This window comes from Saccoglossus kowalevskii, chromosome 5 (assembly GCF_978046115.1).
Source record: "Saccoglossus kowalevskii chromosome 5, keSacKowa6.1, whole genome shotgun sequence".
In the NCBI taxonomy this organism is placed as follows: Eukaryota; Metazoa; Hemichordata; class Enteropneusta; family Harrimaniidae; genus Saccoglossus; species Saccoglossus kowalevskii.
In genome coordinates, this window is record NC_140645.1 from 22047938 (window position 1) to 22192116 (window position 144179).

Consider the following 144179-nt stretch of genomic DNA (forward strand, 5'->3'; position numbering starts at 1 on the left):
GCGATACTTAATTATCTATGTACATATACAAACCTGTTTTGCCAAAGAAGTCACTTACTCGTCTAGTCTCATCCTAGCTGCTGTTTTCTAATTCAACATTAACTTAAGGTTAGTACTTATTATAGCAATATCTTGTTATCATGTTATCAATATGGAATGTATCCAAAACATTTACTAAACACAACATGTAACGAGAATAGCGACTACGTCAGTATTTATCCTAACAATTTGTAAATATGGTAATATAGGCAAACAAACAGGGTTCCCCAAAAGTGTACTTTGATCTAATTCTGATTTACTCAGAATTTATGAAACCATTTACCTTTTTATTTCACTCATTTGTATAAAAGCGTGGATATACACGGTAATCAGTTTAGAAGTTCTATTCATTTCCATGTTGTCTTAATAAGAATGGATTACACTTACTTTGCATTGATATGTTTCTTGTTACAACAATAATTACCTTCGACAATAATGTTATGTTTTTGGTAGCGTAGGTTTGTTAGTTTATCTGTTAGGAACATTACAAATAAGTGTGCTGTTGACTGGTAGAGCACTGGAAGTATATTCCAGGATGTTCGACACTGATGCAGTTGCCTATGATCGTGTGAAGGTGGCGCTGTTGACAAGATACGATTTCACAGAGGATAGGTACAAGAAGCGATTCCGTGAAATTAAACCTGAATATTCCAAGAGTCCTGACCAGTTAATTGTGCGGCTTAGGAATTATTTTGCTAGATGGGTTGAGTTGTCAGGCACTGCAGCAACATATGATGGTGTTACCGACTTGATGGTGAAGGAGCAGTTTATTGGTGCCTGTACAAGAGATCTTGCAGTTTATCTTAAAGAAAGAGCACCCAAAGATTTAGATGAGTTGGCAGTAATAGCAAAGCAGTACCTAGTGGCACATGGTCGACAGTTATCCACGAAGGACCAGGTGAGGCGTAATGGTAATACGACTGCCATTAGAAATACTGATGTGGGACAGGGTAGTAGTATCCGTTGTTTTGTATGTCAGGGTGTTACTGATGTCAACCATGACAAAGGTGAACAGTGCCTTCAGTGTGGTGCCATAGGACATGTGGTAAAGTTCTGCCGTAGTGGACAACACAGGGGTCAAGAAGAAAGAGTGTCAAACCCAGCACTACTACTGGTGCAGCTGCAGTGGTTAAAGAGTCTAATATCAGTGCTAGTTGTGCTGTTCAAATTAACAGTGATGTGCCTAAAATGTTGTTGGCATTGGGGGAGCAGTTAAAGGTTGTGAATGGTGCATGTATGGATTGAAGTGGTGTTGTGGAGGACAGGACTTTGCCTGTGGGTCAAGGGAAGGTTGGTGACACAGTTGTGATCATGTGAGAGACACTGGGTGTAATGGCATTATAGTCAATAAGAGCTTGGTACCAGATGACCAGTATACAAAAAGATGGGTCATATATTGATGGTTGATTGTACTGTAAGAAGGGTTCCAGTCGCCATGGTGGAAATTGATACGCCATATTTGAGAGACACGGTTGAAGCATTATGTGTGCAGGACCCAATCTATGATTTAATTGCTGGGAATGTGCCCGGAGCAAGACCACCAAATGACCCGGATCCAGTGTGGAATGTGAGTGGAGCAGTAACAACCAGAGCGCAAGCGAAGAAATCTGGTAAGGTGAAGCCACTCAAAGTGTGTGATGTAAAGACTGGAGCACATGTAACAAAAGACAAATTAATCGAGATGCAGCAAGCAGGCACATCGTTGAAGAAGTATTATAATAAGAGAGAACCAGAAGTGAGAGGGCACCTTACAACTGAGTTCCAGGTATATGGAAGCTTGCTCGTGTGTATTGGGATCGTTCAGTTCCAGGAGGCAAGACGGTACGTCAAGTGATTGTGCCGAAACTGTTGAGGACTCGTGTTATGGAGATTACCCATGTTTCAATATTTGGTGGACACATGGGAATAAAGAAGACAGAAGACCGGATTGTGACTAGCTTTTATTGGCCTGGGCTACATCAAGATGTTACCAGTTTTTGTAGGTCGTGTGATGTGTGCCAGAAGACTGTTTCAAAGGGATCACTTGTGAAGGCCCCATTAGGTAAGATGCCTTTAAAATTGATATGCCATTCAAGCGTGTGGCTATAGATTTGGTTGGACCAATTACGCCAGCCAGTGACGGGGGTCATCGATACATCTTAACTATGGTGGACTATGCTACACGGTATCCAGAGGCGGTTCCACTTAAAAATATAGATACAGAGACTGTAGCTGAGGCGTTGATTGACTTTTATAGTCGATTGGGGGTTCCCGAAGAAGTACTAAGTGACATGGGGACTCAGTTTGTGTCAGAATGCATGCAAGAAGTATCAAGATTGCTCAGCATTAAGAGACTGACATCTACGCCCTATCACCCCATTTGTAATGGACTGGTGGAAAAGTTTAATGGTACTTTGAAGAAGATGTTAAAGCAGTTGTGCCATGAACAACCAAGGCAATGGCATCGGTATATTAGTGCTTTACTCTTTGCATATAGAGAGGTACCACAGGAGTCAACTGGTTTTTCCCCATTTGAGCTGTTATATGGTCGAATGGTTAGAGGCCCAATGAAGATCCTTAAAGAGTTATGGACCAAAGAAAGCGATACTCCTGAGATAGTTAATAGTTACCAGTATGTGTTTGAGTTGAGAGATCGGTTAGAACAGATTTTAGAGATTGCTCGAGAGGAATTACAGAAGGCACAGAACCGATACAAGTGTTACTATGATCGTAAAACGAAGAAACGAGTGCTTAAGGAAGGAGATAAGGTGTTAATTTGCTGCCAACTGACAACAACAAGCTATTGATGCAGTGGAAGGGTCCTTATGTGGTGGAGCAGGTAATAGGCGAAAACGATTATCGAGTGAGGGTAGGTGACAAAGTCAAGACGTATCATGTAAATATATTAAAGTTGTATGTTGAGCGCGAGACGTCACCTCAACCAGATGGAAGTGAGACAAGTTACTCACCAAATACGGCCATAGACCTGATGAATGCTGTGTGCGCAGCTACAGCGGGGTCCAATGAGTCAGATGAAGAGAATGCTGTAGATGAAGATGATCTTCTAGAGTTAGGAATTTGTAAACACAAGGAGTCAGGTAAAGTTGTTCAAACATCAGAGGAAAGAACTAGTGGGCTTAGTCAATACCTATGATAAGGTGTTTACTGACTTGCCAGGAAAGACCAAGATAATCAGTCATAAGATTGACCTGACAAATGATACACCAATACGATCTAAGCCATACTCACTATCATATGCAATAAGGGAGAACCTTAGGCAAGATATTGAAGATATGTTAAGAATGGGAGTAATCAGGAAGTCCATATCACCCTATGCGTCACCGGTGGTGATTGTAAAGAAGAATGATGGATCGAATCGCACATGTGAAGACTATAGGAAATTAAATAAGGTCACTGTAAGCGACCCTGAGCCAATGGTAACAACAGTGGACATATTTCAGAGGCTACATAATAGTAATTTCCTGTCGAAAATTGATTTAAGTAAGGGTTATTGGCAGATACCAGTAGCTGAAGAAGATAAACCAAAGACAGCATTTATTACTCCCGATGGAACTGATGAATTTTTAAAGATGCCATTTGGAATGAAGAATTCGGGAGCTACTCTGGTGCGGGGAATTAGGAAATTATTGTCAGGTATGGAGGGGTTGGAAGCTATATAGATGACCTGATAGTTTATTCAAGTTGCTGGGATGAGCATGTTCAAGTATTATCTGAGTTGTTACGAAGACTAAGGGCAGCAGACATAACAGCTAGACCATCCAAGTATGTTCTGGGTGCAACATCAGTAGAATTCCTGGGTCATGAAATTGGACACAATTGGGTGAGTCCAAGTCACGAAAACATGGAGAAAATTCGAGAAGCGCAAAGACCAGCGACCAAGAAAGGTGTCCGATCATTCTTTGGGCTGGTCAATTACTACAGAGACCACATCCCCTTATTCGCAACTATTGCATCACCCTTGAGTGACCTACTAAGGAAAGGACAATCTAACAAAGTTGTATGGGAAGAGGCCCAGGAGAAAGCATATAACACTTTGCGGGAATACTTATTTGACAAACCAATTTTGCCAGTTGCCAGACCCACAGAAACCATTTGTGTTGCGGACGGATGCGTCTCAGGTAGGAATTGGAGCAGTACTTATGCAGAATCATGGTGAGAAGTTGCTTATGCAAGTAAGAAGTTATCCGATGCAGAAAAGAAATATTCAACTGTAGAAAGGGAATGTTTAGCCATTGTATGGGGCTTGAATAAATTTCGCCTATATTTACCCGGTGTGGAGTTCATTTTGCAGATGAATCATAAACTATTGTCTTATCTGGATAAAGCCAAGTTTGCAAATGAACGAGTGATGAGATGGGCGATGACTCTGCAAGGATATAATTATTGTGTTGAGGATATTCCTGGACGGGAAAATGTGGTAGCGGACTATCTGAGTAGATTGATGGACTGAGGAACATTTGAACAGTATAGTAGAATGTTATTCGTTTATGACTGTATTTCATATTTTATTATATTCTACTGTATGTGATTTTCGAATTTATGTACTCAGAGCTTTATTCAGTTCGATTTGATATATTGTATTGTTGTTTTATTTGAAATTGTTATCGTATTCGTATTATTGACGTCGTTGCTAGTTATGTAATATTATATTATATGTTATAATATTCTTGAGAGGGGAGGCATGTCGCATGCGACTTATATACCACTTCCGTGTCACTGAGAATGTTCTAGAACCGTACTGTGTCTGAGTGGAATATTCTAGATTTTTTTAGAAACTGGTTGAATAGATAATAGAACACTGTAGGAGGCAATAGAAGGTAATGGAACATTCTAGAAATTTATAGTAAATTCCAGACTCATTATGTATGCTGATGTAATGGTCTATTTATAGACAGTGGGGGTATATATAGGGGAGTTGTTCAGCACTGAGTTCAGATCGGAGATCTCGTTGTACTGTTTGCTTTTGTCGAACTCATACCACGAGAAAGTGGGACGACCAAGGTACATCGAGGAACACATTACTAGAATATTCACATTTAGCAAAATGAGTCGCCAAGACCGTTGCTATAAAACTGTCTAATGTAAACAAGCCATCATCTCGCTAACTAGTGTTGTATCACTTTCAATAAAACGGAACAAAATGGGGATGCCTGACCGTAATATTAACGGAGATTGTAGGCATTTGAGAAAATAAAACAGTGTTCTTCTATTACATGTTCATTTATGGCCATTTTACGTTTCAATCTAGATATATTTTTATACTGAAGGTTGTGAGTGTTACTGTGGCAAGTAATAAACATACTTAGCGTAATAAAAAATTAAATGAGGAATGAAATAGTAATTTCAAATTATACAAAAGCGTGTTTCATTTTGTCTCATTAATCAAATCATATAAAAGTTTTTACTGAATAATTAATATTCGAGATAATTCATAGTGTATTCTCGGAAATAAATATTTGATGTTTTAGCTACTCACTTTCCATAAAGTCATTCAAATAACAAATACGGAGTATTTAAATTATTAAGAGCAAATGTCTGTAAGAATCAAACAATGTTGGCAGGGGTCAAAAAATAGATTTGGCTCATATTTTGCATAGTGATAGTACTTGGTCCACAACCCCTCAAAATAGATATATTTTAGATCCAAACTCCTTGTTGCCATGGTAACGGGCAAACAAAGGTTTCTGGTCATTTTCTCTAATTTTCGCATCTCAAAAACACGGAAATCAGCATATTTTACAGCACTGTCTCGGCAACACCTTCAAACCTACTATAAAAACAAAACAAGATCTGAATAGACCAACATTTTGGCTTTTTCAAAATTGTTGTGCAATTTCCAAAGACATACATTGTAGTTTTTGGGCAGCCTGAAAACAATTAGATGTTTCAAAAAAAAATGGCCCAAATTTGTAATGCTCTGGTATTTTTTTGGCTTGAAACTTGTACCATATATAGATAATTGGAACATCTATCAAAAGCATTTTTGCAAAATTTGGCACCTTGTTTGGTTGTCGCGTGACTGTCCCTTAAATTAGGCCACTTTTGTGTGTTGCGAAAATTGTGAACTTTAGCCATGTTCACAGTATGCTATATGAAGTAAAATATATTTCTAATTCAACTTATTATCAAATGTGAATCTATGTATTGCATATCAAATGAATGCTTGCAGAGTTTTGGGTCATGACGTTCGGTCACGTGGTTGTCCCTGAAAGTAGGCCATTTTTTGCATTTGACGCAAATTGTGAATTTTAGCTTTGTTCAACGTACCCTACGCGACGAAGTGAACAATTATTCTAATTCAACTTCTGGTCAAATGTATATCTATGTATTGTCTATCAAATAAATGCTTGTAGAGTTTCGGGTCATAACGTTAAGTCACGTGGTTGTCCCTGAAAGTAGGCCACTTTTTGTGCTCGACGAAAATTGTGAATTTTAGCCATGTTCAAAGTATGCTACTGTACCTGACAAATAAGGATTCTAACTCAACTTCTTCATAAGGCAGTCATCTATGTGTTGTCTATCAAGTAAATGCTCGTAGAGTTTTAGGGAGTGTGTATCAACTGAATGTTAGAAACGTTTGTTCCTGTGTTAGTGTTCCTTTTGATATGCATTATAGAACATCATCATGATATGCATTATAGTACATAGCTGAATTTAAAACAATATCTTAGTTTCTTTATTACAAATTGATGTTTACACGGCGCTTAACTAAACTTTAAGTTAACACTGTAAGTGCATTATTAGTCATTGTAATACCAATATAATATACATTGACAATGTATGTTCAAGAGGCATCTTCTCCAAAGCATTTATCTAACTAAGCCTACATAAGAACACACAAACCTCTACGTCTTAGTACACTCTAGTTTTACACAAACCAGGCAGAAACTCAAGTACTCTAGAAGTTTTGCAACAAATGCCGACTTGCGTCGATGGTCAGTGATGGAGGATACGTCGACATCGAAGTGCTCGCAATGGACCTTAATAGTACTATGCCAATCTCATACAGGCCTCAGCTCTTTGCCAAGTCACAAAGCATGAATGTATCGTACAGGACAGGGTGACATAGTTCGACGTTGGTGATGATTTCCTCCTGTATGCGACTGTTGGAGGATTCGGTTACAGCAGGGTCCTGTTGCTCCTCTTCCTCAGAATCTTCTGAAGCTTTACGGCGTTTAGCTGCCAGTCGGGAGAAATAGCTAGAGACTTGCTGGCCAGTCAAAAAGTCCTGCACCTGGAATAGCCGTTGGCCTTGTGCATCACACGCATGCCTCATATTTTTGGACACAGTAATGGGATCTGACTTTCGTCCAAGCCGAAACCGCTTATCAAGGTTCTTTTTTTTTGCTTATGGCTAAACCTGACAGCCTTCTTCGGACTGTGCAGTGCCCATCCTTGCTGTGAGAAAGATGTTGTTCTATTTACTTCTAAGGATGGCTCTACATGTGGCACTTCTGACAGGCCCTGTGCAAGCTTTTCTGCGTATTTCAACCTTGTCTTGTCCAGCAAAGTCTCTCTTTCAAGGCAACGTTTGTGCTTTACGACACCTACATGAGCCTCCAGACCTTTGCATGCTTGATAAATCTTGACACAGCTCTCTTCTGGACAAGGGAAAACGCTACCACTGGCTGGGTTGCACAGTCTCATGACTTGCCGCATCTTCATCAGAATCTGATTTCTTGTTGAGCTTGCACCTTCAACTGCCTGGACCTGATGCGTCGAAATGCAGAACCAAGATTTGACGGCTGACTGACAATCTTCAGCAGCGGTGGTTCTATGGCAGGCAATCACAGCCAAGGGAAATATTCTAAATATACTAAACTCAAAGAGTATGGTGATTCCATCCAGTTGCATGGATGTCGCTGCAACATCTGCAATCACTTCACACAGAAAGACTTTACTCCCGGGATTCTAACACGATACTCTACGGCAATCTTAAACTCCTCGGCCGTCTCAACATTGTGGCCCTCATTGATCCAGGTCTTGATGTGGGACTTCACTGTTGCGGCCTGTCTGTCACATGACCCTTTCCCCCCTTGTTGGTCACAATAGTCCAGTCATCTGATGGTGACGCCTGCCGTTTCGTTGATATGCCAAGCTGCTTGAAGTATGAGTGTGTTGTGATAACACCAAGCATAGTCACTTCGGAGGTATAAGGACTTGGATAGAGTACTTTGAAGATGGCTAAAATTTCATTTTTTTGGCAAATGCAAAAAAGTGGCCTACTTTCATAGACAGCCACGTGACTAAACATCTACATTTGACCAGCAGTTGAGTTAACGTTCTTAATATAGTACTTTGAACATCGCAAAATTTCCGAAATTGTGCCTAGTGCAAAAAATGGCATACTTTCAGGGACAACCACGTGACTAAACATTACGACCCGAAACTCTACAAGCAATTATTTGATAAGTAATTCATAGATCTACATTTGGAAAGAAGTTGAGTCATGTAGAGTATTTTGAAGATGGCTTACACCCACAATTTTGGTAAAACGCAAAAAATGACCTAATTCTTGCGACGACCACGTATGAACCAAACAAGTTACCAAATTTTGGAAGATATTATTTGAAAGATATTTTAATTATCTATGTATGGTACAAAATTCAAGTAAAAAAATACCAGAGCGGCACTTATAGCATTACAAAGTTGGGCACAAATTTTCATTTTTTAGAAGCTTGAAACATTGCATTGTTTTCAGGCTGCCAAGGAACTGAAGTCTATCTCTTTCGAATTTCCACAACAATTTTCAAAAAGCCAAGATGTTGGTCTATTAGGATCTTGTTTTGTTTTGACGATAAGTTCAAGGTGTGACAGAGACAATGCCGCGAATTATGCTTATTTCCGTGTTATTGAGATGCAAAAAATGGAGAAAATGACCAGAAACCTTTGTTTGTCCGTTACCATGGCAACAAGGAGTTTTGATCTAAAAGAAGGCTATTTTGAGGGGTTGTGGACCGAGTACTAACACAGTGCAAAATATGAGCCAAATCGATTTTTTGACCCCTGTCACCATTGTTTGATCCTTACAGACATTTGCTCTTAAAAAACAAATTTAATATCAATACATTGTAGTTGCAGTGTAGATTTTATTTTTGATGAGTGGTTTATGACACAATTTGATAAAAAAAAATGCATGACGTGTATCATATTTAACATGAATAAAATGAAAGAAATGATAACTGTCTTCTATACACTTAAGAACAATTATTATGTGTGCATAATTATGTTAGTGTATGTTTATCATCAGATGGGTCAATATTTTCAAAGTTGGGTGCGACTACAACGTTTAAAGCTATGGGGGTGAGTCTTTGAAAAAAAACGGCACAGTAGTATGCTGGCTTAATTATCGTGTTCTTATTAAACCTTACAATATGTACTAGGGTTCGTTACATTCACAACTTTTTCGACCGAATAAAGACACACACACAGAGACTTAATTCGTGTCAACTAAACGTCTCAGTCGCCCAGTGGAGAGCCCGCCAAGGCTGGCTTGCCTTGCCGACAACTCCATCAAGACTTTCTCTGGAATCCTTGCCACGTCTGACTAAGACTCTTATTTACTTTTCCAACTTTAACCAATTACATAGAAGTTTAAAAAAGAGAGGCTTTGCATCCACGCATATCACTCGCATGTAGCCAATCATACGAAGTACTTAACACGTCATATATTATTTGATTAATTGCCCGCTATATTAAGAAACTACACATACCAAACTGATTTAGTTTCAATCACTGATTCAAGTTCCGTCCAGGACCTTGTATAAGCTTAAATGGTGACAGGTTATGGGAAAGTGTTGAATGATGTCAACCAGCTATTTACTAGGAACCAGCTATCAAGTCGATATCAGTTGCCAATCTCTAGACACATGGAAATAAATCATGACAGTAGAACATTATGTTTGAGAATATTAATTACTGGGTATGGAAAGTTTTAACTAAATCCACAAACGGACTGTAGAATATACTGAAGATATTTTCAATGCTGGGTTATAAATTAAACATGTTGTCCATGAAGCAATCTTGCCTGCAACTAGATTGTGCTTACCCATTGCGTTCGACCAATGAACAATGCATCGAAACAAAATTGAAGTAAATATTTTACTAAAGATACTTAAACGATATATACTCATACAATTCCTTACGTCAGAAACTGAACCTGATTTATGTAATGAGATTTGCAATGCTAATTTTCAAATTTTCAAGAAAGATTTTCTGTTGGACCAAGCTCTGATGTTTTCGATGTCACTAAATGCTTGCCATCGTAAATGACAGTTAATAGACTCTGTGCGTGATTTGATTTTGAGTATGTTTTCGTATAATAGAGAGGAAACAAACACATAATCGACGACACGTAGTTGTAAGACATGGAAATTCGCAAAACAATACACCTACTCATCTTTTACCATCAGTTGTAGGTGTAGATGTATAGCAAGGGTGTATAGCAAGGAATGGCTGAAAGTATTTATAGTTTTGTGTCCCTTGATACACGCAAAATATTATACATGCTATCTTCGTACATATTCAAATTGTTTAAAGCGGGAGGAATCGTAACTTGCGCATGCGTCAGATGGCCATAGCGTGTCATTGTTTAAAAATAAGCGTCTATCCATGAGCCTTTGTGTTTTAGCATGCGTTGTTATCGTCGCTTGGGACCCAATTCCCGCGCGTACGCAAGTGACGACTCTTCCGCTTTAACAAATAATCAATATTGTCAACAATAATGAACCCACAAGCTCAGTTCGAGCATTCAGATCGCCCATAAATATTAGAATATTATTATCGCATTTCAATAATATATAGCAGACAATGCCCGAAATGCGTCGCAGTCGAGTAGTTTATTTATTTATTAAAAATGGAACTGACGTGACCAAAGAAGTGCGTGCGTACGATGGATTAGATCACGCGCGAGTTGAGCAGACTTCAAGAGGGCGCCACGCACGATCTGTGATTTGCCGTTGATCAAAATGACATGAAACACTATTTCTAGTCCGCATTTAAATATTACGCATTTCAATATTACACCTTTTCACGATTCATGATCAGGTTTTGTGGAATGCGTCTTTATGCTGGTCGATATTTATTAGAAAATAAGGAGTGCTCCATTAGAAGTGATGTCATAATTGAAAAAAAATGCACAGGAAAATATATACACCTATTCTTAGGGAAAAAAAATAACACAGATGAAATAAAAAAACACAGGAAATTCATCATTGAAAAGAAAATACTAAGTGGAGGAAACAAAAATGACATTACACAACATAGTCAACATAGACGAATAATGCACGAATTCTCATGGGACCCATGAAGTCGTGTCAAAGGTTTTAAAATGTCATTGCCACAGCATTATTTATCATATATTTCTATATTTTATCCCAACATAGTGTTTGTGTCAGCGATGTTCTGTGGCAGCCAAGCTGAATTGGAAGTGGGTGTGCCTGATAGGCAGTCTATTTCAGGAGAAAATGATTCAGAAGTGAAGACACATAGTAGTAAGCCCAGTGTTAGGCATAGCCATACAGACCAATCAAACCATGAGGAGCTAAGCTTAGAAACGGGGATCCCAGGGGAAGAACGCAAGAAAAAAAAGAAAAACAAAATCATGGAGCTGTTGGAGCAGTTTGCATCATCGACTACTGCGCATGGAATCAACCGAGTGTCTTCATCTGAGAAACCGTTTCGCAAATTCATGTGGATCATGGTCGTATTGGTTGCATTCATCTTCTTCACCTCGCATGTCAGTGCATTACTAATCAAATATTTTGAATTTGAAGTAACCGTAAAGCTGAAAGTTACAAAAAATCATACTATTGATTTCCCTTCCGTGACGATGTGTAATATGAACAAACTGCGTAAATCGGCTATTAGGAATACGGCATATAGTGATATAGCTAAATTTGACGACTACTTTCCAATAATATATAAAGGTAATTATAATTTTAATTATTAGTATTTATTTCTGTCTTAGTTTTGGTTAGTGTTACTATATTTCAGTCAAAGCATATAATAGCAATATGCTGTAGCTTTTTTTTTTAATAATGAAAACATTGGTTCAGTTCATTTTAAATTGTACATTATATTTATACGTAAACCATGTCATAAAACCATGTAATTTTCCCACTTTATTCTCGATTCCCGAATTTGGTAGCGTTTCCGCGTTCACTGTTTATGTGCTTGCGCATATTGCGTAACCTGAGGTGAACAAACCGGGAGGTAGGACAAAATTCGAGCTTTCCAAACGCAGTGCATCGAACATCAATGTTTCAAACTCGCAGAATTCCCATAAAATAAAACTGCAATCATCATTCAACTAACTCATACCAGCATTTGCACACTATTCCGTTAAGCAAGAATAACGAACAAGAATCTTATCTTTGGCTATAACGTAATATTTTCATTTTTTTAGAAGTTGAAAAACTATGTCACGGTCATATTTACTCAGCGAACACACACATACCATGTCTATTTCCGTTCATTTTCTCTGAAAATTATCTTTTGCAACTTGAAATCTACGTGTCTCGGCTATTTCTCTAGCTCCCATCGATTGCACACACCCACATTCTCAATTTGTTTTCGACTTCTTCTTGAAAACTACAAACCCTATTGCTTTGATGTGGGTACTTTATATGAACCTCTATAGTTAAAATTATATCTTCAACTTTTTCTTGAAAACCGCAAGTGTGATTGTTTTGGTATTTAATGTGTGGGTTGACCGGCGGACCTCTTTTAGATTGTTCAAATTTATATTTTTTGTGATATTTTCAATTATGTTTTGATATTGAATATATAGGTACATTGGGTGGATCTCTCTTAGATTTTCTATTTTATTGATATCATTTTAGGTAAAACAGAAAGTTATCATAATTTCTACTTTTTAATCTAAACAATTGCAGATTTAAGTAAGCCCAGTGTTAGGCATAGCCATACAGACCAATCAATCCATGAGAAGCTAAGCTTAGAAACGGGGAACCCAGGGGAAGCACGCAAGAGAAATACGAAAAATAAAATCATAGAGCCGTTGAAGCAGTTTGCATCATCGACTACCGCTCATGGAATCAACCGAGTGTTTTCATCTGAGAAACCGTTTCGCAAATTCATGTGGATCATGGTTTAGTTAAAACAGAAAGTTATCATAATTTCTACTTTTTAATCTAAACAATTGCAAATTTAAGTTCTTAAAACAAAATTGTTGTTTATTGCGTTAGTCTGATTATCTCTTATGTCAAATCTGTAAATTCAACTCATGTTCTCAGGGTTTCATTCTTATGCCATGGTGCACAAACAGCGGCGTTATAGAATATTATTTGCAACTAAAAACTCTGAATTCGTGGGAAAGTAATAATGACGTTTTATAAATCGGCACTCATGTTTTTTATGAGACGTGGTTACATTAAAATACACAACTTTAACCGAACTTGAAACTGAACTTGAACTAATTAAAACAGTATTGTCATATAAATAGACACGTAATGATTAATTAACTTTTGTTTTATTAGCACCCTGTTCAGCAAAAGATATACCGTGTAATGATGGACAGAACAACTGCATTAAATCTTACATGTGGTGCAATGGAGTAAGGGACTGTTTACATTCAGAAGATGAGATGAATTGTAGTATGTATATTTTGAACTACCTGTTGTTTTAATGAATAAAACACACTTTGTAATACATATATTGTGTATTCACATCACCAAAATTATGTAAAAACGCAACGTTGTGTTATTCATTTTGATTTTAAGGAGATTGTTCTGAGTCGGAATTTGAATGTCACGATGGCACGTGCATACCATTAGACCAGAAATGTGATCGTGTATTTGATTGCTTTGATGACAGTGATGAAGCAGATTGTCCTATAGGTAATTCAGATGTTCATTTATTCACATTTATATTTATTTACGTTTGTTGAAATAACTCACTACTAAATCTTACTCATCATTTTCTGATTATTTGTTAATATTCAGTGAATCAGCGTTATCACCAGTGTATATCAATGAACCGTGTTTCAGATATTTTTTGAATAAAAGAAATATTACTTCTGAAATATATTTAAGCTTTAGAAAGCGTCATTTGTATTACATTGATTTCGTTTTATTTGAATACGACGTAGTTGATATTCAATGTGACAGAGCTCTAGAAAGAACAGAAACGTCTTGTATTTGTTGATTGTGTTTATGCTATTATTACCTCTGCCAAAATGGTTGCGTCTTCAAATGTGTACGTCTGGTTGTTTTAAGGCTAACGCATATATTTTTATGCAATTTTCAAGAACGAATGATATTGATGCACCAACAAATGAATATTGGGGGAGATATGGATGATGTTGCTATGGAAACTGGAATTTAGAAAGTTTATTGATAACTTGAAAGATTATTTATGTAAAATATTTAGAATTGGTTACCTTGGATACGGACCCAGAAGGTTGATTTTTGTAGATATAGCTGGCATGGAAACAACAATGACGTGAATAATTAGTTACAACTACAACAAATATAGCTGAATTCTATGAAACTGAATGTATTTAGTATTTTTCTTTGAAACAAGGGGTTTATATTTGGATAGGGATGTGAGGGTAAATTTACCAACTAAAAAGTTTATAAATGGGTTTTTGTGACATTTTTAGGAAGGGTTTTATTTAGCAAGAGGTGCAGTTGCCAATTTTTTGTTAGATATTTTTTGTATAAGTAAACATAAAGCATATATAAACCTAGTTGTTGGTTGTTGTGTACATGCTTTTTTGAAGGACGTTCCACCAGATAGGAAAAACATTATTTAAGACTCAAGTGTTGATGTTTCCAAGAAGAAGTTGGCGGCAGTGCGGTGCATTGTTTCATTTCATTTTATGATGTTTGTGATTATGACAGGCTTATGTGCACTCCCAATATACTGATCATATAACTACAACAAACTCGTGTATGTGTTTAATTATTTAGTAACGTGCGGCACAGATGAGTGGACGTGTAACAGTTTGCACTGTATTCCAATGGCAGCCTTTTGTAATGGTGTAAGGGATTGTTACGACTATAGCGATGAACCCGATAATGACGATTGCAGATATCCACTTCGTAAGTATGAACCACAGCGTAACACACTACAACGCGTTTCACGTTTCTCGGCATAAAACATAAGAAAACATTAGTTAAATTTGAGAGAATGGGGAACCTAATCAGCTAGTATACAAGGTTTTGGAAATATTTGGGTATTGCGTACAATTGAAACACATACAAAGTATTGCATTACTTATATACATATATAACAAAATTGCATAACATTCTGAGATTCCATTCGTTAACGAAGAATCCCGCAGTATATTTGGTGTTACTAATTAAAATGCATATTAAAATGGCAATAACTCTGCAAAAAAACTCTTCAGGTTAGGGTTAAAAGTGAAAGTTTCCTATTTTACCCCTCAATTGACAAAACCATGTTCGTCATTCATTATTATTATATATAACTAAATTCAATCAAACGAATGAATCTGATATTTTATATTTTAATTATATTTAAAAACATTGTGTCATTAGTAATTACCTGAGTAATCGGTATTATCTTTACGGAATAGCTTACAGAAATACTTTTTATAGCAGTGATTATTGTTGTGGTCATGCAAAAGTATACGTAAATTTATGATTGCATACTTGGTATTTTTTGTTTGTCGCTGTACAGAACAATGTTCTGATGAAGAGTTCCGATGTTACGATGGACAATGTATCAAGCGCTCTAAAAGATGTAACAAGTTGTCGTCACAGACTGCATGTTCTAAGGGAGAACATTTAGCTAACTGTGACGATTGTGAGTAAACCTGCTTTATTTGATCAGAATACACTCTTACAATATACAAAGGAAAGACGAGAGTTTTCTTGTTCCGCTCGTAAATTGTTTTAATATTATTAATACATTTATTCATTATTGAGATAAAATGAATAATGTTCACAGTGCTATATTAATGAACATATGCGAATATGCAAAAACATTCTTATATACAATGAGGATTCTGGACATATTCTCCCCTAAGGCCCTTTTCACCCCATTTGGCAGACCTACACTCAGCTTACATACATACACAGCATACACACACTTTTCTGTACACTTTCTGGTATTTTCCATGTATTTAATAGTCTCATTGTATTATATATTTATACAATGAGGAAACTAGACGTATCCTCCACGTAGGGCTTTCCACGCCCCATTTGGCTGATCCTGTCTCTCAACTCAGCATAACCATGATTCCCCCTTAAATATTTAGGCATATACTTTGCTGGGGGTACTTATATGCAAACATAATGAAGAGTCACAACGATTGTGCTTGGCTAAAAGTCTGTGAAACAATATTCACTGGAAAGGGTTTGTACAATAAAATATTTCACAAATAGAATATTATCAAATTTTAAAAATCACAAATAGCCATTACTTTCTAAAATGAGCGACTACATTGTTTTTTTAAAGCTATTAAAATTGATAAAAAATATGAATTGTGTCATTAGTTGACCTGCATTAAAAAGAGAAAGTACAGGAGAAAAAGGGACATGAAAAAGCGAGTGAAACGTTTTAGAACGAGGTGCAGCATGTCAAGGGATTTCCGATAATCGTAAGCTAAATTACTGTTGTACCTTTTACGCCCCAGCTGCTATTATATTAAAGCGATAATAAGGACCAAGGTTCCAGGATATTGTCTAGTATTTGGTACATTTATTGTATTTATTGGACCTTGATGCATATCACTTTTGTTGTAATTTAAAGTGGGTAACATTTGGCCATCTTGAATAAGATCATGAATTTGGTTAATGACTTTCATCCTGGTGAGAGTTGGGGTTTACTTATTGATTAGAGACAGCCTCAGCAAATAGAGAAGCTCTGAAGTACCAAATAAGCCATGTCTGTTGTATCTAGAACAAGCACATTATGCTGGTAGAGCGCATATTCACACGTTTCCGGTGCGAGCATGCTCACAGTTGTTAGCCTGTTAGCCTTAAATGGCGAAATGACAACAGCTCAAGCTCGAACTGCTGTGTCGTGGGTCTGAAACACTTCCTCATACAACTTTTTCAATAGTTGAGGAAAAACTCTGTCTGCTTGTCAATTCTGGACATTGCACATTGGCCCAAACTGTACAGTCTTAGCCAAGGTGTTCAGGGTCTGACATGTTGCTATTGATATTTTGACCCGATTGATCCAAAGTTAAAATACATACTGGCAATTGTAAGTTAATTATGTAACTTGGTACTTGATACATAATTTAACCTAAGCATGTTGTAAAAGAATGTGTTTCTGTTGGGTGGGTTTCCCCATATAAAGTTTTTGAGTGATCGACAAAGCCAGTTTAAATTGACTTCAAGAAAGATTTATGCAGCTTCGTCTCAATTAAGCAGATAAGATAACAACATTTCATGTAAGCAAGCAAATGTCACCCAGAAGACAGGCACATTTTTACTGCCAGTCATTATGTTCGCTTACATACATCATGTTCAAGTATAGATAAACACACATGGAAGTTTGATGGACGGCGACCATACATGAATGCACACGACCTGTGAGTATATGGTTAATTCATGTGACTAACTCAAAATGGTTTTAATTGGTACTAATTGAATAGTTCTGCAACGTGGACAGCCTGTCAACATCTAAGTGGAAATCCAGATAAACAGTTACCTTTAATTGTTGCGAGTGTCGATGGATATATTCCTTCAATCAATATAACATATATTAACTACCAGATTATTTTCTTTAGATAGTTGCTCCTATTTTAAGTGCAATGATGGCCTGTGCATCGCTCAATACCACATATGTAATGGTATACCTAATTGTGATGATGAGGAGGATGAAGATGAAGATATGTGTGCAGCTTGTAAGTATGCCCGAGATATTGCATTGTCATCATCGATCAACCATTATTCCATATTTAAAATGGCAATAAAATAAACAAAATTGTTTGAAAATTCGTGGATCGGTGGTGTGTCATTATTTTCAGCAGTTTAGAAAATGTGCAATTGTTGTAATACTCCAAATTAATTCGTAGTTTAACAAATTTAACTGGAAACAAATTATTCGCTTCATGTCTCCTGCAAAAACACTGAATCTCTTATTTATATACAATGGAGCCTCTGGGTCGCTACGCATTATATGCACTATAAAACAAATATCATCAGGGCCGCCCAGTAAATGCTGTCTCACCTGACGTGGAAATTTTGATGTTATTTTCACAAATAAAAAAAATTGACGATAATCGTTATACACTACATACATAACCACATTTGCATAAGTGGTACTAAAATAAAAGTAATGGGATGTCAAATATTCACATATTGGAATATAATCAGTATTATAATATCGTATTTTGTTTTTTACATCCAGGGACCCCATTTGCATCATAAATATAATAATATCCCTTGTTATTCAAGTATGTTCGTATTGTCTGTGTTTGTTTTTCAAATTAAAATTAAATATATCTGATGGGTTCAAGTTGTTACTCTTCACACGACAACACTAACACTCAGTGCCTAGTGCTTTCGGTTGACACATTATACAAAATATTCTAGTACCCAATTTGAAACGAGTATATACTGTACATTTCCTTGTAAGTACATATACTATCATCCGAATTAGAAATATCATTGTCTTGTGTTTCATGCTGCTGGTATTCAAAAAACCCAAATACAAATGTGTGTGTTTTAATGTTGCTTCTATATCCCACGATTTTGCTGTATACGTTAACAACCCGTTAATTTTATTATACAATACCGCATGATTATTATATTCTATGGTGTTACTTTATTATATTGGAACACAAAATTAATATATTCGTGGAATTTGCTTTTTAGTGCAGCATGGCAATGTATATACTTAATTAAATCGGGAGGGTCGTCACTTGCGCACGCGCGGGAATTGAGTTCCAAGCGACGATAACAACACACGCTAAAAATGCAAAGGCTCATGGGTAGACGTTTGTTTGTAAATAATGACACGCTATGGCCATCTGACGCATGCGCAGGTGACGACTCCCCAGCTTTAAAAACAAAGATTATTTGTACAGCATAATTACATACGAATATCGCTAGTGCCTTTCCTTGGATGATTGTTAAACATTGTTTTCAATAAATTGTAACTTTTTCTAATTTTTTGTCTAGATACATGCGATGCGTTCAAGTGCAATAATAATATTTGTAAACCAGAAAATGTGGTCTGTAATGGATTTAATGACTGTCCTGATGGAGAAGACGAAAACATCGATATGTGTATAAATCGTAAGTCTCAAATAATCTTAAGCTTGATAAACGTTTGACGTCTAATATCGTACTGCAGAGGCACCCATGCTTGGAAGTGCTTTAATTGTCATATCCAGGTTATGAACTGTCATTTTTGACATTTATTCAAAGGTTTACGATATAGATTGCTCTTCATATAAGATGCACTAGATTTCTAACATTAAGTTGCCATTTTCTCCTCCAAAATGTTGAATAAGTTAGTAAACGTTATGAGACCAGGAAATACAGAATGTGTTAAATAAATTGTGATCACCTTGATCAATAAGTTCTATCAGAATATCTCTTACAGCAACTAGTACATCAAAATGACTCCAAGCACGCTTCATATAACGTCACTCTTATAATAATCAACAAGTAAGCCATGATGTTTTCGAAGTGATGTCAATCTGCCATTTCTATGAATCGCGACCTCTAGGAATGACGCGCTTCTGGAACACCAAAATGACGTACTCGCTCGTCATCTAACGTCACGAAAACGTCATGTCACTGAACGGTAGTGAGACTTGTAGAAAAGGTCTAATTTATTTAATTTATTGACTCTGCTTTACTTATATCATATCGATATATACTTTTAGTAGATGTTTATATCAATGCCATCAATTGATTATGATAAGACTGTAAATGTTATTGGATTTATATGATTTATTCGGTCATACAAATAAGTGACACTGATTTTACTATTTCCTACGTGTTTACTTGACATCATTCAAAACAGTCATGTGTATGACGTCACTAAAATTAAATTTTTGCATTTAATTTTATGCACATTTTTTTTGACTTGCATGCTTTATACAGGAACATGCAATGGGGTCAAGTGCAGTAATTTCAATTGTGTGCCATGGTATTGGGTCTGCAGTGGTACCAAAGAGTGCCCGGATGGAGAAGACGAAGGAATTGATATTTGTGGCAATCATCGTAAGAAATTTAAACTCTTGTTTATATTGAACTATATGCGAATATGACAAAAGTTAGTTATGGTCCCCAATTCAAATCATATCCTCCTCACAAGCGCTCTGATATTTATTGCTTTTCTGAGTCACTGTAAGTGTTCTAACAAGAGGCAGATACAATTGTATTAAATGAGCTCTTGGATGAGTCTTAAGGATATCTTTTCAAGAATAACAATAGCAATAGTAGATAAAAGTTGAAAAGTAAAAATCTAAAACGCAATTTTGACATTATCTAGTGTCAATTACCATGTGACTCCAGTGGGTGGATATATAAACGATATGGTAACACCTTAATTAATAATCCTGATTTATGTGTGAGTTGTAGTGCTTACTACACATACGCGTCTAACATGATTATTAGGTACATGTCCTGAATTTGAATGCGACGATGGTAAGTGTATAGACGAACAAGAAGTCTGTAATGGGTTGACGTACTGTGTCGATGGAAAAGACGAAAATTTTGATATCTGTTTGAATCGTAAGTAATTATTTATAAAAACACTCAACAAATAAATATGATGAAAAGAAAATTTATTGTACAAAACAAAATCATAAGGCAAAACAATTGGGACGAATTCTTACCTGGCTACCTTAGAAATATAGGCAAGAATAATGGCTTATATCATACAACGTACTGACCACATTATCTGAAAATATGATGTTTTCCGTAGGCACATGCCATGGTTTCAGGTGCAACACTGGCCTATGTATTCCTGAAGATTGGATCTGTGACGACTATGATGATTGTCCCAATGGAGATGACGAAGATATCGACATTTGTAGAAACCGTGAGTAAACAAGGCAGATAATTAGAAAATGAAAGACAGTCAAGTAAATCATGCTAAATAACTGTATACCAAATAATTGAGACATTGACATGGCCAATCTTCACATACATTGATTTAAATTGTGTTTTTTTTTTCTAGAAACGTGTCAGGGGTTCCAGTGCAACAATGGTCCCTGCTTAGATGAGAATTGGGATTGTGATGGGTACATTGACTGTCCGGATGGAGATGACGAAGATGTCGATATGTGTATACATCGTGAGTATATATACGAAAGTATACGATTTGATGAATTTCAAATTTAGGAATACAACGTAAATTATATATGACTCTGAACATGATTATATTGCCATGAATGTAATTTTTGACTCCCGTGTGCGAAGCAAACAATGGGAGTCTTTACAGTTACTGTGTCTTTATCACCACTGTATATGTGTGTGTCGAACTGTTAAACTGATATCTCAAGAACAATATGTTTTGAACAATGCATATTAATTGCCGAATTGGGATGATAATTAGCTAATTTTTAGCTGTTCCTTTTTTTCCCACTGATATCTAAAGATTGATATCTTTGGATTTTGATGAAACTTGGTACATAAATGCTCTGGAACAATGCGCAACCCTGATAGTTTTGGGTAAAAACCCATACACATTAATTAACTAATTTGCATAATGGTTAATCAATTTTCGGTTTTTGCACTCATATCTCAAGTACTAATCATTACATTACAATGAAACTTGCTATGAAACCAGTGTAATTTTACCGTTTCTTTAAATCTATGTAGTTTTCTTTATATTCCTTGTTATTACGGCCCGCGCGTTATTTATTATGATAACCAGTATTTGTGACGCGCACAAGAGAAGAAGGTGCAGGACAGACAAGATGGCAGGAGCTGAAAGCGGGATTGCGTTGGAAATGTGAACACAAACGTGTTCTGGAAAGCATCAAGTCGGCGTACGAAATACTAGGAACGAACTATGTTCAAGGTGTGGCAGCCCACGGACGAGTTTATGTTATTCCCGTACCGCAAAGTAATCAAAGTGACTGTCGTACTTGCGTCGCACCAACTCTGTTGACATCCAGCGTTGGACTGTGTCGTCGATGACCGAATTGATGTGACTCAGGAACTGATCGATAAGCGGTGAAACGGCTCAAGGAACTTGACATACATCAGATCGTGGAGCTTGGAATCTTCGGAAGTAGCTGTAATTCTCTGAGAGTGGCCGTGTACTTTGGCGACGACATTGCGTCATCGCTAGTTATACTTGCCTGGTGGTCAGCAGATTTTCGGGACTGTGACGAACGTTGTGAACTGGTTGGCAATATTTGACATCGTACTATTTATTTTTTGACATAAGTTTATCATTGTATTATGTATCATTTAATGAGAACTGACGGTATCGGTAAAGCTATTGTGTCCTCACTGTAAAATTTTACATAGTATTTAGTGGATGGGGTGAGTCTGTTTTTGCCCCAGCAATTTAGTTTGGAGTGAGATTACCCTGCGATTGTCCATGTTTCTGGCGGTTTGGTTATAACTTAGAAACTATCGCTGTGTAATTTTTTTCAGCTTTACGTTGGATAGCGGTACTTTTGGACGCTACCATTTCTCGGGGGGGGGGGGGCAGCACGGCACAGACTCAGCTCTCCCCTTGTTTATTTTTCTGTGGAGCACATGTTTTGCAATGTTCAGAAATTGCCGTTGTACTTTGAGATGTTATTGCTATGGCGTTTCTATATTGAGTGAATTACTAGTTTAAATATTAAATCTGTTTACTTTACATTTGTATTTTATTTATTTTTATTTGACAAGTCAGTTGTTCGTTCCCCCAGGCGGTATAAATGCCTGTATGCTCCTCACCACGCCAAATTAGCTAGCCTGAGATTCGAATACAATTATTTTTATGAAATTGCGAGATTCGCACCGGAGCCCAAATCCGGTTATCCACGTCCTCCACTGTGCGTAAAACGAAATATCACGAGGGATTTGGTGCGAGAAATACCCGAGTTTCAGGTACATAGATGTCATAGTACAATACACAGACCTAATTAGTAAATTTTGGGCTATTCTGTTGATATTCAAAGTTTTAATCATCACATTTCAATAAAGCATGGTACATAGATTCCCACGGGGTATTGCACAGGCCTGGTTAGTTTTTAGCTGAAATCCATGCAAATTAATTACCAAGTTAGTATATTGATTAGCCATCTTTATGCATTTTCATTTGTTTCTCAATGACTATTCATCAGATTTCAATGAAACGTGGTCCATAGAAGCCGTGGTATATTACGTACACCTGATTCGTTTTTGGTTGAAATCTTGTGCATATTTGTAGCTAATTTCAATCATTTTCATTTGTTTCTCAAAAAACATTTCAACGGATTTCAATGAATCTTTATACACAAATGCTCCAGATAGATTCTCTGTGATAATGCACATACGTGATTAGTTTTTGATAGAGATCAATGTAGTATGATTAATGTTTAGATGATTTTATATGGTTATATGTGACCTCAATAATATGCATAACTATATCTTAAGTACTGTTGCGGACGGAAACATGCAACTGGTGATATTTAACCGAAATATCAAGTCTACATATATGGTCATTATTTCATTAAATATTTATAATTGTTAAACCATTGCTTCTTGGTACCAACCCTGACCATTTCTTGCAATTATATTTTTAAATGGTGGATTTGTTCTACTAGAAGCACACGTGCTTACTGTAACTACATAGTAAACACAGTATTCTTTATTTGTATTTCATGCCGCCAGTACCTTCAGCACACGAGAGTTCTTTCTAAGCTTTCTTTGATTATTAAATATTCAGTACTTATAAATCAGATCTTAATCTAGATTTGGTGACATTGTCATGAATGAAAACATTAATCTAATTAGATATTAACTGAAATGATCAATTAGAATTTGACATGTATGAGGTCAAATGCCGTGATTTTATTGTCGTATAATGAATGAAATAGACTAGAGTAGAGTAGAGTAGAGTAGAGTAGAGTAGACTAGACTAGACTAGACTAGACTAGACTAGACTAGACTAGACAATATGAAAATAGATTAGATAATACTAGACTAGACTAGACAACGGTATTTGTCATGTCATTATATTTTAGAATGTACCGAAAAGTCTGGATTTTTGTGCCACGATTACACTTGTATACCAAGTTGGAAGAAGTGTGATGGGAATGAAGATTGTCATGATGCAGTAGATGAAGATGCGCTGTTATGTTTAGGTGAAAATCGTAAGTAAAAACAACATATTTGGTTTTGTTTAACTTCAATCAATTCTGCTTCCATTTACTACTTTCGGAATAATTTGTCTAAAAGCATACGTTTACTTGTATTTATATAGAAACCTGCCTAACTGGGTATCTGCCTTGTGAGAGCGATGGTGAATGCATTGACGTACGTAAATGGTGTAATGGTCGTACCGACTGCTTGAACAAACAAGATGAAAATTTCAGTATTTGTCAGATACGTAAGTTTTTATTTCTTACTGAGATTTTTCTTGTAGCAAATTCACATGATTTTGTGTTTCACTTGCATGAGATTCGACTTGACCAAATGTGTGGTCACTGAATGGGTTATGTTTGTGTATGTGTAACAATGATTTAAACGTGTTGAAAAATATCACAATAATTCGCAAAAAAATATATAATCGTTCTATTGCAGTGCAACAAATGTCCTGTTATATAATTATCGACTTTTGTGAATTGTGTTCCCTTTATTTACTTTTCTCAAAATCTTATTGGTTTTGAGTGATAAATTATGTCGAGTGTCAGTACATTCAATCTTTGTAAACGTTCAGCTTTCAAATTCATTTCTTTGAAAATCACGTTATAATAATTTTAATTTTTAATAAAATATATATTACAGCCCTTATAAATAATCAACGCAAAATACAGTACTTCCATCATTGGTGGTTTTCGTTTCATTTCCATTTTCGTAACCTCACAACATCAAGTTGCCTACAAAACGACATAAGTTGAGACTCTAATATAGAATATTCGTGGCGGTGTGTGGGGGTATATTTATATTCATTTGTTAGCCTTCGCAGACGAAGTCTAACAAAGCTAAGGCTTCTAGATTGGCTTTCGTCCGTTCGTTCGTTCATTCGTGCGTGCGTGCCTGCGTTCATACTAGTAAAAATGCCAAAATTTGCCGGAAAAATCCGAGTTTTAACGACATCTTCCAAGAGAACTGGCATAACGTATTGCGCATGCGCCAGTCTAACCGATGAGAAAATCGGCGTCGTTTTCGTCTGGGGATATTGTATTCCGGGACTGTATCATTTCTTTGCACAAGGCTTATATAGATTAAATTCTATCTCAAAGGTAAGAAACTGTGCTTATGGTATTTATTATGAACTTTGATTTATCTTTTTGTGTTCTGACTTTGGTGAGAAACTAGCGATCGCGCAGTGTGGTTACATTTTGCCAGAAAAAAACAGTTCTGCTATTATTGTAAGAACTGGTTATGAAACGTGTAAATCGAAAGTTTATCTCGTCATTTAAGATGCCTGGGAATTACGTTTGGCATATAAAATACTGGAATAATATAAGCATAAAAGTTTAGAACACGCTGATCGTGATTCTGTTAAGCACAATTGCTTTTTCCGGTGTTCGTTGGTTTCGTGACGACATATATTAGACTAGAATTATCGAGAAACACAAGTTCGGCCAACCGTGACTGTTTAAAAGCAATGATGAAATTGAGAAGTACTGTAATTCGATATCAATGAATCTATCATCACTTTTAAATTACTTTTGAAGTAAATATGATACCCGAGTGCGTTACTACACTCGTGACCGGGACCTCCATGCCGGGACCTACCAGTGTTGAAGTTTATCGGTAAATCGAACCTCTGTCAACAGAAACACATTTTCCCAATCAGCTATTTATTTCGGTACTGAAGTCAGGGTGGCAATTTCAATGTTTAGCTACCATAATATATCTGCATTATGAGCAAGAAAATAAATTACGGACTTCGACTGAGATGGATTTAACGGCGGCCATGTTTTTAAGGGATATGTGATACAATATTAGGGAGGGGGTCAAATTCACGTAATCCTCAATTTTAATGATGTTGACTTAATAGTCATAATTTTTTTTATATATTATTTTAATACAACTACAATATGTTAATTATTATGCAAATTAACATGCAAATTAGCAGCCAATCTAAGACAATTTTCTAGAATGAACACTGCAATCCAGTTCAAATGAAATTTGACATACACTTAGGTTACATGATCACTACCTCTGCTGCTTAGTTTTTTATGCACTTCTATCTGCTTTTAAATGTATTTTTTTGTATTTTTCTCAATAGTATTTTTTTATTTCTTTTGATAGCTTGGCATCCATTTGGTTCAGCTCAAGTGAAATTTTCGGCATATCCCTGGTCAGATTTTAATGACATTGACAACACAAGTACTCTGGCTTTTTGCACATTCGTAGTATTTTATTTTTGCAGAATCCCGTGAATATTAGTTTGACATCTTTGTAGAGTGGAAACAGACTGGTGAATTAGTTCTTCCTAGACTTTGGTGGAACATGTTTAAAATAGTACAGTGTAAACTGCAATTTCTTTCTGGCTGGTATAAATTTATTAAGTATTATTTTTTCGTGCTAAAAAGACCCAAATATCTTTTTTAATTGAATCTAACAGCCAATGGGAGCACATATGCTACAACCTCTGCTTACTTTGGACTAAATGTTCTTTTTTTTTCTTTCTTTTTTTTTCAGGTGCAGAGCCAGAATCTTTTTCTCAGAAAGCAAAGCCACTGGAACTGCATGTATTACAAAAACATACCGGTACTATTCACTGCGTATCTGACAATTGTATAACGTTTTGCAGGTCCTTTTTTTTTACTTTGAGAAGTTCTGTCAACCAAAGCATAAATATTTGTTTCTCTGTACATACAATTTCACACGATTTGTTAATATTAATGTATGATAATAAAAACTTGATAATATTTTTCTGGATTTTTGCACTTTATTTGTATCATTGTCGTATGAGAAGTAGTCTTGTCCTTATTAGAGATATTGAAACTAATCCAATGGCCACAAACTAGTTTATCCAAACAGACACAACACTGACTCTACATATTTGCAGATCTGATTTGTATACTTCCTTGTCATTTTACCTGTTGTACTTGTTTGGTGCTATCTGGTTTCCTTGCCGAGAATAATGCTGACCTGGATGGAGAGTGCAATAAACTTGAAAATGCCATAGAAATCATGTTTGCCAATTTATGTCCATGCAACTTTAGAATGACAACTAGTGAAGGCTATGTCATTCATGACTTGTTTTACTGTATTTGAATTATTTTACTGTTATTTCAAATGTGGAGGGTTTCTTTAAAAATACTAATATATTGTTATCAATCAACAGTATCAGAAAAAGTTTCAGGCAGTTCTAAAAATGCCATCAGTCAACATATCAATTGCTTTATAGAAAACATTCCAGATGGAATTAGCCAATGTCGAAGCACACAATTTATACAGAGTGACTTGTGGTGTGACGGTTATGGTGATTGTAATGATGGGACCGACGAGAGATATTGTAACCGTAAGTTTTTGGGGAATAATTACGTCATAATGCATGTTTTGTATATACAACTCAGACTGTCGATCTACTGTGAATGTATGTACGCATGTAGTCAGTGTATGCGAGCGACATGAAATCACTCTCATACGTATAATATTGGGGTGATTGTTTTGTCAATGTTGTCAATAGTGGAATGAAAATAATACTGTATCAATTAAACGTTCACGCATGAATTAATTATTCAATAATATTTTTGTTTTGATTTCATTCTATTTTATTTTCTGTCATGATGTGTCCTTTCCTTATTTCCAGCTTTTCTGCATAAATTAAAACCATGAACTAATAGATCATAAATAGACTGTTTACTGCGAACGTAAAAACAAAACAAAATAAAAGGACATAATGGCGTCAATACATCACGCGGGATTCGACAAGCGCGAAACTTTTTTGTGATATTTCAACGCTATATTCTAACTTGCTATAGCTATTTGATGATGGTCAATATAGATCAAGTAGAGATAACGCAGCGACATATTCCAGGAATATGGGAATTGATCAGTGAACTCCGAAATAGAGAAATTGAAGTTCAACATTAAATCATTCAATTATTGTAGAAAACGTTCGATTCGCGTCTTTCACGCATTACGCGAGATATCGCAGTAAAGGGAAAATTGCCTATCAATTGTTGCCCTTGGCAAATTACGAAGCCATAATAAAAACACAGCATGTATGAAGATTGTATTACTTTCTCAGACACGTGTCCTGATGATAAATTCCAGTGCAAAGGAGGATGGTGTGTTGACATAGATAATCTTTGTAACGGTTGGAATGACTGCGGAGATAAGTCCGACGAAGAGAACTGCACAGAATGTAAGTGCAGCTCATTGTTTACTCCATGTTAGTGACACACCCGACAACTCGCGGCTTTCTGGTGCGCAACTTATGCTTTCTGTTAAGGTCCGCAATGTTCGGGATAGTACGAAGGTGGTTCTCCGCAGTTGTCGCTCGCGTCGGCTTCGATATGGGTCCCATGTGAGTACTGCACGTGTAAAATACATTTCTGTTCACACAAAATAGGAAAGCGCGCGCGCAGCGAGACGACAGTGTCGTTTTAATTAAGTGCGTTGGGAATGCAAGTAATTGTCATTTCATGTTAATATAATTATATTGTCAGTTGAAATGTTTATTCTATCAATTTTATCAGTGTGTCCTGCTCAATACCAATGCGCATCTGGTGTATTTTTGGATGGTAACACGCCTGCGAAATGTATACCACTTTATGAGAAATGCGACAAATTTGTTGACTGTAGTGGTGGCGATGATGAACAGAACTGTGATTATGGTAGGTAATTATCAAGCAGTATGCCATGAAATACTGCACGAACTATGAGCACATAAAATAGATTGTGTTATATCGAGTGGTGCACGACTTCGGCGGGGTTATTGTTATCATAGCCATAGCAGTAATTTCGAGTATTGATTAGAAATGACAATAACACCGTAATAACATTCTAGTGCCGAATGCACAGGTGAATACTTTCAGGTCTAACCGGAAATGAAATCTGAGTGTTTTGACCTTTCGATCGTTGTCGTTTCAAATCGGTAGATTTTTTTGATGATCTATTTAATATTCAGTAAAAAGCTGATATTTTATTAGAGCATGAATTTGAATCATATCTCTTCTTTTTTATAACTATAGAAACATGAAGAATAAATACAGAAATAACTTGCATATGTTTGTCGTATTTGTGAAAAGTATTTCCCTAAGAAAAAATTAACTACGACCCAAATATTACTGTGTACATCTCGTACTATCTCGCGTTATTTGATGGAATAATAAATGAATATCGCGTTATTACATTGTAGTCTCGTAAGGTCGATCGGCTGTTTATCGGATTAAAAAGTTAAGTCCCAAAACAATTTACGTGGCTCGCATCTGATCAAAACAATGCTAGTCAATTGTTTAGTAGTTAGAAGTTTAATGTGCCCTGGAACTAACAATTTACTATTTTAGATACAGCAAGCTGCAGCATAAGATTTTTTTTCATACTTTATTTTTTTGAGAATTTGATATATTTTATACATCGTAATAAACCTATTTCTGAATAAATGTTGGTTATCGAGCAGCACCGTGCCCACGACTACATCGAACCGCAAATTTGTTGACGCCTAGATGTTCGCTCGAGGCAACTATTGTAGACAGCAGTGCGATCCGCTCCACTACGATTGCCCTTAACATCACTTGTGTGTGTATTTTTTTTTGTGTCTTCACGTATTAGTTCTTGTGTGATTTTTTGGCTGAGCGGATTTCGCTCAAACTTGGCAGACCTCCACTGTAGTTAGGTGATAAAATCTGAAAAACATTCCTAAAAAAAAAATCATGTAAAACATTAAAATGTATTAATGTTCTAGACACATTTCATCATAGCGACGTATTCGCTGAATCTGAATGGTTTACACAGTTCTTGGACATAACACATGATCTCGAACTCTTCGCCAATTTCAAAGAAAAATACTACACCAATATATCAATTAACATGATCCAGAATGGAACCCAGTTATCTATGAAACATATTATTTTGGCGAGTGCATATAACCCGGCAGTTGACATCCGGGACGTACTCAGTATACCAGTTGAAGACATTGCCATATATGGACACCAGCAAGAAGATATGATATTGCAATGTCAATATCTAACGCATGAATGTCAAACAAGGTAATGTAACATGCGTTTCCTAGTATTCTCGGGATTCCAAATGTGATGTTAAAGCGTTTGGATCGGCACCTGCACACGCGAAGTAATGAAATCCTAATATAAGTGACGATAACAACCCTAACACACGATGACTCATGGGTAGACGCTTAATCGTAAACAATAGTACGTTATTGACGCTTACTGCACGTGCAGGTGACGACTCAAAAACTTTTTTGATGATCTTAACACTTACGCAAAATTTACTCTTTAAATAGCTTAAATTATATATATATATAAGTTCGAATATACATAAAATAAGTATGTGCTCACCATCTGATATATTGTGTATAAAATGTCATGTCATAACATAATTACTCCATCGTACTGACTATTTCAATAGTCACCGAATTTTGTATCATTTAAATACGTCAAATACATAGCATACATTACACTCATCCACAAAATGACTGGACTATCGTGTAAACCTGTGAACATTTTCGTCTTTCAGTGACTTCATAGAATTTCAAAATGATGAGTATGGAAATTGTTTCACCTTCAACCCATCTAATGAAAACAGAGAATTATATACTTCTTCGAAAAGTGGTAAACGATACGGTAGGTCACACTATTTGAAACATTGCGATATAATAACAATCATAATCAAATAACATATTATGATTAGTACTATCGAGCTCTATTAGATTAATGTACATGATAGTGATATGTCCGAGGCGGGACGTCGATGTGCCGGGCGTCAGCGACCGGTTTTTAAATACGCCGATGATGAAATATAAGCGAACATTCGCTCATGAACTCACAAACAACTTGCTGCAAGTCATATATGCATTATAACTTCTTTCATAGTATTCAGGGTCATGATCGTCGTTTATAGTTTGACTTGCCATCATTGCAAATCAGAGCACAGAATCTGAACAAGATTTGACTCTATAAAGCACCCTAACGCCCGTATGTCAGTAAACTGGACAAACAATCTCCCCCCAAAATGGATATTTTTAATGCATATCACGAACATCCCCGTGTTAATATACTTCTGAAGTAATAATATTATCCCCAAGTTGTCCCGATAACAGGGCTAGTAATACGTAGTTATGTATTGATTTTCAAAATGTTGGTAATTTTGGGTTAAATTGTGCTATTTTGATTATTATTGTATTTTCTACTTGAATGTGAAGTTGATTATTCATGGTCATAATAATTCCATGTTGCTAGAAAGGACTGTTTTCAACGTTTAAATCATTGAGACACTATGAATGGTAAACATAAGATGAACGCGTGTCTATATAACATATGTTATACTGTATATTGTAAAAACATATTACCACGGTTTCCATACAGAATAGACGAATTCGATTCTCATTATCACTAGGTATTGTAGTCGGAGAATCCAATACACTATACTGTCCTAATCATAGTGATCCAATAATTAATTAACATTTCGTTCAAATATATAATTATCTTATGACTGCACGATAATTCAATATATCACACTGCAAAATCTTATTTATGTGGGGCACTTGTTTGTACGTACGAGAAGACGGGCAAGCGCATAATTTGCTAACTCAGAACGAGGCTCGAAATGCTCGTGCGAGCAGAACATAGGATGCCCGCAATTGCCTTATTGTTATTAATGCCTTTTATGTATGAAAACGTTTTACTAATTAATTTACATATATCAGTGGTATTCTGAAATTGAATAGCGTGCATTGACATGTGCGATGTTTTTTTTTTTCTTAGGATTGACAGTAATACTTTTTGTTGAGCAGAACGAATATTTAACACTATTTTCTGAGGGGGTCGGTTTTGTGTTATCGGTACATAACCCAAACAATCAACCTTTTCCCGAAGACCAGTCAATTAGCGTTATACCTGGTTATGAGACATCCATTGGAATTTCGGTGGTAAGTTTGATAGTTGATCCATACACTATATATTTTGCACATGTTGGGGGTAATCATGTTATACTGTTAGGTAAAGTATCAATAACTGGCCCAAAGTACAGATTTTTTCAACCTTAATTGTTTTACCCGGTTGTGGATGCCAAGTGGTGAAAATTCCCGGATGTTCGATCACTAGAGTAACTGTTTTCCATTGGTTGTTGGCGATGATTCACGATATCATTAATGATTTTTCTTAAAGACGGAAACTACTAAACTACAATATCCATGGGACAATTGCACAGAAGAAGAAACAACACCATATGGTCATTATCCATATTCAATTCTGGTATGTGGTTATATTATTATTATTATTATTATACCACCGTTATTGTTCAGACGAGTGCGTTATTCCAATTATTACTAAACTGCATCGCTGCAATTTACACAAAAACAACAATGTAATCATCAAAAACATGAAAATATAATAGAATTGATGGAACAGAAAATCACTAGTTTTGATTCAACTTGATGAGTTATTATTTTCTAAATAAAATGGCTTTACATTCTAAGCTCACAGCAAATGCATTACAACGTTTTTTTGCATTTTCGTTTTCTTGAAAATGTATACGGACGTAAGATTAAACCCAAAAATTATTAAAGAAATTCAATTAAATTATTATTATATATAAATTATATAAATATTTCCAATATATTTGATAAAAAATGGAAAATTATGAAATTATATGCTGTTTATCTTGTGTGTTTTAAGGCTTGTGAGAAAGAGTGTTTAAATATGGTATTACTAGACAAGTGTGGCTGCGTGGATGAAATAACCCTAAGCGCATTCAATAAGTGCAATATTCATAACCAAACACAAGGCAAGTGATAATTACTGTAATTCTCAGTTTCATTGGCAATTAAATGGTTGTAATCCGCACATGCATTATATGTACATCATCATTATTTATATCCACTGTTTTGATATAAGATAAGGACAATTTGGTCAGCGTTTACTAGAATAGCACTTTTTCTGTGGCAGTACTCATTTCATTGTTTTCAACAATGCCCGTTTACTAGAAATTCTTATTCAAAACATTACCGTTTTACTGGGAAAGGAGAGTTTTTCTGAATAGGTTCTCATGAACCACTGGCGTTCACTAAAAACTCAACCCTTAGCAGGCCGTTAACTATGGTTGGCGTCCTCGTTGCCGCTTTGTAGCTATCGGAAAATGCATTTTAACTTATGCAATTTACTTACAATAGATATGTGCTACCAACTGGTGAACTTTTTACATGAGAATGGCAAATTGGGGTGTCAATGTCCAGAGCCTTGTGGGTAGGTATTTGTCACCCAATTTACATTTACAAATGATACTGTAATTGCTTAAATGAAGAATTCCGCGGTCCAGAGACAAAAGCGGAAATCGTCTCTACTAATTGTTCTCATGGTCTTTATTTCTTTCCAGTCGATACAGTTACAGGTTGACTGCATCGCAGTCAATTTGGCCGTCGGAGAATTACACTGTAAGTAATTTAAGTATATGTGCCATGCCTCTGAAAAATGAAAATCACTTGTATCACTAATAATTGTTTATGCTTTCAGTCAGAAGTCCGATTACATAAACATTTTAATGCTCATATATTTTCATTGATGTAATATGTTTTCATCGCGAAAAGCAGTGTTTTATACTGCCCTTTTCCTAAAAAGATATAATGTTGCAATATTTATGTTTACTTGAGTAGAAACTAATGGATATTGCAGTGATATTCGTCCACGTTATTCGACTGTGTATTCCTGCAGCAGTATAGTTAATAACAACATTATATATCCATGAAATTTCACTAAATGTCCTCAGCAGCAATGATGAAATCTGTAGAATCTATTATAACTGATCCATGGTAAATAATTACAGGAATACCCCGCTACATATTTATTATTTTAACAGGAACGTCTGTTACACCAGCTGCATGCAATGCATGGTAAAACCCGGTCTATTACTACACCATCTGGCATAAGGTATTGTAGTATGACAACGAGTTGTAAATGTTATATTGCTGCACCGATTCCACCTTTAAACTAAACTAAATGGACTAAACCTGTATATTCAGTGCTGATTATCATATACACTTACACTCAATCCGTTCGATGTAATGAAATCTTGTGTTCATAACCTGTATGTTACTATTAAATTAGTAGACTAGCTGGTTTATTTTTTAATAAATTTCAGCGAAGGTGGGAGAGGTACTGCAAAAGACGCTTACAAATTGCAATCCAAGTTACAGACTACTATATATAATTTAATCAGATAATCGATATTAATTCGTAAACATTTCTGATGTATTGCAGGGCTCTGCAATTATGGGGATATTAATGGCGCGTTCCAATGTTTGCAATCATGTAATTCAATTTCATATTTCGTATTATTTGCAATTTGAGGATATACGAAGTTTTGTCTCTTTGACAATTATTTACCGAAAATTTTAAATTATACAACGCGATTCCAGCATTAATCACTCATCGATGTGTTTAACGGTACTGTAGATGGCGATATTTGTCATATTTTTTTTGCGTTTTCGATCTATATTCGTACAGTTTCCCACACAGTTTCGAGCTTCGCTTTCGAGATCTGGCATTTGAAGATCGGATATCACCCGTCTGCTAACTCCTGCGGATCCAACTGCTGACTCCCTGGTTGTGTTTGCGTCATTTGTGTTGCTTTGTTACTATAAAGTTTGCCAAGAACCGGCCTTTCAAAATATTACATTACAATATTCAAATTCGCCTTGCATACTCACCAGCCGACTGATGACAATTGTTTACGTGTTTGCATGTCTTCTTCTGCTGATAAATTTGAGTTAATTATCATTGTCATTTGCATAATGTGAGTGTTATATTGTGATTTATATCATTCCCCATGACTGCTCTCGTCCAATAAGCGTACGTGTACAAGAGTACATTCCCATGTGTAGTTGGCGGCGATTAATAAAACATAATGAACATGTTGTATTCTTTAGCCATGCGCTGAATAAGCATGATTCATATTTACATCCTGTTGTGTCATAACATCTGATTACACGAAGACTGCATTATTTCGATGACCAATAATTTTAGATATTTTATCCTTCGTTTGTACGCTTTTCAACAGGCAAAACATTGGTTTAGTGCATGTCTACTTTGACAATCTACATATTGAAACAGTATCCCAAGAGAAAGCATATGGTGTAGGTAATCGTATTCATCTATATATCAATATAATCGTTTAAAATTGTCTCAACTAATAGAGTCAAGTATAATGCAATCCCCCTACTTAACATAATGTTACACTGGTTGCTAATCTTTACTGATATCTTAGTGAGTTAATTGCACTTGCATAATTACTAAAAACTCTTAGAAAGAATACATCAATTTATTTACCCTATGAACTGTGTCTACTTTAGGTCATCGGTTTGTTTGCTGACATTGGTGGTGCGTTGGGATTGTGGATTGGAATATCAGTTGTAACGCTGTTCGAAATAGCAGAACTTACTTCACAAATCTTCACAGTTCTTTGTACTTGTCATAGGAATGTTGGGTCACAATAGATTGAGTGTTGCCAATGGCGTAGATTTCATGTTAATCTTATTCTCTTTTCAAGTGAAGTCATGCCAGAGACACTGTATGCGTATGTCGCAATTATCTATTACATTTACTTTCATTAAATATTATTAGTCATTACTGGATAATTATACGAAACCACTCAAACATACTTAATCCTGCATAAGCTGACAAGTGCACACAATAAAATTACATGATACATTTAATATCTGACTAGAGTCCGGCCGATTTTCGATTTCTACAATTGACGGGCTCCCACTGTGGCTCCTTTACAACATCTATCGTTTCGTCGCTTGTTGACAAACTGCGTTGACTTGAGTGACTGTCTGATGACCTAGTACGCTTTAATATAAAGGTTCTCAAACAATGTTCTAGATTGATGTCATCTTGCTTCGTACCAGAACGTTCTAACCGGCAATGTAGTGTGCTAAAATACAGGCAGCAAACCCCCAGAAAATACTGAGCTCCTACGTGAAAGTCTAATAAATGAATTTCAAAAGCAAAATAGAAATTTTCTGACACCATTCTTGTCCAACACTGTTTAATGAGCCGATCAACTGAACTGTCCAGTCAGAGCATGATACCATGTACAAGTGTATTTATCTGCTATGCAGAAGATAAGGACAGTCCTGTAATTTACGACAGTCTACATATATATGGGTAGTTGTAGATATCTACAACAAAATATCTACTCTTTCTCAGATAAGAAGGCAAAGATTGGACCGATCGAAAGATCGAAGAGAGTGGACCCACGCCTCGGGTGTTTTAGATGGATATCCTCTCAACCATACTCTTTAGGCTGGCTTATGGCAAACTTGATTATGGGTCTTATTGTAGCGGGTCAGTGCATATTAACTACTTGTACATTTGCGAGGTAACCAATATGATTATATGTATACTAACTAGGTTTACAGAAAAGGGCAAGACTGATATTGCAGACGACGACCTACGAATTGGTCACTCTCAATACAAAAAGACACATGCTACCATAGTTGGAGATAAATAATTCTTTCATTTAGTTTTTATTAATGTCAATATATTACAAATTTATATAGATATACATATGTTATCATTAATTTTCGATTGGCAATTGACATATGAGAATTGACAAGCAAGGTTAAAGAGTGGTGGTCGCCGTGACACGCATGCGCCAAATATGGATATTGTACGAACTAGACTTATATCGTACTGAAAACTGTATGCAATGCATTTGCCGCCAAATTGAATTGTGAGAAAAGCGTGCACATGTATGGCGCAACGCTCACTGCCCAATCATTCTCCGTTAGATTTCTAGCGAAATATTAATATACATGTATTTTGTGGCAAATATGAGTTTTTGAGAGTAATTATGATAGTCAAGTTATAGAGGGCGTCAACATCACATTGTGACGTACAATGTTATCACTCATTTCAAAGCACTGAATATGGCTTTATTTGTTCAGATGAACACATTTTTTCACCGATTTGTCCATTAAATAGTAAATGTTAAATAGTAAACTCCATTCACATGTTCTATCTTAATATTAAAAAGTCGGTCATATTAATTCAATCGTGGCACATATGATAGGCATATGTATATTATAATGTGCCAACTTTGGAACAAATCGGCTCATGAAGAACATTTGAACTGCTGTCACACCCTTATCATTGCAAACAATCTAAAAACATTTTATACCTCATTCTTTGGTTGATGCTTATTTCTTGGATTGAAATAACTGTTTCCATATGTACCCATATAAGCAGCCCATTCCTGTTGTACAAACGGCAAAATTCTACTGCACTTATAATGTGCATCTTGCAAACGTGGATCATTGGTTTTACACTTGCATTTTAGTTTCATACGATAAACAGTCATCTGTCCCATGTGGATATTGAACGGATTGTAGTTGGTCTGAGACTCGTATATTCCATGGTCATCACTATCTGTAGGTAAAAGAACATATTGTGTGATGACAAAACTGTAAATAATTAGGGTGCCCAAGATAATTACATGACATGCACATATATAAAAGAAATTGAACAACTCACATTCGATGAACTATCAAGTAAAATTCTATTTCCTATTTAATACCATATTTCAAAGATTTATACATTAGGCAATGTTATGACTAGAGCAAAAACAATACTTTCTGATTTTCACGTTAATGTTCCAAAAGCTTGCCATACACTATATGGAAATAATCAGAATGACTATAAACAGAAGGTTTGCTATAATCAAAGATGGACAAATTGTTATTTCCCACCTCAAAGTAAAATCAATTATCTCACTAGTAAATGTTTTGCACATAAAAACATCATTCTTCTGTATAGTGGGTATAAAACACACAAAACGACTTTAAACTATTGACAAAACAAGCCCAAAACCGACTCAAAAATTGTATAACTCTTCCTAATTTACGTGTACTTCATGTTCAAGTAAAAATTTAGTACGTAACTTGAAAGTATGTATTGATAGGAATGTCATTTTGTTATTGTAAGTATATATAAGAATACATATATACCTTCATTTAAACAATCCTCCATGACACTTTCTTCATATGCATCGTGGTCATAGCCGTAGAATGGACCTTTAATGACCAGAAAAACAATTTGAAGTAGCAATTAATTTTGAAAAAGTCATCATGGTTGAGAATAATTGAATAGTCTTGTTCGATGTTTGGATACACACAGGCAATATTTGAATACTAGTATTCAAAGCTGCATGAACTAAGTTCATATATTTTTCTCACGTTGAATTGACAATGTATTTGTCTGGTGTTAGTCACATATTTCTAGTTCTGTACTTCCCAGTCGTGTGTATTGTACTTCTTAACTGGCTAATTTGTAATTGGACAATGAAATTATGAATGAATAAAGGAATGACATTTTTTGATCTTTTTCAAATACCCTAAATTGTGTGATTCTTTATTCCACCAAATGTACTGTGCCTGAAAGCATGACAATATAAACGAACTATAAGCTCATCTATAATCATGGCAAAATAGAAATTCAATATCCAATATCATCCAATATTCAAATTATATGTCTAATGGAGTAAAGTACAAATCCATAGAAAAAAGAAACGCTGTACAAGAGACAAAAACAAACACAGTCAGTCAGTGAAAGAATGACATATGAACCCAAAGCATACAGCCATGAAGTGATGTCACAAAATAAGTTAGCACATCATGCTCCCGCCATATATCAATCTAAGTCGTATTCAGGTAGTTATTATATATATTCCTACATAGGTCAAATGACATCAGGGACCATATGTTTAACAGTACGATTATATTTTCTCACAAGCTCCTGTTACCTGCCAAAAAATCTTGTGAATGTCCTGACTACTCTACACTATCACTACACTAACACTAGCAAGTGCTTTCAGTTTTTGGACATGATCTAATGTATGCGATAGACATCCACAATATATAGTGTAATTACAGGCTGTTATGAACAGTGCAAATGTGAAAACGTGTAACCCAATAGATTCGAGTTTGCAACAAGCAAATCGCTCAGTCACCTCACGATGATATGGTTTGAAATAAGAGTAAAATGAATGTGTACTCAAATACCACATACACACATAAAATGTATTCATAATGGACGACCTAGAGCAACTTACTTGTTGGGTCAAATCTCTCGACCTCATCAGCCATTTTATCATCGATACACTTCTGTTCATCTGGAAGTATGACTCTTGTTTTAGCAGGGTAGAACCAGTATGTGGCAAATATAACATCGATACTTTGGCGAGCATCAGGACTGGAATAATTTAAAACTGGTGCTAATGTTCTTGTTGACAGTAATCTTTGTAATCCACCTTCATCATGTGGACCAACATGACGTTTTATCATTCTTTTGTTGTCAGTCTTTTGTGTTACTTCATTGTTTTTATGTTCATTGCATGAATTGCCTTTACATCCTTGTTTCGATTTATTCTGTATTGAAGCTTTACTCTCAATCTCTTGAATTCTCATTGTAATCAACTCCAATAATTGTTCAGCATCAATTTAATCATTTCCCATACTCATCGGTTCATCTACTACATTTATACCTGAATTCAGATTTTTTTCAGAATCAGCATTTTTATTTACTAGTTCACCATTATGAAGCAGGGTGTCTTTTACACCCATAAAACGTTTGTTCAGTATCTCATCTGATCTCTTTGCTTTAGTAGATCCTGTATTCCATCTTCCATTGTATTTCTTCTCGTTAGGCCTTGATATGTTATCCTTATTTATTTTTTGTTTCCAAAAATCCCCATTCAACTTATTTTGTTGTTGCCACTTAGTGGTTTCTAAAGGCACGTTTATACTTTGTCTTTTATATGTATTTTGTTTGTCCTGGTTTTCCACTGTTCTATGCGGCTCAGACGGAATTTTGAAATTCTTTTGGATATTGTGACAAATGGGTTCTGGTGACCAGTTGGAAACCGGTACCCACTTGGAGTATGATACCCAGGTTGGTAGCCAGTTGCAATCAGGTTGTCATCATACTGATATCGTGTTTTCTGATACACAGATGGATTGTTAGTTGGGGTGTGATGTCTAGATGGGTTTGTGTGCCATGGTTGATCAGACATAGATGGTTTGTGTACCATTGCCGATCATGTCCAGATAGGCCTTGATTCACAGTTGGAATCTGGTACTCTATTCCATCATTATAATCCAAGGTTTTTGCCCACTCTGAATAATCATATGCAGTTTCTTCAACTGGATATGTGTCTGTTACTGAATTGAATAGCCATTTAACTCTTGATGGATTTCCTCCATCAGATCGCGTATTTTGCCAAGTATCTATTGAAGGGTATTTGGCAACAATTGGCCTATATTGTTTATACAAAATCTGCCTAGCCCTTTCATACAAATCATCCTGTGAATTTTCCAATAATTCGTGTTCTCGTCCAACACCAACATATTTTTTTGATTCAGTATCTTGCAGAATCTTTCTCCTATCTACTCCAATTTTGTCACTTGAGGATTGCTTCCTACTTCCTTCTGTAAGTTCTGGTTTCATTCTAATGTCTGAAATCCCTTTCTCTATATTAGAGTCAATAATTTTTTGCCGTTTCAAGGCTGTTTCCTTCCAAAATTGTTCATGTTTCATATGCTTTTCATAGGTTGATCGGAACTCTGGGTGTGATTGGACATACTCCAAAGCCATGGCTGATGTGTTCACAATGTCTTTGTGTTCCAGATCCTATCTTCCTCCTTAACATTAAATGAACAATAAACAGTTACTGAAGTATTCAATATTAATATTGAATTTAGTCACACACTATTTATGATCTGTCACTGTACCAACTGTGAACCAAATCAGTCAAAATATGTCTGAGAAATGACTCAGGAGATGTAAAACCAAGAATCAGAAGAAAATGTATTTTAAAATCCGGATATACAAAGGTTGACATAACTGACTGAGTGCCAAGTTTGAACCAAACCAGTCAAAGCATGAAATGACACCAGATATGCAAAATCATGAAACAAAATTAAGTCGAAATGCAAACAAGCAACCTTTCTTCTGAGATAATATCAAAGCCTTCGGACTTTTTAATTTTTACCAAAGATGACAAATATATATTTATCAAAATTAGAGAATTGAAGACATCATCATGAAATGAAATAATCTGAGAAACATCCACCTGAAGTACCTATATGTATAGTATCATATCATTACAAAATGAACAAATCTGAAAGAGAGGTCTATCCAGTACACAAAGTATCAAAACAATCAGACAAAAATCCACCTTAGCTTCCTGTATGTATAAAATCAAAGCAATCAGATGTGTGGTTTTCAACTAGAAGACGAAAATATCACTTTTTACCAAAAAAATTTCATAACAATTAGAGATTCAAAGATATGATCACAAAAGGTCTACACCAAGTATGAAAGCAAGCGTTGACGCAGATGACTGACAGGCAGTAATATAATTAGCCCCGTTCAACAAAGTCAACAGCTGGGCTGAAAAAAGACATTCATCAAGTAACCAACATATAAAACCATTATATCCAATTGGTCTAAGCATTTCCGAGTGTGAACAAGTCACTGTGAATGACACTAGAAGCCATTTGGTCATGTTAAATTGGATCATGAAACGAATGCATGTGAACATATATATCAATATAATGTCTAGTTTGATCGCTCCAACCATGTATAAGATACTGCATGACACATAACATAAAATAAAAGCACATAAAAGAACAGCACAGAGGTCAATCTATAAGTTTCAGTTTTTGGACTGTGGCCGAACAGGGACTACATTAGTAAACTTACTGGAATCATAAACTACATGTCCAGGTGATCCATTCTCTGAACCATCATGTAAATTCTGATAAATTCTTTGGAATTATATCGAAGTTTGCAAAAATCTGATCTGCTGTGTTCATGTACATTTGTGCCTGCAGAAAATGAAATCATTAATTTCCATAAACATGTATGTATGTGACAAATTGGAGAATTTGCATAACTGTCACAAAATTAAGAAAACTGATAAAACTTGAAAATATCACAACAATGTAACGTCTATACCTCGCCACATTATCATCTCAAACAAGGTAAAACAGTTGACAAACAGGGACAAGAGTGATTTACCACACAAATATTTTTTTTATTATAATGTTTTTTATGTGATATGTGACAAGGATTTATGCAGTAAAAATGTACAGTCACTCCATCACATGGTACATCAGTGATTATATTATACCAGTGTATTGATTGTGTTAATGCATTGATTTGATTGGTCCAAACACAAAATTTGCATATGCAATCAATGGTATATTGGCTGATAATGCACAGCTAAACCAAGTGGCCCTGGAACATGAATTGACTATAGGTTTAATACAGAAATACATAAAACCGGTATTATTTGATTTTTAAGAAAATATAGTGGTTGAATTTTGGAAGAATATTGAAAAAAAATACTGAATTAAAAACATCTGAAAAGTTATAACCTTAATATTGCGTTTTGTTAATGATGGAATCCAAGTTGTGAGCGTCGGTCGTTGAGTGATTGTCGTTCGCCACACAAACCTAAACCACCTCCCTCTACACCGAGAGGTGCCTAAACAAACGCCAGAACGTTGTGTTCTCGGTGTTGTGACTTTGAGATGGATTGCGAACCTCTAACAAAGAAAACATGATCTGTTACGGTGTCCCGTAGCGGCGTTCGAATTCTAGCTGACAAAATTGCAGTGAAATTGCACCCGGGTAATTGCCATCTGTTTCAAAGTACAAGGAACAATTCTCCACTATGGGTAAATAAATTACAGGAGATGATGAAGGTAATTCCGAAAGCTGCAGATTTGTGCCGAGTGTACACCAAACACTGCATTAGAGCGACGGCGTGAGTTGAGACAAGGCACATCATGTACGTGTCACAAAAACGATGCGATAATCCGATACCAAAGGTATCCAGATCAGATGTTGGAACTGAGGTCGCCGTGCCGGTCGCCGTACATGATACACCGCGTCCCGCCGCGTCTCAAATTTCAGTCGAACAAAGTACCGCTGAACATCAAATATCCACAGTTACAAGTAGTATGACGAGTCACGAAACCGGTTTATTTCACAACTGTACTTTCAATGGGCAAATTACAATCCAAATTGTACAAAAACCGGAATGAAAACGTGGAAAATCTATTGGCCCTGTATTTCAATTCGCGCTGACGCAGTCAGTAAACGGTCAGAAAGGTCATCTTTTGTTATGCTAATTTGTGTGTTTACGCTGCTCTATTCACCGTGGGTACGTTACTTTTTCATGCGGAATAAAAATTAGTTGGTATTCAATTTGAACTGTGTTGCGCATGTATTTTATGTATGCATTCAGCGTACAGCTACATACTATTCTTATCAATATTCGTGTTCGAGGGCCATAATCATGATCTTTTAGTAGACGAAAGTAAACTTTTTTTTACTAGTTTTATCGAATTGCATGCGGCTCGTGCATATATGTCGTGAATTGTGCAATATCTCGTGGTTTACCCGCCTTAGGCGGGGGATTATTGCTTAATTATTACACTGCTTTTTTACACTGAACTGCAATGATATATGGGATAAAGACCATTATTACACTGCTTTATTACACTGAACTGCCATGATATATGGGATAAAGACAATTATTACACTGCTTTATTACACTGAACTGACATGATATATGGAATAAAGACAATTATATCACTGCTTTATTACACTGAACTGCCATGATATTCGGGATAAAGACAATTATTACACTGCTTTATTACACTGAACCGCCGTGATTAATATTTCATAATTTAACAAGCAGTGCATATACTGGGCGGGGGTCGTCTGACCCTATTATTTGCATGAATATTTTGACCTCGTGGTACTAATCATTTTAACTTCCCCGTTGACAATCACGTGATCTCTTTGATTATGCATGATAAATGAAAGCATGAGCCCCGCTGATGCCGATTGCAGCTTTAATTAATTATTATCAATATCAAATTACAAGTGCAGTGTCGTAAATCAGACATTGTGTCTCACAAGATGCACTTGAAATATGGATTATTTGTACATAGTCAGTGAATTTATATAACACAAATTTTTGACAATGGGTTATCTTTGATTGGTATTTTCACTTAACAATGGATGTTAAAAATATTGTTGTAATAAATATCAATTCATTTGTGTTTAGCGGTCACTTCTTTGTGTTTTCTCAAATTTTTATTATAAATGTTAGTAACTTACTGGGACGCAAGTAAAAAATACCACGTCATTGCCTTATATATCAATTTTACACTGATGACTGACATAACCACGAGATATGCGAAAGTAGTGTCTGCATTTTAAAATACAATGCAAATGTATTAACTATTAATGAATTGCTGGGTTGTGAAACACTTCTCTACAAACGTTTAAAAGCGGGTTCTTAAAACAGTCGGGACACATTCGCATGTTAACACCGGTTGTTAATGACACATACAAAATTAGATTCTCGATGAAAAGACAAGTTTATGCCACTCACCATGAAAGCCAATTATCGCGAAAGCCACTCATCGCGAAGCTACTAGTTTCATCAATAAAATAATCTGATGAATTCATGCTGCTCATTTCAAAGTCCAGAGACTGTAAGACAAATAAATCTTCAAAACATAATAAATACATCAGATCAAATAGATTCCAATGTGATTTGTTAAGAATTTATGTATAACTGTCCGACCATGTAATGTCCACACCATACATATGAGATTGTTGCTATTTAATTACACGAGTTTATGTACCACACGTCCACTGTATGCACTGCACTACGTATGTCTGAGGTATGAACTGACATAATAATCTGTATCAGATGAGAAACTGACTGCATTTACCCTTCATTAGACCACGTAATGGTATAATTAATTCGCTGTTAACCCTTAATGATACACACTTTACAAATGATGTTATATGCCTTGAAAATATTTTCATTTCTGGCTAAGTGTTTAAATTCTCTAAAAATGTCTGGCAAAGTATTAACATTTGTCAATATCATTGCAGCTAGCTCCTATATGCTGCAGTTGTTTTCAATGATGTTTTTATTAAGTTTGTCTCAGCAGGTACATTCATGCAATGTGCCAGCAATTACGGCGATTGGTTACTGCAATGTTTTGATTGATATATCAAGTATTTTATACGCTGGTAGTTTTAAAAAAGAATTTTTAAATGTAATTGTTGATGACAATCAGTTATTGTACATTATTGTAGCGTTACGCCGTCATCTTTATTGATCGATGGACTAACCAATTACGTAATATTCATATATTATAATTTTTGCGGGCAATCAAAAATGTTACTGATCTGAACTATTTTCATTCTGTGACAAAGTTTTAGTGTACAGATGCAATTTGTCAAATTTGGTCCCTCTCGGAGAACTATCACTTGTGTATAAAACTACTTCCCGTTCAGAGGAAAATTCAAAAAGCTGCCAAAACACGTGGCCAGTGAAAACGCATTTCTCAAATTCAAAATGGTTTAAATACACAGAAGTTAAAAGCAGAATTTCAGATCAATATATTCAGTGGCTCTGAAATAACGACGTAAAGACTCGTAGCACGCATTATATCGGTAGACTGTAATAAAAGCTGACAGTAACGTGATTTTAGATTGATAAGATTTTGTTCATACATCTCTATTTTTATTAAATATTTTTGTCATTTTTGGCAAAAAACGCTATTTTTTGAATACTATTAAGCCTATTGCTTTGATATGAAAAGAGTGCCATGTTCCACTTCTTGTAGAAAACAAACGGCAAAATTGCTTTATTACAATATTTATTTAAGTCCCTCTCACATTTCGATGTAAATTTGTACTGAAGGAAGTGGGTGTTACTATGGCAACCATTAAATATACTAAAGATAGTAATTTTGATTTATTCATGGAACGTGCCTTGTTTTTTTTCTCGTTAACCGAACAAGACAAGTCATGTAACCGTTTTACTGAATCAATAATTGATATTTGAAATGAAAGAGCATTCTTAGACATAATTATTTGATAACCTAACTATTCACTCCGATAAAGGCATTAAAATAAAACGCATTAAAATTATTCAATCATAAATTCGTAGTATTTAAGAGGAAAAAATATTTAAAAATATGGTCGCTGTTAATGATTGTTCTATAACACAATTAGACCCAAATAAATGCATGGCGTGTATCTTCTCGACAGAAATAATATGAACAAAATAACAATTGTGTTCTATACACTTGAAAACAGAGTAAACACGTACTGTATTCGTCAACAGCAACTATAAGTTCATATGTCAGTGTATGTTTATTGTCAGATGGGTCTACTGAATGTCTTAGAATTTACGCACAACAATTTACTCGCACTGTGTGCGTGGAAATGAACTGTCTATGATTGCGCCATGTAACTTATAGCTATTTGTTTACTATCAAAAATGAATAAAACGGGTACGCTGATTGTGACAGTGTTTGAAGACTGTATGCATATGTCAGTGGCGCATCAAAGCTTTGTGAGTTTCTAACTGAATAACATACACAAATACAATATCAAAAGTCCTACTTGGTCGGTGCCCAACACAAAAATTTGTGGTCACGTGGTCGATGTGTCGCAGTAATCTATTCATATTTTGACGCATAGATATCAAAGTTCCATTTATTTTTTTATTTTTTATTTGTTGTCCGTATCGTCAATATTTATTGCGATACATTTAGTATCATCCTATTTTCGAACGTATCATTTTAACTTTAATCGAGCTCACTGGTAATCTAGTGTTTGTTTCGCTGAATGCAGAAATGATAGGTCTGTGGTGTTAATTATGTGAATGTTACTGCCATATCCTAAACAGGGCGGACGCGTATATAAACGAACAAATATGACTACATAAACATGGAATGATTTACGTCGGGATAACATAGTAAGTTGTCCTAATTATAGAAAAACAACAAAATGTAACATCGTCAATTAATTTTAAATACACACGAAACTCGTGAACTATTTGCAATTCATTACCGGTCAATTACAACATGCGAGACTGTTGAGATGAAAATGTATGAGACTTTCTATTACATTTTATTGAAGATGTGGATTTTAAAATGTTTGGTGGATTGCATTCTCCTATTACAACGTGAGATTTCAGCATCTATCTTATGTTATATTGAAAACGTGAATATTCTATATGAGATTAGAAGCACACTATAATCGTTGAGCTACATTTAAGGTAGCGAGACTATTATTTGTGTTGAAAATTACGATTTTCACATTTATTTATTAATTGATGAAATGCACTATAAACTTTCATATGATAAAGTCAACATAACATAGAATGTCATGTATGTTGGTTAAAATGTAGATTTTCTGAAGGAAAGCAAGGCAGCCTCAGTAGTGTTTTCCAAAATCAACAACACAGGTTTAATCTGTGTGCCTACAAGTTTCAAAGATAAACTCAAGACAAAGCAATGTTAGGATGTGTTATCAGTAGCTATCTGACACACAATGAGTGTTTCCAAACATTTGAGTGGTTTGTCTCCGCGCCTGTTTGTTTCACAGATTAGTCATTTGCATATGAATGTGTCAGACACAAGGTCACACAGCCACTGAAAAAAATCATTGATTTTGGTGTTTTCATATGCCGAATTTATCCAAATATAGCTATCCCATTCCTTTATTTTTTTGGTTTCCAATAGCCTTACACATTTGAATGTCCCTGCACATGTTAAAACAGACCTTGATGGGAAAACAAATTGATTGTGCCGATAAACTGCTGTGACTTCACGAACGTTTTCTAGGAGTTTATGTTTTTCAAAATACAAGGTCTTTAACAAAAAATAACGTATATTTATTGTCGTCGGATTAACACCAAATTTTCACAGTTTTAAGGTGACAATGATAGGAACTTGAATGTGTCCAGACAAACTATTTCATCGATTATTTACCAACGAGTTGTGGTTTGAGTTGGGGGCAATGCGACTAAAACAGTAATTGAAATTCAGCACACTATTTTTTTAAAACGCGTTGCTTGAATAAAACTGACCAGACACATTCAATTTACCAGGCTATTGAACAACTAGGAAAAGTGAAAAAAATACTTCTTACCGCCAGCATAAATGCGTAATTATTTTTTTTACAGAAAAAGTAATTTTTCACCTTTGATTGAGTATTGCGTCGTAGAATGCAGATACGGGCATGCAAAATACACTTGTGAAAAGCTTGAAGTCTGGCGACTCTAAAAATATATACTTTCCCGGTTCTATTTGTAGTCATTCAGTCACAATTAGAAGATGAAAACAAGTATGCAAATAATAGTCCCGCTACCTTAAAATAACACATTATCTTTCTCATTCTTTTCATCAACGTTGTAGTATGGGAATTTAGCATGACACACCCAAATCACCACAAGTAGATATGAAACAATAATGCCAATTTATGAATATGGATAAAATATTGAACCCATTATTAAAAATCATTGCATGTTTGATATTCCATTGCGGTGTAATATATTCTACATGTGACTGACCAGAATCATGCGCAGTGAGGAAGCTAAACGTATTTCATATTGCGATATCCAATTATCTATGTACATATCCAAACCTGTTTTGCCAAAGAAGTCACTTACTCGTCTAGTCTCATCCTAGCTGCTGTTTTTCAATTCAACATTAACTTAAGGTTAGTACTTATTATAGCAATATCTTGTTATCATGTTATCAATATGGAATTTACCCAAAACATTTACTAAACAAAACATGTAACGAGAATAGCAGCTACGTCAGTATTTATCCTAACAATTTGTAAATATGGTAATATAGGCAAACAAACAGGGTTCCCCAAAAGTGTACTTTGATCTAATTCTGATTTACTCAGAATTTATGAAACCATTACACTTTTTATTTCACTCATTTGTTTAAAAGCGTGCATCCACACGGTAATCAGTTTAGAAGTTCTATTCATTTTCATGTTGTCTTAATAAGAATGGCTTACACTTATTTTGTATTGATATGTTTCTTGTGACAACAATAATGTAACAACAACAATGTTTTTTGGGAGCATAGATTTGTTAGCTTATCTGTTAGCAACATAACAGAAATAGTTATGAACTAAAAGCTCAGAAATTTTGATAGTGTGGATCGCTGTCTCAATCCAGGAATTATTTTGAAAAATGTTTGGAATCTGTATATAACGTCATAACAGTCTATAATACACACAAAATGCAGAGATTGTAGAATTTTATATAAGGTGTATGGCAACAAATAAATATACAAGCATGAAACTAACATCACATTGTGCCCACACCCTTGCTGAACCTGTACTATCTCAACGGATTCACTATAAAAAAACTATTATTTATTTGTGAATAACTATTCAGGCAATAGCAATAAGTATATTTCCATATGCTAAGTGTATGTGTTCATGGTCAAATAATCAAATAATGTTAAAAAAATAATGCAAGGGCATTCATTTTAAATCTTAATCACAATATATGGGTAACTATACAGCTTGGATATGGTCTGCGCCCTTTGTGTGATTGCCAGTTGCTTGTATTTCTTTATATCAATGTCAAATAAAGTGCTAGTATTGGAAATCTAAATACATTCTCTTGAGTTGAATACAAGTCTTTTGATAGTTTTACTCTCTATAAGTACATTTAAGTGTTTGACGATGAGAGGTGACAAATAGCTCGTGCAAATTTGCTTTTGTTCAGTGCTCGGTAGTAATAAGAGATTATTCGCACCTAATACGAAGTATTGTTAACAGTCGATCTCATACCACAAGAATGTGGAACGACAAAGGTACATCGGGGAACACATTACTAGAATATTCACGTTTAGCAAAAAGAGTCGCCGAGACCGTTGCTATAAAACTGTCTAATGTAAACAAACCATCATCTCGCTAACTCCGCTTCTAGTGTTGTATCATTCTCAATCAATCAAGCGGAACAAAATGGGGATGCCTGACCGTAATATTAACGGAGATTATAGGCATTTGAGAAAATACAACAGTTTTCTTCTATTACACTGTTCATTTATGGCCATTTTACTTTTCAATCTAGATATATTTTTATACTGAAGGTTGTGAGTGTTACTGTGGCAAGTAATAAACATACTTAGCGTAATAAAAAATAATTATGGAAATAAATAATAATTTCAAAATAAACAAAAGCGTGTTTCATTTTGTCTCATTAATCAAATCATATAAACGTTTTACTGAGTAATTGATATTCGAGATAATTTATAGTGTATTTTCAGACGTAAATACTTGATATTTTAGCTACTCAATTTCCATAAAGTCATTCAAATAAAAAATACGGAGTATTTAAATTATTAAAACAGAAATTTAATATCAATACATCGTAGTTGCGGTGTAGATTTTATTTTTGATCTCTTAATGAGAGTCTATGACACAATTAGATCAAAATAAATGCATGGCGTGTATAATATTTAACATAAATAAAATGAAAGAAATAATAATTGTCTTCTATACACTTAAAAACAATTATTATGTGTGCATATGTTAGTGTATGTTTTTCATCAGATGGGTCAATATTTTCAAGGTTGGGTGTGACTACAACGGTTAAAGCTATGGCGGTGAGTCTTGGAATAACGGCACAATAGTATGGTCGCTTAATTATCGTGTTCTTAATAAACCTTACATTGTGTACCAGGAATCGTTACATACACAACTTTTTCGACAGAATAAAGACACACACACAGACTTAATTCGTGTCAACTTCTCATCTCAGTCGCCCAGTGAAGAGTCCGTCAAGGCTGGCTTGCCTCGCCAACAACTCCACGAAGAATTTCTCTAAGACTGCCTGTGGAGTCCTCGCCACGTCTGACTAAGACTCTTTATTTACTTTAACCAATTACATAGAAGTTTAAGAGCTCGCGGCGTTGCATCCACGCATACCACTCACATGTAGCCAATCACATGAAGTACTTAACACGTCATATATTATTTGATTAATTGCCCGCTATATTGAGAAACTACACATACCAAACTGTCAGATTTAGTTCCAATCACTGATTCAAGTTCCGTTCAGGACCTTATATAAACCTAAATGTTGACAGGTTATGGGAATGTGTTGAATGATGTCAACTAGCTATTTACTGGAACCCAGCTATCAAGTCGATATCAGTGATCAATGGAGATAAATCATGACAGTAGAACATTATGTTTGCAATTTGAAAATTGTGCCATACAGCTCAAAGCAGAAAAAACATTGAGATTGAATGTCAATGTTAACCATAAAAAGAAGTCAGCGCAGGGACGGATCAAAGCCCAGTGAACTAAAATGCATAACAAATAGATTACAATAAACACGTTTTGTACAATTACAGTAATACATTGCAATTTGTGTTCGTTCTTAAAGCGGGGGAGTCGTCACCTGCGCATGCGTTAGATGGCCATAGCGTGTCATTGTTTACAAACAAGCGTCTACCCATGAGCATTTGCGGTTTTGAGTGTGTTATCGACGCTTGGGACTCAATTTCCGCGCGTGCGCAGGTGACGACCCTCCACTTTAATTTCCTTGAATGAAACACTAACGCTGCGAGTCTTTGAAATGTTTGTGTGTTTGATGCTGCTATAATAAAGTGTCAATAAAGTGTCTGAGTGATTCAAAGAATGGGCAAACAATTTTTTGCAAGTTACAGAGAGAATAATTACTGGGTATGGAAAGTTTTAACTAAATCTACAAACGGACTGTAGATTATACTGAATATATTTTTAATGCTGGGTTATAAATTTAGGTAGAGATGCAGGTTCGTGGGCACTTGGGAGTGAATTTTTTTTTTGCTTTTTATTATTATTAGACTGTTAAAATTTTAAAATATAGATAACCGGTGCAAACATTATCTCTTTTGAATGAATAGCAAGGCTGTACATAAATAATAAAAACATGGTGAAAAAAAGAAATGACGGGATCTCCATATTATGCACTATATTTAACTTTTAACACGATAATACATTTAAATTTGGAACTGTTACAGCCATTTCAATTATGAGCATTAGCAAACTTCTTACTGAGTGAATTGTTATGCAAATTAGTAATTATCTCAGCTCATCCCAGAACTTTAAAAAAATAGCTCCTAGAACGCTCTGACCTTTTGTTTTGAAATTTTCACAAATGATTGACAATGTGTTTATCTTCAAAACGCCGTCGGGGCATTGTTTTGGTTGAACAGTGTTACAGCAATTGTACAGACAACTAGCCTGGGTGTTAATTTATGCATAAACTTGAAGTAATGAAATTTGAGCTGCTGCCCTAACTACAAAATTGACAACTGGTAGACTGTTTTCAAGACGGCACTTTCTTCATAGTAAACAGATGTAACCATAAACCAATTTTGACAGGAAACAGAAGCATGGTTTAGAAGCTAATTTTTTTTAATCACTTTTGACCAAAAAAGCACATTTTTGTGCATATTTCAAATTACAGTGTCCATAAAAAAATACTAACAACATTTTGAAATTCATACAATAAGCTTTCTGAAAATATATAGTTTTGTGGACAAGGGAGGTCATCTTGGTTTCCTAATTAACTAATTAAAATACCTGCCAGGTAAACTGCATCTCTACCTGAAACATGTTGTCTATACAGCAATCTTGCCTGCAACTAGATTGTGCTTCATCAAGTTTACCTATTGCGTTCGACCAATGAACAATGCGTCGAAACAAAATTGAAGTAAATATTTTACTAACGATACTTAAACGATTTTATGTAATGAGATTTGAAATGCTCGTGACTAATTTTCAAGAACGATTTTCTGTTGGACCAATCTCTAATGTTTTAGATGCCAGTATATGCTTGCCATCGTAAATGACATTTAATATACTCTGTGATTTGATTTTGAAATAGAGTATGTTTTCGTATAATAGAGAGGAAACGAAAACATAATCGGCGACACGTAGTTGTAAGACATAAAAATTCGCAAAACAATACACCTACTCATCTTTTTCCATCAGTTGTAGGTGTAGATGTATAGCAAGGATGTATAGCAAGGAATGGCCGAAAGTATTTATAGATTTGTGTCCCATAATACACGCAATACATCATATATGGTAACATCGTACATATTCAAATTTATTAAAGCGAGGGGGTCGTCATCTGCGCAAGCGTCAGATGGCCATAACGTGTCATTTTTTTTTACAAACAAGCGTCTATCCATGAGCCTTCGTGTTTTAGCATGCGTTGTTATCGTCGCTTGGGTCCTGATTCACTCGCGTGCGCAGATGACGATCCTTTCCCTTTAACAAATACTAGTAATCTGTATTGTCATCAATAATGAATATATAGGAGGCAATACCCGAAAAGCGTCGCAGTCGAGTACTTTATTTATTTATTTATTTACTAATAATGGAACTGACATGACATGACGCACGATCCGTGTGTTGCCGCTGATCAAAATGACTTGAGACACTATTTCTAGTCCGCATTTAAATATTTATACGCATTTAAATATTACAACTTTTCACGATTCATCATCGGGTTTTGTTGAATGCGTCTATATGCTGGTCGATATTTATTAGAAAATAAGGAGTGATCCATTAGAAGCGATGTCATAATTGAAAAAAAATGCACTGGAAAATATCATACAGCTATTCTTAGGGAAAAAATTAATACAGATGAAATAAAAAACTACAGAAAATTCATCATTGAAAATAAAATACTCAGTGGAGGAAACAAAAATGACATTACACAATATCGTCAAATCACGAGACAAATAATATACGAATTCTCATGGGACCCATGAAGTGATGTCATGGGTTTTAAAATATCATTGCCACAGCATTATTTATCATATATTTCTTTATTTTATCCCAACATAGTCTTTGTGTCAGCGATGTTCTGTGGCAGCCAAGCTGAATTGAAAGTGGGTGCGCCTGATAGGCAGTCTATTTCAGGAGAAACTGAAGTGATGACACATGGTAGTAAGCCCAGCGTCAGGCATAGTCATACAGACCAATCAATTCATGAGGAGCTGAGCTTAGAAACGGGGATCCCAGGGGAAGCAGGCAAGAGAAATAAGAAAAATAAAATCATGGAGCTGTTGGAGCAGTTTGCATCATCGACTACTGCGCATGGAATCAACCGAGTGTCTTCATCTGAGAAACCGTTTCGCAAATTCATGTGGATCATGGTCGTCTTGGTTGCATTCATCTTCTTCACCTCACATGTCAGTGCATTGCTAATCAAATATTTTGAATTTGAAGTAACCGTAAAGCTGAAAGTTACAAAAAATCATACTATTGATTTCCCTTCCGTGACGATGTGTAATATGAACAAACTGCGTAAATCGGCTATTAGGAATACGGCATATAGTGATATAGCTAAATTTGACGACTACTTTCCAATAATATATAAAGGTAATTATGATTTTATTTATTAGTATTTAGATTTGGTTCGTGTTACTATATTTCAGTCAAAGCATATAATAGCAATATGCTGTAGCTTTTTTTTATTAATAATGAAAACATTAGTTCAGTTCATTTTAAATTGTACATTATATTTATACGTAAACCATGTCATAAAACCATGTAATTTTCCCACTTTATTCTCGATTCCCGAATTTGGTAGCGTTCCCGCGTTCACTGTTTATGCGATTGCGCATATTGCGTGACCTGAGGTAAACAAGTGTGCACCGAACATCAATGTTTCAATCTCGCAAGGTCAAAATTCATATAAAGTAAAACTGCAATCATCGTTCAACTAACTCATACCAGCCTTTGAAAATTTGCACTCTATTCTGCCTAAGCAAGAATAACAAACAAGTAAATTATCTTTGGCTATAGCGTAATATTTTCATATTTTGTTGGGGTATTTCAGAAGGTAAAAAACTATGTCACGGTCATATTTACTCAGCGAACACACACCATATCAACACATACCATATCTATTTCAGTCCATTTTCTCTGAAAAATCATCATTTGCAACTGGAAATCCACGTCTTTCGGTTGTTTTAAATAGTTCTTCGAGCTCCCTTCGATTACACACACCAACACTCTCAATTGTTTTCGACTTCTTCTTGAAAACTACAAGCCCTATTGCTTTGATGTGGGTACTTTATATGAACCTCTATTGTTAGCGAATATTTTCGTAAAAATAATATCTTCAACTTTTTCTTGAAAACCGCATATGTGATTGTTTTGGTATTTAATGTGTGGGTTGACCGGCGGTTCTCTTTTAGATTGTTCATTTGGTGATGGTATCTTCAAATTTCTAATTTTTGTGATATTTTCAATTACGCTTTGATATTGAGTATATAGGCACATCGGGCGGATCTCTCTTAGATTTTTTTTAAATTTATGGATATCATTTTAGGTAAAACAGAAAGTTATCATAATTTCTACTTTTTAATCTAAACAATTGCAGATTTAAGTAAGCCCAGTGTTAGGCATAGCCATACAGACCAATCAATTCATGAGAAGCTAAGCTTAGAAACGGGGATCCCAGGGGAAGCACGCAAGAGAAATACGAAAAATAAATCATAGAGCCGTTGAAGCAGTTTGCATCATCGACTACCGCTCATGGAATCATCCGAGTGTTTTCATCTGAGAAACCGTTTCACAAATTCATGTGGATCATGGTTTAGTTAAAACAGAAAGTAATCATAATTTCTACTTTTTAATCTAAACAATTGCAGATTTAAGTTCTTAAAACAAAATTGTTGTTTATTGTGTTAGTCTAAATTATTACTCATATCTCTTATGTCAAATCTGTAAATTCAACTCATGTTCTCAGAGTTTCATTCTTATGCCATGGTGCACAAACAGCGGCGTTATATCAACTGATAGACTGCTTGTAGAATATTATTTGCAAATAAAAACTCCAAATTCGTGGAAAATAATAATGACGTTTTATAAGTCGGGCTCATGTTGTTTATGTGACGTGGTTACATTAAAATACACACTTTAACTGAACCTGATAAAAAACAACTATTTTCTAATTGAAACAGTATTGCCATATGAACAGACATGCAATGAATAATTCAATTAACTTTGACTTTGATTTATTTTATTAGCGCCCTGTTCAGCAAAAGATATACCGTGTAATGATGGACAGAACAACTGCATTAAATCTTACATGTGGTGTAATGGAGTAAGGGACTGTTTACATTCAGAAGATGAGATGAATTGTAGTATGTATACTTTGAACTACCTGTTGTTTTAATGAATAAAGCACACTTTGTAATACATATATTGTGTATTCACATCACCAAAAGTATGTAAAAAGTAACGTCGTGTTATCAATTTTGATTTTAAGGAGATTGTTCTGAGTCGGAATTTGAATGTCACGATGGCACGTGCATACCAATAGACCAGAAATGTGATCGTGTATTCGATTGTTTTGATGACAGTGATGAAGCAGATTGTCCTATAGGTAATTCAGATATTCACTTATACACATTTATATTTATGTTTGTTTGAAGAAGTCGATAATATGAAGTTATTACGAGAATACCTCAAAGTATGCACGATGACAGAACAGCTGGAGTATCCGCGGACGCGCAGCAGAGATCGATGCGCGGCGTACTGTCTGAGTGCATACTTTGAGGTATTCTCATAATAAACTTATTATTATACATCTTTTCCTTCCAAGGATACATCATGGGAATGCCGAAATCCCAAAAGTTTAGAACAGAATCAGCGAACTTCTTTGTGTGTCCGGTCAAACTCTGATGACAGCCATGTTTGTTTTTATTATTAGAGAACGCTTACGCGCGTAATAATTACATATTTGGAATTCGCATTTCATTATATAGTAGGGTGCTAATACCCCGTAAAATACCTCAAAATTACGGCATGCTGTAACTTATGGCGTTACGGTGACAGATGTATAATAATTATAATAATTATTTGTTAAAATTCAGTGAAGCTGGGTTATTACCAGTGTATATCAATGAACCGTGTTTCAGATATGTTCTGCACAGAAGAAATATTACTTCTGAGATATATTCACGCTTTAGAAAGCGTCATTTGTATTGATTTCACTTTAATTGAATACGACGTAGTTGATGTTCACTGTATTTGTTAAATGAGTATATGCTATTATTATCTCTGCCAAAGGGGTTGCGTTTTTAAATGTGTACGTTTGGTTGTTTTAAGGGTAACGCATACATTTTTATGCAATTTTCAAGAACGAATGCTATTGATGCACCAAAACATGAATATTGGGGGAGATATGGAAGATGTTGCTGGAATTTGGGAAATGTATTGATAACTTAAAAGGTTATTTATGGATTCTCGTAATTTGTTAGAATTGGTTACCTTGGATACGGACCAGTTAGTTATAACTACAAAATATATAGATGAATTCTATAAAATTGAATGGAGGAATTTCTCTTTGAAACAAGTGGTTTATATTCGAAGAGGGATGTGGGGTATATTTACCAATAAAACAGCAATATTGAATATGACTAAATGTTTATAACTAAAAAGTGTATAAATGGGTTTTTATGACATTTTTAGGAAGGGTTTCGTTTAGTTGCCAATTTTTTGTTAGATATTTTTTTTGTATAAGTAAACATAGATCAACCAAAACAAATTAAGACTCAAGTTGCCAAAAAGAAGTTGGCGGCAGTGCGGTGCATTTTTATGTTTCATTTCATTTTACGATGTTTGTGATTATGATAGGGCTATGTGCACTCCCAATATACTGATCATACAACTACAACAAACTTGTGTATGTGTTTAATTATTTAGTAACGTGCGGCACAGATGAGTGGACGTGTAACAGTTTGCACTGTATTCCAATGGCAGCCTTTTGTAATGGAGTAAGGGATTGTTACGACTATAGCGATGAACCCGATAATGACGATTGCAGATATCCGCTTCGTAAGTATGAACCACAGCGTAACACACTAACACTCACGTTTCTCTGCATAAAACATAAGAAAACATTAGTTAAAATTTGTGAAAATGAGGAACCTAATCAGCTACTTTTGGCAATATTTGGGCATTGCGTGCAATTGAGAAACTGACAAAACCATGTTCGTCATTCATTATTATTATATATAATTAAAAGCAATCAAACGAATGAATCTGATATTTTATATTTTAATTATATTTAAAAACATTGCGTCATTTGTATTTACGTGATTAATCGGTATTACCATTACGGAATAGTCTACAGGAATACTTAATTTAAATTAATTCAACCACTTATATACATTTTTAAAGCAGTGATTTTTGTTATAGTCACGCAAAATTATACGTAAATGTATGATTGCATACTTGGTTTTTTTGTTTGTCGCTGTACAGAACAATGTTCTGATGAAGAGTTCCGATGTTACGATGGACAATGTATCAATCGTACTCAAAGATGTTACAAGTTGTCATCACAGACTGCGTGTTCTAAGGGAGAACATTTGGCTAACTGTGATGATTGTGAGTAAACCTGCTTTATTTGATCAGAATAAACTGTTACAATATACAAATTAAAAGGACAGACGAAAGTTTTCCTGTTACGCTAGTAAATTTTTTTAATATTATTAATACATTTATTCATTATTGAGATAAATATATATGCGAATATGCAAAAACATTCTGATATACAATGAGGTTTCTGGACATATTCTTCCCCAAGGCTCTTTTCACCTCATTTGGCAGACCGTACACTCAGCTTACATACATATACAACATACACACCCTTTTCTGTGCACTTTCTGGTATTTTCCATGTATTTATTAGTCTCATTGTATCATCTATTTATACAATGAGGAAACTAGACATATCCTCCATGCAGTGCTTTCCACGCCCCATTTGACTAACCCTGTCTCTCAACTCAGCATAACCATGATTCCCCCTTAAATATTTAAATATATATCCTTTGCTGGGGGTACATATATGCAAACATAATGAAGAGTCACAACGATCGTTCTTGGCTAAAGTCTATGAAACAATATTCAGTGGAAAGGCTTTATTTATTTTTATTTTAGCTATGCAAACAGATAAAAAAAAAACAATTACAGGTTTGTACAATAAAATATTTCACAAATAGAATATTATCAACTATTGAAAATCACAAATGTCCAAACATTACTTTCTAAAATGAGCGACTACATTATTTTTAAAGCTATTAAACTTGATAAAAATATCAATTGTGTCATTAGTTGACCTACATTAAAAAGAGAAAGTACAGGAGAAAAGTATGAATATTTTCTAACATTTGGGACATGAAAAAGCGAGTGGAACTTTATAGAACGAGGTGCAGCATGTCAAGGGATTTCCGATAAAATGTAGGAGCAATCGTAAGCTAAGTTACTGTTGTACCTTTTACGCCCCAGCTGCTAATGTGTTAAAGCTATAATAGAGTAATAAGGACCAAGGTCCCAGGATATTGTCTAGTATTTGATACATGTATCGGATTTATTGGACCTTGATGCATATCACATTTGTTGTAATTTAAAGTGGGTGGCATTCAGCCATCTTGAATAAGATCAGGAATTTGGTTAATGACTTTCAACCTGGTGAGAGTTGGGGTTTACTGATTGGTTAGAGACAGCCTCAACAAATAGAGAAGCTATGAAGTATCAAATAAGCCATCTAGAACAAGCACACTATGCTGGTTGAGCGCCTATGCACAAGTTTCCGGTGCGAGCATCCTCACAGTGGTTAGCCTGGCTATCTCGGTCCTTGTGTAAGCTTTCACAATACAAAAACTGCATTGTGCGTTTTGTCATTTGATCATAAATAATTCAAACATTCCACGTGTGATCAAAATGATCCTAATTCATATTTCTCCAGAAATGGTGAAATGACAACAGCTCAAGCTCGACCTGCTGTGTCGTGGGTCTGAAACATTTCCTCATACAACTTTTTCAATAGTTGGGGAAGAGCACTGTCCAGACTGTATAGTCTTAGCCAAGGTGTGCAAGGTATAATTTTTTTACAGTAGCTGCGTACAAATATGTCACAGTTCTAAAGCTAATACAATACTGATTATGTTATGTAGTGTTATATGTAGCAATTACATATGGATATGAATACAACTGTAGAAATTACTGCATGTGAATGCAAGTGTGACAATCTGCATAGAAACAAAAGGTCATACGAGCATATATTATATGTAGATTTGAAATTAGTCACTGTTATTGTCATATAAAGATTAGCAATCAGCCACAGTTGTTTTCATATGCACATTAGTAATAACCATAGTTTTAGTTCGTGCACACATGTATTATGAATTAGCACTATTGTTTGTGTCAGGCATTTCTGAACTTTAACCTTAACATGGATTGAAATATTAGATTTGAATGATAGTTCAAACCATAATTTGTGTACTGGTAGACAGTAAAACTTGCTCCTACTCTATAAGGAAATTGGTTCGAATAGCTTTACAGTCATTGCGAGATTGAGAGAGTAGAGTTTGTAATGTATCGTAATGTACCAATTGACAGCAATTGATCAAGTCAGTGTGTGCATTGATTTGCTTTCTCGTTGGATTGTAACTCTTGTGACATTTACAAATGCTAACCATAGTTGCTCTTGAAACAACAACTGACAACTGTTCTCACGTAACATAATCTCACAGTTTCGTCAATGTTTTGATCTCTTGTCATCTATATATACTAGTAAACGCAGTAGCTATTTATTGGTGGAAAATCGAAGTAAGTGTATGTTTCAGCAGTATTTGCAAACCGCTTTGGCTTCATTTTGTTGAATTGGTTTAATTGTTAAATTTGCTGCATTTGCGTTTAAGAGTCATAAATTGACATTTTGTTGGCGGGTTCCGAATTTCCATTCTTAATTGATAGCCTTTCGTTTGGTTTGAGGTCACATACATTGACAAGTCTTCGCCCGTTATTGGATTATTTTTGAAAAAAGTCTCGAGTTTGCCCAATTTTGAGGACACAAAGTTACCACACATCGGACTAAAGACTACTAACGATCGTGAGCTACAGATAAAATACCCTGGGGTATGTTAGGTTATAAGGAATTCAGTTGAGGACATAAACGTGCTTACGAATACATTGAAATATGTGACTAATTCAAATCCAAGTCTCGTTTCCGTTTCTATGTTGTTATAATTTTGGGCGCCCTGTGAGCCACGTGTGTGGTGAGTCTGGTCACAGTGCTGTGTTCGTTAGTAATGCTGAATGTCATCAACTCGCCAACAACTAGTCGCCAAGTGTGTTGTTTATTTTGCACTAACATTATAGTGATTTATTATATTATGCAGTGTACCACAAACACAACCAACTATTTCTATTCGTTGTATATTTTATTTAAATAGATATTTAATTTGTTTACATTAATTGTGTAAGACGTTAGTTAAACATAAAGCACTTTGATATAGCTTCCACAATGACAACTCGCGCATTCTTTATTATCACCGATGTGTATAACTAAACCACTTGTCATGTCAAATGTTACACTGGCAAACATATGTTGTTTGTTTCTGGAGACATCGAAATACCACTTGTTTTAGTACAGGAATTTATATTTCCATTTAGCTATGAATAAAATATGTAATTTGTGATAGGGTTGTGTGGGACAAAACCCAAATGTTACGTAAGTGAGGTTTTTGTGTTCAACAATCATTGATATAAAACCTTCTACGCGATAAACGCATATAGATTTTTGTTGATGAAATATAAGTAAAACAAAACTACGAATGACCGTTGATACACAAAAAAGACACTGTTATTTTTAGAGCTATGTAACAAACAGGAATGGCAACTACATTCAGACAGGGGAAAAAAACATTTAAAAAACATTAATCATTTTGCCATTGGTATTTTGACCCGATTGACCCAAAGTTAAAATACAGTAATCTGTACATACTGGCAATTGTTGGTTATGTAACTTGGTACTTAATACATAATTTAACCTAAGCATGCTGTAAAAGCATTTGTTTATGTTCGGTGGGTTCCCCACATAAAGGTTTGAGTGATTGAGGAAGCCAGTTTAAATTGACTGCAAGAAAGAATCATGCATCTTCGCGTCAATTAAGCAGATAAGATACAACATTTGTTGTAAGCAAGCTAATGCCACCCAGAAGACAGGCAAATTATTACTGCCAGTCATTATGTTCGCATACATACATCATGTTCAAGTATAGATAAACACACATGGAAGTTTTATGGACGTACAGATATATGTATGTCATAAAAGTTATGGACTGATACCTATAAGCAAGGCCACCATACATGAATGCGCACGACCTGTGAGTATATGGTTAATTCATGTGACTAACTCAAAAAAAACGGCAAAACGCTTTTTAATTAGTACTAATTGAATAGTTCTGCAACGTTGACAGCCTGCCAACAACTAAGTAGAAATCCAGATAAAAAGTGTAATTCAGGCAAAAGTTTGGTTGCGAGTGTCGATGGATCTATTCCTTCAATCAATATAACATATATTAACTACCAGATTATTTTCTTTAGATAGTTGCTCCTATTTTAAGTGCAATGATGGCCTGTGCATCACTCAATACCACATGTGTAATAATATACTTAACTGTGATGATGGGGAGGATGAAGATGAAGATATGTGTGCAGCTTGTAAGTATCCCCGAGATATTGACATTGTCACCATCGATCAACCATTATTCCATATTTAAAATGACAATAAAATAAACAATTTTTTTTGAAAATTCGTGGATCGGTGGTGTGTCATTATTTTCAGCAGAAGAAGCAGCAGAAAATGTGAAAATACTCCAAATTAATTCGTAGTTTAACAAATACAACTGGAAACAAACTATTCGTTTCATGTCTCCTGCAAAAACACGGGAATCTCTTATTTACATACAATGGAGCCTCGTATTTTGTTTTTTTACATTCAGGGACCACATTTGCATCATAAATATAATAAAACCCCTTGTTATTCAAGTATGTCAGTATTGTATGTATTTGTTTTTCAAATTAAAATTAAATATATCTGATGGGTTCAAGTTGTTACTCTTCACACGACAACACTAACAGTCTGAATAATTCTCAGTGCCTAGTGCTTTCGGTTGACACATTATACAAAATATTCTAGTACCCAATTTGAAACGAGTATATACTGTACATTTCCTTGTAAGCACATATACTTTCATCAGAATTAGAAATATCATTGACTTGTGTTTCATGCTGCTGGTATTCAAAAAACCAAATACAAATGAGTGTGTTTTAATGTTGCTTCTATATCCCACTATTTTACTGTATACATTAGTAACCCGTTAATTTCATTATACATTACCGCATGATTATTATATTCTGTAGTGCTACTTTATTATATTGGAACACAAAATTAATATATTCGTGGAATTTGCTTTTTAGTGCAGCATGGCAATGTATATACTTAATTAAATCGGGAGGGTCGTCACTTGCGCACGCGCGGGAATTTAGTTCCAAGCGACGATAACAACACACGCTAAAAATGCAAAGGCTCATGGGTAGACGTTTGTTTGTAAATAATGACACGCTATGGCCATCTGACGCATGCGCAGGTGACGACTTCCCAGCTTTAAAAACAAAGATTATTTGTGCAGCATAATTACATACGAATATCGCTAGTGCCTTTCCTTGGATGATTGTTAAACATTGTTTTCAACAAATTGTAACTTATTCTAATTTTTTGTCTAGATACATGCGATGCGTTCAAGTGCAATAATAATATTTGTAAACCAGAAAATGTGGTCTGTAATGGATTTAATGACTGTCCTGGTGGAGAAGACGAAAACATCAATATGTGTAGAAATCGTAAGTCTCAAATAATCTTAAACGTGATAAACGTTTGACGTCTAATATCGTACAGCAGAGGCACCCATGCTTAGAAGGGCTTTAATTGTCATATCCAGGAAATGACCTGTCATTTTTTGACATTTATTCAAAGGTTCACGATATAGATTGCTCTTCATATAAGATGCACTGTATTTCTAACATTTAGTCGCCATTTTTTCCCAAAATGTTAAATAAGTAAGTAAACGTTATGAGACCAGGCAATACAAGAATTTATTAAAGAAATTGTGATCGCCTTGATCAATAACTTCTATCAGAATATCTCGTACAGCATCTAGTACATCAAATGACTTCAGGCACTCTTCATATAACATCACTCTTATAATAATCAACAAGTGAGCCATGATGTTTTAGAAGTGCTGCCAATCCGCCATTTATATGAATCGCGTCTTCTAGAAATGCCGCGCGTCTGGGATTCCAAAATGACGTACTCGCTCGTCATCTAGAATACTGAAAACAGTCAAAAAACATACAATGCTTGTACCGACCATTAACGTCACGAAAACGTCATGTCACTAAACGGTAGTGAGACTTGTAGAAAATGTTTAATTTATTGACTTTACTTATATGATATCGATATATACTTTTAGTAGATGTTTATATCAGTGCCATCAATTAATTATGATAAGACTGTAAATGTTATTGGATTTATATGATTTATTCGGTCATACAAATTAGTGACACTGATTTACTATTTGCTACGTGTTTACTTGACATCTTTCAAAACAGTCATGTGTATGTCGTCAGCAAAATTACATTTTTGCATTTAATTGTATGCACGTTTTATTCTTTGACTTGCATGCTTTATAAAGGAACATGCAATGGGGTCAAGTGCAGTAATTTCAATTGTGTGCCATGGTATTGGGTCTGCAGTGGTACCAAAGAGTGCCCGGATGGAGAAGACGAAGGAATTGATATTTGTGGCAATCGTAAGTAATTTTATTTCTGGTTTATATTAAACTATGAGAATATGACAAAAGAGAATATGACAAAAGTTAGTTATGGTCTCCAACTCGAATCATATCCTTCCCGACAAGTGCTTTGATATGTGTTGCTCTTCTGGGTCACTGTGTTCTAACAAGTGGAAGATATAATTATATTAAATGAGCTCTTGAATAAATCTTAAGGGTATCTTTTCAAGAATAAAAATAGCAGTAGTAGATAAAGGTTGAAAAGTGAAAAAACAAAACGCAATTTTGATATTATCTAGTGTAAATTACCAATTAGTTAAAATTAATAATCGAACATGCGACTCCAGTTCACTTGGTAAACCTTATGTAGAATCTCAATAGGAATCCTCAATTTTGGTGAATCTTATTAATAATCCTGATTTTTGTGTGAGTTGTAGTGCTTAATATCCGATATAATTTGTGATGAAAACTGTGCTTGTTACACATACACGTCTAACTTGATTATTAGGTACATGTCCTGAATTTGAATGCGACGATGGTAAGTGTATAGACGAAAAAGAAGTCTGTAATGGGTTGAGGTACTGTGTCGATGAAAAAGACGAAAATTTTGATATGTGTTTAAATCGTAAGTAATGATTAAAAACACTCAACAAATAAATATGGTGTATGATAAAAAGAAAACTTATTGCACAAAACATGCAAAATATTAAGGCAAACAATTGGGACCAATTCTAACCTGGCTGCAGTAGAAATATAGCCAATAGTAATGGCTTCTATCATACATGTTGTTTTCCGTAGGCACATGCCATGGTTTCAGGTGCAACAGTGGCTTATGTGTACCTGAAAATTGGATCTGTGACGAAGTGGATGACTGTCCCGATAGAGATGACGAAGATATCGACATTTGTAAAAACCGTGAGTAAACAAGGCAGATAATTAAAAAATGATTAATTGGTGCATATTAGTACCTTGTGTACTGCATGGCTTGAGTAAGCACACTAGATATATACAAGAGAACTGGTGATGGTTGTGAACCATAACTGCCTCAGCATAAAGGCTGTTGTGTAATACCAGGGAATGTAAAGGGAAATGTATTGTAGTGTTACCTCTGTATAATTCACAATATATCTGCATTAACCTTCACTATTAAGGACAATATGGGACTAGAAGCAAGGCTACGCAAATTTTGCAATATAGTTGTTAGTTAGAATTACCACACATTGTGGGATATAAAGAAGTGGCCTATTAACCCATGAAACATACTCGCACATATCCATACATGTCTTATTGTGTGGGGCAAAGCTGTCATGTACACATTCATAATAACTGGAAATGTTTCACAACAGAAAAAAAGTGTTATTGCTGTAAATAATTATGAACAATAAAAACTGAGATTTAGAAAAATTATGAACAAAAAATAATGAAAGTCTATGCTTTTCTGTACAGTTTCCAGGAAATTATTAACCGAACCATAACATTTATAAAAACAACAGTGCTGAGATTCACTTCGAGTATATCAGAAATATAATCTTACAATTGCAATTACGGGTCATTAAAACGTACAATTTGGTGACATAATTCAAATTGTGTATAGTTCAATATGCATACAACCACCCATATACTAGTACATTTTGAAAATAAACCCCTCTTTCACATTGCGCAAATACAAACAAGACATTAAACCTTCCTGACAGTAACATGTAAGCGTTGTATAAACTCGAATGAAAAGTCATGGCGAATACTTCTATCGAGTAGCCCATTTAAAAATCTCTTCAACTATCCAAGGCCAATCAATAATGTGCGAGGTCATTAATTAAATAATATTAATTTTATTAACACTAACGCATTCCCGGGAGGGATTGGCAATGGCTACAAAAGTTTAAGAAAGAATAAAAGGTTAAAAATACAAATAAAATAAAAACATACAAAACACTAAGCTAATACATTAATTTTAGAGAGAAAGAAAATATTAAGACTAAATTATTATACAATAAAAAGATACTAATAATCTATTAGCAAGGGGTATTCCGTTGTGTCTGTCGGTCTCAGTTTTCAAATTATGGTCACTGAGGCAGAATTATTTAAATTTTCGCGCATTTCAATATTTTGCAGGGTAATAAGGTAGGTTTCAAAAGCAAAATTGTTTTTTTAATTCTCTGTATGTTCTTAATTATTTATATTTCGTTTTGTTTTAATTGATTTACGTAATTACGTAATTCACTTTTCAAAGTTGATATAAATGATGTTTGTATATTTTTATTAATTTGTCCTAATTGCCTTGCTGTTAGAATTTCATTGTTGTCAACCAGGTTAGACTGGTTGATGTTATTCGAAAGGGAGTCTACCATTTACTATTAATTTCTTAATATTAATAATTTACTATAAAACTCGAAAACATCGTAATGTTATTACTTCTACACCAGGTAACACCAATAAAAAAACATCGATTTAGAATTACTGTGGCCAATGACATTGAAATTTGCTCTTCCATAAAACAGCAGTTTTTCTCTTCTAATAATGAAAACTACCCTTGATACCCTGGAGAAGTATGCCCATTGTTTCACAACAACGACTGTCCCAAGAGATTTTCGTCTTCTCAATTTCTCAAGATAAACGTCCCAGGGTTGTTTTGTTTACTAGAAGGAAATGTTCTTTGACAGCATTTCTTGAATTTATTTCCATTGCACAAAAAAACAGCAAATATTGTTACTGAAGCACAGAATTGGCATGATTTTTTTTCCCGGCCATTCACGCAAACTGCAAATCAAGACTTTTACCGCATCCATAGTTGTTGACAACCGATGGATGATAATGGATGTATTGTGACGTATTTTGACCCCCGGATCCTGACCTTGCATTCTTTCCACATTTACTGCCCTTTCATACCCGTTCAATTTCCTTTCATTATTTCATCCAGATTCCATGATATTTTATATTTAAAACCAACCTTTATTTCACAGTCACTCTAGTTTTCACTTTTCTAAAATTATCTTACTGATCAAAAAACTTTTCACTCCCATCATGCAATCTCCCATAGTACTTCCGCAAACACAGCGGCGATCGCCAACATATCTACAAATAACCTCGCTCTCAGGAGCTGAGGAATAAAAAGATAGTCGACTAAATTACGCCAAATAAGTAAATACCAAATCCTAGAAACATTGACATAGGTACAAATAAAACTAATCTTCACATATATTGATTTAATTTTTTTTTGTTTCTAGAAACGTGTCAGGGGTTCCAATGCAACAATGATCCCTGCTTAGATGAGGATGTGAATTGGGATTGTGATGGGGACATTGACTGTCCAGATGGAGACGACGAAGATGCCGATATGTGTATAAATCGTGAGCATATATACAAAAATATACGATTTGTTGAATTCCAAATTTAGGAATACAACATAAATTATATTTGACATTGAACATGATTATATTGCCATGAATGTAATTTTTGACTCCCGTGTATGTGTATGCATGTGTCTGTTTGTCCAACTGTTCCACTGGTATCTCAAGAACCACATGTTTTTTTTTTTGATGAACCTTGATGCATAGATTCTCTATACTTATTCGCAGATTTTATTATGCTTTGTTTTGAACCATGCATATTAATTGTCTAATTAGGATTATAATTAGCTAATTTTTAGCTGTTTTTTTATTGTTCCACTGATATCTAAAGAACTACACACTGGATTTTGATGAAACTTGTTACATAAATGCTCTGGTACAATGCGCAGACCTGCTAGTTTTGGGTGAAAATCCACGCATACTAATGAACTAATTTGCATAATGATTAACTAATTTTCGGCCTCTACACTGATATCTAAAGTACTAATCACTACATTACAATGAAACTTGGTATATAGATGTCATAGTTTGGGGTTAATATCCATACATTTTAATTACCTAATTTACATAATTAATTAATTTTGGGTTTTTACGTTAATATTCAAAGTTCTAATCATCACATTTCAATGAAACATGGTTCATCGATGCCCGGGGTTATTACACAGGTCTGTTTTTAGTTGAAATCCATGCAAATTAATTACCTATTTAGTATATTGATTAGCCATCTTTAGGCATTTTCATTTGGGTCTCATGGACTATTCATCAGATTTCAATGAAACCTGGTGCATAGATGCCCTGGTATATTGCGTAGACCTGATTAATGTTTGGTTGAAATCTTGTGCATATTATTTAACCAATTTTAAGCATTTTCATTTGTTTCTAGACTAGACTAGACTAGACTAGACTAGACAAGACTAGACTAGACTAGACAAGACTAGACTAGACTAGACTAGACAAAAATACGTTACTTTTTCCGAGTCTGGTCATTATATTTTAGAATGTACCGAAAAGTCTGGATTTTTGTGCCACGATTACACTTGTATACCAAGTTGGAAGAAGTGTGATGGGAATGAAGATTGTCATGATGCAGTAGATGAAGATATGCTATTATGTTTAGGTGAAAATCGTAAGTAAAACCAACATATTTGTTTTTGTTTAACTTCAATCAAATCTGCTTTCATTAACTACTTTTCGGAATAATTTGTCTACTTGTATACGTTTACTTGTATTTATATATAAACCTGCCTAACTGGGTACCTTCCTTGTGATAGCGATGGTGAATGCATTGAAGTACGTAAATGGTGTAATGGTCGTACCGACTGCTTGAACAAAGAAGATGAAAACTTCAGTATTTGTCAGATACGTAAGTTTTTATTTCATACAGAGATTTTACTTGTAGAAAATTCACATGATTTCATGTTTTACTTGCATGATATTCGACATGACCAAATGTGTGGTCACTGAATAGGTTATGTTTGTGTATGTGTAACAATGATTTCAACGTGTTGCGCAATATCACAATAATTCGCAAAAAATATAGGTTCGTTCTATTGGAGTGCAACAAATGTTTTGTTATATAATTATCAACTTTTGTGAAGTGTATTCCTTATATATTGTTTCTTTAAGTTTGATTGCGCCGAGTGTTAGTTCTAAACGTTCAGCTTTCAAATTCATTTCTTTGAAAATCATGTTATAATAATTTTAATTTTTAATAAAATATATATCACAGTTCTTATAAATAACCAATGCAAAATACAGTATTTCCATCATTGGTGGTTTTTGTCTCACTTCATTTGTATTCGTAACCTCACAACATCAAGTTGCCTACAAAACGACTCTGTATCTGCTAATCCGCTACAGGATATTGATGATGTTGTGTGAGGGTATATTTATATTCATTTGTTTGCTTGTTTCATTTTGGCTGGCAGCATTTACATACATTTTGTCATTGTTGTGGGCGCATTTATTTTTGGCACTCGCTTGCCATTTCAAAAAAAGCTCCCTTCATTGTGCAAGTGTCCAATAATCGAGTTTGTTTTAACACGGAAAACCTAAATTTACAAACACGTCATGCTTGATTTTACTGTCATGTTAAATATGGAGGCTTTCTTTAAAACCACTAATATATATTGATCAATCAACAATAGCAAAAAAAGTTTCAAGCAGTTCTAAAAAGTGCCATCTGTCAACATACCAATTGCTTTATAGGAAACAATCCAGATGGAATTAGCCAATGTCGGAGCACACAATTTATACAGAGTGACTTGTGGTGTGACGGTTATGGTGATTGCAATGATGGAAGTGACGAGAGATATTGTAACCGTGAGTTTTTTGGGAATAATTACGTCACAGTGCATGTTTTGTATATACAATTCAGACTGACGAACTACTGTGATTGTATGTACGCAGGTAGTCAGTGTATGCGAGCGACATGAAATCACTCTCATACGTATAATATTGGGGTGATTGTTTTGTCAATGATGTCAATAGTGGAATGAAAATGATACTGTATCAATTAGACGTTCACCATGAATTAATTATTCAATAATGTTTTTGTTTTGATTTCATTCTATTTTATTTCTTGTCATGATTTGTTTTTTTCCTTATTTCCAGCTTTTCTGCATAAATTAAAACCATGAACTAATAGATCATAAATAGACTGTTTACTGCGAACGTAAAAACAGAACAAACTAACAGGTCATAGTGGAGTCAATACATCACGCGGGATTCGACAAGCGCGAAACTTTTTTGGGATATTTCAACGCTATATTCTAACTTGCTATAGCTATTTGATAGTGGTCAATATAGATCAAGTAGGGATAACGCAGCGGCATATTCCAGGGAGATGGGAATTGATCAGTGAACTCCGAAATAGAGAAATTGATTACAGAAGTTTAACATTAAATCATTCAATTATTGTGGAAAACGTTCGATTCGCGTCTTTCACGCATTACGCGAGATATCGCAGTAAAGGGAAAATTGCCTATCAATTGTTGCCCTTGGCAAATTACGAAGCCATATTAAAAAACACAGCATGTATGAAAATTGTATTACTTTCTCAGACACGTGTCCTGATGATAAATTCCAGTGCAAAGGAGGATGGTGTGTTGACATAGATAATCTTTGTAACGGTTGGAATGACTGCGGAGATAAGTCCGACGAAGAGAACTGCACAGAATGTAAGTGCAGCTCATTGTTTACTCTATGTTAGTGACACACCCGACAACTCGCGGGTTTCTGGCGCGCAACTTAGGCTTTCTGTTAAGGTCCGCAATGTTCGGGATAGTACGAAGGTGGTTCTCCGCAGTTGTCGCTCGCGTCATGTTTCTGTTCACACAAAATAGGAAAGTGTGCGCGCAGCGAGACGACATTACGTTTGAGAATGCAAGTAATTGTCATTTCATGTTAATATAATTATATTGTCAGTTGAAATGTTTATTCTATCAATTTTATCAGTGTGTCCTGCCCAATACCAATGCGCATCTGGTGTATTTTCGGGTGGTAACACGCCTGCGAAATGTATACCACTTTATGAGAAATGCGACAAATTTGTTGACTGTAGTGGTGGCGATGATGAAGAGAACAGTGATTATGGTAGGTAATATTCAAGCAGTATGCCATGAAACTACGAGCACATGAAGTAGACTGTGTTGTGTTTAGTGGGGCGATGTTATTGTCGTCATAGCCATAGCAGTAGAGTATTGGTTAGAAATGACAATAACACCGTAGTAACATTCTAGTGCCGAACGCACAGGCGCATACTTTCAGGTCTAACCGTGTTTTTTTATCTTTTGATCGTTGTCGTTTCTGTTCAAATCGGTAAGTTTCTTTGATGTGTCATTTAATATTCAGTAGGATGCTGATATTTTAATAGAGCATGAATTTGAATTATATCTCTTCTTTTTTTATAACTATAGAAACATGAAAAATAAACATAGAAATAACTTGCATATGTTTGTCGCATTTGTGAAAAGTATTTCACTAAGAAAAAATTAACTACGACCCAAATACTACTACTTACTGTGTACATCTCGCACTATCTCGCACTAAGTCCCAAAACAAACGTGGCTCGCATCTGATTAAAACAATGCTCGTCTATTGTTTAGTAGTCTGATGTTAGAAGTTTAATGTGCCCTGGAACTAACAATTTACTATTTGAGATACAGCGAGCTGCAGCATAAGATCTCTTTCATAGTTTATTTCTTTGAGAATTTGGTATATTTTATACATCGTAATAAACCTATTTCTGAATAAATGTTGGTTATCGAGCAGCACCGTGCCCACGACTACATCGAACCGCAAATTTGTTGACGCCTAGATGTTCGCTCGACGCAACCATTGTAGTCAGCAGTGCGATCCGCTCCACTATAATTGTCCTTAAAATCACTTGTGTGTGTATTTTTTTGTGTCTTCACGTATTAGTTCTTGTGTGATTTTTTGGCTGAGCCGATTTCGCTCAACTTGGCAGCCTTGTCAGACCTTCACTCTAGTTTGGTGATAAAATCTGAAAAACATTCCTAAAAAAATCATGTAAAACATTCAAATGTATTACTGTTCTAGACACATTTCATCATAGCGACGTATTTGCTGAATCTGAATGGTTTACACAGTTCTTGGACATAACACATGATCTCGAACTCTTCGCCAATTTTAAAGAAAAATACTACACCAATATATCAATTAACATGATCCAGAATGGAACCCAGTTATCTATGAAACATATTATTTTGGCGAGTGCATATAACCCGGCAGTTGACATCCGGGACGTACTCAGTATACCAGTTGAAGACATTGCCAAATATGGACACCAGCAAGAAGATATGATATTGCAATGTCAATATCTAACGCATGAATGTCAAACAAGGTAATGTAACATGCGTTTCCCAGTATTCTCGGGATTCCAAATGTGATGTTAAAGCGTTTGGATCGGCACCTGCACACGCGAAGTAATGAAATCCTAATATAAGTGAAGATAACAACCCTAACACACGATGACTCATGGGTAGACGCTTAATCGTAAACAATAGCACGCTATTGACGCTTACTTCACGTGTAGGTGACGACTCAAAACTTGTTTGTTAGTCTTAACACTTACGCAAAATATCCTCTTTAAATAGCTTAAATTATGTATATAAGTTCGAATATACATAAAATACGTATGTGCTCACCATCTGATATATTGTGTATAAAATGTACTCCATCGTACTATTTCAATAGTCACCGAATTTTGTATCATTTAAATACGTCATAATTACTCCATCGTACTGACTATTTCAATAGTCACCGAATTTTGTATCATTTAAATACGTCATAATTACTCCATCGTACTGACTATTTCAATAGTCACCGAATTTTGTATCATTTAAATACGTCATAATTACTCCATCGTACTATTTCAATAGTCACCGAATTTTGTATTATTTAAATACGTCATAATTACTCCATCGTACTGACTATTCCAATAGTCACTGAATTTTGTATCATTTAAATACGTCATAATTACTCCATCGTACTGACTATTTCAATAGTCACCGAATTTTGTATCATTTAAATACGTCAAATACATAGCATTTATTACGCTCGTCCACAAAATGACTGGACTATCGTGTAAACCTGTGAACATTTTCGTCTTTCAGTGACTTCATAGAATTTCAAAATGATGAGTATGGAAATTGTTTCACCTTCAACCCATCTAATGAAAACAGAGAATTATATACTTCTTCGAAAAGTGGTAAACGATACGGTAGGTCAGACTATTTGAAACATTGCGATATAATAACAATCATAATCAAATCACATATTATGATTAGTACTATCGACCTCTATTAGATTAATGTACATGATAGTGATATGTCCGAGGCGGGACATCGATGTGCCGGGCGTCAGGGACCGGTTTTTAAATACGCCGATGATGAAATATAAGCGAACATTCGCTCATGAACTCACAAACGACCTGCTGCAAGTCATATATGCATTTTAATATATTTCATAGTATTCAGGGCCATGATCGTCGCTTATAATTTGACATGCCATCATTGCAAATCAATATTTGACTCTATAAAGCTTCCTAACGCCCGTATGTCAGTAAACTGAACAAAGAATCTCCCCCCAAAATGGATATTTTTAATGCATATCACGAACATCCCCGTGTTAATATACTTCTGAAGTAATAATATTATCCCCAAGTTGTCCCGATAACAGAGCTAGTATAATAATAATCTTTATTGTTATCGTATTCTCTATGGGACTTTGATTGAAGAATACAATAAAGGAATAGCAATGAAAAAAAAATTAAATGAGATTAAAAGAGTATAAAACAAAGGTATTAATAAAATATAATAAAAGAAAGTAAATGTTTTTATTCATTTTGAGGCAGCTGGTAGTACTTTTTTCAGGTTGTTCTCCCTGATTTTAAAACAACCATCTATGTAATACGTAGTTATGTATTGATTTTCAAAATGTTGGTAATTTTCGGTTAAATTGTGCTATTTTGATTATTAGTGTATTTTCAGCTTGTGAAGTTGATTAATCATGGTCATAATAATTCCATGTTGCTAGAAAGGACTGTTTTCAACGTTTAAATCATTGAGACACTATATCATATATTATACTGTATATTGTATAAACATATTACCATGGTTTCCATGCAGAATAGACGAATTCGATTCTCATTATCACTAGGTATTGTAGTCGGAGAATCCAATACACTATACTGTCCTATTCATAGTGATCCAATAATTAATTAATATTTCGTTCAAATATATAATTATCTTATGACTGCACGATAATTCAATATATCACACTGCAAAATCTTATTTATGTAAGGCACTTGTTTGTACGTACGAGAAGGCGGCCAAGCATAATTTGCTAACTCAGAACGAGGCTCGAAGTGCTTGTGCGAGCAGAACATAGGATGCCCGCCTTATTGTTTACGCCTTTTATGTATAAAAACGTATTACTGACTAATATACATATATCAGTGGTATTCTGATATTGAATAGCGTGCATTGACACAAGCGATGTTTCTTTCTTAGGATTGACAGTGATATTCTTTGTTGAGCAGAACGAATATTTAACACTATTTTCTGAGGGGGTCGGTTTTGTGTTATCGGTACATAACCCAAACAATCAACCTTTTCCCGAAGACCAGTCAATTAGTGTTATACCTGGTTATGAGACATCCATTGGAATTTCGGTGGTAAGTTTTATAGTTGATCCATACACTATATATTTTGCACATGTTGGGGGTAATAATGTTATACTGTTCAGTAAAGTATCAATAACTGGCCCAAAGTACAGATTTTTTCAACCTTAATTGTTTTAACCGGTTGTGGATGCCAAGTTGTAAAAATTCCCGGATGTTCGATCCCTAGAATAACTGTTTTTCATTGGTTATTGGAGATGATTCACGATATCATTAATGATTTTTCTTAAAGACGGAAACTACTAAACTACAATATCCATGGGACAATTGCACAGAAGAAGAAACAACACCATATGGTCATTATCCATATTCAATTCTGGTATGTGGTTATATTATTATTATTATTATTATACCACCGTTATTGTTCAGACGAGTGAGTTATTCCAATTATTACTAAACTGCATCGCTGCAATTTACACAAAAACAACAATGTAATCGTCAAAAACATGAAAATATAATAGAATTGATGGAACAGAAAATCACTAGTTTTGATTCAACTTGGTGAGTTATTATTTTCTAAATAAAATGGCTTTACATTCTAAGCTCACAGCAAATGCATTACAACGTTTTTTTTGCATTTTCGTTTTCCTTGAAAATTTATACGGACGTAAGATTAAACCCAAAAATTATTAAAGAAATTCAATGAAATTATTATTATATATAAATTATATAAATATTTCCAATATATTTGATAAAAAATGGAAAATTATGAAATTATATGCTGTTTATCTTGTGTGTTTTAAGGCTTGTGAGAAAGAGTGTTTAAATATGGTATTACTAGACAAGTGTGGCTGCGTGGATGAAATAAACCTAAGCGGATTCAATAAGTGCAATATTCATAACCAAACACAAGGCAAGTGATAATTACTGTAATTCTCAGTTTCATTGGCAATTAAATGGTTGTAATCCGCACATGCATTATATGTACATCATCATTATTTACATCCACTGTTTTGATATTAGATAAGGACAATTTGGTCAGCGTTTACTAGAATGGCACTTTTTCTGTGGCAGTACTCATTTCATTGTTTTCAACAATGCCCGTTTACTAGAAATTCTTATTCAAAACATTACCGGTTTACTGGGAAAGGAGAGTTTTTCTGAATAGGTTCTCATGAACCAGTGGCGTTCACTAGAAACTCAACCCTTAGCAGGCCGTTAACTATGGTTGGCGTCCTCGTTGCCGCTTTGTAGCTATCGGAAAATGCATTTTAACTTATGCAATTTACTTACAATAGATATGTGCTACCAACTGGTGAACTTTTTACATGAGAATGGCAAATTGGGGTGTCAATGTCCAGAGCCTTGTGGGTAGGTATTTGTCACCCAATTTACATTTACAAATGATACTGTAATTGCTTAAATGAAAATTCCGCGGTCCAGAGACAAAAACGGAAATCGTCTCTACTCATTGTTCTCATGGTCTTTATTTCTTTCCAGTCGATACAGTTACAGGTTGACTGCATCGCAGTCAATTTGGCCGTCGGAGAATTACACTGTAAGTAATTTAAGTATATGTGCCATGCCTCTGAAAAATGAAAATCACTTGTATCACTAATAATTGTTTATGCTTTCAGTCAGAAGTCCGATTACATAAACATTTTAATGCTCATATATTTTCATTGATGTAATATGTTGTCATCGCGAAAAGCAGTGTTTTCCTAAAAAGATATAATGTTGCAATATTTATGTTTACTTGAGTAGAAACTAATGGATATTGCAGTGATATTCGTCCACGTTATTCGACTGTGTATTCCTGCAGCAGTATAGTTAATAACAACATTATATATCCATGAAATTTCACTAAATGTTCTCACCAGCAATGATGAAATCTGTAGAATCTATTATAACTGATCCATGGTAAATAATTACAGGGATACCCCGCTACATATTTATTATTTTAACAGGAACGTCTGTTACACCAGCTGCATGCAATGCATGGCAAAACCCGGTCTATTACTACACCATCTGGCATAAGGTATTGTAGTATGACAACGAGTTGTAAATGTTATATTGCTGCACAGATTCCACATTTAAACTAAACTAAATAGACTAAACCTGTATATTCAGTGCTGATTACCATATACACTTACACTCAATCCGTTCGATGTAATGAAATCTTGTGTTCATAACCTGTACGTTACTATTAAATTAGTAGACTAGCTGGTTTATTTTTTAATAAATTTCAGCGAAGGTGAGAGAGGTACTGCAAAAGACGTTTACACATTGCAATCCAAGTTACAGATTACTATATATAGTTTAATCAGATAATCGATATTAATTCGTAAACATTTCTGATGTATTGCAGGGCTCTGCAATTATGGGGATATTAATGGCGCGTTCCAATGTTTGTAATCATGTAATTCAATATCATATTTCGTAATCCACCTAATAATTCGTAAACATTTCTGATGTATTGCAGGGCTCTGCAATTATGGGGATATTAATGGCGCGTTCCAATGTTTGCAATCATGTAATTCAATTTCATATTTCGTAATCCACCTAATAATTATTATTTGAAATTTGAGGATATACGAAGTTTTGTGTCTTTGACAATTATTTACCGAAAATTTTAAATTATACAACGTGATTCCAGCATTAATCACTCATCGATGTGTTTAACGGTACTGTAGATGGCGATATTTATCATATTTTTTTTGCGTTTTCGATGTATATTCGTACAGTTTCCCACACAGTTTCGAGCTTCGCTTTCGAGATCTGGAATTTGAAGATCGGATATCACCCTTCTGCTAACTCCTGCGGATCCAACTGCTGACTCCCTGGTTGTGTTTGCGTCATTTGTGTTGCTTTGTTACTAGAAAGTTTGCCAAGAACCGGCCTTTCAAAATATTACATTACAATATTCAAATTCGCCTTGCATACTCACCAGCCGACTGGTGACAATTGTTTACGTGTTTGCATGTCTTCTTCTGCTGATAAATTTGTGTTAATTATCATTGTCATTTACATAATTTGAGTGTTATATTGTGATTTATATCATTCCCCATGACTGCTCTCGTCCAATAAGCGTAAGTGTACAAGAGTACATTCCCATGTGTAGTTGGCGGCGATTAATAAAACATAATGAACATGTTGTATTCTTTATCCCTGTGCTGAATAAGCATGATTCATATTTACATCCTGTTGTGTCATAACATCTGATTACACGAAGACTGCATTATTTCGATGACCAATAATTTTAGATATGTTTATCCTTCGTTTGTACGCTTTTCAACAGGCAAAACATTGGTCTAGTGCATGTCTACTTTGACAATCTACATATTGAAACAGTATCCCAAGAGAAAGCATATGGTGTAGGTAATCGTATACATCTATATATCAATATAATCGTTTAAAATTGTCTCAACTAATAGAGTCAAGTATAATGCAATCCCCCTACTTAACATAATGTTACACTGGTTGCTAATCTTTACTGATATCTTAGTGAGTTAATTGCACTTGCATAATTACTAAAAACTCTTAGTGAGAATACATCAATTTATTTACCCTATGAACTGTGTCTATTTTAGGTCATCGGTTTGTTTGCTGACATTGGTGGTGCGTTGGGATTGTGGATTGGAATATCAGTTGTAACGCTGTTCGAAATAGCAGAACTTACTTCACAAATCTTCACAGTTCTTTGTACTTGTCATATGAATGTTGGGTCACAATAGATTGAGTGCTGCCAATGGCGTAGATTTCATGTTAATCTTAATTTTCTTTTCAAGTGAAGTCATGCCAGAGACATTGTATGCGTATGTCGCAATTATCTATTACATTTACTTTCATTAAATATTATTAGTCATTACTGGATAATTATACGAAACCACTCAAACATACTTAATCCTGCATAAGCTGACAAGTGCACACAATAAAATTACATGATACATTTAATATCTGACTAGAGTCCGACCGATTTTCGATTTCTACAATTGACGGGCTCCCACTGTGGCTCCTTTACAACATATATCGTTTCGTCGCTTGTTGACAAACTGCGTTGACTTGAGTGACTGTCTGATGACCTAGTACGCTTTAATATAAAGGTTCTCAAGCAATGTTCAAGATTGATGTCATCTTGCTTCGTACCAGAACGTTCTAACCGGCAATGTAGTATGCTAAAATACAGGCAGCAAACCCCCAGAAAATACTGAGCTCCTACGTGAAAGTCTTAGCTAATAAATGAATTTTAAAAGCAAAATAGAAATTTTCTGACACCATTCTTGTCCAACACTGTTTAATGAGCCGAGCAACTGAACTGTCCAGTCAGAGCATGATACCATGTACAAGTGTATTTATCTGCTATGCAGAAGATAAAAACAGTCCTGTAATTTACCACAGTCTACATATATAGGTGGTTGTAGATATCTACAACAAAATATCTACTCTTTCTCAGATAAGAAAGCAAAGAGCGGACAAGAGAGTGAACCCACGCCTCGGGTGTTTTAGATGGAGATACCCTCAACCATACTCTTTAGGCTGGCTTCTGGCAAACCTGATTATGGGTCCCATTGTAGCGGGTCAGTGCTTATTAAATAGTTGCACACTTGCGATGTAGCCGTTATGACTATATGTATACTTAACTAGGTTTACAGAAAAGGACAAGACTGATATTGCAGATGACTACCTACGAATTGGTCACTCTCAATACAAAAAGACACATGCTACCATAGTTGGAGATAAATAATTCTTTCATTTAGTTTTTATTAATGTCAACATATTACAAATTTATATATATATATATATATATATACATATGTTATCATTAATTTTCGATTGGCAATTGACATATGAGAATTGACAAGCAAGGTTAAAGAGTGGTGGTCGTCGTGACACGCATGCGCCAAATATGGATATTGTATGAACTAGACATGTATCGTACTGAAAACTGTATGCAATGCATTTGCTGCCAAATTGAATTGTGAGAAAAGCGTTCACATGTATGGCACAACGCTCACTGCCCAATCATTCTCTGTTAGATTTCTAGCGAAATATTAATATACATGTATTTTGTGGCAAATATAAGCTTTTGTGAGTAATTATGATAGTCAAGTTATAGAGGGCGTCAACATCACATTGTGACGTACAGTGTTATCACTCATTTCAAAGCACTGAATATGGCTTTATTTGTTGAGATGAATACATTTTTTCACCGATTTGTCTATTAAATAGTAAATGTTAAATAGTAAACACTATTCACATTTTCTATCTTAATATCAAAAAGTCGGTCATCTTAACTCAATCGTGGCACATATGATAGGCATATGTATATTATAATGTGCCAACTTTGGAACAAATCGGCTCATGAAGAACATTTGAACTGCTGTCACACCCTTATCATTGTGAATGATTTATACTACCCTGCAAACAGTCTAAAAACATTTTATACCTCATTCTTTGGTTGATGCTTATTTCTTGGATTGAAATAACTGTTTCCATATGTACCCATATAAGCAGCCCATTCCTGTTGTTCAAATGGCAAAATTCTACTGCACTTATAATGTGCATCTTGCAAACGTGGATCATTGGTTTTACACTTGCATTTTAGTTTCATACGATAAACAGTCATCTGTCCCATGTGGATATTAAACGGATTGTAGTTGGTCTGAGACTCATATATTCCATGGTCATCACTGTCTGTAGGTAAAGGAACATATTGTGTGATGACAAAACTGTAAATAATTAGGGTGCCCAAGATAATTACATGACATACACATATATGAAAAAAATTGAACAACTCACATTCGATGAACTATCAAGTAAAATTCTATTTCATATTTAATATTATATTTCAAAAATTTATACACTAGGCAATGTTATGACAAGAGCAAAAAAAATACTTTCTAATTTTCACGTTAATGTTTCAAAAGCTTGCCATACACTATATGGAAATAATCAGAATGACTATAAACAGAAGGTTTGCTATAATCAAAGATGGACAAATTGTTATTTCCCACCTCAAAGTAAAATCAATTATCTCACTAGTAAATGTTTTGCACAAGCCCAAAACCGACTCAAAAATTGTACAACATTTTTTTTGTTAGTATATATAAGAATACATATTTACCTTCATAGCCGTAGAATGGACCTTTAATGACCAGAAAAACAATTTGAAGTAGCAATTAATTTTGAAAAAAGTCATCATAGATGAGAATAATTGAATAGTCGTGTTCGATGTTTGGATACACACAGGCATTATTTTGGCGTTGTACACATACTAGTATTCAAAGTTGCATGAAATAAGTTCACATATTTTTCTCACGCTGAATTGACAATGTATTGTCTTGTGTTAGTCACTTATTTCTAGTTCTGTACTTCTCAGTCGTGTGTATTGTACTTCTTAACTGGCTAATTTGTAATTTGACAATAAATTTTGATAGTAATGAATAAAGGAATGAAATTATTTGTTCTTTTTCAAATAACCTCAATTGCGTAATTCTGTATTCCACCAAATGTACTGTGTGTGTCTGAAAGCGCGACAATATAAACGAACTATAAGCTTATCTACAATCATGGCGAAACATAAATTCAATATCCAATATCCAAATCATATGTCTAACGGGTTCAGTACAAGTCCATAGGAAAAAAACAGCTGTACAAGAGACAAAAAACATAACACAAACACAGTCGGTGAAAGAATGACATATGAACCCTAGGCATACAGCCATGAAGTGATGTCACAAAATAAGTTAGCACATCATGCTCCCAACATATATCAATCTAAGTCGTATTCAGCTAGTTATTATTCCTACAAAGGTCAAATGACATCAGGGACCATATGTTTAACAGTACGATTATATTTTCTCACAAGTTCTTGTTACCTGCCTAACAAGCTTTTGAATGTACTGGCTACACTACACTAACACTAGCAAGTGCTTTCAGTTTTTGGACATGATCTAATGTATGCGATAGACATCCACAATATATAGTGTAATTACAGGCTGTTATGAACAGTGCGAATGTTAGAAAACGTGTAACCCAATAGATTCGAGTTTGCAACAAGCAAACCGCTCAGTCACCTCACGATGATATGGTTTGAAAAAAGAATAAAATGAATGTGTACTCAAATACCACATACACACATAAAATGTATTCATAATGGACGACCTAGAGAAACTTACTTGTTGGGTCAAATCTCTCGACCTCATCAGCCATTTTATCATCAATACACTTCTGTTCATCTGGAAGTATGACTCTTGTTTTAGCAGGGTAGAATCAGTATGTGGCAAATATAACATCGATACTATGGCGAGCATCAGGACTGGAAGAATTTAAAACTGGTGCTAATGTTCCTGTTGACAGTAATCTTTGTAATCCACCTTCATCATGTGGACCAACATGACGTTTTCTCATCCTTTTGTTGTCAGTCTTTTGTGTTACTTCATTGTTTTTATGTTCATTGCATGAATTGCCTTTACATCCTTGTTTCGATTCATCATGTATTGAAGCATTACTCTCAATCTCTTAAATTCTCTGCGTAATCAACTCCAATAATTGTTCAGCATCAATTTGATCATTTCCCATATTCATAGGTTCTTCTACTACATTTATACCTGAATTCATATTTTTTTCAGAATCAGCATTTTTATTTACTCGTTCACCATTATGAAACAGGGTGTCTTTTACACCCATAAAACGTTTGTTCAGTATCTCATCTGATCTCTTTGCTTTAGTAGATCTTGTATTCCATCTTCCATTGTATTTCTTCTCGTTAGGCCTTGATATGTCATCCTTATATATTTTTTGATCACTAAGTTGTTTCCAAAAATCCCCATTCAACTTATTTTGTTGTTGCCACTTGGTAGTTTCTAAAGGCACGTTTGTACTTTGTCTTTGATATGTATTTTGTTTGTCCTGATTTTCCATTGTTCTATGCGGCTCAGATGGAATTTTGAAACTCTTTTTGATATTGTGCACAAATGGGTTCTGGTGACCAGTTGGAAACTGGTACCCACTTGAAGTATGATACCCAGGTTGGTAGCCAGTTGCCATCAGGTTGTCATCATACTGATATCGTGTTTTCTGATACACAGATGGATTGTTAGTTGGGGTGTGATGTCTAGATGGGTTTGTATGCCATGATTGATCAGACATAGATGGGTTTGTGTGCCATTGCCGATCATGTCCAGATAGGCCTTGATTCATAGTTGGAATCTGGTACTCTATTCCATCATTATAATCCAAGGTTTTTGCCCACTCTGAATAATCATATGCAGTTTCTTCAACTGGATATGTGTCTGTTACTGAATTGAATAGCCATTGAACTGTTGATGGATTTCCTCCATCAGATCGCGTATTTTGCCAAGTATCTATTGAAGGGTATTTGGTAACAATTGGCCTATATTGTTTATACAAAATCTGCCTAGCCCTTTCATACAAATCATCCTGTGAATTTTCCAATAATTCGTGTTCTCGTCCAACACCAACATCTTTTTTTGATTCAGTATCTTGCAGAATCTTTCCCCTATCTACTCCAATTTTGTCACTTGAAGATTGCTTCCTACTTGCTTCTGTAAGTTCCGGTTTCATTCTAATGTCTAAAATCCCTTTCTCTATATTAGAGTCAATCATATTTTGCCGTTTGGAGGCTGTTTCCTTCCAAAATTGTTCTTGTTTCATATGCTTTTCATAGGTTGATCGGAACTCTGGATGTGATTGAACATACTCCAAAGCCATGGCTGATGTGTTCACAGTGTCTTTGTGTTAAAGATCCCATCTTCCTCCTCAATATTAAATGAACAATAAACAGTTATGAAGTATTCAATATTAATATTGAATTTAGTCACACACTATTTGTGATCTGACACTGTACCAACTTTGAACCAAATCAGTCAAAATATGTCTGAGAAATGACTGAGGAGATGTAAAGCCAAGAATCAGTAGAAAAGGTTTAAAAAATGTATTTTAAAATCCGGATATACAAAGGTTGACATAACGGACTGAGTGCCAAGTTTGAACCAAATCAGTCAAAGCATGAAATGACACCAGATAAAACAAAATTAGGTCGAATAGAAAACAAGAAATCTTTCTTCTGAGATAATGTCAAAGCCTTCGGACTTGTAATTTTCAACAAGAAGTAAAAAAATCACTTTTTACCAAAGATGACAAATATATATTTATCAAAATTAGAGAATTGAAAACATCATCATGAAATGAGAAACATCCACCTGAAGTACCTATATGTATAGTATCATATCATTACAAAATGAACAAATCTGAAAGAGAGGTCTATCCAGTACACAAAGTATCAAAACAATCAGACAAAAATCCACCTTAGCTTCCTGTATGTATAAAATCAAAGCAATCAGATTAGTGGTTTTCAACTAGAAGCCGAAAATATCACTTTTTACCAAACATTTTCATAAAAATTAGAGATTCAAAGATATGATTTCAAAATGAACAAATCTGAGAGGTCTACACCAAGTATGAATATTACACCAGTAATATAATTAGCCCCGCTCAACACAGTCAACAGCTGAAAAAAGACATTCATCAAGTAACCAACATATAAAACCATTATATCAAAATAGCCTAAAGCATTTCCGAGTGTGAACAAGTCACTGTGAATGACATAATCACTGTCCAGGTTTTGGTGATTGTGTGAATTATAAACAATGAAAACTGCTTTCTACAATTAAATGCATTTTTCTCATATGATGTCTGATTTATTTGTGAAGTTTGAATTTGATTGCTTTTGGCATGTTGGATATGTGCATTGGAAACTTCATTCATTGAAACAAAATGGATGCAATGCACCATTTTTAATCAAATTCGAAAAATAAAACGTAGTGGATTGTCATATCATGTTTAAATGTGTGTACCAAACCAAATACACCCACGCATAACTGTGGTGCGAAATGGTGAATATGTGTGATTTTGATAATTTTTTTAGCAATAAGAAGCCGTTTGGTCATGTTAAATTGGATCATGAAACAAATGCATGTGAACATATATATCAATATACTGTCTACTTTCATCGCGCCAACCATGTATAAGATACTGCATGACACAACAGGCACATAGAAGAACAGCACAGAGGCCAATCTATAAGTTTCAGTTTTTGGACTGTGTCCGAACAGGGACTAAAATAGTAAACTTGCTGGAATCATAGACTACATGTCCAGGTGATCCATTCTCTCGATCCATCATGTACATTCCTTGCAATTACATCGGAGCTTGCAAAAATCTGATCTGCTTTGTTCATGTACATTTGTGCCTACAGAAAATGAAATCATTAATTTCCATAAACATGTATGTATGTGACAAATTGAAGAATTTGCATAACTGTCACAAAATTAAGAAAACTGTTTGCAAGGTAAAACAGTTTGCAGGGACAAGAGTGATTTACCACACAACTATTTTTTTTTATTATAATGTTTTTTATGTGATATGTGACGAGAATTTATGCAGTAAAAAAATGTACAGTCACTTCATCACATGGTACATCAGTGATTATATTATACCAGTATATTGGTGGTGTTAATCCAATGATTTGCTTGGTCCACAAAATTTGCATATGCAATCAATGGTATATTGGCTGATAATGCACAGCTAAACCAAGTGGCCCTGGAACATGAATTGACTATAGGTTTAATACGGAAATACATAAAACCGGTATTATTTGATTTTTAGGAAAATATAGTGGTTGAATTTTGGAAGAATATTGAAAAAATACTGAAATAAAAACATCTGAAAAGTTATATAACCATAATATTGCTTTTTGTTAATGGTGGGATCCAAGTTGTGAGCGTCGGTCGTTGGGTGATTGTCGTTCGCCACACAAACCTGAACCACCTCCCTCTACACCGAGAGGTGCCTAAACAAACGCCAGAACGCTGTGTTCTCGGTGTTGTGACTTTGAGATGGATTGCGAACCTCCAACAAAAAAACATGATCTTTTACGGTGTCCCGTAGCGGCGTTCGAATTCTAAAAATTGCAGTGAAATTGCACCCGGGTAATTGCCATCTGTTTCAAAGTACAAGGAACAACGCAGGATTCGACGACGATATATAGTATTGTAATTCTCCACTATGGGTAAATAAATTACAGAAGATGATGAAGGTAATTCCGAAAGCTGCAGATTTGTGCCGAGTGTACACCAAACACTGCATTAGAGCGACGGCGTGCAAAGTCTTTCTTTCGGTCGGAGTTGAGACAAGGCATATCATGTACGTGTCGCAAAAACGATGCGATAATCCTATACCAAAGGTATACAGGTCAGATGTTGGAACTGAGGTCGCCGTGCCGGTCGCCGTACATGATACACCGCGTCCCGCCGCGTCTCAAATTTCAGTCGAACCAAGTACCGCTGAAAGTTACAAATAGTATGATGAGTCACAAAACCGGTTTATTTCACAACTGTACTTTCAATTGGCAAATTACAGTCCAAATTGCACAAAAACCGGAGTGAAAACGTGGAAAATCGATTGTTTCAATGATCCAAACTGTACACGACCCTGTATTTCAAATCGCGTTCACGCTGTTAGTAAAAGGTCAGAAGGGTCATCATTTGTTATGCTCATTTGTGTGTTTACGCTGATCCATTCACCGTGGATTTGTTTCTGTATAAATTTAAACTGTGCTGCGCATGTAATTTTTGTATGCATTCAGCGTACAACTACATACTATTCTTATAAATATTCATGTTTAAGGGCCACAATCATGATCTTTTAGTTGATGAAAGTAAACTCTTTTGTTTTACTAATTTTATCGAATTGCCTGTGGCTCGTGCATATATGTCGTGAATTGTGCAATATCTCGTGGTATACCCGCCTTCGGCGGGGGGGGGGGTTATTGCGTAATTATTACACTGCTTTATTACACTGAACTGCCATGATATATGGGATAAAGACAATTATTACACTGCTTTGTTACACTGAACTGCCATGGTATATGGGATAAAGACAAGTATTACACTGCTTTATTACACGGAGCTGCCATGATATATGGAATAAAGACAATTATTACACTGCTTTATTACACTGAACTGCAATGATATATGGGGTAAAGACAATTATTACACTGCTTTATTACACTGAACTGCCATGATGAATGGGATAAAGACAATTATTACACTGCTTTATTACACTGAACTGCCATGATATATGGGATAAAGACAATTATTACACTGCGTTATTACACTGAACTGCAATGATATATGGGATAAAGACAATTATTACACTGCTTTATAACACTGAACTGCCATGATAAATGGGATAAAGACAATTATTACACTGCTTTATTACACTGAACTGCCATGATAAATGGGATAAAGACAATTATTACACTGCTTTATTACACTGAACTGCCATGATAAATGGGATAAAGACAATTATTACACTGCTTTATTACACTGAACTGCCATGATATGTGGGATAAAGACCATAATTACACTGCTTTATTACACTGAACTGCAATGGTGTATGGGATAAAGACAATTATTACACTGCTTTATTACACGGAGCTGCCATGATATATGGAATAAAGACAATTATTACACTTCTTTATTGCACTGAACTGCAATGATATATGGGGTAAAGACAATTATTACATTGCTTTATTACACTGAACTGCAATGATATATGGGATAAAGACAATTATTACACTGAGCTGCCATGGTGTATGGGATAAAGACAATTATTATACTGCTTTATTACACTGAACTGCCATGGTGTATGGGATAAATACAATTATTACACTGCTTTATTACACTGAACCGCCGTGATATATGGGATAAAGACCATAATTACACTGCTTTATTACACTGAACTGCAATGGTGTATGGGATAAAGACAATTATTACACTGCTTTATTACACTGAACTGCAATGATATATAGGATAAAGACAATTATTACACTGAACTGCCATGGTGTATGAGATAAAGACACTTATTACACTGCTTTATTACACTGAACTGCCATGATATATGGGATAAAGACCATAATTACACTGCTTTATTACACTGAACTGCAATAGTGTATGGGATAAAGACAATTATTACACTGATTGATTACACTGAACTGCAATGATATATGGGATAAAGACAATTATTACACTGAACTGCCATGGTGTATAAGATAAAGACAATTATTACAATGCTTTATTACACTGAACTGCCATGATATATGGGATAAAGACCATAATTACACTGCTTTATTACACTGAACTGCAATGGTGTATGGGATAAAGACAATTATTACACTGCTTTATTTCACTGAACTACCATGGTGTATGGGATAAATACAATTATTACACTGCTTTATTACACTGAACCGCCGTGATATATGGGATAAAGACCATAATTACACTGCTTTATTACACTGAAATGCAATGGTGTATGGGATAAAGACAATTATTACACTGCTTTATCACACTGAACTGCAATGATATATGGGATAAAGACAAATATTACACTGAACTGCCATGGTGTATGAGATGAAGACATTTATTACACTGCTTTATTACACTGAACTGCCATGGTGTATGAGATAAAGACAATTATTACACTGCTTTATTACACTGAACTGCAATGATATATGGGATAAAGACAATTATTACACTGAACTGCCATGGTGTATGAGATGAAGACAATTATTACACTGCTTTATTACACTGAACTGCCATGGTGTATGAGATAAAGACAATTATTACACTGCTTTGTTACACTGAACTGCCATGGTGTATGAGATGAAGACAATTATTACACTGCTTTATTACACTGAACTGCCATGGTGTATGGGATAAAGACAATTATTACACTGCTTTATTACACTGAACTGCCATGATATATAGGATAAAGACAATTATTACACTGCTTTCTTACACTGAACTGCCATGGTGTATGGGATAAAGACAATTATTACACTGCTTTATTACACTGAACCGCCGTGATTAATATTTCATAATTTAAAGATTATACACACTGCCCTCGAAAACACAGGAAGAATTTTGAGTTTGGACTCTGACTTTCCCGACAGCTATCTGATATCTGCCATTCTTTTGGATTATGTTTTTGAGACGTCTAACTTTGAAATAGTTAGTTTAAGCATGCATGTTTTAAGCAGGGAGTCGTCATCTGCGCATCCGGCAAACGTTGTTTACAAACACGCATCTACCCATGAGGTTTTGCTTTTTTATCGTCGCTTAGAGCTCAATCTCCGCGCGTGCGTAGGTGATGACCCTTCCTCTTTCAGATAAGATCTTCTTCTTCTTTTGTGCTATTGATTTGAAATCTTGTGTCTTTACACTGAACTTCAGGAAGCAGAAAATAACTTTCACCAGACACGTGATTTTGCCGTCATTTTGTTATTGAGGCATTTGTGAAGGCATTTAATCAATACAAATTTAAGGCATTATGGAGGCATTTAACTTGATATTGTGCTTATAGAATGTATGGTTTTTATGCAAAAAATAAAATAATGTGGACCAGTCACGTTATTTTGTCCTTATCTTTGATTTTACGCAAACAAAGTAAATATTTGAATCATTTGTTTCTTATGAGTGATTTAACCGGCCACCTTGATGTCGTGTATGTAGCATGTATGGCTTAAGCTTTCTTTGGAGAAAAATGAAATTAGTTTGACCATGATCGATCAAGTAGTTTGCAGCCATCGTCTTTTTCTTCAAATTTTGATTTCTTCTCACTCGGCCATTTTTAGCTCTACCTACTTGAGATCGTTGGCCATGTGGGCGGGGGTCGTGTGACCCTATTATTTGCATGAATATTAATATGCATATCATTAATATGCATAATCACAATAAAACCAAATCTTGATAACCAAATACATGAAACCAACTTCATTTTGACCTCGTGGTAATAATCATTTAAACTTCCCCATTGACAATCACGTGATCTCATTGATTATGCATGGTGAATGAAAGCATGAGCCCCGCTGATGCCGATTACTGCTTTAATTAATAATTATCAATATCAAATTACAAGTGCAGTGTCGTAAATCAGACATTGTGTCTTACAAGATGCACTTGAAATATAGATTATTTGTACACAGTCAGTGAATTTATGGAACACAAATTGTTGACAATGAGTTATCTTTGATTGGTATTTTCACTTAACAATTAAAAATATTGTTGTAATAAATATCAATTCATTTGTGTTTAGCGGTCACTTCTTTGTGTTTTCTCAATTTTTTATTATAAATGTAAGTAACTTACTGGGACGCAAGTAAAAAATACCACGTCATTGCCTTATATATCAATTTTACACTGATGACTGACATAACCACGAGATATGCGAAAGTAGTGTCTGCATTTTAAAATACAATGCAAATGTATTAATGAATTGCTGGGTTGTGAAACACTTCTCTACAAACGTTTAAAAACGGGTTCTTAAAACAGTCGGGACACACTCGCATGATTAACAGCGGTTGTTAATGACACGTACAACATTAGATTCTCGATGAAAAGACAAGTTTATGCCACTCACCGTGAAAGCCAATTATCGCGAAAGCCACTCATCGCGAAGCTACTAGTTTCATCAATAAAATAATCTGATGAATTCATGCTACTCATTTCAAAGTCCAGAGACTGCTAGACAAACAAATCTGCAAAACATAATAAATACATCAGATCAAATAGCTTCCAATGTGATTTGTTATGAATTTATGTGTAACTGTCCGACCATGTAATGTCAACACCAGACATATGAGATTGTTGCTATTTTATTACACGAGTTTATGTACCACACGTCCACTGTATGCACTGCACTACGTATGTCTGAGGTATGAACTGACATAATAATCTGTATCAGATGAGAAACTGACTGCATTTACCCTTCATTAGACCACGTAATGGTATAATTAATTCGCTGTTAACCCTTAATGATACACACTTTACAAATGATGTTATATGCCTTGAAAATATTTTCAATTCTGGCTAAGTGTTTAAATTCTCTAAAAATGTCTGGCAAAGTATTAACATTTTTCAATATCATTGCAGCTAGCTCCTATATGCTGCAGTTGTTTTCAATGATGTTTTTATTAAGTTTGTCTCAGCAGGTACATTCATGCAATGTGCCAGCAATTACGGCGATTGGTTACTGCAATGTTTTGATTTGACATATCAAATATTTTATACGCTGGTAGTTTAAAAAAAGAATTTTTAAATGTAATTGTTGATGACAATCAGTTATTGTACATTATTGTAGCGTTACGCCGTCATCTTTATTGATCGATGGACTAACCAATTACGTAATATTCATATATTATAATTTTTGCGGGCAATCAAAAATGTTACTGATCTGAACTATTTTTATTCTGTGACAAAGTTTTAGTGTACAGATGCAATTTGTCAAATTTGGTCCCACTCGGAGAACTATCACTTGTGTATAAAACTACTTCCCGTTCACAGGAAAATTCAAAAAGCTGCCAAAACACGTGGCCAGTGAAAACGCATTTCTCAAATTCAAAATGGTTTAAACACACAGAAGTTAAAAGCAGAATTTCAGATCAATATGTTCAGTGGCTCTGAAATAACGACGTAAAGACTCGTAGCACGCATTATATCGGTAGACTGTAATAAAAGCGGACAGTAACGTGATTTTAGATTGATAAGATTTTGTTCATACTTCTCTATTTTTATTAAATATTTTTGTCATTTTTGGCAAAAAATGCTATTTCTTGAATACTATTAAGCCTATTGCTTTGATATGAAAAGAGTGCCATTTTCCACTTCTTGTTGAAAAAAAACTGCCAAATTGCTTTATTACAATATATATTTAAGTCCCTCTCACATTTCGATGTAAATTTGTACTGAAGGAAGAGGGTGTTACTATGGCAACCATTAAATATACTAAAGATAGTAATTTTGATTTATTCACGGAACGTGCCTTGTTTTTTTTCTCGTTAACCGAAGAAGACAAGTCATGTAACCGTTTTACTGAATCAATAATTGATATTTGAAATGAAAGAGCATTCTTAGACATAATTATTTGATAACCTAACTATTCACTCCGATAAAGGCATTAAAATAAAACTCATTAAAATTATTCAATCATAAATTCATAGTATTTAAGAGGAAAAAATATTTAAAAATATGGTCGCTGTTAATGATTGTTCTATAACACAATTAGACCCAAATAAATGCATGGCGTGTATCTTCTCGACAGAAATAATATGAACAAAATAACAATTGTGTTATATACACTTGAAAACAGAGTAAACACGTACTGCATTCGTCAACAGCAACTATAAGTTCATATGTCAGTGTATGTTTATTGTCAGATGGGTCTACTGAATGTCTTAGAATTTACGCACAACAATTTACTCGCACTGTGTGCGTGGAAATGGACTGTCTATGATTGCGCCATGTAACTTATAGCTATTTGTTTACTATCAAAAATGAATAAAACGGGTACGCTGATTGTGACAGTGTTTGAAGACTGTATGCATATGTCAGTGGCGCATCAAAGCTTTGTGAGTTTCTAACTGAATAACATACACAAATACAATATCAAAAGTCCTACTTGGTCGGTGCCCAACACAAAAATTTGTGGTCACGTGGTCGATGTGTCGCAGTAATCTATTCATATTTTGACGCATAGATATCAAAGTTCCGTTTATTTTTTTATTTTTTATTTGTTGTCCGTATCGTCAATATTTATTGCGATACATTTAGTATCATCCTATTTTCGAACGTATTATTTTAACTTTAATCGAGCTCACTGGTAATATAGTGTTTGTTTCGCTGAATGCAGAAATTATAGGTCTGTGGTGTTAATTATGTAAAAGTTACTGCCATATCCTAAACACGGCGGACGCGTATATAAACGAACAAATATGACTACATAAACATGGAATGATTTACGTCGGGATAACATAGTAAGTTGCCCTAATTTTAGAAAAACAACAAAATGTAACATCGTCAATTAATTTTGAATACACACGAAACTCGTGAACTATTTGCAATTCATTACCGGTCAATTACAACATGCGAGACTGTTGAGATGAAAATATATGAGACATTCTATTACATTTTATTGAAGATGTGGATTTTAAAATGTTTGGTGGATTGCATTCTCCTATTACAACGTGAGATTTCAGCATCTATCTTATGTTATATTGAAAACGTGAATATTCTATATGAGATTAGAAGCACACTATAATCGTTGAGCTACATTTAAAATAACACATTATCTTTCTCATTCTTTTCATCAATGTTGTAGTATGGGAGTTTAGAATGACACACCCAAATCACCGCAGGTAGATATGAAACAATAATGCCAATTTATGAATATGGATAAAAAATTGAACCCATTATTAAAAACCATTGCATGTTTGATATTTCATTGCGGTGTAATATATTCTACATGTGACTGACTAGAATCATGCGCAGTGAGGAAGCTAAACGTATTTCATATTGCGATATCCAATTATCTATGTACATATACAAACCTGTTTTGCCAAAGAAGTCACTTACTCGTCTAGTCTCATCCTAGCTGCTGTTTTCTAATTCAACATTAACTTAAGGTTAGTACTTATTATAGCAATATCTCGTTATCATGTTATCAATATGGAATTTACCCAAAACATTTACTAAACAAAACATGTAACGAGAATAGCGACTACGTCAGTATTTATCCTAACAATTTGTAAATATGGTAATATAGGCAAACAAACAGGGTTCCCCAAAAGTGTACTTTGATCTAATTCTGATTTACTCAGAATTTATGAAACCATTACACTTTTTATTTCACTCATTTGTTTAAAAGCGTGCATCCACACGGTAATCAGTTTAGAAGTTCTATTCATTTTCATGTTGTCTTAATAAGAATGGCTTACACTTATTTTGTATTGATATGTTTCTTGTGACAACAATAATGTAACAACAACAATGTTTTTTGGTAGCATAGATTTGTTAGCTTATCTGTTAGCAACATAACAGAAAGAGTTATGAACTGAAAGCTCTGAAATTTTATAGTGTGGATCGCTGTCTCAATCCAGGAATTATTTTGAAAAATGTTTGGAATCTGTATATAACTACATAACAGTCTATAATACACACAAAATGCAGAGTTTGTAGAATTTCAAATAAGGTGTATGGCAACAAATAAATATACAAGCATGAAATTAACATCAAATTGTGGCCACACCCTTGCTGAACCTGTACTATGTCAAGGGATTCGCTATAAAAAACTATCATTTATTTGTGAATAACTATTCAGGCAATAGCAATAAATATATTTCCATATGCTAAGTGTATGTGTTCATGGTCAAATAATCAAATAATGTTGAAAAATAATGCAAGGGCATTCATTTTAAATCTTAATCACAATATATGGGTAACTACACAGCTTGGATATGGTCTGCGCCCTTTGTGTACTTGCCAGTTGCTTGTATTTCTTCATATCAATGTCCAATAAAGTGCTAGTATTGGAAATCTAAATGCATTCCCATGTGTTGAATACAAGTCTTTTGATAGTTTTACTCTCTATAAGTACATTTAAGTGTTTGACGATGAGAGGTGACAAATAGCTCGTGCAAATTTGCTTTTGTTCAATGCTCGGTAGTAATAAGAGATTATTCGCACCTAATACGAAGTATTGATAATAGTCGAACTCACACCACGAGAATGTGGAACGATCAAGGTACATCGAGGAACGCATTACTAGAATATTTACTTTTAGCAAAATGAGTCGCCGATACCGTTGCTATAAAACTGTCTAATGTAAACAAGCCATCATCTCGCTAACTCCGCTTCTAGTGTTGTATAATTCTCAATCAAACGAAACAAAATGGGGATGCCTGACCGTAATATTAACGGAGATTGTAAGCATTTGAGAAAATACAACTGTGTTCTTCTATTACACTGTTCATTTATGGCCATTTTACGTTTCAATCTAGATATATTTTTATACTGAAGGTTGTGAGTGTTACTGTGGCAAGTAATAAACATATTTAGCGTAATAAAAAAATAATTATGGAAATAAATAATAATTTCAAAATAAACAAAAGCGTGTTTCATTTTGTCTCATTAATCAAATCATATAAACGTTTTTACTGAATAATTGATATTCGAGATAATTTATAGTGTATGTTCAGACATAAATACTTGATATTTTAGCTACTCACTTTCCATAAAGTCATTCAAATAAAAAATACGGAGTATTTAAATTATTAAAACACAAATTTAATATCAATACATTGTAGTTGCGGTGTAGATTTTATTTTTGATCTCTTAATAAGAGTCTATGACACAATTAGATCAAAATAAATGCATGACGTGTATCATATTTAACATAAATAAAATGAAAGAAATAATAATTGTCTTCTATACACTTAAAAACGATTATTATGTTTGCATATGTTAGTGTATGTTTTTCATCAGATGGGTCAATATTTTCAAAGTTGGGTGTGACTACAACGGTTAAAGTTATGGGGGTGAGTCTTAGAAAAAACGGCACAGTAGTATGATCGCTTAATTATCGTGTTCTTATTAAACCTTACATTATGTACCAGGAATCGTTACATTCACAACTTTTTCGACAAAATAACGACACACACACAGACTTAATTCGTGTCAACTTCTCGTCTCGCTGGCTTGTCTCGCCAACAACTCCACCAAGACTTTCTCTAAGACTGCCTGTGGAGTCCTCGCCACGTCTGACTAAGAATTTACTTTAACCAATTACATAGAAGTTTAAGAGCCCGCGGCGTTGCCTCCACGCATACCACTCACATGTAGCCAATCACATGAAGTACTTAACCCGTCATATATTATTTGATTAATTGCCCGCTATATTGAGAAACTACACATACCAAACTGTCAGATTTAGTTCCAATCACTGATTCAAGTTCCGTCCAGGACCTTGTATAAACCTAAATGTTGACAGGTTATGGGAATGTATTGAATGATGTCAACTAGCTATTTACTGGAAACCAGCTATCAAGTCGATATCAGTGACCAATGGAAATAAATCATGACAGTAGAAGATTATGTTTGCAATTTGAAAATTGTGTCATACAGCTCAAAGCAGAAAAACATTGAGATTGAATGTCAATGTTAACCATATTCTATAAAAAAAAAGTCAGCGCAGGGACGGATCAAAGCCCAGTGAACTAAAATGCATAACAAATAGATTACAACAAGTAACCTGTAGAATGCTGTGTGGGTAATATTTTTATATTGATTTTTGTTGCATTTGCAGCAAATAGTTACCAAACAATGAGAAATATATAGGATTGAATGTACCTCTCGGCTGGCTTCACATGCATAGTTCATGCCTGCCTAACCGGTGCTTATACAAGGATTTAATTACAGCACCTAGACGGTCTGTGGTTACAGCTTCATGTTCAGAGTAATCGCAAAATTGATATTACAATAGAAAATCATGAAAGACTGGCAGTCCCATGCAATTTATAGCAAATGAAATTCTTAGGATTGAAACATGTATTTCAAAGTCACTGATGTAGGCAATGAATGATAACTTCAAGTTGGCATGAATACGAGGTAGTTTATTTAATCAGTGCTGAACTAGAGGATGAAATTATAATTAAGTGCGTTGTCATATAATTTGTTTATTTCAATTTCTTCTGAAGTCAAATAGAATGCACTGGTGAAACCGTGAGTGAAAGGATGTTTTGAGGGTATAGTTTACATTCTGTATGGAGTGGTAGGGTCAGGGGTCACATAATTAGTTCATTTCCAACTCTTATGAAGTCACATAGAATTTCACTTAATTTATTTTCACTGAAACGTTTTCAAGCATTACATGTGAATCCTATTTTCCCTGAGCTGTGTCTCAATAGAGTATGAGGTAAATGGCATTTTCACTGGAATTTATTTCAGGGGAAAAACGTTTTCAGTAAAATAAAGTATACCACATTATTACATATGTACTGCAGTTTATTTTGATTCCTCTATGAAATCGGTATTTCCACACCCCATATGCAAACAAAGTAGTCCTTTCAAGAGTAGCGTGTTCGAAACATCGCAGAAATAAACAATATTTAAAAGGGCGATATTTTACCCTTGGGGTACATGAATATACTTGCCGAGTGAAATGAAATTTGAACAACAGTAATGGTACTTCTAGGCAGTCACTTATTTTGACTAAAACTAATTTGCATATCACCCATACAATAATGTTTTCGGTATTTTCACGGTAAATATGCTAATGATCCGCTCCACTAGGATTGCCCCTCAAATCATTTGTGTGTGTGATTTTCAGTGTTTTCACGTATTAGTTCTTCTGTGATTGTTTTGGCTTGGCCGATTTCGCTCAAACATGGCAAATAGGTCACACCTTCACCCTAGTTATTAGGATAAATCTGCAAAAAAATGTTGGTCCATCGTTGCCATAGCAACAGTAAAAAATGATTTTTGGATAGCTTCGAGCTAAATGTATCTCCTACAAATTTAGGATACAACACCTCAGACATGGCTCATTGTACTCAGCTTGAGTGTGGGCACAATGATACTATTTGATTTTTTGATATCTTTTTTCATCAATGAGAAAGTTGACCCCAAATTTAGAGTAACTGTTCACAGGGTATGACTTTTTAACTAACTCTTCTGTGATTTTTTTTGGGCTTGGCTGATTTTGTTCATACTTGACAGGTAGCTCGTACCATCACTAATTGGAAAAACAATCCTAACCCACCACTAGCATGGCAACAGCCAAAATCTGTTTTTTTGAATACTTTCGTCCCAAATTTATTACCTCCTACAAGTCTTGTAATAGCAGTGTTCAAATGATCATGCCTTTTATTTTGGCTACGTTGCGCACTAGTAAGATATCACCGGCGCCGACATTGTTACACTGTATCAATAGGGATTTCAGGAGAAAATTATACACATATCATAGAGTTCTCGAGATATAGTAAGGTACTTTGTAGCTTCAATTAGCATCTCTTAATTTTGGACAAAGGATGACACAACAAAGCACTACTGAATAGTAAAGACAAAGGCACCATTTTTGACGAGTAAGCACTAATTATTTAATTGGAGCTGAACTTAAACTGCCATATCTTTCCATTTTTTTTAATTGAATTTTCACCAAATTTTCAACAAATGTACTTTTTATCAATGTTTATCTAATGTCATTAGAGGGCAACATATAGACCATCTGTTACCATGGAAACAGGCCATATTCAAATTTAATTTCAAATCATCTGTCAGTGTCAATAAAGATAAACAAGTTTTACTTTCGTTTATGTTGCCTTCGTTTTTATTCCTATACAAATGCATTGAAAACGCCCTCATCGACCGGCTATGCGTTCTACCAAGCTTTGCTTATTTTTACGCTATAATAATACAAAAAGCATTGACACAAATAAACAAATTTAAGATATAACATTATAGCATAATATACAGCTTATTTTTTGACAACTTAGAAAAGAAGTATGCATGGAAAACATACTGGGAGCTGCCCGGAAAATTTGAAATTTCTGTGCCTGATCGATCCATTTTTATGGCAAAATAACCAATGAATCATCTCAATTCTACAGCTGTGAATGCTCTAACATGTACAATTCGTTTCACTTTGCATTTACGCTGCATTTTGGACATGTTAAAAACAAAATAAACGTATTTTGCCGTATATAAAAGTGAAGGAGTGAAACATTCTCTTCGTACATGAAAATGGAATCCATGTAAACAAAGTACCGGGTTGGAGGTACCACTTTTAAAATGGGCTTGTTGTTTAAATTGATGTCACACTCACAAAACCTAGATTTTTGTCTATTAAAATATACATTTTTTTCAAATTTTGAGTGATAGATATGCCAGAAAGTTGTAAGTCGATACGAAAATTGCCGTTAAACTTTTGTTTTTATTGTCGTTTCGCCAATTTTCGGCCGATTCTCACCTATCACCTCTCATTCTATAGCTGTCATCCCCTACTTGATTTCTGTGGCATTTTCAAAATCGTAAGGTCCATGCCAACGCGAGGAAAACGAAGCAAGCTTCTCTGGATTTAGAACACCGGTTAAATTTGGAGGTCACGCTCGCGTTCACGGCGCTTGCCAGGATTTTCAAATGTTTCAATTTTTATTCTCCCGTGTTGTCAAAATGTTCAGAAAATGGCCATAAGATATAGAGCTAAAATTAATGGTAATTTTTTTTTTTTTTTTTGCTTTTAGTTTTGCTCGCGTATTTTGTAGTTTTTTAAAGGGTAGCTGCCCACACCCACTTTTTCCGATGTCATTAATCAAGTGACTGAAATCCCTAATATTAGCTGTACACCACATGGAATACTACGATTGAGAGAACTTGATGTATGTTGAATGAGCTTTATCATAGACCATCAACATCAAAGTACCAGGAGGTTTCTGCTTGCGACGTTGCGGCGTTACCCAGTTCCAAATAAAGATTACCAACGCCAAATGAGCGACATTTTTACCGGAAATCAAGATTCATTCAATCCACGGCTAACAAGCAACATCACAAACGAAGTTGTAGCATGCAGCTCATCATCGACCGCTGTCGACGAAAGACATTCCGTCAGTGGAGTACCGTAGTTGTGACGGCATGTTTGCCAATGCACAATTCTGTGGAGGAACTTTTAACTTAATTTAAACGACGTATGACTGATTCGAAACATTCCATCGAGATCGGACGGTGCCCTATCGTGCCAATCCTTCACCATTGTATTCAAACGAACCACGTGGTGTGCTGTCACATTCTCCTTCAAACCTGGCATTCAACCATTAGGGGCGTTTTAATAAAAACGAAACATCGCAAATCATGCAAATTTAGCATTTTTAAACAAGTATACTAAAAAAGAAATGCCCAGCGATGCAAAAGGAGGATAGATATTACTTTTCAGTATACACATCTTTGTTTATACAATCCTTCACATATTCTACTCCCAATTATTCCTGCGTAAAATGGAATAACCTCTTTCCATGTTGACATTCTGAGTAAAATCACGTGATAGGCTGTTACAATTGGCTGTTACATACTCTTTCGCCGGTCTGGAAAATGTGTTTAATTAGCTCTCATTCAAGCGACAATGCATATTTCCCAGTGGGAGTGAACCTAGTTCGAATCCGCCATTAAAAAATAGGGATCTTTTCAGCAAAAAACGAATAACCCTTGAGTGCACACAATACACTGAATTTCAGAACAAATCTTGCATTAGTTACAGCAGTAGAATACCACAGAAGTATCAGACGAAACATGAAAACACTATATATTGTATTTTGGCCTTAACCCTCTCTATTGCAATTCCAGGAATTACCCCCATATGTGAAACCATTTTCCACCTTGGTATCACCCTACCCTGAAAACAAATTCTTAATACCACGCTGAAGCGTTTGGTAATAAATACATTTTGTACAGTTACAGTAATACATTGCAATTTGTGTTCGTTCTTAAAGCGGGGGAGTCGTCACCTGCGCATGCGTCAGATGGCCATAGCGTGTCATTGTTTACAAACAAGCATGAGCATTTGCGTATTTAGTGTGTTATCGACGCTTGGGACTCAGTTTCCGCGCGTGCGCAGGTGACGACCCTCCCGCTTTAATTTCATTGAATGAAACACTAACGCTGCGAGTCTTTGAAATGTTTGTGTGTTTGATGCTGCTATAATAACTAAATCCACAAACGGACTGTAGATTATACTGAATATATCTTTAATGCTGGGTTATAAATTTAGGTAGAGATGCAGGTTCGTGGGCACTTGGGAGTGAAATTTTCTTTTTTTGCTTTTTATTATCCAAACAGTCTTGGCTATAGACTGTTAACATTTTGTGGAATTGTGAATAGTGGAACATACTCAAAAAACGATTTTAAAATATAGATAACAGGTGCAAACATTATCTCTTTTGAATGAATAGCAAGATTCAGCAAGGCTGTACATAAATAATAAAAAAGAAACGCCGTCGGGGCATTGTTTTTGGTTGAACAGTGTTACAGCAATCGTACAGACAACTAGCCTGGGTGTCAATTTATGCATAAACTTGAAGTAGTGAAATCTTAGCTGCTGCCCTGCAAAATTGACAACTGGTAGACAGTTTTCACGACGGCACTTTCTTCATAGTAAACAGATGTACCCATAAACCAATTTTGACAGGAAACAGAAGCATGGTTTAGAAGCTATTTTTTTTAAATCACTTTTGACCAAAAAAAGCACATTTTTGTGCATATTTCAAATTATAGTGTCCATAAAAAAAATACTAACAAAATTTTGAAAATTCATACAATAAGCTTTCTGAAAATATATAGTTTTGTGGACAGGTCATCTTGGTTTCCTAATTAACGAATTAAAATATCTGTCAGGTAAACTGCATCTCTACTTTAAACATGTTGTCTATACAGCAATCTTACCTGCAACTAGATTGTGCTTCATCAAGTTTACCTATTGCGTTCGACCAATGAACAATGCGTCAAAACAAAATTGAAGTAAATATTTTATACTCAAATAATTCCTTACGCCAAAAACTGAACCTGATTTATGTAATGAGATTTGAAATGCTCGTGACTAATTTTCAAGAACGATTTTCTGTGAGATCAATCTCTAATGTTTTAGATGCCAGTATATGCTTGCCATCGTACTCTGTACGTGATTTGATTTTGAAATAGAGTATGTTTTCGTATAATAGAGAGGAAACGAAAACATAATCGGCGACACGTAGTTTTAAGACATGGAAATTCGCAAAACAATACACCTACTCATCTTTTTCCATCAGTTGTAGGTGTAGATGTATAGCAAGGATGTATAGCAAGGAATGGCCGAAAGTATTTATAGTTTTGTGTCCCATGATACACGCAATACATTATGTATGATAACATCGTACATATTCAAATTTATTAAAGCGAGGGGGGTCGTCATCTGCGCAAGCATCAGATGGCCATAACGTGTCATTTTTTTTTACAAACAAGCGTCTATCCATGAGCCTTCGTGTTTTAGCATGCGTTGTTATCGTCGCTTGGGACCTGATTCACGCGCGTGCGCAGATGACGATCCTTCCCTTTTAACAAATACTAGTAAACTGTATTGTCATCAATAATGAATATATAGGAGACAATACCCGAAAAGCGTCGCAGTCGAGTACTTTATTTATTTACTAATAATGGAACTGACATGACATGACGCACGATCCGTGTGTTGCCGCTGATCAAAATGACTTGAGACACTATTTCTAGTCCGCATTTAAATATTAACACGCATTTAAATATTACAACTTTTCACGATTCATCATCGGATTTTGTTGAATGAGTCTATATGCTGGTCGATATTTATTAGAAAATAAGGAGTGATCCATTAGAAGCGATGTCATAATTGAAAAAAAAATGCACTGGAAAATATTATACAGCTATTCTTAGGGAAAAAAATAACACAGATGAAATAAAAAACTACAGGAAATTCATCATTGAAACCGAAAATCACAATACTCAGTGGAGGAAACAAAAATGACATTACACAATATTGTCAAATCACGAGACAAATAATACACGAATTCTCATGGGACCCATGAAGTGATGTCATGGGTTTTAAAATGTCATTGCCACAGCATTATTTATCATATATTTCTTTATTTTATCCCAACATAGTCTTTGTGTCAGCGATGTTCTGTGGCAGCCAAGCTGAATTGGGAGTGGGTGCGCCTGATAGGCAGTCTATTTCAGGAGAAACTGAAGTGGTGACACATGGTAGTAAGCCCAGTGTTAGGCATAGCCATACAGACCAATCAATCCATGAGGAGATAAGCTTAGAAACGGAGATCCCAGGGGAAGCACGCAAGAACAATAAGAAAAACAAAATCATGGAGCTGTTGGAGCAGTTTGCATCATCGACTACCGCGCATGGAATCAACCGAGTGTCTTCATCTGAGAAACCGTTTCGCAAATTCATGTGGGTCATGGTCGTATTGGTTGCATTCATCTTTTTCACCTCGCATGCCAGTGCATTACTAATCAAATATTTTGAATTTGAAGTAACCGTAAAGCTGAAAGTTACAAAAAATCATACTATTGATTTCCCTTCCGTTACGATATGTAATATGAACAAACTGCGTAAATCAGCTATTAGGAATACGGCATATAGTGATATAGCTAAATTTGACGACTACTTTCCAATAATATATAAAGGTAATTATGATTTTAATTATTAGTATTTAGTTCCGTTTAAGCTTTGGTTAGTGTTACTGTATTTCATTCAAAGCATATAGCAGCAACAGTAGCTTTTTTGAATAATGAACAAATTAGTTCAGTTCATTTTAAATTGTACATTATATTTATACGTAAACCACGCAATTTTCCCACTTCATTCTCGATTCCCGAATTTGGTAGCGTTTCCGCGTTCGCTGTTTATGCGCTTGCGCATATTGCGTGACCTGAGGTCAACAAACCGGGATGTAGGACATAATTCAAACGTTCCAAACGCGCAGAGTCGTAGTGCACCGAACATCAATGTTTCAAACTCGCAACGTCAGAATTCCCATAAAATAAAACTGCAATCATCTTTCAACTAACTCATACCAGTCTTTAAAATTTTCACACAATTCTGTCTAAGCAAGAATATCGAACAAGCAAATTATCTTTGGCTAGAGCGTAATATTTTTATATTTTTGTGGGTATTTTAGAAGTTAAAAAACTATGTTACTCGAAACGAAACACACATACCATGTCTATTTCAGTCTATTTTCTCTGAAAAATCATCTTTTGCAACTGGAAATCCACGTTACTCGGCTGTTTCCCTAGCTCCCATCGATTGCACACAGCCACACTCTCAACTTTTTCTTCATTGTTTGGGTATTGAATGTGTGGGTTGACCGGCAGACCTTTTTTAAATTATTCATTTGGTGATGGTAACTTCAATTCTCTAATTGTGGTGATGTGTTCTATTATGTTTTGATATTGAATATATAGGTACATCGAGCGGATCTCTCTTAGATTTTCTAATTTATTGATATCATTTTGGGTAAAACAGAAAGTTATCATAAAAAATCATTATAATTTCTACTTTTTAATCTAAATAATTGCAGATTTATTTTTTCATAAACAGATTTTTGTTCATTACGCTAGTCTGAATTGTGTTATTAAGAATATCTCTTTTATCAAATTCGTACATTCAAATCATGTTCTCAGGGCTTCATTCTTATGCCATGGTGCCATGGATTTATAACTGGCAGACTGCTTGTAGAATATTATTTGCAAATAAAACTCCTAATTCGTGGGAATTAACAGTGACGTTTAATAAATCGACGCTCATGTTGTTTATACGACGTGGTTACATTGATGTCGCATACGACTTGTTTACCACTTCCGTGTCACTGAGAATGTTCTAGAAACGTACTGTGTCTGGGTAGAATATTCTAGATTTTTAGAAACTGGTTGAATAGGTAATAGAACACTGTAGGAGGCAATAGAAGGTAATGGAACATTCTAGAAATTTGTAGTAAGTGCCAGACTCATTATGTATGCTGATGTAATGGTCTATTTAAGACAGTGTGGGTATATATATAGGGGAGTTGTTCAGCACTGAGTTCAGATGGGGGATCTCGTTGAATTGTATTGGAGTTTAAGTATCTAGTTATTGGAGGTTTGGAGTTTTACCGCGTTATTGTACTTGATGTTCGCAGAGTATAATAATACCAATACCAGTTGAAACCTCATCTGTTGGCTCCGTGTTCGTATTTTATCATCGCCGCCAGGGAAGTCTTTCTGTTACTGTTGCCATTTTGGTATTTGAACCATCACACCTGTACTATACCAATTACGGTAATATTACGTTGCGTGTGACAATTGAAATACACAATTTTATTCGAGCATGACAAAAAAACAACTATTTTCGAATTAAAACAGTATTGTCATATAAATTGACACGTAATGAATAATTAACTTTGACCCACTTTTATTTTATTAGCACCCTGTTCAGCAAAAGATATACCGTGTAATGATGGACAGAACAACTGCATTAAATCTTACATGTGGTGCAATGGAGTAAGGGACTGTTTACATTCAGAAGATGAGATGAATTGTAGTATGTATAATTTGAACTACCCGTTGTTTTAATGAATAAAGCACACTTTTTAATACATATATTGTGTATTCACATCACCAAAATTATGTAAAAACGTAACATCATGTTATCCATTTTGATATTAAGGAGATTGTTCTGAGTCGGAATTCGAATGTCACGATGGTACGTGCATACCATTGGACCAGAAATGTGATCGTGTATTTGATTGCTTTGATGACAGTGATGAAGCAGATTGTCCTATAGGTAATTCAGATGTTCATTTATTGACATTTATATTTATTTACGTTTGTTTAAATAAGTCAATAAAAATAATTATTTGTTAAAATTCAGTGAAGCTGGGTTATTTTCTGCATAGAAGAAGTATTACTTATTTGCGTTTTAAAAAGCGTCATTTGTATTACATTAATTTCGTTTTAATTGAATACAACGTAGTTGATATTCACTGTGATAAAGCTCTAGATGAACAGAAACGTCTTGTATTTGTTGAATTTGTTTATGCTATTATTACCTCTGCCAAAAGGGTAGCGTTTTTAAATGTGTACGTTTGGTTGTTTTAAGGGTAATATTTAGAATTGGTTACCTTGGATACGGACCCAGCAAGTTTATATTGGTAGATATAACTGCCATGGAAACAACAATTACGTGAATGATTATTTATAACTACAACAAATATGGATGAATTCTATGAAATTGAATATCATTTTTACGCCGATGACACACAGATTTATTTATCGGTTTCTGAAGATGATCAAATTCGCGCCCGGGTGATACTTCAGACATGTATTCAAGATGTTAGCGATTGGATGTCTTGTAATTTCCTACTTTTGAATGTGTCGAAAACTGAATTTGTGTGCATGTCGTCTCGGAGATTCTCACAAGACTCGTGTCCTTTGTCTAGTATCGCAATTGGTGAAGAATTGGTTAGTGCTTCGTCAAGTGCTAGAAACTTAGGTGTCTTGTTTGATTCGCAGCTATCTATGGAAACACACATTTCTACTATTTGTAGATCTGGATATTCCCATCTAAGAAATATTAATCGTATTCGTAAATCATTATCCCAATCTGATACTGAAAAGTTGGTACATGCTTTCATATCTTCTCGCTTAGACAGCTGTAATTCATTATTGTCTGGTCTCCCTGTAACTAAGATAAAACCTCTTATTCGTGTACAAAATGCAGCAGCCCGCCTTGTCACTCGTGCTCGAAAATATGACCACATTACAGACATTTTTATTAAACTTCATTGGTTACCAGTTGTACAAAGAATCAATTTCAAATTACTTTTACTAGTGTATAAATCTTTGTATGGTTTTGCCCCAAATTATCTATGTGAATTAATCGAATTTTATGTACCGAGTCGTAGTTTAAGATCTGAATCGAAGTTTCTTATTAAAACTCGTCAGATGTGTAGTAAAAAGTCCAAGGTGTTATACAAAGACCGTGCTTTTGAAAATTTAGGTCCTAAACTTTTTAATGAATTACCTCTGTCTGTTCGTTCTAGTCCTTCAGTAGACATTTTTAAATCCAGACTGAAAACGCACTTATTTAAATGTGCTTTTAATATTTGACTGATTGTTTATTGTATCAGCGCCTTTGATCTTCATATGTTGGAATTGTTGCGCTTAATTAAATAGAGTTATTATTTATTATTAATTGAGTGGGGGTATTTTTCTTTGAAATAAGTGGTTTATATTCGGATAGGGATGTGGGGTAAATTTACCAACTAAAAAGTTTATAAATGGGTTTTTGTGACATTTTTAGGAAGGGTTTTATTTAACAAGAGGTTGCCAATTTTCTGTTAGATATTTTTTGTATAAGTAAACATAAACCAACCAATGAAAATTAAGAAGATATATCAACCTAGTTGTTGTGTACATGCTTTTTTGAAGGACGTTCCACCAGATAGGAAAACAATTATTTAAGACTCAAGTGTTGATGTTTCCAAAAAGAAGTTGGCGGCAGTGCGGTGCATTGTTTCATTTCATTTTATGATGTTTGTGATTATGACAGGGTTATGTGCACTCCCAATATACTGATTATATAATTATAATAAACTCGTGTATGTGTTTATTTAGTAACGTGCGGCACAGATGAGTGGACGTGTAACAGTTTGCACTGTATTCCAATGGCAGCCTTTTGTAATGGTGTAAGGGATTGTTACGACTATAGCGATGAACCCAATAATGACGATTGCAGATACCCACTTCGTAAGTATGAAGCACGGCGTAACACACTACAACGCGTTTCACGTTTCTCGGCGTAAAACATACGAAAACATTAGTTAAAATTTGTGAGAATGGGGAACCTAATCAGCTAGTATACAAGGTTTTGGAAATATTTGGGTATTGCGTACAATTGAAACACATACAAAGTATTGCATTACTTATATATATAACAAAATTGCATAACATTCTGAGATTGGTATTTGTTGTTTGTCGCTGTACAGAACAATGTTCTGATGAAGAGTTCCGATGTTACGATGGACAATGTATCAAGCGCTCTAAAAGATGTTACAAGTTGTCATCACAGACTGCATGTTCTAAGGGTGAACATTTGGCTAACTGTGATGATTGTGAGTAAACCTGCTTTATTTGATCAGAATACACTCTTACAATATACAAATTCAAAGGACAGACGAGAGTTTTCTTGTTATGCTCGTAAATTGTTTCAATATTATTAATACATTTATTTATTATTGAGATAAAATGAATAATGTTCACAGTGATATATTCTTGAATATATGCAAATTTGCAAAAACTTTATTATATACAATGAGGATTCCTCTCGAAATGCCCTTTTCACCCCATTTGGCAGACCCTACATTCAGCTTACATACGTATACAACATACACACTATTTTCTGTGCACTTTCTGGTATTTTCAATGTATTTAATAGTCTCATTGTATCATCTACTTATACAATGAGGAAACTAGACATTTCCTCCACGTAGGGCTTTCCACGCCCCATTTGGCTGACATTACTCTCAGCTCAGCATAACCATGATTCCCCCTTAAATATTTAGGCATATACTTTGCTGGGGGTACTTATATGCAAACATAATGAAGAATCACAACGATTGTGCTTGGCTAAAAGTCTGTGAAACAATATTCACTGGAAAAAGCAAACAGATAAAAAAACAATTACAAGTTTGTACAATAAAATATTTCACAAATAGAATATTATCAAATATTAAAAATCACAAATAGCCAAACATTACTTTCTAAAATGAGCGACTACATTGTTTTTTAAAACTATTAAATTGATAAAATATCAATTGTGTCATTAGTTGTCCTACATTAAAAAAGAGAAAGTACAGGAGAAAAGTATGAATATTTTCTAACATTTAACTGACATCTTAAGACATGATAAAGCGAATGAAACTTCATAGAAAGAGGTGCAACATGTCAAGGGATTTCCGATAAAATGTAGGAGCAATCGAAAGCTAAGTTACTGTTGTACCTTTTACGCCTCGGCTGCTAATGCATTAAGGCTATAAGGACCAAGGTCCCAGGATATTGTCTAGTATTTGGTACATTTATCGGATTTATTGGTCATTGATGCATATCACTTTTGTTGAAATTTAAAGTTGGTGACATTCAACCATCTTGAATAAGATCATGAATTTTGTTAATGACTTTTAACCTGGTGAGATTTGGGGTTTACTAATTGATCAGAGGCAGCCTTAGCAAATAGAGAAGTTCTGAAGAACTAAATAAGCCATGTTTTTTGTATCTAGAACAAGCACACTATGCTGTTGAGCGCATATTCACACGTTTCCGTTGTGAGCATGCTCACAGCTGTTAGCCTAGCTATCTCGACTCTTGTGTAAGCTTTCCCAATACAAAATATGCATTGTGCGCTTTGTCATGTGATCATAAATAATTCAAACATTCCACGTGAGATCAAAATGATCCTAATTCATATTTCTCCAGAAATGATGAAATGACAACAACTCATACAACTTTTTCAATAGTTGAGGAAGAACTCTGTCTGCTTGCCAATTCTGAACATTGCACATTGGCCCAAACTGTACAGTCATAGCCAAGGTGTGCAAGGTCTATTTTACAGTAGCTGTGTAAAAAATATGTCACAGTTATGAAAGCTAATACAATGCTGGTTATGTTAGGTATAGTTATCTGTAGCAATTACATATGGATATGAATAACTGTAAAAATTACTGCATGTGAATGCAAGTGTAACTGGTTGACAATCTGTATAAAGATTATCAATCAGCCACAGTTGTTTTCATCTGCACATTAGTAATAACCATAGTTTTAGTTCGTGCACATATGTATTAGGAATTAGCACAATTGTTTGTGTCAGGCATTTGTGAACTTTATCCTTAACATGGTTTGAAATATTAGATGATTTTTTTATTGGTAGACAGTAAAACTTGCCCTACTCTATAAGAAAATTGGTTCGAATAGCTTTACAGTCCTTGCGAGAATGAAAGAGTAGAGTTTGTAATGTATCGTAATGTACAGCAATTGCATTGACAGCAATTGCTCAACTCAGTGTGTGCATTGATTTTCTTTCTCGTTGGACTGTAACTCTTGTGACATTTACAAGATGGTGGCCATGGTTGCTCTTGAAACATCACTCACATCTGTTATCACGTAACATAAGCTCACAGTTTCGTCAATGATTTGATCACTTGTCGTCAGGATATGCTAGTAAATGCAGTAGCTATTATTTGTTTGTTTCAATAGTATTTGCGAACCGCTCTGGCTTCATTTTGTTGAATTAGTTTAATTATTAAATTTGCTGCATTTGTGTTTGAGAGTCGATCAAGGATTTTTTATGATAAATTTATATTTTGTTGGCGAGTTCCAAATTTCCATTCAATTCCCATTCTTAATTGATATCCGTTCGTTTGGTTTGAGGTCACATACATTGACATTGAATTGTCTTCTCCCGTTATTGGATTATCAAGAAAAAGACTCAATTTTGAGGACACAAATTTACCACACATTGGACTAAGGACTATTAAAAGCTGTGAGCTACAGATGACATATTTGGTTGTACCACACTGAGGGACTACTTCAAATGCAAGTCTCGTTTCCGTTTCTATGCTATTATACTTTTGGCCGTCCAGTGAGCAACGTGTGGGATGAGTCAGGTCACAGTGCTGTGTTCGTTAGTATTTCTGAATGTCATCAACTCGCCAACAACTAGTCACCAAGTGTGTTGTTTATTTTGCACTAACATTATAGTGATTTATTATATTATGTAGTGTACCACAAACAGAACCAACTATTTCTAGTCGTGGTATACTTTATTTAAATAGATATTTAATTTATTTAAATTAATTGTATAAGATGTTAGTTAAACATAACACACTTTGATATAGCTTCCACAATGACAACTTGCGCATTCTTTATTATCACTGATGTATATAACTAAATCACTTGTCATGTCGAATGTTACACTGGCAAACATATGTTTCTGACATCGAAACACCACTTGTTTTAGTACATGAATTTATATTTCCATTTAGCTATGAATAAAATATGTAATTTGTGATAGGGTTCTGAGGGACAAAACACAAAATGTTACGTAAGTGAGGTTTTTGTGTTCAACAATCATTGATATAAAACTTTCTACTCGATAAACGCATATAGATTTTGTTGATGAAATATAAGTGAAAAAACTACGAATGGCTGTTGATACCCAACAAAGACACTGTTATTTTGAGAGCTATGTGACAAACGATAACGGCAACTACATTCACACAGGGAAAAAAACATGTAAAAAACATTAATAATTTTGCCATTAATATTGACCCGATTGATCCAAAGTTAAAATACAGTAATCTGTACATACTGGCAATTGTTAATTATGTAACTTTGTAGTGCACAAGCAAATTCCAAGTTCTACTGGTCCCGTATAACGCCTAATTAATGGCTGACACAGTGAATAAGCTTGCCACTATGTATTGATTACACCAGGAAGTCATCCTCTCGCCAATGCGTTCTTCCACACTAATTGAACAAAAGTCTGTTTTCTGTATCACGACTCTTTATTCCATACAAACAATGTAGAATGACGATTAACTGAAATGTAACACAAACAAAATAATAAATACACATACAATGATAAAATAAAGCAAATACATTTCTAGTGATGTACACACAGTGTAAAATATCTAAAAATACACATAGTACTTCATGGCTTGTAATGCTCAACCTGTCTTTAACAAAGACACTGTATAATTGTAATATGAGTGGAATGACTCTTCCAAGTAACCTCATATCTATATGCATGCATGGACAAGTTTAAGTTCTATAAATAGCTCTGATAAATAGACAGTGCATCTAGTACACTAACAATGGTTGTAGTTGAAACGAACAAAGTTTTCTAACATTTAACTATGTAAACTAAACTAGTATAATCAAACTTATTCAAATCTATACTGAAGTCTTGATTATTCTGGCTATAGTGAAGTTATTTACACTTAAAAATCAATGTAATGGCACAGTACACAGTGTACGATATATTTGCACCATAATGGAACTAAAATTAAACCGCCAAAAGAACACATGTGAATCATTAAACATTCACCATGTTTGTAGACCTTCCTAGCCAATCAGTTCCCAGTGAAACAGTTTGCAATATCAAGATATTGATGGATCTCAAAGACGTACATCCGTACCGTACAGTTGGCTGAGTCACACTGCCAACCCATCTGTTTTTAATCTCAGATAAGAACTGACCTTGATACTATTAATAACTTTCACCAATAATTCTGGATGGCGCTATTCGCCACATGGATTTATCCAAGTTTACAGTAAATAATATATAGCATAGCATGCAGTAAGTACAAAAAATATAATAGCAATTAAATACACAAAATGTTGATTTGGCCCTAACAAACTTGATACATAATTTAACCTAAGCATGTTGTAAAAGCATCTGTTTCTGTTGGGTGGGTTCCCCACATAAAGTTTTTGAGTGATCGAGGAAACCAGTTTAAATTGACTGCAAGAAAGAATTATGCATCTTCGTGTCAATTAAGCAGATAAGATACAACATTTGTTGTAAGCAAGCAAATGCCACCCAGAAGACAGGCACATTATTACTGCCAGTCATTATGTTCGCATACATACATCATGTTCAAGTATGGATAAACATACATGGAAGTTGTGGGACGTACATATAGATGTATGTCATGAAAGTTATGGATTGATACCAATGAACAAGGCGACAATACATGAATGCACACGACCTGTGAGTATATGGTGAATTCATGTAACTAACTCAAACAAACCGGCAAATTAGTTCTAATTGAATAGTTCCGCAACGTTGACAGCCTGTCAACATCTAAGTAGGAATCCAGATACAAAATGTAATTCAGGCAAAAGTTACCTTTAATTGTTGCGAGTGTCGATGAATGTTACAATCAATATAACATATATTAATCAGCAGATTATTTTCTTTAGATAGTTGCTCCTATTTTAAGTGCAATGATGGCCTGTGCATCTCTCAATACCACATATGTAATGGTATACCTAACTGTGATGATGAGAAGGATGAAGATGAAGATATGTGTGCAGCTTGTAAGTATCCCCTGAGATATTGACATTGTCACCATCAATCAACCATTATTTTATATTTAAAATGACAATAAAGTAAACAAAATTCTATAATTGTTTGAAAAATCGTGGATCGGTGGTGTGTTATTATTTTCAGCAGTTTAGAAAATGTGCAATTGTTAATTCATAGTTATAGAAACCCTCAAAATGTATTATATATATATATAATGACTGCTCGCCGTGAATTTACATATATACATTAAATATAAATTCCACTCCCGAGCTGCTCACACAATATGTATATAATCGTTCACTAAATCATTAAAATACGCAATTTACTTATAAAACGGTTATAAAACGTTTGCGTTTTGTAAAAATTTTACTTTATGAGAAAACCAATTTAACTGGAAACAAATTATTCGCTTCATGTCTCCTGCACAAACACGAGAACCTCTTATTTATATACAATGGAGCCTCTGGGCCGCTACGCATTATATGTACTATAAAACAAATATCATCAGGGCCGCCCAGTAAATGCTGTGTGACCTGACGTGGAAGTTTTGAGGTTTGTTCACAAATAAAAAAACGCTACTGTATACCTATATATCAATCATTGTTATGAATAAATATGAGGTTATTTGTGTTGTGTGTAGTATAGTGTTGCCCGACCATATATTTTGATAAAATTGACGATAATCGTTATACACTACATACTTAACCATATTTGCATAAGTGGTACTAAAATAAAAGTAATGGGATGTCAAATATTCACATATTGGAATATATGTATTTCAATTAATTGGCAGAAAATGTAGTTATCATTGCATATATTCTTGTAATAGTACATTCAGTACTATAATATTCTATTTTTTTTTTACATCCTGGGACCCCGATTTGCATCAGTAATATAATAATACCCCTTGTTATCCAAGTCTGTCCTTATTTTTGTGTATTTGTTTTTCAAATTCAATTTAAATATATCTGATGGGTTCAAGTTGTTACTGTTCACACGACAACACTATCAGTAAGAAATAATTCTCAGTGCCCAGTGCTTTAGGTTGACACTTAAATGTACTATGTATGATAATTTATTATACAAAATATTCAAGTGCCCAATTTGAAACGAGTATATACTGTATATTTTCTTGTAAGAACATATACTTTCATCAGAATTAGAAATATCATTGTCTTGTGTTCCATGCTGCTGGTATTCAAAAACCCAAATACAAATGAATGTGTTTTAATGTTGCTTCTATATCCCCGATTTTGCTGTATACGTTAGCAACCCGTTAATTTCATTATACATTACCGCATGATTATAATATTCTGTAGTGTTACTTTATTATATTGGAACACAAAATTAATATATTCATGGAATTTGCTTTTTAGTGTAGCATGGCAATATATTTACTTAATTGAAGCCGGAGGGTCGTCACCTGCGCACGCGCTGGAATTGAGTCCCAAGCGACAATAACAACACACGCTAAAAACGTAAAGGCCCGTGGGTAGACGTTTATTTGTAAATAATGACACACTATCGCCATCTGACGCATGCGCAGGTGACGACTCCCCAGCTTTAAAAACAAAGATTATTTTTGCAGCATAATTACATACGAATATCGCTAGTGCCTTTCCTTGGATGATTGTTAAACATTATTTTCAACAAATTGTAACTTTTTCAATTTTTTTGTCTAGACACATGCGATGCGTTCAAGTGCAATAATAATATTTGTAAACCAGAAAATGTGGTCTGTAATGGAAATAATGACTGTCCTGATGGAGAAGACGAAAACATCGATATGTGTAGAAATCGTAAGTCTCAAATAATCTTAATCTTCATAAACGTTTGACGCCTAATATCGTACAGCAGAGGCACCCATGCTTGGAAGGGCTTCAATTGTCATATCCAGGTTATGACGGTTTTATCATGTACCTGTCATTGTTTGACATTTATTCAAAGGTTCACGATATAGATTGCTCTTCATATAAGATGCACTAGATTTCTAACATTGAGGTGCCATGTTAAATAAGTAAGTAAACGTTATGAGACAAGGCAATACAAGAATGTGTTAAAGAAATTGTGATCACCTTGATCAATAAGTTCTATCAGAATATCTCGTACAGCAACTAGTACATCAAAATGACTCCAAGCACGCTTCATATAACGTCACTCTTATAAGTGAGCTATGATGTTTTCGAAGTGATGACAATCTGCCATTTCTATGAATCGTGCCCTCTAGGAATAACGCGCTTCTGGGACACCAAAATGACGTACTCGCTCGTCATTTAACGTCACGAAAACGTCATGTCACTGAACGGTAGTGAGACTTGTAGAAAAGGTCTAATTTATTTAATTTATCGACTCTGCTTTACATATATAATATCGATATATACCTTTAGTGGATGCTTATATCAATGCCATCAATTAAATATGATAAAGCAGTAAATGTTATTGGATTTATATGATATTTTCGGTCATACAAATTAGTGACACTGATTTGCTACGTGTTTACTTTACATCATTCAAAACAGTCATGTGTATGACGTCACTGAAATTACATTTTTGCATTTAATTTTATGCACGTTTTTTTTTTTTTGACTTGCATGCTTTCTACAGGAACATGCAATGGAGTCAAGTGCAGTAATTTCAATTGTGTGCCATGGTATTGGGTCTGCAGTGGTACCAATGAATGCCCGGATGGAGAAGACGAAGGAATTGATATTTGTGGCAATCGTAAGGAATTTTAATTCTGGTTTATATTAAACTATGAGAATATGACAAAAGAAAATATGACAAAATTTTGTTATGGTCCCCAACTCGAATCATATCCTTCCCGACAAGTGCTCTGATATTTGTTGCTCTTCTGGGTCACTGTAAGTGTTCTAACAAGAGGCAGGTACAATTATATTAAATGGTGTCACGGATGAGCCTTAAGGGTATCTTTTCAAGAATAAAAATAGCAATAGTATATAAAGGTTGATAAGTAAAAATCCAAAACGCAATTTTGACATTATCTAGTGTCAATTACCATGTGACGCCAGTGGGTGGATATATAAACCTTATGGTAACACCTTGAATAATAATCCTGATTTGTGTGTGAATTTATGATGAAAACTGTGCTTACCACACATAGGCGTCTAACTTGATTATTAGGTGCATGTTCTGAATTTGAATGCGACGATGGTAAGTGTATAGACGAAAAGGAAGTCTGTAATGGGTTGATGTACTGTGCCGATGGAAAAGACGAAAATTTTGATATCTGTTTAAATCGTAAGTAATGATTTGTAAAAACACTCAAAAAATAAATATGATGAAAAGAAAACTTATTGTACAAAACAAAATCATAAGGCAAAACAATTGGGATAAATCCTTTCCTGGCTACCTTAGAAATATAGGCAAAAAATATGATGTTTTCCGTAGGCACATGCCATGGTTTCAGGTGCAACACTGGCCTATGTATTCCTGAAGATTGGATCTGTGACGAAGATGATGATTGTCTCAATGGAGATGACGAAGATATCGACATTTGTAGAAACCGTGAGTAAACAAGGCAGATAATTAAAAAATGAGAGACAGTCAAGTAAATCATGCTAAATAATTGTATACCAAATAATTGAGACATTGACATGGCTAATCTTCACATACATTGACTTAAATTGTGTGTTTTTTTCGTTTCTAGAAACGTGTCAGGGGTTCCAGTGCAACAATGGTCCCTGCTTAGATGAGGATGTGAATTGGGATTGTGATGGGGACATTGACTGTCCAGATGGAGATGACGAAGATGCCGATATGTGCATACATCGTGAGTATATATACGAAAGTATACGATTTGTTGAATTCCAAATTTAGGAATACAACGTAATAAATTATATATGACATTGAACATGATTATATTGCCATGAATGTAATTTTTGACTCCCGTGTGCAAAGCAAACAATGGGAATCTTTACAGTTACTGTGTCTGTATCACCACTGTATATGTGTGTGTCCAACTGTTAAACTGATATCTCAAGAACAATATGTTTTGAACAATGCACATTAATTGCCTAATTGGGATTATAATTAGCTAATTTTTAGCTGTTCCTTTTTTCCCCACTGATATCTAAAAATTGATATCATTGGATTTTGATGAAACTTGGCACATAAATGCTCTGGAACAATGCGCAACCCTGATAGTTTTGGGTAAAAACCCATACACATTAATTAACTAATTTGCATAATGGTTAATCAATTTTCGGTTTTTGCACTCATATCTCAAGTACTAATCATTACATTACAATGAAACTTGCTATGAAACCAGTGTAATTTTACCGTTTCTTTAAATCTATGTAGTTTTCTTTATATTCCTTGTTATTACGGCCCGCGCGTTATTTATTATGATAACCAGTATTTGTGACGCGCACAAGAGAAGAAGGTGCAGGACAGACAAGATGGCAGAAGCTGAAAGCGGGATTGCGTTGGAAATGTGAACACAAACGTGTTCTGGAAAGCATCAAGTCGGCGTACGAAATACTAGGAACGAACTGTGTTCAAGGTGTGGCAGCCCACGGACGAGTTTATGTTATTCCCGTACCGCAAAGTAATCAAAGTGGCTGTCGTACTTGCGTTGCACCAACTCTGTTGACATCCAGCGTTGGACTGTGTCGTCGATGACCGAATTGATGTGACTCAGGAACTGATCGATAAGCGGTGAAACGGCTCAAGGAACTTGACATACATCAGATCGTGGAGCCTGGAATCTTCGGAAGTAGCTGTAATTCTCTGAGAGTGGCCGTGTACTTTGGCGACGACATTGCGTCATCGCTAGTTATACTTGCCTGGTGGTCAGCAGATTTTCGGAACTGTGACGAACGTTGTGAACTGGTTGGCAATATTTGACATCGTACTATTTATTTTTTGACATAAGTTTATCATTGTATTATGTATCATTTAATGAGAACTGACGGTATCGGTAAAGCTATTGTGTCCTCACTGTAAAATTTTACATAGTATTTAGTGGATGGGGTGAGTCTGTTTTTGCCCCAGCAATTTAGTTTGGAGTGAGATTACCCTGCGATTGTCCATGTTTCTGGCGGTTTGGTTATAACTTAGAAACTATCGCTGTGTAATTTTTTCAGCTTTACGTTGGATAGCGGTACTTTTGGACGCTACCATTTCTCGGGGGCAGCACGGCACAGACTCAGCTCTCCCCTTGTTTATTTTTCTGTGGAGCACATGTTTTGCAATGTTCAGAAATTGCCGTTGTACTTTGACATGTTATTGCTATGGCGTTTCTATATTGAGTGAATTACTAGTTTAAATATTAAATCTGTTTACTTTACATTTGTATTTTATTTATTTTTATTTTACAAGTCAGTTGTTCGTTCCCCCAGGCGGTATAAATGCCTGTATGCTCCTCACCACGCCAAATTAGCTAGCCTGAGATTCGAATACAATTATTTTTATGAAATTGCGAGATTCGCACCGGAGCCCAAATCCGGTTATCCACGTCCTCCACTGTGCGTAAAACGAAATATCACGAGGGATTTGGTGCGAGAAATACCCGAGTTTCAGGTACATAGATGTCATAGTACAATACACAGACCTAATTAGTAAATTTTGGGCTATTCTGTTGATATTCAAAGTTTTAATCATCACATTTCAATAAAGCATGGTACATAGATTCCCACGGGGTATTGCACAGGCCTGGTTAGTTTTTAGTTGAAATCCATGCAAATTAATTACCAAGTTAGTATATTGATTAGCCATCTTTAGGCATTTTCATTTGTTTCTCAATGACTATTCATCAGATTTCAATGAAACGTGGTCCATAGAAGCCCTGGTATATTACGTAGACCTGATTCGTTTTTGGTTGAAATCTTGTGCATATTTGTAGCTAATTTCAATCATTTTCATTTGTTTCTCAAAAAACATTTCAACGGATTTCAATGAATCTTTATACACAAATGCTCCAGATAGATTCTCTGTGATAATGCACATACGTGATTAGTTTTTGATAGAGATCAATGTAGTATGATTAATGTTTAGATGATTTTATATGGTTATATGTGACCTCAATAATATGCATAACTATATCTTAAGTACTGTTGCGGACGAAAACATGCAACTGGTGTTATTTAACCGAAAGTCAACATATATGGTCATTATTTCATTAAATATTTATAATTGTTAAACCATTGCTTCTTGGTACCAACCCTGACCATTTCTTGCAATTATATTTTTAAATGGTGTATTTGTTCTACTAGAAGCACACGTGCTTACTGTAACTACATAGTAAACACAGTATTCTTTATTTGTATTTCATGCCGCCAGTACCTTCAGCACACGAGAGTTCTTTCTAAGCTTTCTTTGATTATTAAACATTCAGTACTTATAAATCAGATCTTAATCTAGATTTGGTGACATTATCATGAATGAAACCATTAATCTAATTAGATATTAACTGAAAAGATCAATTATAATTTGACATGTATGAGGTCAAATGCCGTGATTTTATTGTCGTATATTGAATGAAATAGAGTAGAGTAGAGTAGAGTAGAGTAGAGTAGAGTAGAGTAGAGTAGAGTAGAGTAGAGTAGAGTAGAGTAGAGTAGAGTAGAGTAGAGTAGAGTAGAGTAGAGTAGAGTAGAGTAGAGTAGACTAGACTAGACTAGACTAGACTAGACTAGACTAGACTAGACTAGACTAAACTAGACTAAACTAGACTAGACTAGACAATATGAGAATAGATTAGATAATACTAGACTAGACTAGACAACGGTATTTGTCATGTCATTATATTTTAGAATGTACCGAAAAGTCTGGATTTTTGTGCCACGATTACACTTGTATACCAAGTTGGAAGAAGTGTGATGGGAATGAAGATTGTCATGATGCAGTAGATGAAGATATGTTGTTATGTTTAGGTGAAAATCGTAAGTAAAAACAACATATTTGGTTTTGTTTAACTTCAATCAATTCTGCTTCCATTTACTACTTTCGGAATAATTTGTCTAAAAGTATACGTTTACTTGTATTTATATAGAAACCTGCCTAACTGGGTATCTGCCTTGTGAGAGCGATGGTGAATGCATTGAAGTACGTAAATGGTGTAATGGTCGTACCGACTGCTTGAACAAACAAGATGAAAACTTCAGTATTTGTCAGATACGTAAGTTTTTATTTCTTACTGAGATTTTTCTTGTAGCAAATTCACATGATTTTGTGTTTCACTTGCATGAGATTCGACTTGACCAAATGTGTGGCCACTAAATGGGTTATGTTTGTGTATGTGTAACAATGATTTAAACGTGTTGAAAAATATCACAATAATTCGCAAAAAAATATATAATCGTTCTATTGCAGTGCAACAAATGTCCTGTTATATAATTATCGACTTTTGTGAATTGTGTTCCCTTTATTTACTTTTCTCAAAATTTTATTGGTTTTGAGTGATAAATTATGTCGAGTGTCAGTACATTCAATCTTTGTAAACGTTCAGCTTTCAAATTCATTTCTTTGAAAATCACGTTATAATAATTTTAATTTTTAATAAAATATATATTACAGCCCTTATAAATAACCAACGCAAAATACAGTACTTCCATCATTGGTGGTTTTCGTTTCATTTCCATTTTCGTAACCTCACAACATCAAGTTGCCTACAAAACGACATAAGTTGAGACTCTAATATAGAATATTCGTGGCGGTGTGTGGGGGTATATTTATATTCATTTGTTAGCCTTCGCAGACGAAGTCTAACAAAGCTAAGGCTTCTAGATTGGCTTTCGTCCGTTCGTTCGTTCATTCGTGCGTGCGTGCCTGCGTTCATACTAGTAAAAATGCCAAAATTTGCCGGAAAAATCCGAGTTTTAACGACATCTTCCAAGAGAACTGGCATAACGTATTGCGCATGCGCCAGTCTAACCGATGAGAAAATCGGCGTCGTTTTCGTCTGGGGATATTGTATTCCGGGACTGTATCATTTCTTTGCACAAGGCTTATATAGATTAAATTCTATCTCAAAGGTAAGAAACTGTGCTTATGGTATTTATTATGAACTTTGATTTATCTTTTTGTGTTCTGACTTTGGTGAGAAACTAGCGATCGCGCAGTGTGGTTACATTTTGCCAGAAAAAAACAGTCCTGCTATTATTGTAAGAACTGGTTATGAAACGTGTAAATCGAAAGTTTATCTCGTCATTTAAGATGCCTGGGAATTACGTTTGGCATATAAAATACTGGAATAATATAAGCATAAAAGTTTAGAACACGCTGATCGTGATTCTGTTAAGCACAATTGCTTTTTCCGGTGTTCGTTGGTTTCGTGACGACATATATTAGACTAGAATTATCGAGAAACACAAGTTCGGCCAACCGTGACTGTTTAAAAGCAATGATGAAATTGAGAAGTACTGTAATTCGATATCAATGAATCTATCATCACTTTTAAATTACTTTTGAAGTAAATATGATACCCGAGTGCGTTACTACACTCGTGACCGGGACCTCCATGCCGGGACCTACCAGTGTTGAAGTTTATCGGTAAATCGAACCTCTGTCAACAGAAACACATTTTCCCAATCAGCTATTTATTTCGGTACTGAAGTCAGGGTGGCAATTTCAATGTTTAGCTACCATAATATATCTGCATTATGAGCAAGAAAATAAATTACGGACTTCGACTGAGATGGATTTAACGGCGGCCATGTTTTTAAGGGATATGTGATACAATATTAGGGAGGGGGTCAAATTCACGTAATCCTCAATTTTAATGATGTTGACTTAATAGTCATAATTATTTTTATATATTATTTTAATACAACTACAATATGTTAATTATTATGCAAATTAACATGCAAATTAGCAGCCAATCTAAGACAATTTTCTAGAATGAACACTGCAATCCAGTTCAAATGAAATTTGACATACACTTAGGTTACATGATCACTACCTCTGCTGCTTAGTTTTTTATGCACTTCTATCTGCTTTTAAATGTATTTTTTTGTATTTTTCTCAATAGTATTTTTTTATTTCTTTTGATAGCTTGGCATCCATTTGGTTCAGCTCAAGTGAAATTTTCGGCATATCCCTGGTCAGATTTTAATGACATTGACAACACAAGTACTCTGGCTTTTTGCACATTCGTAGTATTTTATTTTTGCAGAATCCCGTGAATATTAGTTTGACAACTTTGTAGAGTGGAAACAGACTGGTGAATTAGTTCTTCCTAGACTTTGGTGGAACATGTTTAAAATAGTACAGTGTAAACTGCAATTTCTTTCTGGCTGGTATAAATTTATTAAGTATTATTTTTTCGTGCTAAAAAGACCCAAATATCTTTTTTAATTGAATCTAACAGCCAATGGGAGCACATATGCTACAACCTCTGCTTACTTTGGACTAAATGTTCTTTTTTTTTCTTTCTTTTTTTTTCAGGTGCAGAGCCAGAATCTTTTTCTCAGAAAGCAAAGCCACTGGAACTGCATGTATTACAAAAACATACCGGTACTATTCACTGCGTATCTGACAATTGTATAACGTTTTGCAGGTCCTTTTTTTTACTTTGAGAAGTTCTGTCAACCAAAGCATAAATATTTGTTTCTCTGTACATACAATTTCACACGATTTGTTAATATTAATGTATGATAATAAAAACTTGATAATATTTTTCTGGATTTTTGCACTTTATTTGTATCATTGTCGTATGAGAAGTAGTCTTGTCCTTATTAGAGATATTGAAACTAATCCAATGGCCACAAACTAGTTTATCCAAACAGACACAACACTGACTCTACATATTTGCAGATCTGATTTGTATACTTCCTTGTCATTTTACCTGTTGTACTTGTTTGGTGCTATCTGGTTTCCTTGCCGAGAATAATGCTGACCTGGATGGAGAGTGCAATAAACTTGAAAATGCCATAGAAATCATGTTTGCCAATTTATGTCCATGCAACTTTAGAATGACAACTAGTGAAGGCTATGTCATTCATGACTTGTTTTACTGTATTTTAATTATTTTACTGTTATTTCAAATGTGGAGGGTTTCTTTAAAAATACTAATATATTGTTATCAATCAACAGTATCAGAAAAAGTTTCAGGCAGTTCTAAAAATGCCATCTGTCAACATATCAATTGCTTTATAGAAAACATTCCAGATGGAATTAGCCAATGTCGAAGCACACAATTTATACAGAGTGACTTGTGGTGTGACGGTTATGGTGATTGTAATGATGGGAGCGACGAGAGATATTGTAACCGTAAGTTTTTGGGGAATAATTACGTCATAATGCATGTTTTGTATATACAACTCAGACTGTCGATCTACTGTGAATGTATGTACGCATGTAGTCAGTGTATGCGAGCGACATGAAATCACTCTCATACGTATAATATTGGGGTGATTGTTTTGTCAATGTTGTCAATAGTGGAATGAAAATAATACTGTATCAATTAAACGTTCACGCATGAATTAATTATTCAATAATATTTTTGTTTTGATTTCATTCTATTTTATTTTCTGTCATGATTTGTCCTTTCCTTATTTCCAGCTTTTCTGCATAAATTAAAACCATGAACTAATAGATCATAAATAGACTGTTTACTGCGAACGTAAAAACAGAACAAAATAAAAGGACATAATGGCGTCAATACATCACGCGGGATTCGACAAGCGCGAAACTTTTTTGTGATATTTCAACGCTATATTCTAACTTGCTATAGCTATTTGATGATGGTCAATATAGATCAAGTAGAGATAACGCAGCGACATATTCCAGGAATATGGGAATTGATCAGTGAACTCCGAAATAGAGAAATTGAAGTTCAACATTAAATCATTCAATTATTGTAGAAAACGTTCGATTCGCGTCTTTCACGCATTACGCGAGATATCGCAGTAAAGGGAAAATTGCCTATCAATTGTTGCCCTTGGCAAATTACGAAGCCATAATAAAAACACAGCATGTATGAAGATTGTATTACTTTCTCAGACACGTGTCCTGATGATAAATTCCAGTGCAAAGGAGGATGGTGTGTTGACATAGATAATCTTTGTAACGGTTGGAATGACTGCGGAGATAAGTCCGACGAAGAGAACTGCACAGAATGTAAGTGCAGCTCATTGTTTACTCCATGTTAGTGACACACCCGACAACTCGCGGCTTTCTGGTGCGCAACTTATGCTTTCTGTTAAGGTCCGCAATGTTCGGGATAGTACGAAGGTGGTTCTCCGCAGTTGTCGCTCGCGTCGGCTTCGATATGGGTCCCATGTGAGTACTGCACGTGTAAAATACATTTCTGTTCACACAAAATAGGAAAGCGCGCGCGCAGCGAGACGACAGTGTCGTTTTAATTAAGTGCGTTGGGAATGCAAGTAATTGTCATTTCATGTTAATATAATTATATTGTCAGTTGAAATGTTTATTCTATCAATTTTATCAGTGTGTCCTGCTCAATACCAATGCGCATCTGGTGTATTTTTGGATGGTAACACGCCTGCGAAATGTATACCACTTTATGAGAAATGCGACAAATTTGTTGACTGTAGTGGTGGCGATGATGAACAGAACTGTGATTATGGTAGGTAATTATCAAGCAGTATGCCATGAAATACTGCACGAACTATGAGCACATAAAATAGATTGTGTTATATCGAGTGGTGCACGACTTCGGCGGGGTTATTGTTATCATAGCCATAGCAGTAATTTCGAGTATTGATTAGAAATGACAATAACACCGTAATAACATTCTAGTGCCGAATGCACAGGTGAATACTTTCAGGTCTAACCGGAAATGAAATCTGAGTGTTTTGACCTTTCGATCGTTGTCGTTTCAAATCGGTAGATTTTTTTGATGATCTATTTAATATTCAGTAAAAAGCTGATATTTTATTAGAGCATGAATTTGAATCATATCTCTTCTTTTTTATAACTATAGAAACATGAAGAATAAATACAGAAATAACTTGCATATGTTTGTCGTATTTGTGAAAAGTATTTCCCTAAGAAAAAATTAACTACGACCCAAATATTACTGTGTACATCTTGTACTATCTCGCGTTATTTGATGGAATAATAAATGAATATCGCGTTATTACATTGTAGTCCCGTAAGGTCGATCGGCTGTTTATCGGATTAAAAAGTTAAGTCCCAAAACAATTTACGTGGCTCGCATCTGATCAAAACAATGCTAGTCAATTGTTTAGTAGTTAGAAGTTTAATGTGCCCTGGAACTAACAATTTACTATTTTAGATACAGCAAGCTGCAGCATAAGATTTTTTTCATACTTTATTTTTTTGAGAATTTGATATATTTTATACATCGTAATAAACCTATTTCTGAATAAATGTTGGTTATCGAGCAGCACCGTGCCCACGACTACATCGAACCGCAAATTTGTTGACACCTAGATGTTCGCTCGACGCAACCATTGTAGACAGCAGTGCGATCCGCTCCACTATGATTGCCCTTAAAATCACTTGTGTGTGTATTTTTTTGTGTCTTCACGTATTAGTTCTTGTGTGATTTTTTGGCTGAGCGGATTTCGCTCAAACTTGGCAGACCTCCACTGTAGTTAGGTGATAAAATCTGAAAAACATTCCTAAAAAAAAATCATGTAAAACATTAAAATGTATTAATGTTCTAGACACATTTCATCATAGCGACGTATTTGCTGAATCTGAATGGTTTACACAGTTCTTGGACATAACACATGATCTCGAACTCTTCGCCAATTTTAAAGAAAAATACTACACCAATATATCAATTAACATGATCCAGAATGGAACCCAGTTATCTATGAAACATATTATTTTGGCGAGTGCATATAACCCGGCAGTTGACATCCGGGACGTACTCAGTATACCAGTTGAAGACATTGCCAAATATGGACACCAGCAAGAAGATATGATATTGCAATGTCAATATCTAACGCATGAATGTCAATCAAGGTAATGTAACATGCGTTTCCTAGTATTCTCGGGATTCCAAATGTGTTGTTAAAGCGTTTGGATCGGCACCTGCACACGCGAGGTAATGAAATCCTAATATAAGTGAAGATAATAACCCTAACACACGATGACTCATGGGTAGACGCTTAATCGTAAACAATAGCATGCTATTGACGCTTGCTGCACGTGCAGGTGACGACTCAACACTTGTTTGTTAGTCTTAACACTTACGCAAAATATCCTCTTTAAATAGCTTAAATTATGTATATAAGTTCGAATATACATAAAATACGTATGTGCTCACCATCTGATATATTGTGTATAAAATGTACTCCATCGTACTATTTCAATAGTCACCGAATTTTGTATCATTTAAATACGTCATAATTACTCCATCGTACTGACTATTCCAATAGTCACCGAATTTTGTATCATTTAAATACGTCATAATTACTCCATCTTACTGACTATTTCAATATTCACCGAATTTTGCATCATTTAAATACGTCAAATACATAGCATACATTACGCTCGTCCACAAAGTGACTGGACTATAGTGTAAACCTGTGAACATTTTCGTCTTTCAGTGACTTCATAGAATTTCAAAACGACGAGTATGGAAATTGTTTCACCTTCAACCCATCTAAAGAAAACAGAGAATTATATACTTCTTCGAAAAGTGGTAAACGATACGGTAGGTCACACTATTTGAAACAATGCGATATAATAACAATCATAATCAAATCACATGTTATGATTAGTACTATCGACCTCTATTAGATTAATGTAAATGATAGTGATATGTCCGAGGCGGGACATCGATGTGCCGGGCGTCAGCGACCGGTTTTTAAATACGCCGATGATGAAATATAAGCGAACATTCGCTCATGAACTCACAAACAACTTGCTGCAAGTCATATATGCATTATAATTTCTTTCATAGTATTCAGGGTCATGATCGTCGTTTATAGTTTGACTTGCCATCATTGCAAATCAGAGCACAGAATCTGAACAAGATTTGACTCTATAAAGCACCCTAACGCCCGTATGTCAGTAAAATGGACAAACAATCCCCCCCCAAATGGATATTTTTAATGCATATCACGAACATCCCCGTGTTAATATACTTCTGAAGTAATAATATTATCCCCAAGTTGTCCCGATAACAGGGCTAGTAATACGCAGTTATGTATTGATTTTCAAAATGTTGGTAATTTTGGGTTAAATTGTGCTATTTTGATTATTAGTGTATTTTCTACTTGTGAAGTTGATTATTCATGGTCATAATAATTCCATGTTGCTAGAAAGGACTGTTTTCAACGTTTAAATCATTGAGACACTATGAATAGAAAACATAAGATGAACGCGTGTCTATATAACATATGTTATACTGTATATTGTATAAACATATTACCATGGTTTTCATACAGAATAGACGAATTTGATTCTCATTATCACTAGGTATTGTAGTCGGAGAATCCAATACACTATACTGTTCTATTCATAGTGATCCAATAATTAATTAATATTTCGTTCAAATATATAATTATCTTATGACTGCACGATAATTCAATATATCACACTGCAAAATCTTATTTATGTGGGGCACTTGTTTGTACGTACGAGAAGACGGCCAAGCATAATGTGCTAACTCAGAACGAGGCTCGAAATGCTTGTGCGAGCAGAACATAGGATGCCCGCCTTATTGTTTATGCCTTTTATGTATAAAAACGTATTACTGACTAATTTACATATATCAGTGGTATTCTGATATTGAATAGCGTGCATTGACACGTGCGATGTTTTTTTCTTAGGATTAACAGTGATACTGTTTGTTGAGCAGAACGAATATTTAACACTATTTTCTGAGGGGGTCGGTTTTGTGTTATCGGTACATAACCCAAACAATCAACCTTTTCCCGAAGACCAGTCAATTAGTGTTATACCTGGTTATGAGACATCCATTGGAATTTCGGTGGTAAGTTTTATAGTTGATCCATACACTATATATTTTGCACATGTTGGGGGTAATAATGTTATACTGTTCAGTAAAGTATCAATAACTGGCCCAAAGTACAGATTTTTTCAACCTTAATTGTTTTAACCGGTTGTGGATGCCAAGTTGTAAAAATTCCCGGATGTTCGATCCCTAGAATAACTGTTTTTCATTGGTTATTGGAGATGATTCACGATATCATTAATGATTTTTCTTAAAGACGGAAACTACTAAACTACAATATCCATGGGACAATTGCACAGAAGAAGAAACAACACCATATGGTCATTATCCATATTCAATTCTGGTATGTGGTTATATTATTATTATTATTATTATTATTATTATTATTATTATTATTATTATTATTATTATTATTATTATTATTATTATTATTATTATTATTATTATTATACCACCGTTATTGTTCAGACGAGTGAGTTATTCCAATTATTACTAAACTGCATCGCTGCAATTTACACAAAAACAACAATGTAATCATCAAAAACATGAAAATATAATAGAATTGATGGAACAGAAAATCACTAGTTTTGATTCAACTTGGTGAGTTATTATTTTCTAAATAAAATGGCTTTACATTCTAAGCTCACAGCAAATGCATTACAACGTTTTTTTGCATTTTCGTTTTCATTGAAAATTTATACGGACGTAAGATTAAACCCAAAAATTATTAAAGAAATTGAATGAAATTATTATTATATATAAATTATATAAATATTTCCAATATATTTGATACAAAATGGAAAATTATGAAATTATATGCTGTTTATCTTGTGTGTTTTAAGGCTTGTGAGAAAGAGTGTTTAAATATGGTATTACTAGACAAGTGTGGCTGCGTGGATGAAATAACCCTAAGCGCATTCAATAAGTGCAATATTCATAACCAAACACAAGGCAAGTGATAATTACTGTAATTCTCAGTTTCATTGGCAATTAAATGGTTGTAATCCGCACATGCATTATATGTACATCATCATTATTTACATCCACTGTTTTGATATTAGATAAGGACAATTTGGTCAGCGTTTACTAGAATGGCACTTTTTCTGTGGCAGTACTCATTTCATTGTTTTCAACAATGCCCGTTTACTAGAAATTCTTATTCAAAACATTACCGGTTTACTGGGAAAGGAGAGTTTTTCTGAATAGGTTCTCATGAACCACTGGCGTTCACTAGAAACTCAACCCTTAGCAGGCCGTTAACTATGGTTGGCGTCCTCGTTGCCGCTTTGTAGCTATCGGAAAATGCATTTTAACTTATGCAATTTACTTACAATAGATATGTGCTACCAACTGGTGAACTTTTTACATGAGAATGGCAAATTGGGGTGTCAATGTCCAGAGCCTTGTGGGTAGGTATTTGTCACCCAATTTACATTTACAAATGATACTGTAATTGCTTAAATGAAAATTCCGCGGTCCAGAGACAAAAACGGAAATCGTCTCTACTCATTGTTCTCATGGTCTTTATTTCTTTCCAGTCGATACAGTTACAGGTTGACTGCATCGCAGTCAATTTGGCCGTCGGAGAATTACACTGTAAGTAATTTAAGTATATGTGCCATGCCTCTGAAAAATGAAAATCACTTGTATCACTAATAATTGTTTATGCTTTCAGTCAGAAGTCCGATTACATAAACATTTTAATGCTCATATATTTTCATTGATGTAATATGTTGTCATCGCGAAAAGCAGTGTTTTCCTAAAAAGATATAATGTTGCAATATTTATGTTTACTTGAGTAGAAACTAATGGATATTGCAGTGATATTCGTCCACGTTATTCGACTGTGTATTCCTGCAGCAGTATAGTTAATAACAACATTATATATCCATGAAATTTCACTAAATGTTCTCACCAGCAATGATGAAATCTGTAGAACCTATTATAACTGATCCATGGTAAATAATTACAGGGATACCCCGCTACATATTTATTATTTTAACAGGAACGTCTGTTACACCAGCTGCATGCAATGCATGGTAAAACCCGGTCTATTACTACACCATCTGGCATAAGGTATTGTAGTATGACAACGAGTTGTAAATGTTATATTGCTGCACCGATTCCACATTTAAATTAAACTAAATAGACTAAACCTGTATATTCAGTGCTGATTACCATATACACTTACACTCAATCCGTTCGATGTAATGAAATCTTGTGTTCATAACCTGTATGTTACTATTAAATTAGTAGACTAGCTGGTTTATTTTTTAATAAATTTCAGCGAAGGTGGGAGAGGTACTGCAAAAGACGCTTACAAATTGCAATCCAAGTTACAGACTACTATATATAATTTAATCAGATAATCGATATTAATTCGTAAACATTTCTGATATATTGCAGGGCTCTGCAATTATGGGGATATCAATGGCGCGTTCCAATGTTTGTAATCATGTAATTCAATTTCATATTTCGTAATCCACCTAATAATTCGTAAACATTTCTGATGTATTGCAGGGCTCTGCAATTATGGGGATATTAATGGCGCGTTCCAATGTTTGCAATCATGTAATTCAATTTCATATTTCGTATTATTTGCAATTTGAGGATATACGAAGTTTTGTCTCTTTGACAATTATTTACCGAAAATGTTAAATTATACAACGCGATTCCAGCATTAATCACTCATCGATGTGTTTAACGGTACTGTAGATGGCGATATTTATCATATTTTTTTTTGCGTTTTCGATGTATATTCGTACAGTTTCCCACACAGTTTCGAGCTTCGCTTTCGAGATCTGGCATTTGAAGATCGGATATCACCCGTCTGCTAACTCCTGCGGATCCAACTGCTGACTCCCTGGTTGTGTTTGCGTCATTTGTGTTGCTTTGTTACTAGAAAGTTTGCCAAGAACCGGCCTTTCAAAATATTACATTACAATATTCAAATTCGCCTTGCATACTCACCAGCCGACTGATGACAATTGTTTACGTGTTTGCATGTCTTCTTCTGCTGATAAATTTGAGTTAATTATCATTGTCATTTGCATAATTTGAGTGTTATATTGTGATTTATATCATTCCCCATGACTGCTCTCGTCCAATAAGCGTAAGTGTACAAGAGTACATTCCCATGTGTAGTTGGCGGCGATTAATAAAACATAATGAACATGTTGTAGTCTTTAGCCATGCGCTGAATAAGCATGATTCATATTTACATCCTGTTGTGTCATAACATCTGATTACACGAAGACTGCATTATTTCGATGACCAATAATTTTAGATATGTTTATCCTTCGTTTGTACGCTTTTCAACAGGCAAAACATTGGTCTAGTGCATGTCTACTTTGACAATCTACATATTGAAACAGTATCCCAAGAGAAAGCATATGGTATAGGTAATCGTATACATCTATACATCAATATAATCGTTTAAAATTGTCTCAACTAATAGAGTCAAGTATAATCCAATCCCCCTACTTAACATAATGTTACACTGGTTGCTAATCTTTACTGATATCTTAGTGAGTTAATTGCACTTGCATAATTACTAAAAACTCTTAGTGAGAATACATCAATTTATTTACCCTATGAACTGTGTCTATTTTAGGTCATCGGTTTGTTTGCTGACATTGGTGGTGCGTTGGGATTGTGGATTGGAATATCAGTTGTAACGCTGTTCGAAATAGCAGAACTTACTTCACAAATCTTCACAGTTCTTTGTACTTGTCATAGGAATGTTGGGTCACAATAGATTGAGTGTTGCCAATGGCGTAGATTTCATGTTAATCTTATTCTCTTTTCAAGTGAAGTCATGCCAGAGACACTGTATGCGTATGTCGCAATTATCTATTACATTTACTTTCATTAAATATTATTAGTCATTACTGGATAATTATACGAAACCACTCAAACATACTTAATCCTGCATAAGCTGACAAGTGCACACAATAAAATTACATGATACATTTAATATCTGACTAGAGTCCGGCCGATTTTCGATTTCTACAATTGACGGGCTCCCACTGTGGCTCCTTTACAACATATATCGTTTCGTCGCTTGTTGACAAACTGCGTTGACTTGAGTGACTGTCTGATGACCTAGTACGCTTTAATATAAAGGTTCTCAAGGAATGTTCTAGATTGATGTCATCTTGCTTCCGGCAATGTAGTGTGCTAAAATACAGGCAGCAAACCCCCAGAAAATACTGAACTCCTACGTGAAAGTCTTAGCTAATAAATGAATTTCAAAAGCAAAATAGAAATTTTCTGACACTATTCTTGTCCAACACTGTTTAATGAGCCGATCAACTGAACTGTCCAGTCAGAGCATGATACCATGTACAAGTGTATTTATCTGCTATGCAGAAGATAAGGACAGTCCTGTAATTTACGACAGTCTACATATATATGGGTAGTTGTAGATATCTACAACAAAATATCTACTCTTTCTCAGATAAGAAAGCAAAGATTAGACCGATCGAAAGATCGAAGAGAGTGGACCCACGCCTCGGGTGTTTTAGATGGATATCCCCTCAACCATACTCTTTAGGCTGGCTTATGGCAAACTTGATTATGGGTCCCATTGTAGCGGGTCAGTGCTTATTAACTACTTGTACATTTGCGAGGTAACCAATATGATTATATGTATACTAACTAGGTTTACAGAAAAGGACAAGACTGATATTGCAGACGACGACCTACGAATTGGTCACTCTCAATACAAAAAGACACATGCTACCATAGTTGGAGATAAATAATTCTTTCATTTAGTTTTTATTAATGTCAATATATTACAAATTTATATATATATACATATGTTATCATTTATTTTCGATTGGCAATTGACATATGAGAATTGACAAGCAAGGTTAAAGAGTGGTGGTCGCCGTGACACGCATGCGCCAAATATGGATATTGTATGAACTAGACATATATCGTACTGAAAACTGTTTGCAATGCATTTGCCGCCAAATTGAATTGTGAGAAAAGCGTGCACATGTATGGCGCAACGCTCACTGCCCAAACATTTTCCGTTAGATTTCTAGCGAAATATTAATATACATGTATTTTTTAGTGTAATTATGATAATCAAGTTATAGAGGGCATCAACATCACATTGTGATGTACAGTGTTATCACTCATTTCAAAGCACTGAATATGGCTTTATTTGTTGAGATGAATACATTTTTCACCGATTTGTCCATTAAATAGTAAATGTTAAATAGTAAACACTATTCATATTTTCTATCTTAATATCAAAAAGTCGGTTATATTAATTCAATCGTGGCACATATGATAGGCATATGTATATTATAATGTGCCAACTTTGGAACAAATCGGCTCATGAAGAACATTTGAACTGCTGTCACACCCTTATCATTGTGAATTATTTATACTACCCTGCAAACAGTCTAAAACATTTTATACCTCATTCTTTGGTTGATGCTTATTTCTTGGATTGAAATAACTGTTTCCATATGTACCCATATAAGCAGCCCATTCCTGTTGTTCAAACGGCAAAATTCTACTGCACTTATAATGTGCATCTTGCAAACGTGGATCATTGGTTTTACACTTGCATTTTAGTTTCATACGATAAACAGTCATCTGTCCCATGTGGATATTAAACGGATTGTAGTTGGTCTGAGACTCATATATTCCATGGTCATCACTGTCTGTAGGTAAAGGAACATATTGTGTGATGACAAAACTGTAAATAATTAGAGTGCCCAAGATAATTACATGACATGCACATATATGAAAAAATTGAACAACTCACATTTGATGAACTATCAAGTAAAATTCTATTTCATATTTAATATTATATTTCAAAGATTTATACATTAGGCAATGTTATGACTAGAGCAAAAACAATACTTTCTGATTTTCACGTTAATGTTTCAAAAGCTCGCCATACACTATATGGAAATAATCAGAATGACTATAAACAGAAGGTTTGCTATAATCAAAGATGGACAAATTGTTATTTCCCACCTCAAAGTAAAATCAATTATCTCACTAGTAAATGTTTTGCACAAGCCCAAAACCGACTCAAAAATTGTACAACATTTTTTTTGTTAGTATATATAAGAATACATGTTTACCTTCATTTAAACAATCATCCATTACACTTTCTTCATATGCATCATGGTCATAGCCGTAGAATGGACCTTTAATGACCAGAAAAACAATTTGAAGTAGCAATTAATTTTGAAAAAAGTCATCATAGATGAGAATAATTGAATAGTCGTGTTCGATGTTTGGATACATACAGGCATTATTTTGGCGTTGTACACATACTAGTATTCAAAGCTGCATGAAATAAGTTCATATATTTTTCTTGCGCTGAATTGACAATGTATTGTCTTGTGTTAGTCACTTATTTCTAGTTCTGTACTTCTCAGTCGTGTGTATTGTACTTCTTAACTGGCTAATTTGTAATTTGACAATAGATTTTGATAGTAATGAATAAAGGAATGAAATTATTTGTTCTTTTTCAAATAACCTAAATTGCGTAATTCTGTATTCCACCAAATGTACTGTGTGTGTCTGAAAGCGTGACAATATAAACGAACTATAAGCTTATCTACAATCATGGCAAAATAGAAATTCAATATCCAATATCCAAATCATATGTCTAACGGGTTCAGTACAAGTCCATAGGAAAAAAAACGCTGTACAAGAGACAAAAAACACAACACAAACACAGTCGGTGAAAGAATGACATATGAACCCAAGGCATACAGCCATGAAGTGATGTCACAAAATAAGTTAGCACATCATGCTCCCGCCATATATCAATCTAAATCGTATTCAGGTAGTTATTATTCCTACAAAGGTCAAATGACATCAGGGACCATATGTTTAACAGTACGATTATATTTTCTCACAAGTTCCTGTTACCTGCCTAACAATCTTTTGAATGTCCTGGCTACACTACACTATCACTAACACTAGCAAGTGCTTTCAGTTTTTGGACATGATCTAATGTATGCGATAGACATCCACAATATATAGTGTAATTACAGGCTGTTATGAACAGTGCGAATGTTAGAAAACGTGCAACCCAATAGATTCGAGTTTGCAACAAGCAAACCGCTCAGTCACCTCACGATGATATGGTTTGAAATAAGAGTAAAATGAATGTGTACTCAAATACCACATACACACATAAAATGTATTCATAATGGACGACCTAGAGAAACTTACTTGTTGGGTCAAATCTCTCGACCTCATCAGCCATTTTATCATCGATACACTTCTGTTCATCTGGAAGTATGACTCTTGTTTTAGCAGGGTAGAACCAGTATGTGGCAAATATAACATCGATACTATGGCGAGCATCAGGACTGGAAGAATTTAAAACTGGTGCTAATGTTCCTGTTGACAGTAATCTTTGTAATCCACCTTCATCATGTGGACCAACATGACGTTTTCTCATCCTTTTGTTGTCAGTCTTTTGTGTTACTTCATTGTTTTTATGTTCATTGCATGAATTGCCTTTACATCCTTGTTTCGATTCATTCTGTATTGAAGCTTTACTCTCAATCTCTTGAATTCTCTGCGTAATCAACTCCAATAATTGTTCAGCATCAATTTGATCATTTGCCATATTCATCGGTTCATCTACTACATTTATACCAGAATTCAGATTTTTTTCAGAATCAGCATTTTTATTTACTCGTTCACCATTATGAAACAGGGTGTCTTTTACACCCATAAAACGTTTGTTCAGTATCTCATCTGATCTCTTTGCTTTAGTAGATCCTGTATTCCATCTTCCATTGTATTTCTTCTCGTTAGGCCTTGATATGTCATCCTCATTTATTTTCTGATCACGAAGTTGTTTCCAAAAATCCCCATTCAACTTATTTTTTTTGTTGCCACTTGGTGGTTTCTAAAGGCACGTTTGTACTTTGTCTTTGATATGTATTTTGTTTGTCCTGGTTTTCCATTGTTCTATGCGGCTCAGATGGAATTTTGAAACCTTTTTGGATATTGTGCACAAGTGGTTTCTGGTGACCAGTTGGAAACTGGTACCCACTTGGAGTATGATACCGAGGTTGGTAGCCAGTTGCCATCAGGTTGTCATCATACTGATATCGTGTTTTCTGATACACAGATGGATTGTTAGTTGGGGTGTGATGTCTAGATGGGTTTGTGTGCCATGATTGATCAGACATAGATGGGTTTGTGTGCCATTGCCGATCATGTCCAGATAGGCCTTGATTCACAGTTGGAATCTGGTACTCTATTTCATCATTATAATCCAAGGTTGTTGCCCACTGTGAATAATCATATGCAGTTTCTTCAACTGGATATGTGTCTGTTACTGAATTGAATAGCCATTTAACTGTTGATGGATTTCCTCCATCAGATCGCGTATTTTGCCAAGTATCTATTGAAGGGTATTTGGCAACAATTGGCCTATATTGTTTATACAAAATCTGCCTAGCCCTTTCATACAAATCATCCTGTGAATTTTCCAATAATTCGTGTTCTCGTCCAACACCAACATCTTTTTTTGATTCAGTATCTTGCAGAATCTTTCCCATATCTACTCCAATTTTGTCACTTGAAGATTGCTTCCTACTTGCTTCTGTAAGTTCCGGTTTCATTTTAATGTCTAAAATCCCTTTCTCTATATTACAGTCAATCATGTTTTGCCGTTTCAAGGCTGTTTCCTTCCAAAATTGTTCATGTTTCATATGCTTTTCATAGGTTGATCGGAACTCTGGGTGTGATTGGACATACTCCAAAGCCATGGCTGATGTGTTCACAATGTCTTTGTGTTCCAGATCCTATCTTCCTCCTTAACATTAAATGAACAATAAACAGTTACTGAAGTATTCAATATTAATATTGAATTTAGTCACACACTATTTATGATCTGTCACTGTACCAACTGTGAACCAAATCAGTCAAAATATGTCCGAGAAATGACTCAGGAGATGTAAAACCAAGAATCAGAAGAAAATGTATTTTAAAATCCGGATATACAAAGGTTGACATAACTGACTGAGTGCCAAGTTTGAACCAAACCAGTCAAAGCATGAAATGACACCAGATATGCAAAATCATGAAACAAAATTAAGTCGAAATGCAAACAAGCAACCTTTCTTCTGAGATAATATCAAAGCCTTCGGACTTTTTAATTTTTACCAAAGATGACAAATATATATTTATCAAAATTAGAGAATTGAAGACATCATCATGAAATGAAATAATCTGAGAAACATCCACCTGAAGTACCTATATGTATAGTATCATATCATTACAAAATGAACAAATCTGAAAGAGAGGTCTATCCAGTACACAAAGTATCAAAACAATCAGACAAAAATCCACCTTAGCTTCCTGTATGTATAAAATCAAAGCAATCAGATTTGTGGTGTTCAACTAGAAGACGAAAATATCACTTTTTACCAAAAAAATTTCATAACAATTAGAGATTCAAAGATATGATCACAAAAGGTCTACACCAAGTATGAAAGCAAGCGTTGACGCAGATGACTGACAGGCAGTAATATAATTAGCCCCGCTCAACAAAGTCAACAGCTGGGCTGAAAAAAGACATTCATCAAGTAACCAACATATAAAACCATTATATCCAATTGGTCTCAGCATTTCCGAGTGTGAACAAGTCACTGTGAATGACATAAGAAGCCATTTGGTCATGTTAAATTGGATCATGAAACGAATGCATGTGAACATATATATCAATATAATGTCTAGTTTGATCGCTCCAACCATGTATAAGATACTGCATGACACATAACATAAAATAAAAGCACATAAAAGAACAGCACAGAGGTCAATCTATAAGTTTCAGTTTTTGGACTGTGGCCGAACAGGGACTAAATTAGTAAACTTACTGGAATCATAAACTACATGTCCAGGTGATCCATTCTCTGAACCATCATGTAATTTCTGATAAATTCTTTGGAATTATATCGAAGTTTGCAAAAATCTGATCTGCTGTGTTCATGTACATTTGTGCCTGCAGAAAATGAAATCATTAATTTCATAAACATGTATGTATGTGACAAATTTGAGAATTTGCATAACTGTCACAAAATTAAGAAAACTGATAAAACTTGAAAATATCACAACAATGTAACGTCTATACCTCGCCACATTATCATCTCAAACAAGGTAAAACAGTTGACAAACAGGGACAAGAGTGATTTACCACACAAATATTTTTTTTATTATAATGTTTTTTATGTGATATGTGACGAGGATTTATGCAGTAAAAATGTACAGTCACTCCATCACATGGTACATCAGTGATTATATTATACCAGTGTATTGATTGTGTTAATGCATTGATTTGATTGGTCCAAACACAAAATTTGCATATGCAATCAATGGTATATTGGCTGATAATGCACAGCTAAACCAAGTGGCCCTGGAACATGAATTGACTATAGGTTTAATACAGACATACATAAAACCGGTATTATTTGATTTTTAGGAAAATATAGTGGTTGAATTTTGGAAGAATATTGAAAAAAAATACTGAATTAAAAACATCTGAAAAGTTATAACCCTAATATTGCGTTTTGTTAATGATGGGATCCAAGTTGTGAGCGTCGGTCGTTGGGTGATTGTCGTTCGCCACACAAACCTAAACCACCTCCCTCTACACCGAGAGGTGCCTAAACAAACGCCAGAAGGTTGTGTTCTCGGTGTTGTGACTTTGAGATGGATTGCGAACCTCTAACAAAGAAAACATGATCTGTTACGGTGTCCCGTAGCGGCGTTCGAATTCTAGCTGACAAAATTGCAGTGAAATTGCACCCGGGTAATTGCCATCTGTTTCAAAGTAAAAAGAACAATTCTCCACTATGGGTCAATAAATTACAGGAGATGATGAAGGTAATTCCGAAAGCTTCAGATTTGTGCCGAGTGTACACCAAACACTGCATTAGAGCGACGGCGTGAGTTGAGACAAGGCACATCATGTACGTGTCACAAAAACGATTCGATAATCCGATACCAAAGGTATCCAGATCAGATGTTGGAACTGAGGTCGCCGTGCCGGTCGCCGTACATGATACACCGCGTCCCGCCGCGTCTCAAATTTCAGTCGAACAAAGTACCGCTGAACATCACATATCCACAGTTACAAGTAGTATGACGAGTAACAAAACCGGTTTATTTCACAACTGTACTTTCAATGGGCAAATTACAATCCAAATTGTACAAAAACCGGAAGGAAAACGTGGAAAATCTATTGTTTCAATGATCAAAACTGTACACGGCCCTGTATTTCAATTCGCGCTGACGCAGTCAGTAAACGGTCAGAAAGGTCATCTTTTGTTATGCTAATTTGTGTGTTTACGCTGCTCTATTCACCGTGGGTACGTTACTTTTTCATGCGGAATAAAAATTAGTTGGTATTCAATTTGAACTGTGTTGCGCATGTATTTTATGTATGCATTCAGCGTACAGCTACATACTATTCTTATCAATATTCGTGTTCGAGGGCCATAATCATGATCTTTTAGTAGACGAAAGTAAACTTTTTTTAATAGTTTTATCGAATTGCATGCGGCTCGTGCATATATGTCGTGAATTGTGCAATATCTCGTGGTTTACCCGCCTTAGGCGGGGGATTATTGCTTAATTATTACCTTGCTTTATTACACTGAACTGCAATGATATATGGGATAAAGACCATTATTACACTGCTTTATTACACTGAACTGCCATGATATATGGGATAAAGACAATTATTACACTGCTTTATTACACTGAACTGACATGATATATGGAATAAAGACAATTATATCACTGCTTTATTACACTGAACTGCCATGATATTCGGGATAAAGACAATTATTACACTGCTTTATTACACTGAACCGCCGTGATTTATATTTCATAATTTAACAAGCAGTGCATATACTGAAGCCTCAATATGTACATTTTCTGACCATTTAGGTACGATTTTTCAGCCTCACTGAATTATCACTGTATTATTATCTGTATTATCTATATTTTCGTTTTTCAGATTATCTCACATACGACAGGTATTTCAAATATAGAGATGTTGAACGAATTCCCAAAGTGCTGAAGATTATACACACTGCCCTCGAAAACACAGGGGGAATTTTGAGTTTGGACTCCGACTTTCCCGACAGCTATCTGATATCAGCCATTTTTTTGGATTATGTTTTTGAGACGTCTAACTTTGAAATAGTTAGTTTAAGAGACTGTCTACGTTGATGCATGTTTTAAGCAGGGAGTCGTCATCTGCGCATGCGGCAGACGGCCATAGCGTATCGTTGTTTACAAACACGCATCTACCCATGTGGTTTTGCTTTTTTTATCGTCGCTTAGGGCTCCATCTCCGCATTATGGAGGCATTTAACTTGATATTGTGCTTATAGAATGTATCGTTTTTATGCAAAAAATAAAATAATGTGGCCCAGTCACGTTATTTTGTCCTTATCTTTGATTTTACGCAAACAAAGTAAATATTTGAATCATTTGTTTCTCATGAGTGGTTTAACCGGCCACCTTGATATCGTGTATGTAGCATGTATGGCTTAAGCTTTCTTAGGAGAAAAATGAAATTAGTTTGACCATGATCGATCAAGTAGTTTGCAGCCATCGTCTTTTCTTCAAATTTTGATTTCTTCTCACTCGGCCATTTTTAGCTCTAACTATTTGAGATCGTCGGCCATGTGGGCGGGGGTCGTCTGACCCTATTATTTGCATGAATATTTTGACCTCGTGGTACTAATCATTTTAACTTCCCCATTGACAATCACGTGATCTCTTTGATTATGCATGATAAATGAAAGCATGAGCCCCGCTGATGCCGATTGCAGCTTTAATTAATTATTATCAATATCAAATTACAAGTGCAGTGTCGTAAATCAGACATTGTGTCTCACAAGATGCACTTGAAATATGGATTAGTTGTACATAGTCAGTGAATTTATATAACACAAATTTTTGACAATGGGTTATCTTTGATTGGTATTTTCACTTAACAATGGATGTTAAAAATATTGTTGTAATAAATATCAATTCATTTGTGTTTAGCGGTCACTTCTTTGTGTTTTCTCAAATTTTTATTATAAATGTTAGTAACTTACTGGGACGCAAGTAAAAAATACCACGTCATTGCCTTATATATCAATTTTACACTGATGACTGACATAACCACGAGATATGCGAAAGTAGTGTCTGCATTTTAAAATACAATGCAAATGTATTAACTATTAATGAATTGCTGGGTTGTGAAACACTTCTCTACAAACGTTTAAAAGCGGGTTCTTAAAACAGTCGGGACACATTCGCATGTTAACACCGGTTGTTAATGACACATACAAAATTAGATTCTCGATGAAAAGACAAGTTTATGCCACTCACCATGAAAGCCAATTATCGCGAAAGCCACTCATCGCGAAGCTACTAGTTTCATCAATAAAATAATCTGATGAATTCATGCTGCTCATTTCAAAGTCCAGAGACTGTAAGACAAATAAATCTTCAAAACATAATAAATACATCAGATCAAATAGATTCCAATGTGATTTGTTAAGAATTTATGTATAACTGTCCGACCATGTAATGTCCACACCATACATATGAGATTGTTGCTATTTAATTACACGAGTTTATGTACCACACGTCCACTGTATACACTGCACTACGTATGTCTGAGGTATGAACTGACATAATAATCTGTATCAGATGAGAAACTGACTGCATTTACCCTTCATTAGACCACGTAATGGTATAATTAATTCGCTGTTAACCCTTAATGATACACACTTTACAAATGATGTTATATGCCTTGAAAATATTTTCATTTCTGGCTAAGTGTTTAAATTCTCTAAAAATGTCTGGCAAAGTATTAACATTTGTCAATATCATTGCAGCTAGCTCCTATATGCTGCAGTTGTTTTCAATGATGTTTTTATTAAGTTTGTCTCAGCAGGTACATTCATGCAATGTGCCAGCAATTACGGCGATTGGTTACTGCAATGTTTTGATTGATATATCAAGTATTTTATACGCTGGTAGTTTTAAAAAAGAATTTTTAAATGTAATTGTTGATGACAATCAGTTATTGTACATTATTGTAGCGTTACGCCGTCATCTTTATTGATCGATGGACTAACCAATTACGTAATATTCATATATTATAATTTTTGCGGGCAATCAAAAATATTACTGATCTGAACTATTTTTATTCTGTGACAAAGTTTTAGTGTACAGATGCAATTTGTCAAATTTGGTCCCTCTCGGAGAACTATCACTTGTGTATAAAACTACTTCCCGTTCAGAGGAAAATTCAAAAAGCTGCCAAAACACGTGGCCAGTGAAAACGCATTTCTCAAATTCAAAATGGTTTAAATACACAGAAGTTAAAAGCAGAATTTCAGATCAATATATTCAGTGGCTCTGAAATAACGACGTAAAGACTCGTAGCACGCATTATATCGGTAGACTGTAATAAAAGCTGACAGTAACGTGATTTTAGATTGATAAGATTTTGTTCATACATCTCTATTTTTATTAAATATTTTTGTCATTTTTGGCAAAAAACGCTATTTCTTGAATACTATTAAGCCTATTGCTTTTATATGAAAAGAGTGCCATGTTCCACTTCTTGTAGAAAACAAACGGCAAAATTGCTTTATTACAATATTTATTTAAGTCCCTCTCACATTTCGATGTAAATTTGTACTGAAGGAAGTGGGTGTTACTATGGCAACCATTAAATATACTAAAGATAGTAATTTTGATTTATTCATGGAACGTGCCTTGTTTTTTTTCTCGTTAACCGAACAAGACAAGTCATGTAACCGTTTTACTGAATCAATAATTGATATTTGAAATGAAAGAGCATTCTTAGACATAATTATTTGATAACCTAACTATTCACTCCGATAAAGGCATTAAAATAAAACGCATTAAAATTATTCAATCATAAATTCGTAGTATTTAAGAGGAAAAAATATTTAAAAATATGGTCGCTGTTAATGATTGTTCTATAACACAATTAGACCCAAATAAATGCATGGCGTGTATCTTCTCGACAGAAATAATATGAACAAAATAACAATTGTGTTCTATACACTTGAAAACAGAGTAAACACGTACTGTATTCGTCAACAGCAACTATAAGTTCATATGTCAGTGTATGTTTATTGTCAGATGGGTCTACTGAATGTCTTAGAATTTACGCACAACAATTTACTCGCACTGTGTGCGTGGAAATGAACTGTCTATGATTGCGCCATGTAACTTATAGCTATTTGTTTACTATCAAAAATGAATAAAACGGGTACGCTGATTGTGACAGTGTTTGAAGACTGTATGCATATGTCAGTGGCGCATCAAAGCTTTGTGAGTTTCTAACTGAATAACATACACAAATACAATATCAAAAGTCCTACTTGGTCGGTGCCCAACACAAAAATTTGTGGTCACGTGGTCGATGTGTCGCAGTAATCTATTCATATTTTGACGCATAGATATCAAAGTTCCATTTATTTTTTTATTTTTTATTTGTTGTCCGTATCGTCAATATTTATTGCGATACATTTAGTATCATCCTATTTTCGAACGTATTATTTTAACTTTAATCGAGCTCACTGGTAATCTAGTGTTTGTTTCGCTGAATGCAGAAATGATAGGTCTGTGGTGTTAATTATGTGAATGTTACTGCCATATCCTAAACAGGGCGGACGCGTATATAAACGAACAAATATGACTACATAAACATGGAATGATTTACGTCGGGATAACATAGTAAGTTGCCCTAATTATAGAAAAACAACAAAATGTAACATCGTCAATTAATTTTAAATACACACGAAACTCGTGAACTATTTGCAATTCATTACCGGTCAATTACAACATGCGAGACTGTTGAGATGAAAATGTATGAGACTTTCTATTACATTTTATTGAAGATGTGGATTTTAAAATGTTTGGTGGATTGCATTCTCCTATTACAACGTGAGATTTCAGCATCTATCTTATGTTATATTGAAAACGTGAATATTTTATATGAGATTAGAAGCACACTATAATCGTTGTGCTACATTTAAGGTAGCGAGACTATTATTTGTGTTGAAAATTACGATTTTCACATTTATTTATTAATTGATGAAATGCACTATAAACTTTCATATGATAAAGTCAACATAACATAGAATGTCATGTATGTTGGTTAAAATGTAGATTTTCTGAAGGAAAGCAAGGCAGCCTCAGTAGTGTTTTCCAAAATCAACAACACAGGTTTAATCTGTGTGCCTACAAGTTTCAAAGATAAACTCAAGACAAAGCAATGTTAGGATGTGTTATCAGTAGCTATCTGACACACAATGAGTGTTTCCAAACATTTGAGTGGTTTGTCTCCG

General features: G+C 34.8%; 1 protein-coding gene across 1 annotated transcript; it reads right to left on the bottom strand.

Annotated features, from left to right (window-relative positions):
• Positions 1-132528: 132528 nt before the first annotated feature.
• LOC146745889 (uncharacterized) lies at positions 132529-136084 on the bottom strand. Its single transcript, XM_085499628.1, has 3 exons — positions 134995-136084; positions 133890-133955; positions 132529-133460 (listed from the first exon to the last, which is right to left on the bottom strand). Exons 1-3 carry the CDS (start codon positions 135503-135505, stop codon positions 133207-133209), a joined length of 831 nt encoding a protein of 276 aa, XP_085355754.1. The 5' UTR covers positions 135506-136084; the 3' UTR covers positions 132529-133206.
• Positions 136085-144179: the final 8095 nt, after the last annotated feature.

Excerpts from the sequence above, each read along its gene's own strand:
- LOC146745889 (XM_085499628.1), bottom strand. The coding sequence starts at position 135,505 with ATGGGTGTAAAAGACACCCTGTTTCATAATGGTGAACGAGTAAATAAA. Across the intron at positions 133,956-134,994 it reads CGAGAGATTTGACCCAACAA|GTCCATTCTACGGCTATGAC; the intron begins GTAAGTTTCTCT and ends TGGTCATTAAAG. Across the intron at positions 133,461-133,889 it reads GGATGATTGTTTAAATGAAG|ACAGTGATGACCATGGAATA; the intron begins GTAAACATGTAT and ends CTTTACCTACAG.